Genomic DNA, 144179 nt, shown 5'->3' with positions numbered 1-144179 from the left:
TAGGGGAGCAGATTGCCAGGTCTTTCTCCAGAGGAGCTGCTCGGTGGGTTCGAACCACCAACCTTTTGGATAGCAGCTGAGCGCTTAACTGTTGCGCCACCAGAGCTCCTTCATACATGTATTAACACTATATAGTCGCCTTTGTACTCTAAAATTTTTCTTTATGAAATAAACCAAACCAAACCAAAAAAAAAACTCTTTGCCATAGAGTCGATTCTGACTCAAAGAGACCCTATGGGACAGAGTAAAACTGCTCCATAGGGTTTCCAAGGAGCAGCTGGTGGATAAGAACTGCTGACCTTTTGGTTAGCAGCTGTAGCACACCATAACTCTTAACTACCAGGGCCTCTCTTTATGGAATACTTGAGTGTAATTCTTTCTTCAAGGGTATTTTCTGGTCATCTGAGCCTTTTCACTGCCTGAAATGGAAAGTCAGTACTTTTCTTTCAAAACTTTACTTTTATGACCACATTTTATTGCTTGTCTTCCTATCTCTTTGCTCCTCTCCACTGCTAGTCTTCCCTTTTCTTGCCCTTTAAATATCTGAATTACCATAGGGTCTGTCCTGGCATCTTTTTCACTCTGTCATGTACTCTGTGTGTGAACTTTGCATGAATATAACTGACAGAGACATGCTGATGACTCACAAATCAGGAACTCAGAATTCTCTAACCACACCTCTCTTGGCCTTCAGACCCACGCATCCAGTCACCTCCGTGTATTTTTCCAACTGAATGGGCCACTGATATTTTAAAAATTCAGCATTTTCAAAACTGAACTCATTCTTTTCCCTAATCTTTTCCTTCTCTTGTATCCCTAAGAAAATGTAAAAGTCATCCACCCACGTCGTAAAATCTGAAATCACCCTTGACTCCTCTCTTTCTCTTAATCTTCACTCCGTGCACCTCACAAGAGTAATCAACTAGCAAGTCCAATCAGTTCTAACTCCCTGCTTTTCCACTCAATTCTCCACTCTCGCCCTTTTTAGGCCTTTGCCATTTCTCATTAGAGCAACTGTGATATTCTCCCCACCTCTGTTCTTGTGGATGGCCAAATTCAGCAAATAAAAATACAAGACACCCAGTTATATTTGAATTTCAGATTAACAATGAATGTTTTTTTAGTATAGGTAATTCCTAAATATTGCAAGGGCAATCTGTAATTTATCTGGCAGCTGTACCAACACATCTTCAATATCAAAGCGAGCAAAAAATATGATCATATTACTCCCTTGCTTAATATCCTCAAAGTTCCTCTTGTCCACAAGATAAAGTCCAAGCTCTTTGGCGTGGCATAGAAAACCCTCTATCATCTGTCCACTCCCTACCTTTCTCACTTGTTCTCACACAACTCTCCCCTTACTCACTGTGGTCCAGCCACACAGGCCTCCTCGTTCCTGGAATGTATGAAGCTCTTTTCTGCCTTAGAACTTGCAGGTCTATCTACCTGGACCATTGTGTCTCAGGTCTTTGCATGGCTGTCTGACTCTTATTTTAGAGGCCTCAGCTATATATCACTTTTTTTGAAAAAACCTTCCCTGGCATTGTAGCTATGATGGCTCCCAGGTACTCTTCACCTCATTCTTGTTTCTTTTCTCCATAACATTTTTAAAAATCTGAAAGTATCTTGTTTGTTTACTTACTATCTATCTTTTCATTAGAATGTAAGTTATATGAGAGCAAGGAACTTTGCTTGTACACTGCTGTACTCCCAATATTCATACAGTTCCTGGCACATATTTGATATTTAATAAATATTTATAGAACAGGTGAATAAATGAATGAATTAATAAGTGAATGAACAAATAGAGTTAAACCCTGTAGCCATGAGTTCCTTTTAAGTCTTTGCTTTTGCTTTGTGCTTCATGCCCTGGCTGGGATGCCCTCTCTTCCCTGTGTGTGCTCAAGAATCATAATCTCTATAAAGAGCTCCCAGATATAATAAATCACATGTTCCTTGAGCCTCACCAGCATCCTATGCACCTATAGCACTTTATTGTTACTAGTTCCTTACATGACTCTCTCCTTCTCTGAGACCATAAGCTCCCTGAGGGCTGCACCATTGCCTCATTGTGTCAAGTCTGTGACAAGGCCTGACACATAGGAAGAATTCAATAAATATTCATTGATTGAATGAATATTGGATGAATAAATATTGACATCTAAGAAGGCAGCATGAAAATGGCTTGTGGTAGTCAAAATTCATATCATAAAGCTCACAGAATTTACTGATAAGGAGATAACATTCTTGGACTCACACACAATTCTATTTATAGTTAGTTTTCAAGGTATTAATGGGTTTGGTTTTGTGGTTTCCAAGTTAATATCCTGTTATACAAAGTGACTGCAGGACTGGTATAAGCAGTCACGCAACAGCAGAGAAACCCAAAACCCAAAACCGAGGGAGAGAATATAGAAACACAATAAAATGCGCAAAATATCAAAAAACAAGGGAGGCTGACCAGAGGGCAGAGTACACTGGTGTTCATGATAATGAGCTGGGTCACTAGGAAATGTGTGGTTATGTTCAGGTTTGGTTGTGTTTGCCTGTGTAAAAGAACAGGAAACTCTGTAATGCATTTACAATGCTATTCTTTGAATTGGTTATATGGTTTTAAATACTGCTTCTGAAAAGGACACCTCCAACACCAGGCAGGTGAAAAATTCAGCTACTCAAAAAGACTTCACCTCCAATACTTCTAATGATTCCAAGATAGCTTAAGTCTCAAAGTGTATTACTACAGATCATAGAGCAGAAAATGAAAGGAAAAAAAAAAAAATCAGCCAGTTTTAAAAAAAAATGCAATAACTTGTATTCAGGTAAGAAATAAGACACAGGTGCATTCAGGTATATAAAATAAGGCATTCGGGAACATAACATGTATTCAATTGTGTTATATAAGACATACAGTGCTGTTTAATTTTTGTCCTTTGTCTTAGTTTCTCTTCTCGGCCACCCACCTTCCAGGACATCTGCTTAAATATCCTGAAAGAGTGAATCACCACGTGGAAGGAAGCCTAGTATTGGTTTCTTGGAAGTCTGGAAGGTGACTCATATTTCATTTATTTTTGCCTTTAACAATTTCATTTGGAAAAAGGTTTTCACATTTCCCAAACATGCGGTATCTATTAAGAAATTTAAACATGATGAAGTGTACATTGTTGAAGATGGAAAGTGTTATTTTGTGTACTTTTTGTAGCAAAAGGTATCATCATGTTGTTTTTCACGTTCATATTTTAACCATAACTACAATCAGTAATTGTGGTAAGGTAACAACAACTGCTTTAATGAATATACTGAAAAATGTATACAGGTTTAAACATAATTGCTTATTTCTTCTTCACATAAAAAAAGTGAGAGTGCTGTTCAGTGAATGGATTGGTGAGCTGGCTTTCCTCCAAATGGTCATTCAAGGACAAGGTTCTGCCATCTTCAACATAACTTACAAATTTATTGAGCTCATCTCCACCCCAGTCAGTCAGTACCAGGAAAAAAAAAAAAAAAATGAAGATACACCCATGAGAGGCGTTTATGGATCAGGCCTGGGAGGGGCATGAGTCTCCTCTGCTCATATTTGATTGGCTAGACTTCAGTCGCATGGACATATCTAACTGCAGTGGAAATTGGGAAATGTAGTCTAGCTGAGCGCTCAGGAAGGAGTGAATATCGTGTTGTGAAACACCTAGCAATTAGTACATACTGCTAGGTATTCTGCTATTTTTACCAATTGCATCTAAAATTGTTTTCACATTTCTATGTTTTATATCCTTGTCATTTGAATGACTATATAGCATTTTTTTTATAGCATTGCACTGTATTATTATTATATTTACTACCATTGACTGTGTTGGGACATTTAGATGTTTTTCCCTTGCTTTGCCATTATAAATAATCACAATGAAAATCTTCATGCAAATGATCCCAGCTTCTGTCAAAATATTCTGTTTAGAGTAGAATTATTAAGCAAACGGACATGCACAAATTTATGACTCTTAGTCTATTGATTTCTAAAAAGGATATGTCAATTTACCACCAGCGTTGAAGAAGTATACTAAATTGTACAAATTTGCCATTGTTGAGTGTAAACAAATTGTTGGTTTTAAATGGTATTTAAATTTTTCTTTATTTAAAATTTCTTTGGTAATTCTTTAAAGGGGCTTTTTTTAGTGCATTGTAGCAAAAGATTTCATCATGTTGTTTTTAATATTCGTATTTTAACCATAACTACAATCAATAATTATATTAGTTAGGGTAATGATAACTGCTTTAATGAATATACTGCAAAATGTATAAAGGTTCGAACATAATAGGTTTTTAAATGCAAATAAACTTGAGTAATAGGGATCCTGATTTAGAAATTCCAAAAATGATATATTTGATTGTAAAAAGCACAGCCCTAGACACTAAGGAGAAAATTATAGGCAATGATCTTTGGGTTATGTTAGGAATATTTTAGGCCCTGGATTATATCTATACACCATATCTTTCATGACTAGAAACTTAATGGGTTAGGTGAGGAATATGGTATGGTGCCTGGATCTGGGATGGTCAATTACTGACCAATTTTAAACCAGAAGATTGTCATGAATACCAATACCTCGCTCTTCATGAAGAGAGCTGGAACTCAAGACTTGATGCTTGGACCCACGAACTAAAAGGATGTGGTATGTTCGTGAGGAATCGTGGTTGTTCCTTACCGCTCTCATTCATTTAAGTCTTAAAGAGATTAATAAAAGGGCATCACACAGAGAATCTCTGTAAGGACTGGAGAACTAGATTCAGAGTCTATGCAACACAAATATGTGCCCTAAATCTTGCCCAGAATTATTCTAATAAAGACACCCCATCACCAGGCACTAGATACTACCACTTGTACCGCCCATAACACTGACTGTAGGCCCGAGACACTGGACACTAGCCAGGAATTGCTTCTGCCTCTGGAAATTCATTGTAGCTGCTCATTGCTAAAGTGGATTCTGTGCAGTCCCTGCTTCTCCAGTTCCCTAACTTCTAGTCATCTGGCATGGACACGTCTTATGGCTGAGCATATGTTAGGTGCCCTGTGCTCCAACTACAAGGGAGGTTGGGAAACCAAGTATCTGGTATTTCCAGTTTTTAGAATGCAATATGTGTTTAGAATTTTAAGAATGAAAGAGACTCCCAATATAGGAAAGGAGCTTCGATGTTTGATTGGCAAAACAAATGAAAAAATGCTTCATACTAAATGTGAGCGGGACTAAGATGTGGTCTACAAGCAAATATCAAGCTAGAAAAGGAGCAAACTCAGAAATCCAAGATGGCAAATGAAATGATTACAGAAAGTCTTATTCTTAAGGGAACTTGCAGCCCCATTCAGTATTTTATTTGGAACAGCTTAGCTCTTCCCTTGGCAATCCTCACATTTCCATATTTAAGGATACATTCTATTATATTCCAATCAGCAAAGAGAGATTTCTTTTTATATTGGCTATTCCTGAATTGTTTCCTCAGTAGACTGGGAATTTTGGCTGAGTCTGAAATTTTAATATCTCTGAAACCTCTGCATGGAATCCTTCAACTTAGGCCAGGGTCTAGAGGTGATTTCCATGTCAATGTCCTATTACAATGTAAGTGAGAATGGAGCTGTGTTCAGGCTCTGTAGGCCACAGGTAAATAAGACTGCTATTTGGGGAACTTTTTTATTTTTCCTGGCATAATTTCTGCCCCATTTGAATAGACAAGTATTGCCACATCTGCAAAATAGCATTTACTTCATAGTGAAAAAAAAAAATGAAGGAATGTGTGTAGTGCATTTAGTACAGTACTTGGTGTAAACCAAAAAAACCAAACCTGTTGCTGTCGAGTCGATATTGACTCATAGCGACCCAATAGGACAGAGCAGAACTGCCACACAGAGTTTCCAAGGAGTGCTGGTGGATTTGTACTGCTGATCTTTTGGTTAGCAGCCATAGCTCTTAACCACTTGGGTATAGGAGCCATAATAATCAATACACACAATATGATTTCATACAGGCCACACTAGAAGGATATGCTCTAGAAGGAGAATACCACTCTATTTGGTGGTATTATGAACATTTATTTCCTTGGCCTATCAGTATTTTTCTGATTGTTCACAGTAAATATTTATATAGCTTTGGAATAAGTAAAATTAATAAATGATTTTTAATTTTTAAGATAACATTTTAAATTCAGTGCAAATGTTTAATTCATCTATCTTTATACCTGAAATTTTCCTGCTAGTTGAGTAGCCCAAAATACTGATTTGCAAAATGACCTATTTGTCCACATAATATATAGAAAAATGCAAAAGAATTGAGAGCCCAGAAATAAACTCCTACACCCATGGTCAACTGATTTTCAAGAAGGGTGCTAAGTCTATATAATAGGGAAAGAATTGTTGTTGCTGTTGTTATTCGGTGCCATTGGGTCAGTTCCAACTCTTAGCAACACTATGTACAACAAAACAAAACACTGCCATGTCCTGCACCATCCCCACAATCGTTGTGATTACTTAAGCCCATTGTTGCAGCCACTGTGTCAATCCATGTCGTTGAGGGTCTTCCTCTTTTTTGCTGACCCTTAACTTTACCAAGTATGATGGCCTTCTCCTGAGACTGATCCCTCCTAACAATATGTCCAAAGTATGTGAGACGTAGTCTTGCCATCCTTGCTTCTAAGGAGCATTCTGGTTGCCCTTCTTCCAAGATAGATTTGTCCATGCTTCTGGCAGTCCATAGTATATTCAATGTTCTTCTCCAACACCACAATTCAAAGGCGTCAATTCTTTGGTCTTCCTTACTCATCATCCAGCTTTCACATGAATAGGAGGCAATTGAAAATACCATGCCTTGGGTCGGGTGCACCTTAATCTTTGCTTTCCAACACTTTAAAGAGTTCTTTTGCAGCCAGTTTGCCCAATGCAATGCGTCTTTTGATTTCTTGACTGCTACTTCCAAGGCTGTTGATTGTGGATCCAAGGAAAATGAAATCCTTGACAACTTCAATCTTTTCTCCATTTATCATGATGCTGCTTATGGCCCAGTTGTGAGGATTTTTGTTTTCTTTATATTGAGGTGTAATCCATACTGAAGGCTGTGGTTTTTCATCTTCATCAGTAAGTGCTTCACGTCCTCTTCACTTTCAGTAAGCAAGGTTGTGTCATCTGCATATTGCAGGTTGTTAATGAGTCTTCCTCCAATCCTGATGCTCCATTCTTCTTCATATAGTCCACCTTCTCAAATTATTTACTCAGAATATTAAACAATAGTCTCTTTAATAAATGGTGCTGGAACAACTGGATTTCCATGTACAAAAGAATGAAGCTTGACCCACATGACACACCATATATGAAAATTAATTCAAAATAGATCAAGGACCTAAATGTGAAAACTAACACCAGAAAATTCTTGGATGAAAACATAGGGGTAATATTTCAAGATCTACTTTTTAACAATGTATTCTTAGATATGACAGCAAAAGCATGAGCAGCAAAAGACAATAAAATAGACTTCATCAAAATTAAAAACTTGTGCAATGAAGGATTTTATCAACAAATTGAAGAGACAGTCTACAGATTGGGAGTAAGTTTGGGGGAACTGCATGTCTGATAAAAGTCTAATATTCCAACTATATGAAGAACTCTTACAACTTAAAAAAAAAAAGACAACCCAATCAAAAAATGGTCAAAGGAATGAATAAACATCTTACCAAAGTGGATATACAAATGGCCAGCAAGCACATGAAAAGATACTCAACATCATGAGTCATCAGGAAGATGCAAATCAAAACCAAAAGGAGATACCAGTCACCTCTGTTGGAATGGCTATGATCAATAAAATGGAAAATAAAAGATGTTGGTGAGAAGGTAGAGTAATTGCAACCTTCATCCACTGCTGCTGAGAATGCAAAATGGTGCAGCTGCTGTGGAAAACAGTCTGAGTATTTCTCAAAAAGTTAAACACAGAACTACCATATGACCCCCAGCAATTTCTCTTCTAGGCATATATCCAAAGGATTCAAAGCAAGAAGGCGAACAGAAGCTTACAAACCAATGTTCATTGCAACACTGTTCACAATAGACAAAGAAAGTAAAAGCAACCTAAATGCCCATCAAATGATGGATGGATAAACAAAATGTGGTATATATACACAGAACGGAATATTACTAAGCCGTAAAGAGAAATGATGTCAGAACATGTAGTACATACTACAGACAACATAGATGAATCTTGAAAACATTATGCTAAGTGAAATAAGTCAGTCACAAAAGGACAAATATTGTATGATCCCACTTATATAAAATAGGCAAAGGTATAGAGACCAAAATTTATTAGTGATTACCAAGACAGGGAGGGAAGGGGAAAGGGGGGATCTTAGCTTAGAGTCCACAGAGTTTTTGTTTTCTTTTATTTATGTGGTGGATTATGTTGATTGATTTTCTAATGTTGAACCCTGCTTGCATACCTGGTATGAATCCCACTTGCTTGTGGTGTATTTTTTTTTTTTTTGATACGATGCTGAATTTTATTGGCTAGAATTTTGTTGAGAATTTTTGCATCTACATTCACGAGAGATATTGGTCTGTAATTTTCTTTTTGGGCGTGTTTTTGACTGGTTTTGGTGTCAGGGTTATGCTGGCTTCATAGAATGAATTTGGAAGTAGCCTTTCCTCTTCTATGTTCTGAAATAGTTTGAGTAGTACTGGTGTAAACTCTTCTCCGAATGTTTGGTGAAATTCTCCAGTGAAGCCATCTGGGCCAGGGTTTTTTTTTTGTTGTTGTTCTTGGGAGTTGTTTTTATTACCTTTTCAGTCTCTTCTCTTGCTATGGGTCTGTTCAGATTTTCAACATCATTTTGTGTTAGTTTGGGTAGGTAGTATATTCCTAGAAATTTGTCCATTTCCTCTAGGTTTTCAAATTTGTTGGAGTATAGATTTCATAATACTCTGTTATGCTCCTTTTGATTTCAGTTGGGTCTGTTGTAATGTCCCCCATTTCATTTCTTATTTGGGTTATTTGCATCCGCTCTTGTTTTTCTTTTGTCAATTTGGCCAGTGGTTTGTCGATTTTGTTGGTCCTTCCAAAGAACCAACATTTGGTTTTGTTGGTTCTATCTATTGTTTTACTATTCTCTATTTCATCTTTTTTCTGCTCTGATCTTTATTATTTCCTTTTTTCTGGTGGCTACGGGCTTTTTTTTTTGATGCTATCTATTTGAGTTGTATAAGTAATGTTTTGATTTTGTCCTTTTCTTCTTTTTGATGTGTACATCTATTGCTATAAATTGACCTCTGAGCACTGTCTTTGCTGCGTTTTCATTCTTGTTTGATTCTAGGAATTTTTTTATTCCATATTTGATTTCTTCTATTACACAGTGGTTTTTAAGCACTGTGTTATTCAGTTTCCATGTATTTGATTTTTTTTTTTTCCCCTTTCTTTTCCTGTTTTTAATTTCTACTTGGACGGCATTGTGATCAGAAAAGATACTTTGTACTATCTCAATGGTTTTATTTTGTTGAGGGTTTCTCTGTGGCCTAAGATGTGGTTCATTCTGGAGAACATTCCGTGTGTGTTAGAAAAGAATGTGCAGTTTGTAGCTGTTGGCTGGAGTGTTCTATATATGTCTACGAGGTCAAGTTGGCTGATTGTGGCCTTTAGATCTTCTGTATCTTTGTAGAGTTTGTTTCTAGGTGTTCTGTCCTTTACCGAGAGTGGTGTATTAAAGTCTCCTACTATTACTGAAAAAAAGGAGCTGTCAATTTTTCTTTTTAGTGGGGCTAGAGTTTGTTTTGTGTATTTTGGAGCCCTGTCATTGGGTGCATAGATATTTATTATGTCTTCATGATGGATTGTCCTTTTAATCATTATATAATGCCCTTCTTTGTCTTTCATGGTGGATTTTGTTTTAAAGTCTATTTTATCTGAGATTACTCTTGCCACTCCTGCTCTTTTTTTGGTAGCCATTTGCTTGATATATTTTTTCCATCCTTTGATTTTTAATAAAATTATATCTTTGTTTCTAAGATGTGTCTCTTGTAGACAGCATATTGACAGATCCTGTTTTATTTTTTTAATTCGTTCTGTACTTTCTGTCTTTTTACATTCAGTGTAATTCTTGATAGGTGTGAGTTTATTGTTGTCATTTTGTAGTGCTTTTTTTGTGGTGCTGACATTTTCTTTGTTCCTCTTACTCTCCTGTGCTGAATTCCTTTTGTTTGTGAATTTTTTCATTTCTTTTGTTTTCATAGATTTTGTTTTACTGAGACTTTATGTTTTTCTTCTTTATTTTGATGAGTAGGTTTGTTAACTTTCATTGTGGCTACCTCAAAATTTACCCCTATCTTGCTAAGTTTGAACCAGTCTTTTATTACTAGGTGTCACCTTGCCTTCCTCTTCATCTGAAAGTTCTCTAACTACACCATTTATTCCCTTTTATTGTTCTAACATGGTTGTCATTTACGGATTAACCTCTCTGGTTCAATGTTGTAAATCTTTTAGTTTTAATTACTTCTTAAGAGTTCATTACCTAGGTTGGTTTCAGACTGATGCAGTCTTGCATCCTAGATTCAGGCTGTTGTCTGATGTTGTTTGTTCTCTAACCGAAGGAATCCATTTAATAATTCTTGTAAGTTTAGTTTGGTTTTTACGTATTCCCTTAATACCTCTTTATCTGGAAATGTCCTAATTTCACCATCATATCTGAATGAAAGTTTTGCAGGATGTATTTTTCTTGGTCTGCAATCTTTTTCTTTCAAGGTTTTATATATGTCATCCCATTGCCTGCGTGGTTTCTGCCGAGTAATCAGAGATTAATTGTATTATTTTCCCCCTGTATGTGACTTTTTGTTTTTCTTGAGCTGCTCTCAGGATTCTTTCTTTGTCCTTGATTTTAGTGAGTGTGATTATGATATGCCTTGGTGATTTTCCTTTGGGATCTATCCTATATGGGGTTCTTTGAGCTTCTTGGATGGTCAGCTTTCCATCTTTCATGATATTAGGGAAGTTCTCTGTCACCAATTCTTCAGTGATCCTCTCTGTGTTTTCTATTTTCTCCCCCTGTTCTGGAACTCCAATCACTCACAAATTTTTAATTTTAATTGTGTCCCACATCATTCTCAGGGTTTCTTCATTTTTCTTTGTTCTCTTTGATTTTTCCTCAAAGTGGTATCAATATTTTTCTTCAATTTTGCTGATCCTGTCCTCCATTGTTTCTAACCTGCTCCACGAACCTTCTATTACACTGTCCATTTCTGAAATTTTGTTGTTTATCTTTTGGATTTCTAATTGCTGTTTTTGTATGATTTCTAGTTGTGAATTTATGTTGACATTTTGTTCCTGTATTATTTTCCTGAATTTTTCCATTGTTTTGTATATATTTTCCATGATTTTTTGTCTTTTCCATGATTTTCTCATTTTTGCCTACTTTTTGCTTCACCTTTTGGGTAGCTCTGAATATTATAGATTTGAATTCCCTCTCAGGTATTTCCAGTGACTTTTCTTCTACTAGAAGGTCATCTGGTGTCTTATTTTGGACACCTACTAGAACCATCCTGTCCTGTTTTTATATGTTTTGATATTGTCTGCTGTCTTCAGGACATTCAGTAGTTATTTCCTTCATTTATTGATTGTAGATTTGTTTATTTCACCCTGGTTTTTGTTTGGTTTGGTTTGGTTAGGTCTGAGCAGGCAGGCTAGGTGTTCTTTGTTGTTTTCTCATCTGTGGGCACAGTACTTCTCACCACCTTGTCCAATGGGCAGGACCAGTTGCCCAGCTATGGTGGAGTGGGACAGGTCTAGTGGAAGGGGTGGAGCTGAGATGGGTTGTTTGTGGCTCGTAATGGGGCCCACAGGGTGGGGCCAGGGGTCAGTGCAGGGCAGTTTCCAGTAGATTGTGCCTGTGCTGCTTGGGGGTGCAATGCTCAGTGCATGGTGCAGGTAGGCAGGAGGAAGGGGGGAGGTTGTGATGTGCGGAGCTAAGTGCATGTGGGCAAGAAAAGAAAGAGGAGAGAGAAATAGGAGCTAAAAAAAGTGCTGAGGGAGGCTGCCATTGGAGTGGCGCAGACTTGGGGAAGCTGTGTGCCAGTGACTTTCTAGCCAGGTGGTGAAGCACAGCCTGTCAAGAAGGGACAGATACAGCACATGCAGCTTGGTGGGCAGGAAAAAGGGAAGGGAGGAAGGGAGAGATAGATAAGAAATGAGATTTTTAAAAAAGGAGAGAGAAAGGCACACGTGGCTATGTGCTTGAGAGAAAGAAATGGAAGGAATGTAGAGAGAGACAAGAACTTGAGAAAAAAAAAGATGCCATGTGGTTGGGAGGAATGAAAGGAAAGAAGGTAGAGAGCGACAAGAAACTAAGAAAAAAACTGCCCCAAGGGAGCCCACTGGAAGTGAGTCCCCAGCCGAGCAGCACTGCACAGCATGCCAAAAAGGAGCAGAGATGGCACATGGCACCAGGTGTTCAGGAGAAGGGTAAGGAAGGAAGGTAGAGAGAGTCAGGCAACTGAGAAAAGAAAAGAAGAGAGAAAGGAAAAAAAATTCCCCAGGTAGCCCAGTGGTGTGGTGGTATGGACCAGAGAAGTGGCTCAACAGCCTCACAGCACTGCACAGCCTATCTAGAAGGAGGAAAGATGTCACATGGTGCCAGGTTTTCAGGAGAAAAGAAAGGAAGTGTGGTAGAGACAGACAAGAAACCAAGTTAAAAAAAAAAAAAAAATTCCAAGGGAGCCCACTGTCTTGATGGCATGAACCGGGGAAGTGACTCCCAAGCCAAACTGCACCATACAGCCTATCTAGGAGGGGAGGAAGTGGCACGTAGTGCCAGGTATTCAGGAGACAGGAAAATAAGGAATGTAGAAAGATATGAGAAACTGAGAAATGAAGAAAAACAAAAAGGAAAAAAGAAAGAAAATTCCCCCAAGGATCCCACTGTTGTGGTGAGGCAGGCCGGGGAAGTGGTTCCCCAGGCAAGTGATGCTTCACAGCCTGTCAAGAAAGAGCAGAGAGGGCACCTGGAGCCAGTCGTTCAAGAGAAGGGAAGGGGAGGAGGCAAGAGATAGAGAAGAAACTAAAAGAAGCCAAAAAAAAGCAACAACAGCACCAAAAAAATGGCACTGAAGGAGCTGGCCAGCGTGGGTAGGACTAATCCAAGCAGTAAGAAGCTGGTACCTCCCCAGTGGAGCAATCTCTGGGTTTCGATGGAGGCCAAGCAGAGGGAAGAAGAGTGGGAGGTGGGAAAGCATGTATCACTGATTACCACTGCACTCTCTCCTGCAGGGAGTACCTTGAAGCTGTCTTCCCAAACTCCCTGTCTGCCATTCTTGGTGGCTGAGTCCAAGATGATGAATCTGTACCACATTAGCTGATAGGGGACCTCCACTCCTTATCTCTCCTTGCTATCTGTTCTGTCAGTTTCTTATTCCATTCGGTGCTTGGTTGAGTTCTTTTGTCTCTTCGTTTGATGCTTAGGGTTCCAGGATTGGTGTTTTTCTCTGTTTTACTTAGATTTTCAAGTCTTTGCTGTGGAGGGACAGCATGGTGCTTCTGCCTATAGTGCCATGTTGGTTCCCTGCACTGAGTTTCTGTTAATGGAAATAGAATAATTTTGAAATAATAGCGGTAATAGTTGCACATGGTCCAATATCCAATATCACTAAATAGTACATGTAAAAAGTGTTGAATTGGCAAGTGTTTTTCTATACATATTTTTACCACAATACAGCAATAATAACTTAAAAAAAAGGTGGGGAGGGGAATGGCAGGTGAGAAGAAGATTGGAAAGTAGGAACGGAGAGATGAATATTTGTTTTATAACATTCTCCTGTCTTACAAAACTTTAAATGGCTTATGTGAGCTCAGACCAGCCTAAACATTATATGGCCTGTCAATCATAGCTAGTTTGTTGATCTAAGGTGGACAGATTGCAAGATAATTATTAGAGGAAAAAGTCCTACTCTCATCTCTTGGGATGAGTCTCAGGGTTTTGTTTTCCAACCTGGCTAAATAATTCTAAGGAAATAAATATACTCCTTAATCTTAAAAAAAAAAAAAAACTGTCTATAATAAGAGAGTAAGAAGGCATACTTTGATAGCTGTCATGAATCCAAGTTTTTTTCCCACTATTTACACCATCACTCAGCAACCATTTAGTAATTGCTGACTTAGTGTTTCCAAGTATGTGGGCCCTGGCTTATAAAGTCAGAGTGGGAAACGAGAAAAACCCAGCCTACAAAGTTTCCATCAAATAAGTCTAAACTCCAGACATGTCTCGAGTCACTCTGACTGCACTTGGATATTGGATTTACTTGGAAAATTTTCCTCTACTCATGGTCACTGCTAAAACCTCCAGACAACTGTTTTCCAGTCTTATGGTGTGGTATGATGAGTCCCCCTAATTGCTTTTTGAAACATAACACAATTTTATTCCTCCATTTTTATCCTTACTGTTTTGAGGGTTTCAAAATTTATGCTTGCATATTAGGTAGGTGATTCTTATTTAAAAATAAAGATAATTACAATTTGACATTTTAATTTTTGACCTCTTCATTAGCCACTGCTTCTCAAAACCTTAAGTCACCCGCTCTATCTAGGGTGATCACATCACATGGGTGTCCCAGACATACCTAAAAAATGGAGCTACCCTAAGGCAAATCTGTGAAGGAGGAGAGCGTTTGCCTGGATAGCTCCCAGGCTCCCCATTTGTGATCCTTATCCCATTATTGGTACCTTAGCCTCAAGTCTCTACCAACTGCTTTCAGGCAACTGTCATCCTTCCAGATCCCAGAGGGGGGGAAATTAATAAATTGAATGAGTTAATCTTTTAGGCATATCTGCAATTCAAAGGGAGACAGGAAGAATTAGAATGAATTTGGCAAATCTTTAATGGGAATTGTTAAGGCCCCAGAAGGGAAAGTATCAGGGCAGGGGCCTTTCTCAAACACAGTTTCACATTGTCAGTCTAGGACTAGAGTCAGTACTCCAAATTCTCTGAACCTCACTTGCTGCATCTGTATCTACTCTCCAAGTTGTGTAGACTAAATGAGACTTTGTAAGTATAAAATGTAACATTTTATGAGTGCATGTAAAAATAGGTGAAATCAAGATAAGGCCTATCTTCTGGTTAATAGTATTTACCAATGCCAATTTCCTAGTTTTGATATTGTACTATAGTGATATGAAATGTTACCATTGTGGGAAGCTGGTTGAAGGGTACACTGAACTCTCTGTACTCTTTTTTTCAACTTCCTGTGAGTCTATGATTATTTCACAAATGAAAGTTTGGAAAAATAAAATAAACAGGGTTTTTTAAAGTCTTCCCAGAAGGATACATTATATTTAAGAAATAATATTTACATTTCCGTTGCTTCATTTCCAACATCTTTTATGTCCCTACATACTATGCACATCACTTTAAAGCAACTAATAACTTCTCTCCCAGTACAATTTATTAAACAAAAAGCATTTCCATCTCTCAAAAAGAAAAAATAACATTTTGAATATCATTAAAGATATTCTTCTCTTTTGCCTATTTTGAGCACAAGCCATTCTTCCTTGTCTTGCCCAAACATGGATGGGGTAATGGGGAAGGGGAAATTAGTACATTTTGCATTTTTTTAATCAACTACCAAAAGAAAGACTGGTATTCTGATTTTCAAAAATTGGATTTTGAATCAAAACATTAGCTTTTTACCATCGATTATTGTTTTGGGAAATGATTATCTAAGTTCCAGAGAATGGCCTGACTGCCATGCTCTGGAGTTTTACTTGGAGGAGGTGTAGAAAGAAAGAAAAGTGGGGAAAGGCTACCTCCTTTTGGGCCTCAATGGATTGTGGGGAGAAGAGAAAAAGAGAAAGGGTAATGGAAGTAATCAGATACATCCAACATTTTTCACATCTCTGGGCTACAGCCCGAGATGTGTTAGATACGTGAGGATATCACTTATGTGGGTGCAGAAGTGGTGGTTTGTATTTCAGATGAGAGGAAGAAGCTGCTTTCAAACAATGTTAGGCACAGTCATAGAGAAATAGAGCAGAGTGGTAGGCAGTTGGAGCCCCTGAAGATAGCCCCTATGGCATGGATCCTGAGTTAAGGGCCAGCCATGACATGCTGTGGGTGAATAGATCTCACAGTAGGAGCTGGTACTGAATTTCTGGGCCTGCTGGGTAGAGGGAAGATGTGGTGAGAGACCCAGGGGCTGAGGTGCACCAGGACTAGTGCCTAAGCCAAATGAATGGACTTTGGGTTCACCACTGGCAACTTTCAAACCTGGAGACCAATGGAGCAATTCAGTGGAAATGCAGAAAAGGAATCTAACACTGAGACCAGAAGATGCCAGCCAGTTCACACTCGTGGAGGAGAGAGCAGGGAGTGTCTTCCTCCCAGAACTACAAGGTCATAAAAAAAATGCTTTCTCCTCTTTCAAATCTGCACACCATCCAAAGGAGAAAAAAGAGGAAATAAATTGTATGAATGATGGAATATTCTAAACCAAGAGCATCTGAACACTACTCAAAACAGAGACTGCTTGCATTATAAGATCACACTAAGCTTTAAACAGAACTAGACACTTGGTTTATTTTCCTCCCTGCCAAACACCATATGAAAACTCATCGGCATGTCTGAATTATGGTATCAGTTATATTTTTAAATTCTGCTGCCTTTGTGTCTTGTAAACTACAGGCACTCCACAGGACATCGGGGCAGCTAAAGAAAATAAGAAAGACTAAAATTGACCCTAATTTGTTTTCACACAGGTTTAAATATATATACCAATGTACTGGTGCTGTTGAGTTGGTTCCAACTCATGGCGATCCCATGTTTGTCAGAGTAGAACTGTGCTCCACAGAGTTTCAGTGGCTGATTTTTTGGAAGAATGTCACGAGGTCTTTCCTCCAAGGTGCTTCTGGGTATACTTGAACTACCAACTTTTCAGTTAACAGCCAAGTGCATTAACTGTTTGCACCATCCAAGGACTCCAGATTTAAGTACGAGACAGGTTAAATCATGTTCTGGATGAGAGGGGAGGGAAGGAGGAGAAGGGACAGAAGCGAGAGGAGGAAAAGGAGGAGGAGAAGACAGATATGAATTGTATCCATAGTCTCTCTAGCATAGTTTAGCATAACCAAAGCTTTTAGTGCTTTTCCAAAGCAAGCTTAAATGGGCTAAGTCCAGTTCACTGAACTTTTACCAAGTCCCTTCTCAGAGAGATACACTGGTAGTTACTTGTACAAATATGAATAAGACAAGGTTTCTACTCTCAAATTGTTCACAGGCACCTACATAAATAATCACAATACAGTACATACCCCGAAATTAGTTTTAAGAACAATGGTGTCAACGGCAGTTCTGAAGTTAAGGAATAAAACAAAAATTCTTCAGCCAGTCTATAACAACTTTCATAAAGACCCTGACCAACAACATAACTGAGTTGATAAAATATCTAATAATACCACCCATAGGGGTTTAAAGAATTATGTTTAAAAAATTGTAGATTGTTTTATATTTTCAATAGCCCCCTCCCTTTTTTTTCAATCTACTTTTAAAAACTAGTCTAAGTTCCTTCAGAATTGGATTCTCTAACCAGTTAACAAGTGGCTGTCCAGTCAGTTCTGACTAATGATGACCTTGTGTTTGTCAGAGTAGAACTGTGCTCCATGGGGTCATGGTAATTTGAAGAGCAAATAACGAATTATAACAGTACTTTCATGTGTTACCTCAATTAATCCTTACAATAGGTATTGATATTATTTCCATTTTATCAATGGTGAATTGAGCCATGCAGAGGTCATGTAATCTCATACAAGAGCCCAGCCTCTTGACCACTGTGCTGCTGCCTCTTCCCTGTTCTTTCCCTAAAGTGCTTGGCAGGTCCTGCCGTGTGTAATTTTAATTTATATAAATTGGATCCATTGCGCCACATTTTCCAGGGTAGATTCTTTGGAACACTGGAATTAGACGCACAAGTTGTTGGTTTTTTTTTTTTAAGTTATACTCAAAAGGTTTTTTTTTAATTGAAAAGAATTCTTAGAACCTTTGATATATTAACGTGCACAGTGTGTATTTCCAAAAGACATAATATTACTTAATGTTTCCCAAACATGTGGACCCTTTTGTAATGCAGCATCCCAGGAGATTAGAATTCAACAGAATCCACCTCAGAAAACATTCCCCAAATCCATTATAAACTCCTTGAAGGTAAGACCTGGGTTTTGAAATTCTTGTATCCGTAAATATCACAATCAGTTCATAGCAACAGACTGCAATTGTGGTAAGATGGAATGAGCACTGGTCATGGAGTTGAAAAACACAAAGTCTAATGTTGGCCCGGTTCTCTAGAAACTTTGTGCTCTTGAGCAAATAATTCCAACTCTGTTCTTATGAGGTTTGTTTTATGTGAGCTGGGGATAATAATACCTGTGTCTCAGAGTTGTGGAATTCAGTGGGGAGACATATGAAAGTATTTTATTAAAAAAAAAAAATTATAACTCCATGACAAGACTGTCAAAATATGACACTGACAAAGCACCTCTCTGATCAACAAAAGACTTCATGTTATTTTAATGCTACCAAAATGGAGCCTGGGCTAAACTATATGAAATTGACAATACTCAGAAGTTTTTGCCCTGTAAGAATGGCCAGTTTCATATTGCTTAACCTAATACTATCATATGAATAGAGGATAAAATGTGGAGTTATATGTGGGGTTACTGTCAAGTGGCATAAACGGTTAAGCACTTGGTTGCTAACAAAAAGGTTAGTGGTTTAAATCCACCTGAGGGTGCCTCAGAAGAAAGGCCTGCTGTACTCTGACACACACAGTGTCACCGTGATTCAGAATCAACTCGACAGCAACTTTTTTTTTTTTTTATACGCTCGAAGTTACAGCTAACAGAGGGCTAGAAATTTGTATACCCCAGTCATTACTGTCTGTTTCTACAGGGAGATTTTATTCTGTGACAGGGTGACTTAGAGTGTCCATTAAGTACAACAAAAAATATAAAATTCATTTCTTTTTCGAGTGGATTACAACTTTAAAAAAAAATGATCTTTTCGAGTTTCTTATTCTTGAGTTATTATTGTTGTTAGGTGCTGTCGAGTCTATTTCAACTCATAACAGCCCCATGTGACAGAGTAGAACTGCCCCATAGGGTTTTCTAGGCTGTAATCTTTATGAAAGCAGATGGCCAGGTCTTTCTCCCATGGAGCCACTGGGTGGTTTCAAACCTCTAACCTTTTGGTTAATAGCTGAGTACTTAAGCATTGCACAAATGGTAAGAGAGGTCTGAAAGGACAAGAGTTTTTCCATGCTGGCTTCCTACGGCTCCTTGAACACAACAGGCACATGCTTGTATTAACAGGTTTCCTCCTTATATATTAATGCTTCACCTCCTTTAAGACTTTGTTCAGATCTCACTTTCTCAAGTAGGCCTACCCAGATCACCCTATATAAAATACTGTTTGTAACCTGCCCCCCCCCACATTCCCACACCCCATTTCCCTAATGTTCTTTACTCTCCTTTACTTTTTTTCTATAACACTTATCATTTTTAACATATATAATTTAATTCTCTTATTTGTTTTATCTATTTTTTATGTACGTCTTTCCCACTAGGATATAAACTTGTCAAGGATAGGGATCTTTGTCGATTTTGTTCATTGATCATGCAAAGCCCGTAGAATAGTGACTGGAACATAGTAGAATCTCAATAAATATTGGTTAAATAAATAGATTTAATAAGAAAATTAGGCAAGACATAGAGCTGAGTAACTAAGGAAAATCATGAGTCCAGCAATGGAGGAAGACATTTAGTCTTTTGATGGACTCCCTGACAATAAAGGAGTCAATTGGAGATCTGATCCTAAATTTCTGTTTTTAATTTGTGCAAAATTCTGTTTAAATGCTATAAGGGGCTGAAATCAGAACCTAAGGTGATCGTTGATGAGAAGATCTCTGTGGAATAAGCCCATTTTCTGAGATGAGACCCAGACAAATCTGGAGGATATATCTGAACCTAACTGCCACGGGCCGGTCAATCTGAGACACTGTGGCTAAACCATTTCAGTTTTTTCAATATCCCAAAGAAAGAGGATTAGCCTGGCTATGGTTCCTTTTTTTTTTGAGTTGCTAATGTAGCCAAAACTTATTAAAAAAACATTCTTGGACCTAACCAATGAATAGGGACTCTAAGAAAGGGCAAATTTAAAGATCAGGTTAACCACAAACCCATGATGGAGGGTGCTATTAATGTGACTAACTCATCCTGGCAGGAAATATAGGAGTCAAACCTCCAAATCATAGGACAAAGATCAACCCTACACAGTCCACAAATTTGAGTCACTAAGACTGTGCTTAAGCCCAAATGAAGGAGAAGCAAATGCTTGGATTTATGACTGAGCTAGGATATTGCTGCTGTGTTCCAGCCCATGTTGAAAGCATATCTATCTATTAACTCATTGAATACCCACAATTATAAGAGACAGTACTAATAATGAGGAGTCCTGGTGGCATAATGGTTAAAGCGTTTTTCTGCTAACCAGAAGGTCGGCAGTTCAAATCCACCAGCTGCTCCTTAGAAACCCTAGGGGACAGTTCTACTCTGTCCTATAGGATTGCTATGAGTCAGAATCAACTTGACAGCAACGGGTTTGGTCTTTTTTTTTTTTTTTTAGTTATGAGAGTAGTCTCTGGCTCACTCAAACGGCTAATGTGTGGCTGCTAACCGAAAGGTTGGAGTTTACCCAGAGGCACCTCTGAAGAAAGGTTGCAGCCATTGGAAGCCCTAAGCATCCTACCCTGAAACGCATGGGGTTGCCATGAGTTGGAATTGACTTGATGGCAACTGGTTCATTTTGTTTGTTTGTTTTTTACATATGAGAAAACTAAGTTGTAGAGTTTAAGGAACCTTCCAGGTCACCCACTTAGGAAGCTGGTATTTAAACTCTGGCTGTCTGTAACTTAGGCACCTATGCACTTATCAATTCACTATTGCCTCTTCACACTCAAATGAGATTAGATGATTCCTTAAGAGACTATTAGAAAGAAATTTTATAGATAGCACATTGAACAGACAAGAGGAGGTCACTGTGCTACTCATCAGGAAAATTTTCTAAATTTTAAGAAAAATTAAAAGGAGAAGTAAAATATTTTGTAAGGTCTTTGTTGAAGGAGTCCTGGTGGTGCAGTGGTTAAAACACTTAGCTGATAACTGAAAGGTCAGCAGTTCAAAACCACCAGCCGCTCCACAGGAGGAAGATGTGACAGCCTGCTTCTGTAAAGATTTATGGCCTTAGAAACCCAGTGGGGTCACTGTGAGTCAGAATGGACTACATGGCAGTAGGTTTGTATTTTATGGAAGGTCTTCGTTTACCTCTTACAGTTACAGAACAATAATTCTTGGTGGAGTGAGCCTTGAAAGATGGACTAGCTGGCCTCTCCAGATTTCTTCTAGACCTACACGTCTTTAATTTACAGATGAAGGAACATAATATGTGAACTAGACAGCCCAACTCTAAATGTAATGTCATACTTTATTAGTTGTTATCCAACTACCTTTACACTGTGGGTTTCGGATGAGTCTGAATTGCGCGAGCTCTGTGCTTAAGAAGACTGAGGTTTGTTCTTGTCTGGAAGTTTGTTCAAGTGAAAGTCCACTGATTCAGGGAGTGATTGTGGTTGGCCAAGGGTGCTGTGTGAAAAGGAAGTCGTTTCTACCAACAGCCTTGTTTTTGTTTTTTAAAACTGTTTCAGTTTGTGTCCTGTTTCCATTCCCATGCCCAGCCCTCCCAAAGTAAACAGACAGCAAATGGTGGTGGGGTGGTGGTGATGTGGGGGTGGAGACGGAGGTGGAGGAAGGAAAGAGATTTCCCGAGGTCTTTAAGGATTTCCAAAGAACCCAAATGTAATTTGGAAATAAACTCCGGTGCCAAAACCGGATGAAATTTAGAGCATCAAAGTCAGCCCCATTTTTAAGTATATAATAAACAGAGACCCCCTAGAAACTCCACTTACTGATTTTAAAATGATCAAACACTGATAGACCTTCTTACACTAAATTCCAGCCAAATTAGAAGCCAAAGATGAATGCTTGGCACATCAATATATGCACCTGCTCATCCCCTTCATCCACCCATTTACCCAACCCCACCCACCAGCAGAGAAAGTGAGTTTCTATGTGCACAGAAAACTCATTCATTTCTGACACTTTCCAGAAGAACAAATGCTAAGCCCGCTTCATAGCAACTATGGCACTCAAAACCCTGAAAGATTTTTTAAAAAATTAAACATTTATTGAAAAAAAAATTTCAGAATTTTCACTATATCTGAAAAATAAGCCAATATTTAGAATTCCCCTTCTTTCCAAGTCTGCTCCCACAATCTCAGCTCACCTCACTTGGATAAGCAAGATCCCTTTATGCAAACAAGAATTAATTATAATCCTTGATTCAATAACATTGAAAGTCAAAATGTCCCTCCTACATGCCTGACGAAATACATATAACGGAAAATAGCAGTAGTATGTGATCCACTCTGTTTAAAAATGAGCAATTCTGCTGTACTAAATGCTTATCTATATCAATAACACTTGTCAAAATTTTGGCTTATTACATATTTCAATGCTACCAGTTGCCCAATGCTGTCGAGCTGTTTCCAATTCATAGTGACCTTGGAGGACAGAGTAGAATTGCCCCATAGAGTTTCCAAGGAGCAACTGGTGGATCTGAACTGCCAACTTTTTGGGTAGCAGCTGTATCATTTAACCACCATGCCACCAGGACTACATTTCAATGCTAGCCGAATCAAAAGGAAAGGTAAGTACTTTGCCTGAGATGATACAGTTCTATCATTCAAAAGTCAAAAATCAACTTGGGAAAGACTGGGTGATAATTGGTCATGGATGTGACGTTATGGATCTTCCTACAACCACGTGGTTCCCCATATAGCTCTCAGCTACAAATGTCTTAGGGTATCAATTAGCCAAAAAATCAGGGCATTTTGTGAATGTTGAACAGTCATTTCCTCATTTCTTCCAATAAGTTACATTTTCTCATAGACAGGCTTTTTTAAATCTCCAAAACATAAGTATTTTCCTGAAAAATTTGGAATTATCCTGGGCAGGGGAGGGGGGAAGCATTTTGAATGAAAACCAAAGCTACATGGATTGATATTTTCCCAAATCCCATGCTCAAACACTACAATTTACAAGAGAGATATATCCACGGGCTAATAAGTTTAAGCACTGATTGATGAGGCTATTGGTGATTTTAATATTAATCAGTATAAATTTTGGATCATCTTACACTGAGTATGTGTTGTTTTTATAATTAAGGAAAAATAAATTATTTCCATTTTTTAGTTGGGGAGCACTACACCTCAGTGTATTCGCATTCTGAATATGCCAATTTAGGACTGAAAGCGGTGACAACATACAGTGAAACCTCTGAGAGCTCTAACTGGACGGAGCTGCCTTGTTTTTCCAGGTCTTGAAAGTTTTCCTCCTTTGACAGGGTGCAGTCTTACCACTTTTCTATCACTCACTGTTAGGTTGTGGAAGATACTGGAGTTTTCCTTCTCTGACAGGTTTCTGCCTAGCACAGGTTCTGGCTTTCTCAGGTTTTACTGTAGTACTTCCATTTTTTTAAATGTAATGACTGTATATATATATTTACCCACGTCTAGAAATTTGCCCAGAAGATACACCTCCAACAATACAAAAAATGCAAATGCATAAAGTTGTTCATTGCTGTACATTTGTAATTACAAAATATTAGAAATGACCTAAAAGCCTTTACATAAGAGATTGATTCAATAAACTACGGTACATCCACAACCAGTCCCCGGGTGCTACAAATGGTAAAGCACTAAACTACTAGTGGAAACGTTGGCTTGAATCCACCCAAAGGTGCCTGGCAGCCTGCTTCCAAAAGGTCACAGCCTTGAAAATCCTATGGAATAGTTCTACTCATGAGCTATGTGTGCATGAGTCAGAATCGACTCAACGGCAACTAACAACAACAACAACATCGACACCATAGAGTAGTATGCAGCAATGAAATAGGGTGAAGAAGATCTACATAAACTGATACGGAGTGGTTTCCAGGAAACATTTTTAGGTCAAATAAATGTGCAAAAGGAATGTATAGTATGTCTTCTTTTATGAAAGAAATAAGAATAAGAAATATATACCTGCTTATTTAAAAAATAATTAAATACAGAAAGGATAAACCAGAAACTAATGTGATCAGTTGTCTACAGAGGGTAGATGGAAAAGGAGAGTAAGAGATAGGGGAGGGAGGATATTTTTCTGAGTATTCCTTTTCATCTAGTTTTGACTTTTGGAACCGTATTAATCTTTTACATACTCAAAAAATTAAATCACCAAGGAAAGAAGAAATTCCTTAATGTAATACAAACAGAAACAAACGAACCCTACTATATTTCAAATGAGTAATGCAACTACACTGAAGGGAGAAAGAAAACAAATCTAAGTAATACTATAAATTCTTAGTCTAGAGATACAAAGAACTGCAAACATTTCTTGAATTCTATTTAGTAAATTTATTTCTCTCAGTGATATTGGTTAGCAATTCCAACACTACTTTCTTTGTAGTATAGGAACGAGCAAATGAGTAACTATTTGATGATTTTGGGAACCAAGTTTCTTGCTGTTAGAGAAGGAAGATACAATTATGAAACGAGGAAAGGTTAGGAAGAACTATGTAGTATTGAATGGTAAGTGAGCTTATGGCTTTTTATACATGTAAATATAAAAAGAGATAGATATAGAGAAACACAGACATAGAGACATAAATATAGATCCTACTTTTGTTGACTAAAAGGACTTAGATGCAATGATATTCTTGAAGCAATTCAGTCACCCAACATGCACTAAATGGAACCAGGACTTCTTGGAGAAATGGCTGGTTCCAAAGTTGGAGCAGTGAAAGCACAAGATGAGTCTGAAACATCTTTTTGTATCTAAAAAAAATAAATAAATGTTCACAAATGATGTTGCTATATCAAAAACCCCTAGGAGCCAACTTAAGCAAACTTCAGTAGGCCAAATCTAAGACAATCCAAGTATTAAAATAAATAATGATTATAATGGATTTTAATCCATTGGGGAAAAAAGAACCCATTGAGTTTATACTACTAATAAACATATATAAAAAAAATTATACTACAAAGAAAACACATTTTCCTTACAATAGAATGCTAATAACAACCCTAGTAGGACTGCCCCCATAGGGTTTCCAAGAAGTGGCTGGTGGATTCGAACTGCCGACCATTAATTTGTTAACAGCTGAACTCTTAACCACTGCATCTCCAGGGCTCCAATAAATATATAAATAAAGAAATTTATTTATACTATAAAGAAAAGGTAACACTTTTCCTTACAACAGAATGCTAATAAATGATGGAAGAATGATGCATTTTTTTATTGCGCTTTAAGTGGAAATTTACAAATCAAGTCAGGCTCTCATACAAAAATTTATAAATACCTTGCTATGTACTTCTAGTTGCTCTCCCCCTTATAAGACAGCACACTCCTCCTCTCCACCCTATATTCCCCGTGTCCATTCAGTCAGCTTTTGTCCCCTTCTGCCTTCTCATCTCACCTCCAGACAGGAGCTGCCCACATAGTCTCATGTGCCTACTTGAGCCAAGAAGCTCACTCCTCACCACTATCATTTTCTGTCTTATAGTCCAGTCCAATGCCTGTTTGAAGAGTTAGCTTTGGGAATGGTTCCAGTCTTGGGCTAAAAGAAGGTCTGGGGACTATGACCTCTGAGACACTTCTAGTCTCAGTCGGACCATTAAGTCCGGTATTTTTAAGAATTTGAGGTCTGCATTCCACTGTTCTCCTGCTCCATCAACGATTCTCTGTTGTGTTCCCTGTCAGGGCAGTCATCAGTTGTAGCCAGGCACCATCTAGTTCTTCTGGTCTCAAGCTGATGTGTTGTTGTTGTTGGGCACCATCTAGTTCTTCTGGTCTCAGGCTGATTTGTTGTTGTTAGGTGCCGTCGACTCAGTTCAGAATGAAACACTGCCCGGTTCTGTGCTATCCTTACAATGCTTGAACCCATTATTGCAGCCATTGTGTCAATCCATCTCGTTGAGGGTCTTCCTCTTTTCTGCTGACCCTGTACTTTACCAAGCACGATGTCCCTCTGATGGAGTTTTTTAAAAATTGCCTCTTGTACCCATCATAGCAAAAATTCAATCGGGGAAGAATTATTAATACTACTAATGGATACTAAAGCCAGTGGGTGAAAATGTAATGAAAAAGAGGATCAAATAACTTATAAATTAAGAAGGGGAAAAAAAGTACTATCTTTACCAAGGAGAAGCGTGATAAACACCAACTTAACCAAGGGATCAAAGTTAACATCACAAACAATAGGACAAACTGACATCATGAGCTTTCAGGTGTGATACACTGAGGACTTGCAATCGCTAATGTACTCATTCCTGCCAAATGCAGAACCTGAATCTAATCATGAGCAAATGTCACATTAGAAAAACCCAACTCGAGGAGAGGTCAACAAAATAAAATTAAAAATGTCAGCATTATTTAGTAGTCTGAGGAACTTGTACATTTTAAGGAACCAAAGAGGGGAAAAAAAACACACTTAATAAAATGAATATTTTGGGCTCAGGACCAGAAAAGAAAATATTCTAAAGGAAACTGTTGAGCATTTTAGAAAAAATTTAATTGGGTCTGAAAATAGGATAATAAAGTTGGTGGCCTGAACCCACTAGCCATTCCATGAGAGAAAGATGTGGCAGTCTATTTCTGTTAAAGACTACAGACTTGGAAACCCTATGGGGCAGTTTTACTCTGTCCTACAGGGTCGCTATGAGTCAGAATCAACTGGACCGCAGTGGGTTTTGTATCAACACTAAGTTCCCTGACTGTGGCTGTGTTAGGTGATGTTCTTAAACTTAGGAAACACACACAGAAATATAGAGGGGAAAAAGGATACGATGACTGCAATGTACTCTGAAAAGGCTCAGAAGAAAAAAAAAATATATAAATATGCATAGTGAGAATGTTAACTAGTAGCGGAGCTACGTGAAGGTTACACAAGAGTTCTTTACACTGTCTTTGCAGCTTTCTGTAAATTGGAAATTTTTTCAAAATAAATATTTAGAAGAAATGCAACTAACTTTTTTGTTTACACTCTCCAGTTTTTAAAACAATACAAGCTAAGTGTAAAATGTAGACTAAATATTCAAAGTTATAAAGCAGCAGTTGAAAACCCCCCATAATTCCCTGACCAGCTAAATCATTGATGTACCTCCCTTCAGAGTATTTTTAAACATTGTTGTCAGGTGCTATCCAGTGGATTCCAACTCATAGTGACCCTGTGTACAACAGAACAAAACACTGCCTGTTCCTGAGCCATCCTCACAATCATTGTTATGCTTGAGCCCATTGTAGCCAGTGTGTCAAACCCTCTCGTTGGGAGTCTTCCTGTCTTTCACTGACACTCTATTTTACCCAGCATGATGTCCTTCTCCAGGGACTGGTCCCTCCTGGTTAACCCATCCAAGGTATGAGAGATGCAGTCTTGCCATCTTTGCTTCCAAGGAGTATTGTGGCTGCACTTCTTCCAAGGCAGATTTGTTCATTCTTTTGGCGGTCCATGGCATATTCGATATTCTTTGCCAACAGCATATTTTAAAGGCGTCAATTCTTCTTTGGTCTTTCTTATTCATTGCCCAACTTTTGCATGCATATGAGGTGACTGAAAACACTATGGCTTGGGTCAGGTGCACCTTAGTCCTTAAAGTGACACCTTTGCTTTTTAGCACTTTAAAGAGGTGAGTTTGCTAGTATGCCTGGGAAAGTGCTGTCCTGATGGACGAACTGTACCCTGAGCATTCCTGAACCTAAATTGTAACCTGTTACTTCCCTAATAAACCTTATAATCATGAGTATTGTCTGTGAGTTCTGTATGGCCATTGTAATGAATTATCAAACCCAGCAGCAAAGTAAAGATTGGAGAAGGAGGGACGGCTGGTGTCAGATCTGTTAAAGATGGTGGAGAGAGGAGGCAGGTCTGACCTCTGCCTCATAGGAATCAGCCTTGGGCTGTTGGTCTTGATTCTTCTCTCCTTGTGAAGTTAGAGGTCAGGTCAGGCTCTGCTCCCATGCTGTTTTTGCAATACAACAGGGTAAAAACTGTGCAAAAAAAAAATGTGAATTTAAAATAATACACATCCATACAAATGAAAAAGAGGGGAGGGACTAATGAAAACTATGCAACACGGAAAGGAGTTAAGGAAAAATAGAAAACTCTATTTCATGATTCTTTGACAAAGAAAATCACCCACATTTTGCCAAATTTGTGTTATATAATCAGTTAAATAAGGGTTTCAAGTATGGGTAAATAAGTCTTTAGTTGCAGAATCTCGGAGACAGGCTGTGCTTTTTCCTGATAAAAGTCAAGTCCAGTAAGAAGTTCTACATCTCTGACCCGGGCAATATGTGCATGCCATCTTTCTTCGATCCAAACAGCCTCTGGCTTATCTTCCTAAAAAAAGAGAAACACAGGGCTATTTTCCACAGGGCATGATTTTCCTCAAGAGAAAGATATTATTACTTAAAAGCTGTCCTTTTCTCTGCCATTTCTATTGCCTTGAATTGTAATTTGATACAGCTAAGTTCGGGTTTTAATAAAAAAATAAATGTATGAAGTGTAATATAACAGACACCATTACAAAGTCATAAAGTTTAGCCATTTTTATATATTCTCCAGATACATATTTTTAAAGAAATAAATTACAGATAAAGTTTAAATGCCCAGTATTCCTCTGTTCAGAGCTAATTGTTATCATGAATTGGTGTATACCTAGTATTTTTTTTTTTTTTTTTTTTTGGCTTTTACTCCTGTCAGTATGCAATAAACCAAACCAAACCAAACCAACAAACAAAAAAACACTGCCATAGAGTCAGTTCTGACTGATGGCAACCCCATGTGTTACAGGATAAAACTGGTTCATAGGATTTTCTTGACTGTAATCTTTACAATAGCACATTACCAGGCTTTTCTTCCTTGGCACAGCTATGTGGGTTTGAACTGTGAACCTTTAGGTTAGTAGTCAAGTGTCAACAGTTTGTAACACCCAGGGACCTTCTATTTAATGAGTTTTCAAATTTATACAATTTAGAATACTAATATTTATAATACTAATTTATATAATTAGTTCTATACCTAGATCTAATTATTTTTCTTCATTGTCATATTGATAGGGGTTTTACTATTATAAATAATACTGCAATGAATAACTTGGCTCTCAACAAGATGGACTGACACAGTGGCTGCAACAATGGGCTCAAGCATAACAATGATTGTGAATATAGCACAGGACCAGGCAGTGTTCCCCTGTATTGTACATAGGGTCGCTAGGAGTTGGAACCAACTCGATGGCACAAACAACATGCCTCCTTTGTTCAAGTCCATGAGCTTCTAGGATACAGAAATGGAATTGTTGGGTCATAGAAAACATTGCAACTTTAACTTTACCAGATATTAACTTTTTTTTTTTTTTTTGTTAACCAGTTGCCATGAAGTTGATTCCAACTCATGGTGACCCCATGTGTGTCAGAGAAGAACTCTGCTCCATAGGTTTTCAGTGGTTGATGTTTTAAAAGTAGATCACTAGGCGTTTTTCTGAGGCACCTCTGGGCGGACTCCAACTTCCCAATCTTTCAGTTAGCAGTCTAGCTCATTAACCTTTTGGACCACCCAGGGACTCCAGGTATTAACATAGTCCTTCATACCAATTTATACTTCTGTAGGCTGCAAAGGATAATTACCATTTTCCCACATCGTTGCCAAACCCATGGGTCCGAAACAGTGTTCTATCCAGATTTAAATTTTATTACCCCAATTTATTACAATTTAGTATGTCTCTTCTATTTCTTGGTCATTTAAGTTTTAATAGGATTTTTACTCCATAACAGTTAGTTCAATCATTTAGAAACATGGGTTTCTCTGGCATTCTTTATACTTGTTTTCTCCTATTCATATGATATTGCTAAGTTTCAGTTAATGTTAACAAAGTGAAAAAGCTTATTAAACGAGTCTTTTTTAATAACTCACATTTGACTTTAGCACAGTGGTACTTGTTTTTTAAATATGCTGGCTTAAAATAGGTAGTCACTCTGGGCCAGAGGAAGTGGAAGAGGAACTTACTTTTTGTTCCTAACCACCAAGGCATTTCTCTGCGTGAGATTCACGAAGGGAGTGAACTGTTTTTTAACAAATATGCAGTATGCAAATTTGAGCTTATATTACAAACGGGAATCTAGTTCAAAGTCTTTTTTTCCCTTGCCTTTACTATTTCACAGTTCAACAGCATTTAATATTTTGGTCCCTTTTTTTGTTTCATAAAGTTTTCTCCCACTTGGCTTCCGTGGAGCCCCGGCAGCGCAGCGGTTAAGTGCTCGGCTGCTAATCAAAAGGTTGGCACTTCCAACCCACCAGCCGCTCTGTGGGAGAAAGATGGGGCAGTGTGCTTCTGTAAAGATTTACAGTCTTAGAAACCGGTGGGGAAGTTCTACTCTGTCCTGCAGAGTCATTATGAGTTGGAATTGACTCCATGGCAATGGATTTGGTTTTGTTTTTTGGCTTTCATGACTACTTTCTTCTAGCTTATTTGGAATCCTTTCAATTAAATGTTTAGTTAACACCTGACATTCTTCCCTCTTTTAAAATTGCTGTTAAATGACCAAAAAGTACAATACATGACTCTACTTACACAGGGGTGATACTCAAGCTATTTAACAATCAGACAAGCCACAGGCACCAACCAATATGAACAAAAGCCAACTATAGACAGCCTCTCTGCATCCCAGAAGGATATCAGCCCTAAATATACAGTTTTTATAAGCTATATTTAAATGTATGGTTTTTATAAAATATGATATGTATAGATCTGTTGTTTGTGAATAGACTTATTATATACCCCCAAAACACAACTCACTTTGTTATTTTTTGAGATAACGTATCAGTTTCAATACTTTTCTCCCCTTATCACTTCCTTACTCTCTCTCCTTAACCATTTCCAGTGTGGTTATTGCTGCTATCACACTACTGAAACTATTTTGTCTAGGACGACCTTACTAGGATGACAGTGATTTCCTCAGACCTTTGACTTAGTTAGCCACCCCATGCTTCCAAAACTTCCTCTTTTGTCTTCTATAGCTGAATTAACTGCATACTTGTTTGATGACACCTTCCCTTTCTTTAACCCATTCGAGTTCTTTCTGCCCTGGGAGTATAGACATCTTCCTCAATTTGACTTTTGAGTCTCTTCTCTCCACTTTACCACCTTTGTCAATTTTATTTTACTCCCATGATTTAATACCAAATCTATATCTACAGTTCTCATTGCTCTTCTGAGCTCCATATCTGCTAGTAATTTACGATAATGATAGTCACTTGGACTCATGCTACGTTCTCATTTATCTGACATGAATTTAACTACACAAAGTTGGGAGGAAAAAAAAGGAAAAGGAAGGAAGGAAGAAAAGATGGAAGTGGAAGAAAATATATAAAGAAATATAAATCTAGTGCCCTAGATTGAGTATGAGGTGGAATTTGTGAATCTGCCATTCCTACAACTGGTTTTAGTTCCCTCAAACCTCTTATAGCATGAGTGTCTCCCCACACTGAGTGATTGGAGTATTTAAAACCAGTTGTCATGGAGTCGACTCCAATTGATGGCAGCCCCATGTGTGTCAGAGTAAAATTGTGCTCCATAGAATTTCCAATGGCTGATTTTTTTTTTTTTTTTTCCCAAGAAGTAGATTGCCAGCCTCCATGAACAACTGCCTCTTTTGCCATGAGGCCAGAAGAACTGAATGGTGCCTGGCTACCATTACTGAATATTTTGATCAAAGATTCCATAGAAGAATCCTGATCAAAACAGGAAATGTCCTGAATGGACTTCCTGGAGCCGTGAAGGTTGGATGAAACCTAGAAACTATTGCCATGAGATAAGCTTTTAAACCTTAAGCTAAAAATATGTCCTGAAGTATCCTCGAAACCAAACAATAGTTTAGCTTAACTAGTAGAAAACGTCTGCCTCGAGTATTATGCTGTTTTAAGAACTATATGGGATCAAACTGACAACAGCAACTCGAAAGACTCAGTGGTAAAGAGTATCACGCAATATCGGTTATCATGTCTGTATTTAGAAAAGGGAGTGAAGGATGATGGCTTCTCTAAAAGTGCTGATAGGAAAAATAGGGATTCAATCGACAACATCTCCTGATGGATTCTTGTTTGGAAATTCTTCTTCCTCACTCTAGGAATATGAGTGACCCACTGCTTAGCTGCTAACTTTTGACTTCTATCTTTAATCACTGAGAGACCATTCATACACTCAAGTTCAGATCTTATCTTCAAGATCCAGCTGAAAGAAATTCTACAGCAATTATCTGCCCCTCTTTTGTACCACATAACTTTCTTTTGATGTGAGCCCCTTTCGATAAAATTCATGTCTGATTTATCTGTGTACCTTCCTTTATACATAGTATGGTGAAGGTATCAAACTGTTAAACACCTGGAAGAATATAGATGAAATTGCAACCTGGCCTAGAACCTAAGCTTTAATTTCCAGTCCCTAATAGCCTATGGGACTTTCCATGTGAACTTCCCATTTCCAAGAGCTTGACATGCCTAAACTTAACTATTTTATTTACCTTCCAAAATAGTTTTCATTCCTAACTTTATTCTTTCCTTCTTTTCCCTAACTACCTACATTTAAAATGTCTGATTCATCTTTAAGCTTCTCTTTTCCTTTGGCTCTTGCATCCAATCATTTAGCAAGTCCTCCCCATTCTTCATGCATTTTAAGGACGTTGCTTCTTAGTCCTCTCAATCTATTCAAATTCTGCTCATTTTTCAGGGCCCAGTCCTACTCCCACCTTATTTTATGACACTTTTATTGACAGTGCCTCTCTAGCCTTGAATTCAAAATGGTAATTAATCCCAATTTTGAGACATCTTTTTAAAAAAATTTTTTTAAATAATCTTGTATATTTTGACTGACCTATTTATGTGCCTTTATCTCACATATATAACAAAATTACATATGAACTCCTTGAGGATGGGGACCATGCATCCCTCCTTGATGCATTCCAAAGAGTTTCTGCTATGATGCTGTACACTTAATAGGTAGGTATACTCAATGTATTTGTTGAATGACTTCAGCAAAACTCAACAGGATATATATTTGTTTCTATAATTACATACATGAAAGGTAGAGTAACTACATATGAATTGCCTTGATCCAAGAAAGATTTGAGGCGGTCTTTTTAACACATGTTTAAAAAAAAAAAAAAAAGTTGCTTGAACTAACCTATTTTGCAGCTATAAATCTGTAAATCAAACCCATTGCCACTGAACAAATTCCAACTCATGGTACCCCATGTGTTACAGAATAGAACTTCTCCATAGGATTTTCTTTGGTATAACCTTTACAGGAAAGACCCCTGGTGGTGCAATGCTTAAAGTGCTCAGCTGCTAACCAAAAGGTCAGTGGTTCAAACTTACTAGTGCGTCCCCAAGAGAAAAGACCTAGCTATCTGCTCTCCTAAATATTAAATATTACAGCCTAGGAAACCTTATGGGGAAGTTCTACTCTGTCATACATGGTTGCTATGAGTCAGAATCGACTCAATGGCACACAATAACAACAACAATCTTTATAGAAGCAGATCACCAGGACTTTCTTCCACAGCACTGCTAGGTGTGTTCGAACCACCAACCTTTAGGTTAGCAGTCGTTCTAGAACCTTGTGCTTCAAATTAAATGCAGTTTTTATATTTACATATTCATTCAGTAAACACTAATTTAGTGCCAACTTAGGAACAGAATCTTAAGGTTTGTACCCAGAATAAAAAGATCAGTAAGATACCATTTTTTTCTTATTAATGAGTGTGAATATGGTATATATAAATAAAATACATAAGGTATGCCTATATAAACACATGTTCATGTATACATATATATATATGTTTAAACTGGCAGTAATTACATAGAGATCAATCATCCAAGGAAAAACTCAAACCTAAAGTCATTATCAGCACACCTCTAGCCCTGAAACACCTACAAGAATGTATTTTAGTCAGAGCCACTTCTGTGAAAGCCCAGATGAGTTCTGACTAATCATTTTCTCAGGTCACAGGCAATCTCCCGAAGCATACTCACAGGACAGCTCTCCATGTTGGTAGGTTGGTGAGGGATGATGAAGGGTAGGACGTCCAACCACCCAGGGCAGTCGTTAGGAGTGTGGCTTTTGTTTTTACAACTAGTCAGCACCACAAAGTAGTGTGTTGGGATGGGAACACTGGTGTTGCCTACATGTCTACAAACATAATTTAAAAGTTTTGATGTTATTATATTTTTGCTTCTAAAGATTGTAAACGTCCTTATATATTTTTAAAGAAATGCCAAAGTAAAAAATAGTAAAGAGAATAGAAAATACAGTCTTCTCACATATTTTTAAACTTCAACTAGCTATAGTAAACATTTCTAGTAGAAATCCAAGCTTAGTCATTTTAACATTACGGGGAAATACCAGAATACAAAGAAAAGCAGAATGTGGTATTCCGCATCCTGTGTTTCCTAGTTTTGTTGACTTTATACTTTTTATTGTCTTTGAAAGAATACATAGCAAAACATATACCAACTCAACAATTTCTACATATGTAATTTAGTGACATTGATTACATTCTTCAAGTTGTGCAATCATTCTTAACCTCCTTTTCTGAATTGTTCCTCCCACGTTAACATAATCTCACTGCCCCCTAGGCTTCCTACCTGACCTTTTGAGCTACTGTTGCTAGTTTGATCCCATATAGACAGTTCTTCAAAATGGCATGATGTTCAAGGCAAACATTCTTTACTAAATAAGCTAACCTATTGTTTGTTTTAAAAGAAGACTTCAACGGATATTTTTGTTTCAATGTTTAAATATTATCTGAGGGTAACAGTTTTGGGGGTTCCTCCAGCCTCAATGGCTCTAGAAAGTCTGAATTTCATGAAAATTTGTAATCGTGTTCCTCATTTTTCCCCCTGTTGATCAGGATTCTTCTACAGAATCTTTGATCAAAATAATCAGTAATGGCAGCTGGGCACCATCCACCTCTTCTAGTCTTGTGGCAAAGGAGGCATTTGTTCATGGAAACAATTAAGCATGTATTCCATTTCCTCCTCCTATTCATTACTCTCCTCTTCTGCTGCTGCTCCAGGTAAATAGAGACCAATTGTTGTACACTGATGGCTGCCTGCAAGCTTTTAAGAGCCCAGGTATTACGTAATGAACTAGGAGGTAGAACAAAAGCACTAAAAATGATGTTAGGCCAATTATCTGGGATGTCCCATGAAAACATGACCCTAAACCTCCAAACCAAAGAAACCAAATCCCATGAGGTGTTTGGTTGTATATAAGCAGCCTCTGCAGCTTCATACCTTTTAGTGGCTTTTTCTAGTGGAAAGAGCAGGGGCTGGGAATGAAGGCGCCCAGGTTCCAGCTCTAGCGGTGCACTCATACAAACTGCCTCGATTCATTCCTAGTCTGCTCTACCGCTTATTTGTTGTGGAACTCAGAAAAGCTACTTAACCTTTCTGTGCCTCAGTTTATTCATCTCTAAACGGGGGCTAAGATAACCTCACATAGGGTAGTTTTGTGGATTCAATGAAATATATGTAAGTGCTCAGAAAAGTACCTATCACATAGTAAAGTTTTAAGTGTTTGCTGGAATTATTAAATGTTGAAAGGTAGGATCAACAGACACTGAAACAAGGCCCAGGAGAATGCTTCAATGTTGATGACAGACAGAAAAGATAAAGTCTACACACTCTCGGAAACAGTTTCAGAAATGTTACTTTCTCGGAAAGTGTAGGTGGAAAGCATTGCCTTACATAATCTAGGCTTAAAAACCCTTTGCCTTCCAGTGGATTCCAACTCAACGACCCTGTAGTCTGTGCTTAGATAGTACAATTATTTAGTTTGATCCTTCATATGTTCTAATGAAACTTCTGTACATTTTTGCCATATAAAAATTTTGCTAAATACTGCGAGCAGCTATCTAGGATACTCCACTGGTCTCACCCCTTCAGGAGCAAGGAATAATGAAGAAAACTAAAGATACAAGAGAAAGATTAGTCCAAAGGACTAATGGGCCACGTTTACTACGGCCTCCACCAGAGTCCACTACAACTAGAAGTTGCCCAGCTACCACCACTGACTGCTCTGATAGGGATCACAATAGAGGGTCCCGGACAGAGATGGAGAAAAATGTAGAACAAAATTCTAACTTAAAAAGAAAGACCAGACTTGTTGGCCAGGGACTGGAGAAACCCTGAGAGTGTGGCCCCTGGACACCCTTTCAGCTCAGTAATGAAGTCACTCCTGAGGCTCACCCTTCAGCCAAAGATTAGACAGGCCCATAAAACAAAATGAGACTAAAAGAGCACACCAGCCCAGGGTCAAGAACTAGAAGTCAGGAGGGGACAGGAAAGCTGGTCATGGGGAACCTAAGGTTGTGAAAGGAGAGTTGACATGTCATGGGGTTGTTAGCCAATGTCATAAAACAACATGTGCATTAACGATTTAATGAGAAACTAGTTTGTTCTGTAAACCTTCATCTAAAAGTACAATAAAAAAAGAGAGATTATAACAAAGAAAAGAAAATTGCTAAATATATAGATAGATTAGATTGAAGATCATCAATAGTAATAGTATATAAATGCATTATATGACATTTAGAACACTGAGCTTTTATTTAAAATACTGGGATTTTCCCCTGTGGCACTCTATTTCTAAATCAAAAAAAGTCCATTTGGTTTCATATCACTTACTTTGTAATTTCATCTGAAGCATCAAAATGGCCATCATAATTATAATCAAATACTGGTCCACTAACCACATTTACTCCGTTTCTTTCCACAGCAAATCTTATAAGAAGAACATTATGGAAGTAATGCCATATTTCTAAAAATAAAAGGATGAGGCGTTAAACCATATGAGGAAATACTTTATATTACAGACAGGTACGTTTAAATAGTTATCACCAAATTCTGCTTCAATAATTGGCAGTGGTACTCCCAAGACTCTAGCCCCCAGACATGCTGCTAACTCAGAACTTAAGCCACTCTCGAAACCCATTTTTTCAGACAAACATTAAAACAAATAATAACACAGTGAGGAATGTACTCTTAGTTCAATCAAATATACAAGACCAAATGGGCAACTCCTGCCCAAAAGTAAGATGAGAAGGCAGGAAAGGCCAGGAAAACTGGATGAATGGACACAGGGAACCTGGGATGGAAAGGGGAAGTGTGTTATCACTTTGTGGGAATTGCAACCAATATCGCAAAACAATATGTGTATAAACTTTTGAATGAGAAATTAACTTGAGCTGTAAACTTTCACCTAAAACACAATAAAGTAAAAAAATAAAACACACATATAAATTTTTGAATGAGAAACTAACTTGAGCTGTAAACTTTTACCAAAAGCACAATAAAATAATAATTAAAAAATTGGCAGTGAGGTCTGAGTAATTCTACAAAACACATCAATGACACCTTTTTGTTGCTGTTGTTGTTGCAGTCTTGGAATTATAGTTGAATATATTTCCAGAATCCCCTCTAAGGCTGAGATGCTTTTGGTACAGTGAGTGTTGGCTAAAAATGGTCAGGATACAAATAAATGAAAAAATAAAACCATACCCTTTTAGCCTAGTAATGAATTCACTCCTGAGAGTCACCCCTCAGCCAAAGATTGGACAGGCCCATAAAACAAAACAAGATTAAAGGGGCACACCAGCTCAGGGGCAAGCACTCAAAGGCTGTAGGGGACAGGAAAGCTGGTAACAGGGAACCCAAGGTCAAGAAGGGAAAGTGCTGACATGTCATGGAGTTGTTAACCAATGTCATAAAATAATCTGTGTACTATTTAATGAGAAACTAGTTTGTTCTGTAAACCTTTATATAAAGTACAAGAAATAATATATATACATATGTATATATATATACACACACACACACACACACACATAGAATAAATAAAAAATAAAACCATCACCATGGATTTGATTCCAACTCATAGCAACCCTATAGGAGAGAGTAGAACTGCCTCGTAGAGTTTCCAAGGCTGTAATCTTTACAGGAGCAGACTGCTACTTCCTTCTCCTTCAGGAGGCTGGTGGGTTCCAACTGACCTTTCAGTTAGTAGCAGAGCATTTTAACCACTTCACCACCAGGGTCATATTTAGAATACACATACTACCTTGCTAATGATGACTCTTGGGACAAACATTAAACTTATATTTACTTATGACATCAGTAAAATTTAGCTTTGTGAATAGCTCTTTACTGTTAAGTTGTTATGTTGTTGTTAGGTGCCATCAAGCTGGTTCTGACTCATAGTGACTCTATGTACAACAGAATGAAACACTGCCAGATTCTTCACCATCCTCACAATGGTTTCTATGTTTGAGCCCATTGGTGCAGCCACTGTATCAGTCCATCTTGTGAAGGATCTTCCTCTTTTTCACTGACCCTCTACTAAGCATGACGCCCTTCTCCAGGGACTGATCCCTCCTGATATATGTCCAAAGAATCTGAGAAGAAAGCTTGCCATCCTGGCTTCTAAGGGGCATTCTGGTTGTACTTCTTCAAAGACAGATTTGTTTGTTCTTTGGCAGTCTATGATACATTCAATATTCTTTGCCAAAACCATAATGCAAAAGCATCAATTCTTCTTCGGTCTTCCTTATTCATTGTCCAGCTTTCACGTGCATATGATGCCATTGAAAATACCATGGCAAGGGTCAGGCACACCTTAGTCCTCAAAATGACATCTTTGCTTTTTAACACTTTAAAGAGGTCTTTTGCAGCAGATTTGCACAATGCAATACATCATTTGATTTCTTGAGTGCTGCTTCCATGGGTGTTGATTATGGATCCAAGTAAAATGAAATCCTTGACAACTTCAGTCTTTTATCCATTTATCATGATGTTGCTTATTGGTCTGGTTGTGAGGATTTTTGCTTTCTTTATGTTGAGGTGTAATTCATGCTGAAGGCTGTGGTCTTTGATCTTCATCAGCGCTTCAAGTCCTCTTCCCTTTCAGCAAGCAAGATTGTGTCATCTGCATATTGCAGGTTGTTAATGAGTCCTCCTCCAATCCTAATGCCCAGTTCTTCTTCATATGCCTAGCTTCTCAGATTATTTTCTCAGTGTACAGACTGAATAAGTGTGGCGAAAGGATATAACCCTGACACACACCTTTCCTGACTTTAAATCACAAAGTATCCCCTTGTTCTTTTCAAAGGACTGCCCCTTGGTCTATGTACAGCTTCCCCATGAGCTTAATTAAGTGTTCTGGAATACCCGTTCTTTGCACTGTTATCCATAATTTGTTATGATCCACACAGTCAAATGCCTTTGCATAGTTAGTAAAACAGAGTTAAACATCTTTCTGGTATTCTCTGCTTTCAGCCAAGATCCATCTGACATCAGCAAAGATATCCCTGGTTCCATGTCCTGTTCTGGATCCAGCTTGAATTTCTGGCAGTTCCGTGTGGATGTACTGCTACAACTGCTTTTGAATGATCTTCAGCATGATGTTATTTATGTGTGATATTAATGCCATTGTTCAATAATTTCCACATCCCATTGGATCACCTTCATTTGGAATACACACAAATATGGATCTCTTCCAGTTGGTCGGCCAGGTAACTGTCTTCCAAATTTCTTGGTATAGATGTGTGAGTGCTTCCAGCATGGCATGAAATATCTCAGTTGGCATTCTGTCGATTCCTGGAGCCTCATTTTTCACCAATGCCTTCAATGCAGCTTGGACCTCTTCCTTCAGTACCATCGCTTCTTGAACATATGCTACCTCCTTGAAAGGTTGAACTTTGTCCAATTATTTTTGGTACAATGGCTCTGTGTATTCCTTCCATCTTCTTTTGATGTTTCCTGTATCGTTCAACTTTTTGCTCATGGAATTCTCAATATTGCAATTCGAAGCTTGAATTTTTTCTTCAGTTCTTTCAGCCTGAGAAATGGCGAGCACGGTCTTCCCTTTTGGTTTTCTAACTCCAAGTCTTTGTACCTTTCATTATAATATTTTACTTTGTTATCTCCAGCCACTCTTTGAAATCTTCTGTTCAGCTCCTTTACTTAATCTATGTTCAGGAGGAAATTTCAGAGTCTCTTCTGACATCCATTTAGGTCTTTTCTTTCTCTCCTGTCTTTTTAATGACCTCTCGCTTTCTTCACACATGATGTCCTTGATGTCATTCCACAGCTCGTCTGGTCTTCGGTCATTAGTGTTCAACATGTCAAATCTATCCTTGAGATGGTCTCTAAATTCAGGTGGGATATACTCAAGGTCGTACTTTGGCTCTCATGGACTTGCTATAATTGTCTTCAGCTTCAACTTGAACTTACATTTAAGTGATTAATGGTCTGCTCCACAGTCAGCCCCTGGCCTTGTTCCAACTGATGATATTGAGCTTCTCTATCATCTCTTTCCACTGATGTAGTTGATTTGATTTCTCTGTATTCCATTTGGTGAGGTCCACATGTGCAGTTGCTGTTTACGTTGCTGGAAAAATGTATTTCCAATGAATAAGTTGTTGGTCTTGCAATATTCTATCATGCAATCTCCAGCATTGCTTCTATCACCAAAGCCGTATTTTCCAACTACAGATCCTTCTTTTTCATTTCCAACTTTCACATTCCAATCACCAGTAATTATCAATGCTTGATCAATTTCAGAATGCACAAGTTGGTAAAAATCTTCAATTTCTTCATCATTGGTATTAGTGGTTAGTGATGAAATTTAAGTAATAGTTGTATTAACTGGTCTTTCTTGTAGATGTATGGTTATTACCCTGTCACAATGGTGTTGATTTTTGGGATACAATTTGAAAGTTGTTACTGACAATGAATGCAACTAGATCATATGATTGTCAGATTCAAAATGACCAATACCAGTCCATTTCAGCTCACTAATGTTTAGGATATCAGCCTTCAAGTGTTCCATTTAATTTTTGACAACTTCTAATTTTCCTTGATTCGTACTTAGTGCATTCCACATTCCAATTACCAGTGTATTATTGCAGCTGTTTCTTCTCATTTTGAGTCTTTCCACATCAGCAAAAGAAGGTCCCAAAAGCTCTACTCCATTCACATCATTAAGGCCCATTCTACTTTGAGGAGGCAGCTCTTCCCCAGTCATACTTTGAGTGCCTTCCAACCCAAGGAGCTCACCTTCCAGCACTAAATCAGATAATGTTGCACTGCTACCCATAATGTTTTCAATGGTCAATTTTTTAGAAGTAGATCACCGTGCCCTTCTTCCCAGTCTTAGTCTGGAAGCTCCACTGAAACCTGTCCACTATGGGTGAGTCTGCTGGTTTGAAATACCAGCATACCTTCCAGCACCACAGCAACACGTAAGCCACCACAGTATGACAAACCGTCAGACATGGGGCACACAGTTAAATTAGGGATTAAAAACAAATTATCAGAATTCTAGCAACAAGACAGCCAAAATTGAATTAAGTTCCACAAAAACTATGCCAGGGATCTTTCCTGTACCTATAGTTAAAACATTAGATCGAAATAGTTCTTACACTCAGGAACAAATTGCAATAAAGGACATATTTAATTTGGATGTTCAGGGAATCACTTCGCCACTTTAAAGATAATAATCTGTATATATACTTACTTTTGAATTCTTCATACATAGGGACCAAATTACTTGTAATTAAAGCATCATATTGACCATCAGAAGTTCTGTTGTTTGCTGCAAAACAAATGAATTTTATAAATCTAATTACAAGAGAATGTATGATATACTATATAAAAGGCCTATTTCTTCTATGTACTAATATAAGTTTACTAACAGTCAAAATGCAGAGACTCTAAGTACTCTTCTGTAGAGGTCATCATTGATACCTGTGGTAGGTGCCTACCTCAAAAAAGATATGTCTGTGTCCTAACTCCTGCTTCCTGTCAATGTTACCTTATTTGGAAACAGAGTCTTTACAGATGTAATTAAATTAGGGTCTTGAGATGAGATCATCCTGAATTTAGGGTAGGCCCTGAATCCAATGACTAATGTTATAGAAGAAAGGATAGGGAGATTTGAGAAGAGGAGAAACACAGAGGAGAAGATCACGTGAAAAGGGAGGCAGAGATTGGAATGATATAGCCACAACCCAAACAACACCTGGAGCCACCAGAAACTGGAAGACACAAGAAAGGATTCTCCCCAGAACCTTCTGAGAAAGCATGACCTTGCTGACACCTTGATTTCAGACTTCCAGCCTCTAGATCTCTGAAAAAGTAAATTTTTCTTGCTGTAAGCCACCAAGTCTGGAAATCTGTTACAACAGCCGTAGAAAATGAATACAAGACATGGATGTATTGTTATTTAATGTCCATAGGTTAATAATGTTTTTATAAATAATGCTATTCCAAAATAAAATTCCCTGAAGAAAATGAGTTTTTACTCAGTAAAGACTGCTGGCCAGAGCACCACAAAATTATCAGCTCTGAGAACTGACAAACGTGTGTCTGGCACCATGAGCACTAAGTGTGTGTGCTGTGAATCCAGGCTGCACAGGCTGGAACCCCAGATCTTCAGCAACTCAGTTGCACCACATGGGCAAAGGGCCTGGTCCTCCCATGTTTCATTTGTCTCCTGGTATCTGTCACATGGAATTCTTGTGAGTGTTAAGAGATACAAACCTATAAATGCTTATTATAATACCGTTTGTATTTAAACTATGCTTGAGTAGGTACCTTAACTAATACTTAAATCAGAGACCAATGGGTGGGCACCAAAAAAACAAGGAGAAATAAGCCTTCTTTTTCTGCTTTTAAGATTTCACATGGAGTTTAAGGCCCTCAAGACTCCAATAAACCTTTTCTACATTTTACACTAAGCCCTGAAATTTGGGAAGGCATTCAACGTAATATTACCTCTATTTCAGATAAATATGAGAATTTGCTTGTGATAGTTTCTGATTCTAACCAATTAGCTAGAATTTATAGTGGAGAGTCAGAAGGGAGCTTCATTTTACCCTTAAAACTTTTCGAAAGGCAAGTTGCTTAGTTATTTCATTTCCTTGTCAAGGTAAACATTCATATATCAACCAATATCTGATGGTTTAACAAATACAATTTTAAATTTTTATCAGCAAGATGTTGCAACTATTAAAGATTTATCCAAGAGTTTACATAAATTTGGTAGCTCTAATTACATCTAACCAAAACCCACTGCTGTCGAGTCGATTCTGACTCATAGCGACCATACAATCCAGTGAGGACAGAGTAGAACTGCCCCATAGAGTTTAATTACATCCAGATACTTAAATATCAGTTCCTTTACCCTAATTTTGTTTTAGAAATTTTCAATGGCTGTGCTACTTGCTTTCCTTAAGTCTTTTTCCCAATATAAATCTCTGAACCCCTAAATTATAAATTTCTAATTTGACCATATTTGGCCATAGCTTGAAGGAAAATGAAGCAAATATCAGAAGTAAAACCAATTCCAAGAAGCTGAAATTGTTGTACATCTCTTGGGCAAGTAAATGAAAAATGACATTTCCTGCTAAACAGGGAAGACATTTGAGTTTTAGAAAGATCACACTGGCTGTGGATGTCCCCGGGAGAGATGCTTTCCAAAAAAACTTAAGGTTTATTCAGCGTCTTAATTCACGGTTTAAAACTGTTGGACACATCGCATGAGTGAGAGGCCAGATTCTGACCTGATCCCTTCTCACAGGCGCAGCTGCATTCTCAGGACAGGCCTCAGCTGGGCAGTAGCCAGAAAAAATGTTTATTTTAGATGCTTGTGTCCCTCTCCAAGGAATCTTCAGTTTTAAAATTAAACTTAAACCTGCCGAACTCTCTGAACATCTGGGCCAAATTACAGCAGCAAAATTTATTAGACTTTATTATAGCTGTTACACTGCTTCTAGCCAGCCCACAACCACTGGAAGCCTCCTAGGCAGCTAGTTTAGCCCAAGCAGGTAGTTTTGGTGGGGAATATATGTTTAAAGCACATGCCCACATCCAGCTGATGAGGGCTTTCTAAGCTGCTGCTCTAAAAAAGAGTTATACTAACCAGGAGAATAGAGGAAGCCGTGGGTGATATTCTCGTCTGCTAAATAGAAGGAACATTTTTGGCTCTCAGAAGGAGCGACCCTGACATCAGCCCGCAGACAGTCTGGGACAGAGGGAGGAAGAGGCGAAGTGTCTCCCTGTTGAAAGAAAGAAAAGAAAAAAAAAAAAATTATGCCCACAGCTGTGGCTCACCCATTGCCTTATATGGTTTGTGACTTCCCTACAATGTTTTTCATTTAATCTTTTCCTATTTTCTTAGTGAATCAGGTCTACGTAAGCAATGGAAATGGGTGTCTTCAGCAGTGTTTTGTTCTGTGGTTCCCTTCTTGGCAGGGACACTGAGCGGACAAATCAAATGCACCTTAGAAAGAAATATTTGCAGAGTAAAATCCAAATTGAACCAGAGGAAAAACAGGAGCTATTGCTAAAAACCAAAATCAATTTCAGGATCTAACTTCTATGTGGTGATATATGTTGAACTTGTAAATAACAATTTAATGTAAAATGTAAACAGTTTATTTGAAAAACACAGATATGAACTGTCCCCAGCTGAGTAAAGACTTCTAACCAATTTAAGATTAGTTTTAAAAAAAAATTGTAGTGGTCTGATCTTACTTATTTGGGGATTGAAACAAATTTGTAGTTATGATTCATTTCTGTACTTTTTCTATACATGCTGCATTTTCTATAATTTTCTTTGTAATCCTAGTTAAAGACTAGTACAATCATTCTATAAATGTGCTTCCTGGCCCAAGTATTTAAAGCAATAGAGTACTACATGATCATTTTATTTTGACTAGCATGATATCATGAGAGAGTGAGCATTTTGATTTTCATTATTATTCTTCAATGATATTTTTTATTTATATGGCCTTTACACACATAGAATATCCTTCTTAACAAAACTCAAAATAATTTATAAACAAAAATTAGAATGTTCTTGCTCTATTCACTACTTTGTACTAAAACAAAAATTAGCTATAGCGTCTAAAATGTATGAGATGAATTCACAAAAGAAAAAGTAACTATACACTGTATACTGTATTCGCAGACAGGAAAGTACCATGCTGAGGTAAGAACTGAAGGTGAAGAAAGTCTGAGGAAGGCCATGTAGAGACTGCACGCCTAACACACTGCAGCACTCCATTTGGAAAACACAATACAAAAGTTGAGTAAAACATAGTAGATTGAACACAAACATTTATTTCTGCTCCCTTCTGAAATCTCACTAAAATGATTGTAGTGATAAAGACACATGAGAGTTGACAAGAAATTTTCAGAAACTGGAAAGCAGATCAACAAATCATAAGCTGACAACCAAGAACCTATGGTTGGGAAAGCACAAGGAAGCAGATTCCTACTGTAGGACTCCAAATGGGTTTAGAACTTGGAGTCTCCTGATAGACGATGTGTATAGGGCTAGAAACAAGAGGGTAGATTGAATGTCTATAAATGAAGCCAGAGAGAATGTTTACTCTCTGGAGAGGTTCAACCAGGGGGACCACCAGCCTCGAGAACACATGGTGCAATTAGCTGAGAGGAAGTGTACCATTCTGAAAACAATGAAATTAAATAGAAATGTACATACTGAATGGAAAGACTCCTCCCAGGCTCTTTGCCCAATGTAGGTTGCCAGTTTTATATACAGTAGGTCAAACATTGAAAGTCTTCTTTGAGGCAGGGCCAAGATGGCTGACTAGGTAGAAGCTACCTCAGATCCCTCTTGCAAAAAAGACTCGGAAAAACAAGTGAATCAATCACATACATGACAATCTACGAACCCTGACCATCAAACACAGATCTAAAGAGTTGACCTGAGTGACAGAGACTGAGAACGAACAACCACGGGGAAGCAGCGACTGTTTTTGGAGCCTGGAGCCAGCGTTTCAGTCAGAAAACCTTGGCGCTGGGCTTTGGACTGGGTGTAGGGGAGCTGAGCACGGCATCCTGAGACGGTGCAAACACGGGACGCAGCCCTAGCCCCCAGAAGTGACCTCGGGGGAAGCCCAGCCAGGGCACACAGGCAGCGCAGTGACGCGGCTGACAGGAGGAGAAGTCACCAGGAGGCAGTGACTGGTTTTGGAGCCTGGAGTGCGGCGTCCCAGCCAGGGAACCTTGGTGCTGGGCTTTGGACTGGGAGTGGAGAAGCTGACCACAGCTTCTGAGACAGCACAAACACAGGACACTGGCCTGACCCTTGGGGGCAATCTTGACCCAACCAGCACACACAGGCTACACGCTCCTCAGGAATCTCAGATAAAACAGTCATCACCAAGCAAGATAAGTAACTGTCTATATTCCTGGGTGCTACTCTCTCCTATCTATCTGATCCCTCCCCTCCCTTCCCAGGCAGCTTCATTAACATTGGAATTTCCTGGGCCAGGGAGTAAAGCATTTTTGTTTTTGTTTTGTCTTTTCCTAACCCATTCTCCTGGCCTGAGAGAAGCAGCTACAAGAAACCCAGGGACCAAAACTCCTTCCCTGTTTCCCGAAATTGGAATAAAAATACAGAACCAGCTCCAGCCAAGCATATGAGACCCACAGTCTTGGGCTTTCATCTCTACAGGGAACAAGGTGGCTATTATAATGCAAAGGCAATTCTGATAATGGTCTGACTATAATTGTTTTAGCAGATTACTGGAAAGACAAGTTTCCCAGGTTTGATATCTCTACCTATTAAACAGAGCCCTCACTGACCCACAACGGGGAACTGAGGGCTGAAGCTCCACCCAAACCACCTAGCCTCCTGCCAAAGGGGTCTGAGGATAGTGACACCTACCAGTCTGTAGAGGTACATGCATTGGGTGCCTAAGGGACAGCTACAGAGCCCACCCACCAAAGTGCTTTAGGAATAGAGACACACCTACCTCACTGGAACTTGGGGGAAGCTTGTCAGCATCCTGCCCCCCCTGGAGTGTGAAACCCTGCTGCTACTAGAATCTGGTGCACACAACTATCACCACTACTCCTCTAAGTGAATAGGTGACAGTCTACAGCACACACTTGGTGACCCAAAATCAGATTCTCCACAAGAATAGTGAATGGACTCTTAGGCTTATATATCTGGTAACAGCCCAGACCAGCTGATAATAGGACATAAGTAATTCAAAGGCTACAACAATTAAGACAGCGTAATCTAGTAGCCCATCTATGTATACTGAAAGAAAACAAAACAAGATAAGACTCAGTGAGCAAATATAAAATAAAATAAATCATTACAATATCTTATAGATGGCTCGGAGACAGCAGTCGATATCAAACCACATAAAGAAGCAGACCATGATTGCTTCTACAACTCCCCAAACTAAAGAATCAAAATCTTTCCCAAATGAAGATACAATCCTGGAATTGCCAGATGCAGAATATAAAAAACTAATTTACAGAATGCTTCAAGACATCAGGGATGACCTCAGAAATGAAATAAGGCAATCTTACAGAAAAAGCCAAGGAACACACTGATAAAGCAGTTGAAGAAATCAAAAAGATTATTCAAAAACATAGTGGAAAAATTAATAAGCTGCAAGAATCCATAGAGAGACAGCATTCAGAAATCCAAAAGATTAACAATAAAATTACAGAATTAGACAACTCAATAGGAAGTCAGAGGAGCAGACTGGAGCAATTGGAATGCAGAGTGGGGGAGGTGGAGGATAAGGCAATTGACACCAATATAGTTGAAGAAAAATCAGATAAAAGAATTTAAAAAAATGAAGAAACCCTAAGAATCATGTGGGACTCTACAAAGAATAACTTGCGTGTGATTGGAGTTCCAGAACAGGGAGGGATAACAGAAAATACAGAGAGAATAGTTGAAGATCTGTTGGCAAAAAACTTCCCTGACATCATGAAAGACGAAAGGATATCTATCCAAGATGCTCATTGAACCCCATTTAAGATTGATCCAAAAAGAAAATCACCAAGACATATTATCATCAAACTTGCCAAAGATAAAGAGAAAATTTTAAAAGCAGCCAGGGATAAAAGAAAGGTCTCCTACAAAGGAGAATCAATAAGAATAAGTTCAGACTACTTAGCAGAAACCATGCAGTCAAGAAGGCAATGGGATGGCATATATAGAACACTGAAGGAGAAAAACTGCCAACCAAGGATCATATATCCAGCAAAACTCTCTCTCAAATATGAAGATGAAACTAAAACATTTACAGATAAACACAAGCTTAGAGAATTTGCAAAAACCAAACCAAAGCTACAAGAAATACTAAAGGAAATCGTTTGGTCAGAAAATCAGCTACCAACACAACACAACGTCACAGAACAGAACATCCTGATATCAACTCAAATAGGGAAATACAAAAACAAATTAAGATTAATTTTAAAAAGAAAAAAACGCTCAAAACAGGGAATCATTGAAGTCATTAGGTAAAAGATCACAATAATCAAAAAGAGGGACTAAATACAGGAGGTATAGAACTGCCATATAGAAAGGAAAACAAGGCAATATAGGACAATACAAGTCAGGTTTTTACCTATAAAAATAGGGGTAAATATTAAGGTAACCACAAAGAGGTCTAATAATTCCATAACTCAAAATAAAAAGCAAGAAAAACATAACAACTCAACAAACATAAATTCAACTACTATGAAAATGAGGAATACACAATTTACAAAGAAAAACATCTCAGCACAAAAAGGTAAGTGGAAAAATGAAATTGTCAACAACACACACAAAAAGGCATCAAAATGACAGCACTAAACACATACTTATCTATAATTACGCTGAATGTAGATGGACTAAATGCACCAATAAAGAGACAGAGAGTCTCAGACCGGATAAAGAAACACGATCCGTCTATATGCTGCCTACAAGAGACACACCTTAAACTTAGAGACACAAACAAACTAAAACTCAAAGGATGGAAAAAATATATATCAAGCAAACAACACTCAAAAAAGAGCAGGGGTAGCAATATTAATTTCTGACAAAATAGACTTTAAAGATAAATCTACCACAAAGGATAAAGAAAGACACTACATAATGATTAAAGGGACAACAGACCAGGAAGATATAACCATATTAAATATTTATGCACCCAATGACAAGGGCTGCAAGATACATAAAACAAACTTTAACAGAACTGAAAAGTGAGATAGACACCTCCACAATTATAGTAGGAGACTTCAACACACCACTTTCGGAGAAGGACAGGACTTCCAGTAAGAAGCTCAATAGAGACACGGAAGATCTAATTGCTACAATCAACCAACTTGACCTCATAAACTTACACAGAACACTCCACCCAACAGCTGCAGAGTATACTTTTTTTTCTAGTGCACATGGAACATTCTCTAGAATAGATCACATATTAGATCATAAAACAAAACTTTGCAGAATCCAAAACATCAAAATATTACAAAGCATCTTCTCAGACCACAAGGCCATACAAGTAGAAATCAATAACAGAAAAATTAGGGAAAAGAAATCAAATACTTGGAAACTGAACAATACCCTGCTCAGAAAAGACTGGGTTATAGAAGACATTAAGGAGGAAATAAAGAAATTCATAGAATGCAACGAGAATGAAAACACTTCCTATCAAAACCTCTGGGACACAGCAAAAGCAATGCTCAGAGGTCAGTTTATATCCATAAATGCACACATACATAAAGAAGAAAGAGCCAAAATCAGAGAACTGTCCCTACAAATAGAACGTGAGCAACAAAAGAATCCATCAGGCACCAGAAGAAAACAAATAATAAAAATTAGAGCTGAATTAAATGAATTAGAGAACAGAAAAACAATTGAAAGAATTAACAAAGCCAAAAGCTGGTTCTTTGAAAAAATTAACAAAATTGATAAACCATTGGCCAGACTGACTAAAGAAATACAGGAAAGGAAACAAATGACCCAAATAAGAAAAGAGATGGGCCATATCACAACAGACCCAACTGAAATTAAAAGAATCATATCAAATTATTATGAAAAATTGTATTTGAACAAATTTGCAAACCTAGAAGAAACGGATGTATTCCTAGAAAAACACTACCTACCTAAGCTAACACAATCAGAAGTAGAACAACTAACTAGACCCATAACAAAAAAAGAGATTGAAAAGATAATCAAAAAACTCCCCCCCCAAAAAAGCCCTGGCCTGGACACCTTCACTGCAGAGCCCTACCAAACTTTCAGAGAAGAGTGAACAGCACTACTACTAAAGGTATTTCAGAGCATAGAAATGATTCAATACTACCTAACTCATTCTATGAAGCCACCAAATCCCTGATACCAAAACCAGGTAAAGACACCACAAAAAAAGAATATTGCAGACCTATATCCTTCATGAACATAGATGCAAAAATCCTCAACAAAATTCTAGCCAATAGAATTCAACAACATATCAAAAAAATAATCCACCATGACCAAGTGGGATTTATACCAGGTATGCAAGGTTGGTTTAATATTAGAAAAACCATTAATGTAAACCACCATATAAATAAAACAAAAGACAAAAACCACATGATCTTATCAATTGATGCAGAAAAGCCATTTGACAAAACCCAACACCCATTCATGATAAAAACTCTCAGCAAAATAGGAATTGAAGGAACATTTCTCAACATAATAAAGGGCATCTATAAAAAGCTAACAGCCAACATCATTCTAAATGGAGAGAGCCTGAAAGCATTTCTCTTGAGAACGGGAACCAGACAAGGATGCCCTTTATCACCGCTCTTATTCAACATTGTGCTAGAGGTCCTAGTCAGAGCAATTAGGCTAGACAAAGAAATAAAGGGCATCTGGATTGGCAAGGAGGAAGTAAAATAATCTCTTTTTGCAGATGACATGATCTTATACACAGAAAACCCTAAAGAATCCTCCAGAAAACTACTGAAACTAATAGAAGAGTTCAGCAGAGTATCGGGATACAAGATAAGCATACAAAAATCAGTTGGATTCCTCTACGCCAAAAGAACATTGAAGAGGAAATCACCAAATCAATACCATTCACAGTAGCCCCCAAGAAGGTAAAATACTTAGGAATAAATCTTACCAAAGATGTAAAAGACCTATGCAAAGAAAACTACAAAGCACTACTGCAAGAAACTAAAAAGGACCTACTTAAGTGGAAAAACATACCTTGCTCATGGATAGGAAGACTTAACATAGTAAAAATGTCTATACTACCAAAAGCCATCTATACATACAATGCCCTTCCAATCCAAATTCCAATGACATTTTTTATTGTGATGGAGAAACAAATCACCAACTTCATAAGGAAGGGAAAAAAGCCTCGGATAAGCAAAGCATTACTGAAAAAGAAGAAGAAAGTGGGAGGCCTCACTCTACCTGATTTTAGAACCTATTATACAGCCACAGCAGTCAAAACACCCTGGTACTGGTACAACAACAGGCACATAGACCAATGGAACAGAATTGAGAACCCAGATATAAATCCATCCACATATGAGCAGCTGATATTTGACAAAGGCCCAGTGTCAGTTAATTGGGGAAAAGATAGTCTTTTTAACAAACGGTGCTGGCATAACTGGATATCCATTTGCAAAAAAATGAAACAGGACCCATACCTCACACCATGCACAAAAACTGACTCCAAGTGGATCAAAGACCTAAACATAAAGACTAAAACAATAAAGATCATGGAAGAAAAAATAGGGACAACATTCGGAGCCCTAATACAAGGCATAAACAGAATACAAAACATTACCAAAAATGATGAAGAGAAACCAGATAACTGGGAGCTTCTAAAAATCAAACGCCTATGCTCATCTAAAGACTTCACCAAAAGAGTAAAGAGACCACCTACAGACTGGGAAAGAATTTTCAGCTATGATATCTCCGACCAACGCCTGATCTTTAAAATCTACATGATTCTGTCAAAACTCAACCACAAAAAGACAAACAACCCAATCAAAAAGTGGGCAAAGGATATGAACATGCACTTCACTAAAGAAGATATTCAGGCAGCTAACAGATACATGAGAAAATGCTCTCAATCATTAGCCATTAGAGAAATGTAAATTAAAACTACGATGAGATTCCATCTCACTCCAACAAGGCTGGCATTAATCCAAAAAACACAAAATAATAAATGTTGGAGAGGCTGCGGAGAGATTGGAACTCTTATACACTGCTGGTGGGAATGTAAAATGGTACAACCACTTTGGAAATATATCTGGCGTTATCTTAAACAGTGAGAAATAGAACTACCATACAACCCAGAAATCCCACTCCTCGGAATATACCCTAGAGAAATAAGAGCCTTTACAAGAACAGATATATGCACACCCATGTTCATTGCAGCTCTGTTTACAATAGCAAAAAGCTGGAAGCAACCAAGGTGTCCATCAACGGATGAATGCTTAAATAAATTGTGGTATGTTCACACAATGGAATACTACGCATCGATAAAGAACAGTGACGAATCTGTGAGACATTTCATAACATGGAGGAACCTGGAAGGCATTATGCTGAGTGAAATTAGTCACAGGCAAAAGGACAAATATTGTATAAGACCACTATTATAAGATCTTGAGAAATAGTATAAACTGAGAACACATTCTTTTGTGGTTACGAGAGGGGGGAGGGAAAGGGTTATTTACTGACTAGTTAGTAGATAAGAACTACTTTAGGTGAAGGGAAGGACAATACTCAATACAGGGAAGGTCAGCTCAACTGGACTGGACCAAAAGCAAAGAAGTTTCCGGGATAAACTGAATGCTTCAAAGGTCAGCGGAGCAAGGGCAGGCGTTTGGGGGCTATGGCTTCAGGGGACTTCTAAGTCAATTGGCAAAGTAAATTCTATCAAGAAAACATTCTGCATCCCACTTTGAAATGTGGTGTCTGGGGTCTTAAATGCTAACAAGAGGCCATCTAAGATGCATCAATTGTTCTCAACCCACCTCGATCAAAGGAGAATGAAGAACACCAAGGTCACACGATAACTGTGAGCCCAAGAGACAGAGAGGGCCACATGAACTAGAGACTTACATCATTCTGAGACCAGAAGAACTAGATGGTGCCCGGCCACAACCGATGACTGCCCTGACAGGGAACACAACAGAGAACCCCTGGGGGAACAGGAGAACAGTGGGATGCAGACCCCAAATTCTCATAAAAAGACCAGACTTAATGGTCTGACTGAGACTAGAAGAATCCTGGCGGTCATGGTCCCCAAACCTTCTGTTGGCCCAGGACAGGAACCATTCCCGAAGACAACTCATCAGACATGGAAGAGACTGGACAATGTGTTGGAGAGAGATGCTGATGAAGAGTGAGCCACTTGTTATCAGGTGGACACTTGAGACTGTGTTGGTATCTCCTGTCTGGAGGGTAGATGGGATGGTAGAGAGGGTTAGAAACTGGCAAAACCGTCACAAAAGTAGAGACTGGAAGGAGGGAGTGGGCTGAATCATTAGGGGGAGAGTAAATGGGAGTATGTAGTAAGGTGTATATAAGTTTATATGTGACAGACTGACTTGATTTGTAAACTTTCACTTAAAGCACAATAAAAATTATTTTTAAAAAAGTCTTCTTTTTGGAAAATAAGCCAGTACAAGAGGAAATTACAGATACTGACAGTTGGGGTCCTCGACAAATTGGCTGGGTTCTTTCTTGATCATGTCATAATAAAACTCGTCAGCTGGCAAGCCCCAACCATTTAGTTTAGTGTCTCACCCTTAAAATATGAACTGACAGGCAAGGACCACCAGACATTTGATAGGAGGGAGAAGAAGAACAAAGAGGAAAAAGACAATGCAGAGGGCAGAAGAAAACTCCTTTCTCAGAGAAATCAGCTTTATCGCATCTATAAACAAGGAACAGAAAGCAATAAAAATGGAAATAGGGAACCCCGTCAGAGCAAGGGAGAATGAAGAAAACCAAAGACCCAAGGGAAAGATTAGTCCGAAGGATTAATGGACCACAACTACCACAGCTCCACCAGACTGAGTCCGGCGCAACTTGACGTTACCCAGCTACCACACCACCAACTGCTCTAACAAGGGTCACAATAGAGGATCTCTGACACAGTGGAAGAAAAATGTAGAATAAAAATTCAAACTCACAAAAGAAAAAAAGACCAGGCTTAAAACCAGTCTGACAGAGACTGGATAAACCCTGAGACTATGGCCCCAAGACACCCTTTTAACTCAGTACTTAAGTCACTCCTTTGGCTAACCCTTCAGCCAGAGATTAGACAGGCCCATAAAATAAACATTAATACATGTAGCTCAACCACGTATGTGAGACTAAATGGGCACACCAGCCTAGGGACAAGGACAAAAAGGCAAGAAGGGACAGGAAAGCTGGGCACATGGAAATGGGGAACCCAAGTCAAGAAGGGTAGAGTGCTGACACATTACAGGGCTGGCAACCAATGTCACAAAACAATATGTGTATTAATTGTTCAGTGAGAAACTAATCCCCCAAGCCCAAGACCAGTCGAGTTGATTCTGACTCAGTGAACCTATAGGACAGAGTAGAACCGCTCCACAGAGTTTCCAAGGAGCACCTGGTGGATTCGAACTGTCGACACTTTGGTTAGCAGCTGTAGCATTTAACCACTACACCACCAGGGGTTCCTGAGAAACTAACATGCTCTGAAAACTTTCATCTAAAGCACAATTTAAAAAAAGGGGGAGGGGGGAGGCAGAAGAACAGAAAGAACTCTGGATATTTAAAAAATATATGATAGAAATAAAACATTCAATAAGATTTAGAAGTTTCAGATAGTTCTTAAAAAGTAGAACAAGACAGAGGTAGAAAAGAAATTGAAAAAAAAAAATTTAGAGTATCAGCCCAGGTCTAATGTCCTATTAATTTTTAAAGGAAAAATTACTTCTAAATTTCTAAAAAGCCAGTTAAATCATCAATTAAATCACACAAAGTTTCAAAAGCGTATTTTCCCTGATTCCTTTTTCAGTAAGCTCCTGGGCCATCTATACGCTCCATAAAAACAAGAAGCATGGTAAACCAAGAAATACAAATATAATTGGTGTTATATTGAAGGGATTGGATCTTGCCATTCATTTCACTCTCTCCTTCCGAAGGGGCAGTCGTTAAGAGCTTGGCTGCTAACCAAAAGAAAGGTCAGCAGTTCAAATCCACCAGCCACTCCTTGGAAACCCTGTGGGGCAGTTCTACTCTGTCCTACACGGTGGCTATGAGTCAGAATCGCCTCCATGGCAACGGGTTTTTCCTTCTGAAGCCAGAGGCTAGAATGCTAAAAACACTTGTTTATAGTTTTTCAAAAACATAGTAAACAGTTTTCTCCACTTAGTTTAAAAGGGCACACAAAGATGTTGTAAAATAGGAGTACATAGAATATCGATTGCTGACTGAGTCGGCCCCATAAACATCCAGAATATTGTGAGTTGATGCTTCCTACCACACATCTTTATCATTTTATGCTAACATTTCATGTTTAGTTAATGTTTCTTAAAGAAATACAGAACATATAGAAGTAGCCATAGCTGCATTTTCCATAATGTAAAGAGAATTAAATGCTTATATTCCAACAGTTAAAATTACAAGAATATAAAGGTTTACGTAAGTGTAAGTGCATAATTAAATGGTCATAGTGCCAAGGGAGATAGTAATATAATTGTTGTTAAACTCTTTATTCTAAATCTGAATTCAGCATTAAACCATGTAGTCTCACTGAAATAATTAACTGTGGAAACTGTGGTCAAACAATTTAGTTGAGCAAAATGTTTACTCCTTTTTCTACATGGCACAGACTTGGGATTGGGACAAATGGACCATGATATCTTCATGCTGTCTGAAAATCCTTATTTCTTACATACCAAACTTGAACCACCTAATCCAAGTGCATTAAAACTAGCGCAGACAGGATGTGGTCACCTTACAAAAGTGACATTATGTAACAGACAGCCTTCTAGAAAGATGGAGAGGAGGTATAGTTAAGTCATTTCTGAGTCTTGGTCTCGGAAAGAATAGTGAACCACCCCCACCACCAAACACACTTCAATTCTGCCACCTTTTCAAGGTTCCTTGGACTTTTTTGAAACCAAGGAATAAAAAGTCAGAAAAATGATAGAACTTAGGTGCTCAGATAAGATCTAAACTCCCTAGCCCTATAAATTTTTCAGGAGTAGGTAGATGATAAACAGAGCCAGAAAAAGTAAACCTGAACAGAGGAAAAAATCATTTTTACTCAAGTTACAGACTCTCCTTACCTGTAGGCGGAATGTAAAAGCTAAACATATTTGAAGATTGAGCAATTATGGTCTTGCCTTATGATAAGACAGTAACTATATACACTTTGAAATTTTTTTTTCTGGTCCTGTAATATTTTTTTCTGGCAGGGAAAAGATTTTTTTATAGTTCAAAAATATTTCTGCAACACAATAAAGTCCCTAGTTATTAAAGACTCACAAAAACATGAGTGTGTCAATTATTTATAATATCAAAGGTAATAAAAAAAAGCTTTAGAAACACAAAAGACTTTAAAAATTCAGTGATATGGAATACTTTACATATATGTGTGTGTGTGTACGCATTTTCAAGGTGCATTAGATTTTCTTCCCTGAAAATTCCTTTCATTCCATATTAACTTTCTTAAGTATTTATTTTAACAGTAACTGTAATTCTTGCTCTTATTTTCAGTTTTTCACCTAGCAACAACAACAACAAAAAACACATTTCACATCTTCCTACTGAGCAGGGCCAGAAGCAAAACCCATACATATGGCCTGATCAGCCTTAATGGCTTTGAACCAGTAATTGTAAAACCATGATTTCAAATTACAGCTATTTCCCCAGAACTCTTCTGAGATAATAACAACAACAACAAAAATTAGAAAACCCACCAAAGCCACAGAAAAACAAAAGCTCCATAAAACTTAGAGGCGCAGGCCAACTGGGCCCAGGTTCCAAAAAGCGCTTATTTAAAGTCTGATTTTTCAAACACAGACCTGATTTACAACATTTTTATGTGAATCTCAAAACATCCTTGTATGTAATTTTCGTGAACCACAACATACTAACAGAGTAATTTCTGAATTAGAAAGCAGAAAATTGCTAGAATTCCACCCTGTCACAAGGAGGGAGAAATACACAAGGCATTCTGTGGGATCAATGAAAGGACAAGAACTTTTGGTAACAAAGAAGCTAGTTTTTTAAAATCAATAACAAAAAAAATTGTACCAAGCTTTTAGTCTGTTAGCCCACTTAAAATCTCTCTGCCTTTGGTTTCTGCCAAAGCTCATATAAATTCAGGAATGCAAGACTCCAGAGGAAAGTATTAAAAACATCAACATCCCCCGTAACTCCATACAACCCCATGTGCCTTTTTCAAATAAAGAAATGAATAAGGCATAATAAGACTGACCTTCCTGAAGATGAGCCCCCATGAGGGAAAAAAAACAAAAACAGAAACAACATAGAAATTATTTTAAGAAATGTGGCATGCTGAAGAAAATCACAAACAACTGAACATTCTGCATGTTAAGAAAGTAATGTTGCCACCAGCCATACAAATTAGCCAGGTAACTGTAAAATCTTTGCCCTTACTAGAACATAAACAACATTAGCACTGTGCTGCCAGTGATCACAACTGAACTTTTGTCCGCAGCAGAGTTTGACCTTCAGAACACACAAAGCTTTAATTACCAGTGGGACAATATGCCTATTTTTCATGAATCTTGAGTTGGATAAACCGGATACAACCAATTTCCTTTTCATAAAAAGAAGCAGAATATCTGTATCCTTAGCAAGGACAGTAAGAGCTAGAGGTTTGTCATCAGAGTCCCTGAATGTAAAAATACTAAGGTTATCTCTGTAAAAACAGCTTTCTGACTTATTTACATTTCTGGCTGAAAGAAAACTTTCCGGTTTAAAAGCTTGTTTGTTTGTTTTAAATAATGGTTGTGATTAGTTCATCCAATGCATTCATTTATAAGCGTTTACTAAGCAGCTCTACCTGCTGGAGGTACATTCAATAATACCATCCCTGCCCTGAAAGAATGTTCAGACTGAATTTTGGCAGATTTTGATTTTTGCTTTCATTTATATTTCCCTGATAGCTAATGAGGTTCAATTGCTTGGCTTATATCCTTTGCTCACTTATCAGCTAAGATGCTTATCATTGTCTTGTTTATTCATACATATTTATTAGATATTCTGGATCCAAATTACGATTCCAAATATTTCTTATATGCAATGCAAATATATTTCCCCATCCTTAACTTTGTCTTTTTCTCATACATTAATATTAATATAGTCAAATTATTCAATTCCCTCTGTTTTCTTGTGTTTTTAGAAATCTTTCTCTATTCCAATGTCATAAAGACATGCACAAAGAAAAATATGGATCTGCTGTTCCATTTAGGTCTATAAATCCAGTAGCAATTTAATTTTGTGTATGACATGAATCAGTTGCCATCAAGCTGATTCAGACTCATGGTGACTCCACTTGTGTGACAATAACTGTGCTCTATAGGGTTTTTTTTATGGTTATCAATGGCAGGCAATTCAGAAGTATATCACCAGGCTTTTCTTCCAAGATGCCTCTGGGTAGACTTGAGCCACTAATCTTTCTATTAGCACCCGAGCACGTTAACTGTTTACATCACCCAGAGACTCCAAATATTGTTGGTTATTTTACTATTGCTATTATTACTATTTTAAGTGCTGTAAATATTTCCTAATCTTCTCTCTTATCTCACAAGATGAAGTGGCTAATCAGTTGCATCGTGTGTTCTCAAATAAATCAAGTTAACCTTTCTGAGATTCATCATTAAAACTGATAACTGAGGCTTCAGATAAAAATTTTAGCCAAGGCCAATTAAACAATACAGGTGCCTCTGGATGAACTCTGAACCTCCAACTTTTTGGTTAGCAGCCAAGCAGGTTAACTGTTCATACTACCCAGGAACTCTGTATGATATGAAGTAGGGATCTAATTTCAAATTTTTCCTTATTTTAGTCAACTGTCCCAGCACCATTTATTAAAAAGGGAAAAGAGTTTGAACAAGTGGATTCCTGACCTCAGTTTGGAGGGAACTGTGACATAACATACCTGTACATATATGTCTAGCCTGACCTATTAGAGTGTTGGATCCTTCAGGGAAGAATTACATCTTGTTTACAGTGTGTTCCCTGTGCCTACCACAGCACACAGCAGATGGTGTTTGTTAAATGAATTAATAATCAAACACAAAGGCCTGATCATCTAGTTACCATCACCTTCTAGGTGCACCCACCATGTGCTTGGGAAATACCAAATGAATTGTGTGCCTTTGTACTGCCAATTCCTTCTGTTTGAAATGCTCTTTCCTACCAGCCTTTTTTTTTTTTTTTACCAGCTTTACCAATTGGCCAGTAAACGCTTTCTGATTTCAAAACGCAATGTTTTACTCTTCTGCACTCCCCTAACACCTTTCTGTTATACCTGGTACATTGTCTTATAAGTCACTGGCCAGTGATCTTTCTTTGGGGCCTTCACTGCAAATCAAGGTTCAACTAGCAGAATATTAAACCAGTTACCATCGAGTCAGTTTTGACTCACGGGGACCCCATGTCTGTAAGAGTAGAACTGTGCGCCATAGGGTTTTCAAATGGCTGGTTTTTCAGAAGCAAGTTTGCCAGCCCTTTCTTCCAAGGCACCTCTGGATGGACTCAAATCTCCAACCTTTCGGTTAGCAGCTGAGCATGTTTAACTGTTTGCACCACCTAAGAACTCTTAGAATATCAGAGCATTACTGATTTTTTCCAGCCTGCGTGGAACAATGGACTCAGAGACTTACTGGCTTAGGGGTTGTATATGAGCTCCACATGGGCATCCTGAAAGCTTTTCCAAATCCACTCACATATTCTCTGTGGTAAAGGAGACAGTGTTCCTTGTTCTTCTGCATAACCCTGGGCCTGCCAAATGGCATATTTTCTTTCTCTGTTGCTGTTACTTAAGTGAAAATACAAAACAAATATGTATGTGAAATCAGCAAATGCTTCTATGCATTAAAAAAACTACCAATATAAAAAAAATGGCTTATTATATGTCAAGTACTCTGATAAATATTATACATAATCTCCTTTGATTCTTATAACAAACCTATGAAGTAGGTGTTGTTATTCTGTTCTATAGAATTCAAAACTAAGGTTTAGAAAGTAAGTTGGCCAAACCAGAGGCTAAGCTTGCCCTCTCTGGCTCCTTATTTTTACAGCTCGCAGGACATATTACAAATCAAAACCGTTGCAATCGAATTGATTCCGACTTAACAGCATCAGGGTAGAACCGCCCCACAGGGTTTCCAAGGAGCAGCTGGTGGATTCAAACTGCTGACCTTTGGTTAGCAGTGAAGCTCTTTAACCACTTCGCCACCAGGGTAAATCTCAAGATCAAAAAGATTTACCTACCTAATAATTGTCACAGGAAATATGTTGTAATTCTATAAAAAATGAGCCTGGAGTTCATGTTTTTAACCACAAGACTTTTAATTTTTTAATCGTTTAATTTCCGCGAACTGATTTGAAGTAATCCTCATAACATATGGTATGATGGATGCCAGGGCGTGGGCGTGAAGAAGATGAACTGTAGAACAATGATGTTAGTGTCATTCAATTTATTTATTCTCTGAAGCTAAATTATATATTCCTCCATGTCCATGTAATATGTAAATGCACATAAAAAAACCTGTAAAAATACTGGCTACCATTAGAGGCAGGAAGAACAGGCGTTTTGCTCATTTGATATCTTAATTTTTTAAATAATAATAAAGATGTATTATGAATTAGTTGTGTAACAGGGAATAATTTGAAAGGCAAAGAAACTAAAAACAAAAAAACGGGGAGACAGTGAAAGCTTCATGTGACGTTATTTTCCAGATATCCTTATAATATAGAGGTCTATAAATTTTTTCTATAAAAGGCAAGTTAGTAAATATCTTAAGCTTTATGGGCCACATAGCCTCCGTGTCACCTTCACAGCTCTGCCACTGTAGTGCAAAGAAGCCATAGACAATAGGTAAACAAATGAGCATAGTAGTGCTCCGGTAATACCATATTTATGGACACTGAAATTTGAAAGTCATATAATTTACACATCATGAAATATTCTTATTTTGCCTTTTTTTTTTTAAGCCATCGTAAAAAGTTAAAAACGCTTTCTAGCTCACGGGCTATAGGAAAGCAGGCAGCAGGCCGGATTTGCCATGAGGGCCATAGTTTGCAAACCCTGTGCTAGTACTGTGCTACTTTAAGGAAGGCCCAGGTTCCAGCAGCATTGGCAGCATTTGGGAGTTTGTGGAAATGCACAATCTCAGACCTCACCCCAGACCTACAAAAACAGAATATGCTTTTTCAAGATCCCCAGGCGAAGTATATGCATGTTAAAATTTGGGAAAAAGCCCAGTGGCACAGTGTTTAAGCGCTCTGCCGGTAACCAAACGGTCAGCAGTTCCAACCAACCAGCGGCTCCACGGGAGAAAGATGTGGCTGTCTGCTTCCGTAAAGATTTACAGACTTAGAAACTCTATGGGCCAGTTCTACTCTGTTTGACTATGGGCCAGTTCTACTCTGACTTTTAGGAGCTCCCAGTTACCTAGTTTTTCTTCTACACTCTTTATAATGTTTTGTATACTGTTTATGCCATGTATTAGGGCTCCTAATGTTGTCCCTGTTTTTTCTTCCATGATCTTTATCATTTTAGATTTTATATTTAGGTCTTTGATCCATTTTGAGTTAGTTTGTGCGCATGGAGTGAAGTATGGATCTTGTTTCATTTTTTTGCAGATGGATATCCAGTTATGCCAGCACCATTTGTTAAAAAGACTGTCTTTTCACCATTTAACTGACTTTGACCCTTTGTCGAATATCAACTGCTCCTATGTGTATGGATTTATGTCTGGATTCTCAATTCTGTTCCATTGGTCCATGTGTCTGTTGTTGTATCAGTACCAGGCTGTTTTGACTACTGTGGCGGTATGATAGGTTCTAAAATCAGGTAAAGTAAGGCCTCCCACTTTGTTCTTCTTTTTCAGTAATGCCTCATTTATCAAGGGGCCTCTTTCCCTTCCATATGAAATTGATGATTTGTTTCTCCATCTCATTAAAGAATGTCATTGGGATTTGGATCAGAATTGCATTAAATGTATAGATCGATTTTGGTAGAATAGACATTTTTATAATGTTAAGTTTTCCTATTCATGAGCAAGGTATGTTCTCCACTTATGTACGTCTCTTTTGGTTTCTTGCAGAAGTGTACTGTAGTTTTCTTTGTGTAAGTCTTTTACATCTCTGATAAGATTTATTCCTAAGTATTTTATCTTCTTGAGGGCTACTGTAAATGCCATTGATTTGGTGATTTCCTCTTCAATGTTCTTTTTGTTGCTGTAGAGGAATCCAACTGATTTTTGTATGTTTATCTTGTATCCCGATACTCTGTTGAACTCTTCTATTAGTTTCAGTAGTTTTCTGGAGGGTTCCTTAGGGTTTTCTGCGTATAAGATCATGTCATCTGCAAATAGAGATACTTTGACTTCTTCCTTGCCAATCTGTATGCCCTTTATTTCTTTATCTAGCCTAATTGCTCTAGCTAGGACTTCCAGCACAATGTTGAATCAGAGTGGTGATAAAGGGCATCCTTGTCTGGTTCCCAATCTCAAGGGGAATGTTTTCAGGCTCTCTCCATTTAGGGTGATGTTGGCTGTTGGCTTTGTATAAGTGTCCTTTATTACATCGAGAAATTTTCCTTCTATTCCTATTTGGCTGAGAGTTTTTATCATGAATGAGTGTTGAACTTTGTCAAATGCCTTTTCTGCATCAATTGATAAAATCATGTGATTCTTGTCTTTGTTTTATTTATGTGGTAACCCAGTAGAAAAACAATTTATGTGGTGGATTATATGAATTGTTTTTCTAATGTTGAACCATCCCTGCATACCTGGTATGAATCCCACTTGGTCATGGTGAATTTTTTTTTTTTTGATATGTTGTTGAATTCTATTGGCTAGAATTTTGTTGAGGATTTTTGCATCTATGTTCATGAGGGATATAGGTCTATAATTTTCTTTTCTTGTGGTGTCTTTACCTGGTTTTGGTATCAGTCATACGGTGGCTTCATAGAATGAGTTTGGTAGTATTCCGTCCTTTTCTATGCTCTGAAATACCTTTAGCAGTAGTGCTGTTCACTCTTCTCTGAAAGTTTGGTAGAACTCTGCGGTGAAGCCATACGGACCAGGGCTTTTTTTCTTTAGGAGTTTTTTGATTACCTTTTCAATCTCTTCTTTTGTTATGGGTCTATTTAGTTGTTCTACCTCTGTTTGTGTTAGTTTAGGTAGGTAGTGTGTTTCTAGGAATTCATCCACTTCTTCTAGGTTTTCATATTTGTTTGAGTATAGTTTTTCATAGTAATCTGATATGATTCTTTTAATTTCAGTTGGGTCTGTTGTAATATCGCCCCTCTCATTTCTTATTCGGGTTATTTGCTTCCTCTCCTGTTTTTATTTTGTCAGTTTGGCCAATGGTTTATCAATTTTGTTGATTTATTCAAAAAACCAGCTTTTGGTCTTGTTAATTCTTTCAATTGCTCTTCTGTTTTCTATTTCATTATTTGTTTTCTTCTGCTGCCTGTGGGTTTCTTTTGTTGCTCTTTCTATTTGCTCAAGTTGTAGGGATAATTCTTTGATTTTGGCCCTTTCTTCTTTTTGGATGTGTGCATTTATTGATATAAATTGGCCTCTGAGCACTGCTTTTGCTGTGTCCCAAAGGTTCTGATAGGAAGTGTTTTCATTCTCATTGGATTCTCTGAATTTCTTTATTCCATCCTTAACGTCTTCCATAATCCAGTCTTTTTAGAGCAGGGTATTGTTCAGTTTCCAAGTGTATGATTTCTTTTCCCAGCTTTTCCTGTTATTGATTTCCACTTTTATGGCCTTATGGTCAGAGAAGATGCTTTGTAACATTTCAATGTTTTGGATTCTGCTAAGGCTTGCTTTTTGACCTAATATGTGGTCTATTCTAGAGAATGTTCCATGTGCACTAGAAAAGAAAGTATAGTTGGTTGCTGTTGGGTGGAGTGTTCTGTATATGTCTACGAGGTCAGTTTGGTTGATTGTGGCATTTAGATCTTCCGTGTCTTTATTGAGCTTCTTTCTGAATGTCCTATCCTTTACCAAAAGTGGTGTGTTGAAGTCTCCTACTATTATTGTGGAGCCGTCTATCTCACTTTTCAATGCTGATAGAGTTTGTTTTATGTATCTTGCAGCCCTACATTGGGTCCATAAATATTTAATATGGTTATATCTTCTTGGTGTACTGTCCCTTTAATCATTATATAGTGTCCTTTCTTATCCTTTCTGATGGATTTAACTTTAAAGTCTACTTTGTCAGAAATTAATGTTGCCACTCCTGCTCTTTTTGATTATTGTTTCCTTGATACATTTTTTTCCGTCCCTTGAATTTTAGTTTGTTTGTGTCTCTAAGTCTAAGGTGTGTCTCTTGTAGGCAACATATAGATGGATCTTTTTTTTAATCCATTCTGCCACTCTCTGTCTCTTTATTGGTGCATTGAGTCCATTTACATTCAGGGTAATTATGGATAGGTATGAATTTAGTGCTATCATGTTGATGTCTTTTTTTGTGTGTTGACAGTTTCTTTTTCCCACTTGATTTTATGTGCTGAGTAGATTTTCTTTATATATTGTCCTTTCCTCTTGTTTGTTGTTGTTGATTTTGTTTCTGCTGAGTCTGTATTTTTCCCTTTTATTTTGATGAGTAGGATAGTTTGTCTCCTTTGTGGTTACCTTATTATTTACCCCTATTTTTCTAAATTTAAAACTAACTTTTATTTCTTTGTGTCGCCGTATTTTCCTCTCCATATGGAAGGTGTATGATTACTTTTCTTTTTGTTGTTAGGTGCCGTCGAGTCGGTTCCGACTCAGTGACCCTATGCACGACAGAACGAAACATTGCCCGGTCCTGCGCCATCTTTATAATCATTGTTATGCTTGAGCTCATTGTTCCAGCCACTGTGTCAATCCACCTTGTTGAGGGTCTTCCTCTTTTCCGCTGACCCTGTAGTCCGCCAAGCATGATGTCCTTCTCCAGGGACTGATCCCTCCTGACAACATGTCCAAAGTATGTAAGACACAGTCTCGCCATCCTTGCTTCTAAGGAGCATTCTGGCAGCACTTCTTCCAAGACAGATATGTTCGTTCTTTTGGCAGTCCATGGTATATTCAATATTCTTCGCCAACACCACAATTCAAAGGCGTCAACTTTTCTCTGGTCTTCCTTACTCATTGTCCAGCTTTCACATGCATATGATGAGATTGAAAATACAAAAAAATAATAATTTTTTTTTTTTTTGGGTCAGGCACACCTTAGTCTTGAGGGTGACAACTTTCCTCTTCAACATTTTGAAGAGGTCCTTTGCAGCAGATTTGCCCAATGCAATGCGTCTTTTGATTTCTTGACTGCTGCTTCCATGGCTGTTGATTGTGGATCCAAGTAAAATGAAATCCTTGACAACTGCAATCTTTTCTCTGTTTATCATGATATTGCTCATTGGTCCAGTTGTGAGGATTTTTGTTTTCTTTACATTGAGGTGTAATCCATACTGAAGGCTGTGGTCTTCGATCTTCATTAGTAAGTGCTTCAAGTCCTCTTCACTTTCTGCAAGCAAGGTTGTGTCATCTGCATAACGCAGGTTGTTAATGAGTCTTCCTCCAATCCTGATGCCTTGTTCCTCCTCATACAGTCCAGCTCTTCAGATTATTTGTTCAGCATACAGATTAAATAGGTATGGTGAAAGAATACAATGCTGACGCACACCTTTCCTGACTTTAAACGAATCAGTATCCCCTTGTTCTGTCCAAACAACTGCCTCTTGATGTATGTAAAGGTTCCTCATGAGCACAACTAAGTGTTCTGGAATTCCCATTCTTCGCAGTTTTATCCATAGTTTGTTATAATCCACACAGTCGAATGCCTTTGCATAATCCATAAAACACAGGTAAACATCCTTCTGGTATTCTCTGCTTTCAGCCAGGATCCATCTGACATCAGCAATGATATCCCTGGTTCCACGTCCTCTTCTGAAACCAGCCTGAATTTCTGGCAGTTCCCTGTCGATATACTGCTGCAGCCGCTTTTGAATGATCTTCAGCAGAATTTTGCTTGCATGTGATGTTAAAGATATTGTTCTATAATTTCCACAATCGGTTGGGTCACCTTTTTTGGGAATAGGCATAAATATGGATCTCTTCCAATCAGTTGGCCAGGAAGCTGTCTTCCATATTTCTCGGCATAGACGATTGAGCACCTTCAGGGCTGCATCTGTTTGTTGAACCATCTCAATTGATATTCCATCAGTTCCTGGAGCCTTGTTTTTTGCCAATGCCTTCAGAGCAGCTTGGAATTCTTCCTTCAGTACCATCGGTTCCTGATCATATGCCACCTCTTGAAATGGTTGAATATCGACTAATTCTTTTTGCTATAATGACTCTGTGTATTCCTTCCATCTTGTTTTGATGCTTCCTGGGTCATTTAATATTTTCCCCATAGAATCCTTCACTATTGCAACTCGAGGCTTGAATTTTTTCTTCAGTTCTTTCAGCTTGAGAAACACCGAGGGTGTTCTTCCCTTTTGGTTTTCCATCTCCAGTTCTTTGCACATGTCATTATAATACTTTACTTTGTCTTCTCAAGAGGCCCTTTGAAATCTTCTGTTCAGTTCTTTTACTTCATCAGTTCTTCATTTTGCTTTAGCTGCTCGACACTCAAGAGCAATTTTCAGAGTCTCCTCTGACATCCATCTTGGTCTTTTCTTTCTTTCCGGTCTTTTCAGTGACCTCTTGCTTTCTTCATGGATGATGTCCTTGATGTCATTCCACAACTCATCTGGTCTGTGGTCACTTGTGTTCAATATATCAAATCTATTCTTGAGATGGTCTCTAAATTCAGGTGGGATATACTCAAGGTCATATTTTGGCTCTTGTGGACTTGCTCTGATTTTCTTCAGTTTCTCCTTGAACTTGCATATGAGCAATTGATGGTCTGTTCCACAGTCGGCCCCTGGCCTTGTTCTGACTGACGATATTGAGCTTTTCCATCGTCTCTTTCCACAGATGTAGTCAATTTGATTTCTGTGTGTTCCATCTGGAGATGTCCATGTGTATAGTCGCCGTTTATGTTGGTGAAAGAAGGTGTCTGCAATGAAGAAGTCATTGGTCTTGCAAAATTCCATCATTCGATCTCTGGCATTGTTTCTATCACCAAGGCCATATTTTACAACTACTGATCCTTCTTTGTTTCCAACTTTTGCATTCCAATCGCTAGTAATTATCAATGCATCTTGATTGCATTTTCGATCAATTTCAGACTGCAGCAGCTGATAAAAATCTTCTATTTCTTCATCTTTGGCCCTAGTGGTTGGTGCATAAATTTGAACAGTAGTCGTATTAACTGGTCTTTCTTGTAGGCTTATGGATATTATCCTATCACTGACAGCGCTGTACTTCAGGATAGATCTTGAAACATTCTTTTTGACAATGAATGCAACACCATTCCTCTTCGAGTTGTCATTCCCAGCATAGTAGGCTATGATTGTCTGATTCAAAATGGCCAATACCAGTCCATTTCAGCTCACTAATGCCTAAGATACCCATGTTTATGCATTCCATTTCATTTTTGACGATTTCCAATTTTCCTAGATTCATACCTCGTACATTTCATGTTCCGATTATTAATGAATGTTTGTAGCTTTTTCTTCTCATTTTGAGTCATGCCACATCCACAAATGAAGGTCCCGAAAGCTTTACTCCACCCACGTCATTAAGGTCGACCCTAATTTTAGGAGGCAGCTCTTTCCCAGTCATCTTTTGAGTGCCTTCCAACCTGGGGGGCTCATCTTCCAGCACTATATCTGACAATGTTCCGCTGCTATTCATAAGGTTTTCACTGGCTAATGCTTTTCAGAAGTAGACTGCAGGGTCCTTCTGCCTAGTCTGTCTTAGTCTGGAAGCTCAGCTGAAACCTGTCCTCCATGGATGACCCTGCTGGTATCTGAACACCAGTGGCATAGCTTCCAGCATCACAGCAACACACAAGCTCCCACAGTACAACAAACCAACAGACATGTGGGGGGACATTTCTTAGTCCCTCTTTATTATTTTAATGTTGTCTTCTTTTATATAATAACATTGCTGTTACCCTGTGTTGGGCTTTTTTTTTTTTTTTTTAAACCTTGCTTTGTTTTTTTGGATTTCCCTGTCTGGGTTGACTTCTGGTTGCTCTGCCCAGTGTTCTAGTCTTGGGTTGATACCTGATATTGTTGATTTTCTATCCAAAGAACTCCTTTTAGTATTTCTTGTAGTTTTGGTTTGGTTTTTACGAGTTCCCTCAACTTGTGTTTATCTGGAAATGTCTTAATTTCACCGTCATATTTAAGAGACAGTTTTGGTGGATACATGATTCTTGGCAGGGAATTTTTTTCCTTTAATTTTTAAAATATGTCATCCCATTGCCTTCTTGCCTGCGTGGTTTCTGCCGAGTAGTCTGAGCGTATTGGCTCTCCTTTCTAGGTGACTTTTCTTTTATCCCTCGCTGCTCTTATAATTGTCTCTTTATCTTTGGTTTTGGCAAGCTTGATTATAATATGTCCTGGTGACTTTCTTTTAACATCTACCTTATGTGGAGTTCGATGAGCATCTTGGATAGATATCTTCTCATCTTTCACAATATCAGGGAAGTTTTTGAGGCATAGGAATTTTATTTATTTACTTATAGTGGTTTTTAAATTTACTCAACTGGTGATTCCAATGTGCAACCAGAAATCTGGGTTAGAAGGACTTTTATTGAACTCCATGATCCTTCCCCCCAACCAAAGACTTTGATATAACCTTTTGGGAAGTATGGCAGCCCCTTCTAATCTGATTGGTCATTGTGTGCTAATAGCAGAGTGGCTTATCCCTCTAGCATGAGTATAAAAAAAAAAAAAAACAGCTGCCGTAGAGTCATAGTGGCCCAAAGTAGATTGCCAGATCTTTCTTCCAAGGTGCCCCTGGGTGCTCACCAGCCTCCAACCTCCAACCTTTTGGTTAGCAGTAAGTGCATTTATCATTTTTACGAGCCAGAGAGTCGTGGTATGGGTGTATCAAGGAAGAAATTGAGAGCCAGTCGGAAGGGAGAGATGGATATGGGAGGTTCCCAAAAAAGGTTAGAATAGAAGTCAGTCAAGAGAATCACTAATTTTCACCACAAGTAATAAGGATACTTAAAAGACAACAAGTAACAATACTATTGCTATAGGCCAGGAACAGTTCTAAATTCATTCCATGGACTAACTGTAATCTTTACATCTACCTGGTATTGGTAGTATTGTTATTATTAATGAGGAGACAGAAGGACAGAGAGGTTAAATAATTTGTTCCAGGTTACATAGCCAAGAAGTAGTAGAGACAGGACTCAAACCCAGGCAGTGGGCATGCTCACATCTGAGAAGGGGAATAGGAGTCTGCAGATGTGGCACAACCATTTCAAGAAATTTTTATGTTCCTGAAACCTTTGCAACTGCCCCATGCTTGCCACTGTTGTTATTAGATCTGTTTTTTTTTTTTTTTTCCTCCTGTATACCGGAAATAAAATCAGGCTCTGTGAGCTTATTTGAGGGAATCACAAAAAGGTAATGTTGTGTTTTGTTTTGAAGGAGTTCTGGCAGGCAAGGAGAGGATGGCCACTCTAAAGGGAAGAGCCAGGAGGAATTGTGAGGCAAGTGAGAACAAAAATGGAGTCTTAAACATCAAAGACTTAACATACTTTCTATTGACTTACTTTCATTTGAGGTGAGATTTAGCCTTTGATTCACGTGTTCTAGAACAGTATTCTGCAAGATAACAGGGAGAGAGGGGATTCAGTTGAAGTAATAACACAAGTTTTAAAAGGTGATTAAGAACATTCCTGCTGTAATCACACGAAATATCTTACTACTGAACAAAGTAGCCAGACTAACTTGAGTTTAAATTCCAATTCTGCCACTAACTCTGAAATACTACTACTTACTGTACACTTTTTTGTGTGTGGGTTTGCAAAGATATAATTGATAATAGGGCAAAGTATTTTGACCACAGCTGGAATCAACTCCCAAACTGGGATGACAACATTCAGTGCCTCTCAAGCTCTCATGTGCCTACAAGTCACTTGAGGATCTTATTAAAATACAGATTCTCATTAAGTCAGCCTGAGATAGGGCCTGTGATTCTGTTATCTGTAATGAGCTTGCAAGTGACAATTTGAGTAGCAAGGGGCATTCTTTACAGAGAAGAATTTGAAGTTTGGAGTGTAGATCAAGCTTCTTTGATGTTGGACAATTTGCCTAACATCTCTGAGCCCTTTTTATCTATAATGTTTTGAGGATTAGAGAATGTAAAGGTTTTGCCCAACCCTGGCTATAAGGAAAAATTCTTACCTAAGGTAAAGGTAAAGGTAGCAAGTGTTTATTTAGTTTTACAATCATATTTTGAAGTTAGCATCAAATCTGCCTCGGCATTTGTCTTAGCTTGATGGACTCCTGATACCTGGGCTCCAATTTCTTTCTGAAATTCCATCCTCACTCACGTGCTTTAATTCTCACAGGTGGGCTTAGTCCTTGTGTTTTGATTCCCTGTCCTTAGGACCCTCCCACTGGAATCTTGCCTTGTTGAGGGTTTCCTGTTCCTGAGTCTGATGCCTGATCCACTACAAGGACTTTTCCAATGCCGACTGACTGGTGGCCTGCTTCCAAGTGTTCTCTGAAAGAAATTCTTTACTGCTTTCATCTGTGATTCTCCCTGTCAACTGTTTATCTGGGTTTATCTGGAATAAGACCAGACCTCTTGTGAATTCCAGGCTTTCCTGTGAGCCTTTCCTGTTAGTCAACTCCAATGGGTGTGTATAATGCCAGATCCCTATTTTATGAGATACACCCTCACTACACCCTCCCAGCTCATTCTGTTCTAAATAAGCAACCATGACCATCTGATTCTTAAGCTGTAAGAGGAATGGTTTAAATGGGGAACCCAGGGTAGAAAGGCGGAGAGTGTTGATACATTGTGGGGATTGCAACCAATGTCATGAAACAATTTGTGTACACATTTTTTAATGAGAAACTAATTTGCTCTGTAAACTTTCATCTAAAACACAATTAAAAAAAAAGAGGAATGGTCTATGAGGGAAAGCTAGATCAAAGTTTCTACTGTTTTTAAATAATTGAATTGTTAATTAATTCTACTGTTAATTAAAATAAATTTCTACATATGCTTTTCAGTTTACAAAGCACATTCTCACACTTAATCTTATAATGTATGCATTATAGTCTCTCATTTACAGATAAGGTTCAGAGAAATCACACACATAGTAAAGATCTGATCCAGGACATAAACCTGTCTGTCCACTACCCTGGTTATCAACCACCCTTGTTGTAGACTAGCTTGCCCCTTTACATTCTTATGGATGCATGTAGTTATTACTTACGTTTTGTAGCTCAGAGCATGAGCAGTCTAGAGAATCTGTGGGCAGCAGATTAGTAAATCTGCAAACAGAAGACTTTGACACTTCCTCTGGGTGGGATGGCTTATAAAAAGGTGCCTTCAGAAGATGGTTTAAACTACCGTGGGTACCATTGTTTGGTGCTGGTTGAATGTGTAGAAGATCTGTTTTAAAAATAAGTTTAAAGTACTTTTAAATCTGAAAAAAACATTTTTTTTTAACAGTCACCATAGCAACTTTTTTATTTTTAGTGTGTTTATATGGTTTTTTTTGCTGTTGAGTTGATTCTGACTCATAGTAACCCCATGTGACAGAACAGAACTGCCTCAGAGTTTTCTAGGATATAACCTTTATGGGAGCAAATTACCAGGTCTTTCTCCCAGGGAGCAGCCAGGCAGATTTGAACCTCCAACCTTCAAGTTAGCGGCTGAGTGCTTAACTGTTGTGCCACCAGGGCTCCTTCATAGCAAATCTTTTAATGAAATGACCCTCGAGCTTTTAAAACAAAAATTTATTGTTGTCAGTTGCCACCTTCAAGTATCAGTATTTTGTTTCAGTTGTTTGCAGATATTAAGGTCTGGTTCTTTTCTGGGATGGACAGTACATATTTGGAAAAATAAAGTGTACCTTCTGTTAATTATTATCTCACTTTTAAAAAGTCATTTTTTTCTTTTGTTTCCTGTGGAAAGTGGCAACTTGTTCTCAAAATACTTCTGTTACTGGTTCCCCATCACCCGTGGTTACAGCAAATACCTACTCTTTTACTTCCTTTATTAAATTCTGCTTTAATGCAATGGTGTGCTGCATATAACATTTGGTTTACTGACTTTTTTTCCTCTAGAGTTTCCAACACCTAGTCTCACTAGAGAACAGGAACAGTCCCTGAAGACGTTCTCAGGAACTGTTTCTGTTCCACCAAAGGGAAGAATCACTGCTTCAATAGTTGCTTTGTTTCTTTTTCTTGTATAAAAAAACTATGCCCTTAGTAAAAACAAGTTTAAAGAACTTAAATGATTTCCAATCTTACTTGTAGTATGTTTAATTAGTTATATGAAAATTCTTTAAGGACAGAAATACTTTAAAAATATTAAACTAGTAAATTTTGCTTATCATCTAGAGAATTTTTTCTAATTTTCTTCTATAAAAACAAGACAGAAAAACATTTTACAAACATAATTTTTTAAGTGGCTCCTACTTAGTACCACCAAATAGGTTTCTCTAGGCTTAATCCTATCTAATTCCTTCTAACCCTCCTCTCCAAGAGCCAGCAGCCCTGACCACCCTGGGAACTAAGAATTTAAGTTATTACTGCAACAGGGTATTTTTATATTCCTATTTTTTGGTCTCTAAGTCACAGTCAATCACTACAAGCCAGTGGTGAGATTAAAAGAGATAATTTGAACATATTTATATCGAAATTCCTAAAGCTAAAAAGGTGGAATTGCCACTTACTGGTTACTTTGCCTAGGTAAACGAATTGTTAACACAATAGTCTGAGGCAAGCACATAAGTTAGATTGTTCTAAAACTCTAATCTTTCTAACACTGGATATAACAAAAAGTATGTCCAAATAGACTTTCTCACCACCCTTTTATGCCGGAAGTCTTCTTTATAATTACAGGAGAAAACTTGTGTGTTTAGCTTGTGTTTCTCCTGCTTTGAAAAGTTTGAAGTCGCATTTTACTGACCCAGTTTTATTATAATTAAATTATCATATAGTACCTAATTAATGGGAAAGCTGGGTCTCCTGAGAGCTAATGTTTATCAATTACTGAAAGTTATAAATAATTCTTCTTCATTTTTTCTACTTTGTCTTCTTAATGCAGAGCACACTGCCTCTGGGATCAATTTATCGCCGTTTCCAAAATAAATACATATTATTAAAACCATAGCCATCATTTGCTAGTGAATTTACAGAAATATACTCACCACACATTAGGTTATAGACTTCAATATTTTCAAATGGTTCAACTTCAGTCTTCTCTTTAAAACTGGGTCCATGTGCCAGAAAGATAGCCTAGTTGTTAATATACATACTGTTAGTAGACACCAATCAAACACAAAAACAGACATTGGAAGAGACACAGTTTCCTTCCATAACAATTCTATTTGTAGTTTAGGCCTCTGTGAGGATTTCTTTTTAGAAGATGAAAATTATTTTTAAATCATCTCCTGTGATGTATTACTAACCCTAACCAAATATAGCCAATATTGTGTGGTGTTTACTTCTCCTGTCTCGCCCGCTTCCATATCACTTCATATGTCAACAGAATAGAATAGAAGCAACTGTGGACAGCCAACAGCAGTACAATTTCACAATGTTTGTACAACATATATATTAGAAATTCAACAGATGACATCATATATTCTTTCATGTGATTGCTCAAATATGTTCATACATGGCAAAAATGTTAAAGTTTCTAAGCATCAAATTTTTCACTACTTCCTAAGCCATTTATTTCTAAAATGCATCTCCCCTTTACTTTTAGGATAAAGAGACCTAAATATTTTGCTGTATATTTCATTAACGTTAACTTAGTTACATTATTTATAACAAATCTAACTGTTCTGGATTGTAAATGACTAGAAGAAAAGTGTCAAACCTAGAAAAGCAATTCTTTTCTGGTAACAGTGGTGTGTGTGTGTGTGTATGTGTATATATATACACATATGTGTATATATATATATGTATATATATGTATCCCCCCCCTCAAGATAACCAGGAAAGAATTCGAGGCATAACTCTTGCAGTAATTAACTCAATTATCATATAGTGCCCTAAAAAAAAAGTGCCCTACTTAATAGAAAATCTCTGTCTCTAGGGATTTAGATAAGACAATCGGGTTGCAAAAATCATAAAGCTTAAACTATGAAGGACCTACCAGCTGCATGTTACGGTGGACTTATCCATACACTTTCTTCCCAGGATACTACATGTCTGTGGTTTTCTTCCTCCCTTACTGGTGGCTACTTCTAGGTATTTTTTGCTAATAAATCATTTTCGCCCCCAAATTCTTAAAATAGAACTGTCCGAGGGCTCAGTACTTTGTCATCTTCTCTATCTATGCTCAGTCCCTTGAGATCTTATGTAGTTGCATATCTTTTTAAATCATTTATATGCCTAAAACTTAGTTTTTTTTTTTTTTTTAAATCTTCAGGGCAGACTCTCTCTGTAATTGCCAATTCAACATCTCTACTTTCAGGTCTAGCAGATATTTGAAACTTAATATGCCCAACTGAACCTGCACTCTTTCCCCCCAAATCAGCCACATCCCCAGTCTAATGTCCTTCCAATTAGGCACATTCCCTTCCAATTAGGCACATTCCCATTTCAGGCCTTTTGCCCTGGCTGCTTCTTCTGCCTGAGATGTTTGCTCCTGGGATATTCCAAAGGTTAATTCCGTCACCTCCTTCAAGTCTCTGCTCAAATGTATCTTCTCAATGAGGTCTACCTTCCACCCTTTTAAAACTGCATCCTGTTTCCATGCTTCCCTGAAACACTCCCAGTTCCCCCTTACCCTGCTATACTTTTTTCTTTATTTTCCCCATTGCACTTATCACCTAATATGCTATAGCATATATTTGTTTATTATGCTTATGACCTATATTCCTCTGTTAGAATGAAAAGTTTTTTTTTAGAATGAGAAGTTCATGGGCCAGGCATCTTTGTTTTCTTCACAAATGTGAAGAGATTCAAGAGTCTTAAACAGCATCTATCACAAAATAGATGCACAACAAATATTTGTTCAAAAAATGCAGTGACTCACCTCCATGCTCTTAAACTCGTTGTCGTAACCGTGATTGCCTCCTCCACAGGATGTAAATGCTTTACTCCTAAAAAGAAATAATGTGATGACACACTGATCAGTCTACTGATGTAGACCTTTGTGTAAACTCAGCTTTAATGGATGTTTATGTAGCTTCTGCTTTTGTATAAGTAATTTTTTTTTTCTGTCAAAAGCAGCATGAATATATCTATTCCCATGTTAAAATGGATAACCACAGAGGAACAAACAGAATGGTGGAGGAGAGTATTTTAAGGTCTAGAAATAGAATTCAAAAGCCTTTTGACTTTTAGATATTGACAAAAGAACAATTAAAAAGCCATGGCCAAAAAACATCAAGCTCACTGTACCTTTATACATCAAAGGCTGAATGATTAAGAACAGCTTGACTAATGTTACATTAAGCATTTCAGTACTTTATAAATACATCTTTGGCACTGAAAATAATTAATTTTTATTTTACAGTGGAGGAATTTACAGAAATAATATAAAAGTACAATTAAAGAATACTCAAGACAAGTTGAACACTCAGTAAGGAGAAGTCAGTATACTCTGTAAATTTTAACTTTTGAGATTTTCTCCCATAGGCTCTCTCCCTTGTATATTACTTGTCTACTACTATTTAATGAATTTGTCTTTTGCATATTTTATTGGATTTTAATCATTGAATTGAGCAATGTTAGCAGTTTTACACACAGCTAATTTTTATACTTGGAAAAAATAATAATAAACCTAGATTTTTAAAAGCAACTGAACGTTATAATTTGGTCTCTGAAGGGAACAAAAGACATCTATTTCTAAAGACTGTCTTAAATAGGTTTTTCTCATTTGTTTTCTCTCTCTGGGCAAATACACACACACATAAACACACACCCAATATTTTTATATATATATATATATTTTTTTTTTTTTTCCATATTGTAGGCTCAACTGAAAGCAGGGCTTTCATTCAGTGTCTAAAAAATTACTGTTAAAAAAATATGTAACTGACTCTTACTCAGCTTAAATAAAAAATACAAAGAAATCACAATTCTGAGCAGGCCATACTCAGTCTACCCAAAAGAGGGAAGAAAAGAGATGCTAACAAAATTACCTGGAATGGTGAAGATAAGAAGAGTCCTACTTTATTAAGGGCTATAAATTTGATTACCCTAAAGAGGCTAGTTCATGTCCTTATCTTAGTTTATTCCAATAAAGTTGTTGGCACTAGCCAAAACTTATTTTAAAAAGCTTTTATTTTTCTTGTGTAGATTACTGGGGAGTCCCTGAGTGGTGTAAGCAGTTACCGTGCTCAGCTGCTAACCAAAAAGCTGGCGGTTCGAGCCCACCTGGGAAGAAAGGCTTGGTGTTCTACTTTCAAAAAGTCGGCCATTGAAAATGCTTGACACACATGGGGTCACCAAGCATTGGAATCTTCTCTATGGCAACTGGTACTGGTAAGTTTACTGAAACTATTTGATTGGGGATAATTTTTAATTTCTACGTGGGAACTAGAGCATTTGTAGATGAAAGGTCTTTTGGACCAAATCCTTGGTAACATTTTCTAAAAGTGATCCTTTATTTATTCTATTTTCAGAAAATTCTATTTTTTTGTATTTCCAATTCCTAACCCAGCTTAATTAAAAAAACTATGATAAATATCTCATTTCCAACAACAATGAAAAGGACAAAAAACTATAATAAATAACAAGACTTCATTCAGAAGTAAATAAAAATATTGTTTAAAAAGTTTGTATTTTTCTTTGCTTTCCAAATGGATACTTTAGAAATTCACTCCTCTAATTGCACATGTCTATGCTTTCCAACCATTAATTGGGCTCTGGAAATTACCTATGGAAAAATGGAAACTGGTATTCAGGAAGGAGGAGTTGATCTTATCTGTCAAAGTATAGCTCAGCTTCCAACTACTATATGAAATTATTTGGAACAAATTCTCTATTATCTTTTCGACATTTAATTAATGAACCTGAAATCAAGGCTGGGGTTCCCTCCTACATTTGGTTAATGACTTGGACAGGAGAAGAACAAGACTTCTCCTGATACCCAACCATTTGCCAAGTTCTATCAATTCCTTCTCTGTACTAGCTTTCCCATTTGTCCCTTCATTTCCTCTTCTACTTGGAAACACTGGTGGTGTTGTGCTTAAGAGCTATGGCTGCTGACCAAAAGGTCGGCAGCTCGAGTCCACCAGCCACTCCTTGGAAACCTTATGGGGCAGCTCTGCTCTGTCCTTTAGGGTTGCTATGGGTCAGAACTGACTTGATGGCAATAGGTTTGGTCTGGTTTTTGGCTTTCCTCTTCTACTATCACCGTTCTAAACCAGATCCTCATTACTTCTCACCTAAACAAGTTTTCTAATTGGTCATTCTGTCTACAGAATCTTCCCTCACAACACACACACACATACACACACACACCCATCTAATCCTATAGAGCACAACTCATCAGTGATGAAATGGAAACACATATCCTAATGAGTAAATGGGATGGAACATTATAAACCAGGACTATAGGGTCGCTATGAGTTGGAATCGACTCAACAGCACTGGGTATTCTGGAAAAGCTGAGTCATAGACTACCATACATACTTTGCTAATGATACACCACATACGTAGTCTAGTGTTAACGTCTCACCACTCTCACAGCACCACAGCTTCCGCTGGAGCTGTCATATTGCTGAGGACTGGATCGCTACACATTTTTCTAATTGGCCTCCCTTCTTATTCTTATTCTGGCTATCCCCCTCCACATAGCAGCTAGAGGGAGCTCTCTGAAATACAAATCTTGCTTTGTTCACTTCCAAACCAAAAAAAAAAAAAAACCTGTTTTCCATCAGGTTGATTCCAATTCATAGTGATTCACCTCCAGCCACTTCATAGTTACCATTTAGCAATGGTCTCTGACTTGCTTCAGGGTAAAAGCACTTTCCTTAGTGATAATAGATATGGTTGTTCAAGCAATTGCTGGAATCTAGTTCTGGAAACCCGCTTCTTCCTTCTACCCTTCCCATGTGTATCCATGGCTGCTGTGGCTTTAAAAAGGCACTCTCCCCCTGCCCCTTCCGGGCAGAACAATTAGAGAAAGAAGAATCTCTGGAAGGACATAGCCTGGCAGTGCCCAAGGCTTGGCAAGCATATGATTGCCTTCCAGCAGAGAAAGGAATCCCATTGCTCCAGCAAACATGGGCCCTGTCAGGGCTTGGTGAGCTGAACAAGGGCTAGATTTCAGCTCCCACTCACCTTCTTGGCTGGGTACCTCTGTACAGTGCACGAACTGCACAACTGCATGGGGTGGACCTGCTGTCGAGCAGCAGTTAGCCTAACCCATCTTGAGTTGTCAAACCCCAAATCAGGAATCATCCCTACCAGGGAGCATTCTCTGACATTCCCTGACATTTACACCTGGCAAGTGTAATCATCCTTCTTGCTTCCTTGAACCTTGTACTTGGCTCTAGTGACACAATTATCACACCTATTGTCTTCTTTCCTACCAGGGTGAAGGGCGGAGATAGTTGTCTAATTCTTAGTGAGGTGCCTGGGTGTCTGCATCGCACATGCAGACGGGCTGTGCCTCAGGCTTCTAAGCAGGAACAAGACTACTAGGAATGAGGACTTCACCCACCCCATGGTGCTACACTCATTCAGTATGTTCAAGCCGTACACCTGAAACACACAGTGTTGGCAAAGTGAAAGGCGTTTTTATTATTTACAAAATTTTAGGTAAACAATAGGAAAAAATTACTTCAGCAAACGATTCCTGCCCACCCACCCCCCCACACAGAAAGCTCACATTATGGAAGAGAAACCTGCTTATGTCTCAAAAAGAGAACCCCAGCTAACCCTTCCCCCAAATTACCCATGTTCATACATATGTCACTCAGCAGGCTCACAGCGGTTCAAGTCAGATGCTGTGTTCACAGCACTGGTGCCTCTGTCTCTGGCACCCCCCACACTGTCCGGGATACTTGGGGCTCCGACTGTGTTGCCAGAGGCGCGTGCACTGCTCCCTCTGCAGTGATGCCCTGAGGGCCTCCTCAGCTCCTATCCCACCCTGCTGCCCAGGGGGCCTGCCCAGCTCCTGCTGCCCCTGAGATGCACAGCTTCTGTCTGTGGCCCACCAGCCCACTGTCTCTCTTGGTTTCCAGCATTACAGCCCGTGACCTGTATTACAGCTCTTTTATTTGTGTGTAGAATGTTCTCAGTGCAGACACCCCAGGTCCAAGTGGATCCCAGGCCCAAAGGTCTCCCTCCATTCTAGGCTCTTGATGATCATGAGGTCACCCAAAAAATTCTTAAGATTAGCCACTAATATAGGAAAACTCCCTGTCAATCACAATACATGGTCCTCCCAGCAGGACTGTAAACCAATCAATCCCCTAGGAGGACGGAAATCCACTCAATCCTATTGACTGTATTACAAGTCACTTTTGTGGCTAGTAAACTGACCAATTCCTGTAAGCTTCTTATGTAGCCAATAAATAGACCTATCACTTGCAAGACTGCAACAAAACCAATCATTTTGGGAGAATTACAAACCCAGGGCCAGAAAGGCCATCTAAGAGAAAAGCATTGCACTACACTGGGACTCATTTGTCCGTTGCTATTCTAAAATAAAAACCTTTTTATGTTCTCTAAAAGAGCACTTTAACAATATTTTGACAATAATTTCAAATAATTGTTGTTAGGTGCCATCAGTTTCTGACTCACAGCAACCACATGTGACAGAGTAGAGGTGCCCCATAGGGTTTTCTAGGCTGTAGTTTTTACAGGAGCAGATTGCCAAGTCTTTCTCCTGCAGAACCATTATTGTTGTTGTTAGGTGCCCTCAAGTCAGTTCCAGCTCACAGCGACCCTATGTTCAACAGAACGAAACACTGCCGGGTCCTGTGCCATTCTCGCAGTCATTGTTATGCTTGAGCCCATTGTTTCAGCCACTGTGTCAGTTCATTTTGTTGAGGGTCTCCTCTTTTTGCTGGCCCTTCTCTTTACCAAGCATGATGTACTTCTCCAGGGACTGAGCTGTCCTGATAACACGTCCAAAAGTATGTGAGACGTAGTCTCACCATCCTTGCTTCTAAGGAGCATTCTAGTTGTACTTTTTCCAAGACGGATTTGTTCATTCTTTTGACAGTCCATGGTATATTCAATATTCTTTGCCAACACCACAATTCAAAGGTATCAATTCTTCAGTCTTCCTTATTCTTCATCCAGCTTTTGCGTGCATATGACGCAATTGAAAACACCATGGTTTGGGTCAGGCGCCCCTTATTATTCAAGTCGACATCTTTGTTTTTCAACACTTTAAAGAGGTCCTTTGCAGCAGATTTGCCCAATGCAATGCATCTTTTGGTTTCTTGACTGCTGCTTCCATGGCTGTTGATTGTGGATCCAAGTAAAATGAAAACCATGACAACTTCAATCTTTTCTCCGTTTATCATGATGCTGCTTATTGTTTCAGTTGTGAGGATTTTTGTTTTCTTTATGTTGAGGTATAATCTATATTGAAGGCTGTGGTCCTTGATCTTCATCACTAAGTGCTTCAAGCCCTCTTGACTTTCAGCAAGCAAGGTTGTGTCATCTGCAAATGGCAGGTTATTAATGAGTCTTCCTCCAGTCCTGATGTCCCATTCTTCTTAATATAATCTAGCTTCTTGGGTTATTTGTTCAGCATACAGATTGAATAAGTATGATGAAAGGATACAACCCTGACACACACTTATCCTGACTTTAAACCACACAGTGTCCACTTGTTCTGTTCAAACGACTGCCTCTTGATCTATGTACAGGTTCCTCAGTAGCAGAATTAAGTGTTCGTGAATTAGCATTCTTTGCAATGCTACCCATAATTTGTTATGATCCACACAGTTAGATGCCTTTGTATAGTCAATAAAACACAAGTAAACACCTTTCTAGTATTTTCTGATTTTAGCCAGGAACCATCTAAAATCAGCAACGATATCCCTTGTTCCACGTCCTCTCTGAATCCGGGTTGAATTTCTGGCAGTTCTCTGTCGATATACTGCTGCAGGCGCCTTTGAAATGATCTTCAGCAAAATTTTACATGCACGTGATATTTATGATATTGTTTGATAATTTCCATATTTGGTTAGATTACCTTTCTTGGGAATAGGCATAAATATGGATCTCTTCCAGTCAGTTGGCCAGATAGCTGTCTTCCAAATTTCCTAGCACAGACGAGTAGGCACTTTCAGTGCTGCATCCGTTTGTTGAAATATCTCAGCTGGTATTCTGACAGTTCCTGGAGCCTTGTTTTTTGGCAGTGCCTTCAGAGCAGCTTGGACTTCTTCCTTAGCACCATTGATTCCTGATCAAATGCCACCCCCTGAAATGGTTCAATGTCATTTTTTTTTTGGTATAGTGAGTCTGTATATTCCTTCCAACTTCTTTTAATGCTACCTGCATTTACTTCCTGCGTTTATTGCATTGTTCACTATTGTAATTTGAGGCTTGAATTTTTTCTCCAGTTCTTTCAGCTCGGGAAATGCTGAGCGTGTCCTTCCCTTTTGATTTTCTACCTCCAGGTCTTTGCACATGTCCTTATAATACTTTGTTTTCTCAAGCTGCCCTTTGAAATCTTCCGTTCAGCTCTTTTACTTCATCATTTCTTCCTTTAGCTTTAGCTGCTCAGCGTTCAAGAGCACATTTCAGACTTTCTTCTGATGTCCATTTTGATCTTTTCTTTCTTTCCTGTCTTTTTAATGACCTCGTGCTTTCTTCAAGGTTGATGTCCTTGATGTCATTCCACAACTAGTCTGGTCTTCAGTCAGTGTTCAACACATCTCTTCTTGAAATGGTCTCTAAATTTAGGTGGGGTATGCTTAAAGTTGTATCTTGGCTCTTGCGGATTTGTTCTAATTTTCTTCAGTTTCAGCTTGAACCTACATATGAGCAATTGATGTTCTGTTCCACAGTTGGCCTCTGGCCTTGTTCTGACTGATGATATTGAGCTTTTCATCATCTCTTTCCACAGATGTAGTTGATTTATTCCACAGATGTAGTTGATTTATTCCACTGGGTAGGTTCAAAAGGCCAATCTTTCTTCAGCAGCTCAGCGTTTAAACTTTGTGTCATAAGTGTTCCTTTTCCCTTAAATTAGTAAAATCTAGCACATCTTAGGCAAATAAGGGTGATGATGATATGGAAATATATTACACTAAATTATGAAATTAGCTATCATTTTGAAAAGGTGATCTAGTCTAGTCATCTAGTTATACACCGTAACTTAGAAAATAGATAGAATTTTAAAATTAGAGATAGAGTGAACCCAGGATTAGGTCAGATTCCTGAGCTGCCCCGGTTACACAGTTACACATGTATTCAAAGTTTCCTTTGATATAAATGAGTTTACTGCATGTGCTACTGGCAAGAGAATAATAAAACTAGGCTAATCTTTTGTTATAGAACTTCGCATAACTAGTTAGTGGGGGGGCCAAGCCTCGAACCCTATTTCACCTCACTGCTAGTTGTTAAAAACATAAAAAGTTCCTAATTTAAGGCACTCTGACAACTAAGCTCTCATTCCATGACCCACAGGTCATGTTGTTGGATGGACAAGCACATTCCATCTGACAACATGACCTGTGGGTCACAGTGGCCTTCTAACTTCTTTGATCTCATACTCCTAACAGTAAATATTTGAAAAACATCCCCATTTGGACATATACTTACGTATGCATAACATACATAAATTAGTAACAATATTGTGTACCTAATAGTAGTAAAGTTTTATTTTATTCACATATTTTAGAGAAATAGTCTTTTTTTTAGAGAATGTTGTCTTAAGCCACAGTACAACCTATTGATCTACAAAGAACTTTGAAGCCCCAAATCCAAGCAGAGAGCACAGTGCCATCTAGTGATCCAGTGGGAAACTGCACATTCTCTGTCTAAGAGCCCACTGTTTGGGTTTATATGGCTTTAAACCAGTTCAGTCCATTTCCACCCCCTGGAAATTAAGAATCACCTGGGGATCTTGTTAAAATATAGATCGATGCAGTGTATCTGGGGTGGAATTGCAAATTCTCAGCAGGTGGTCAAACTGGAATGAACTGGTTCAAAGCCCTGGTTTACAGGTTATCTCATAAAACAGGCTCTGCCAACTCCCCCGTTCCTCATCCACTTGTATTGGAGCTCAGCGCTCTTACCTTCTTTTCCTCTTTTTTTGTCAAACATATCTTTCAGTCACTTCTCTATTCCAATTATTACCCAGGAGTCATGGAATTGGCCATCCTCCTGGTATAATTACACAGCATACAAATAAGGGAAGCCAGAAAACTATACTCAATATGATCATGTAAAACAAAACTCATTGCCATCCTGTTGATTTCAACACATAGCGACCCTAAAGGACAGAGTAAAACTGCCTCATAGAATTTCCAAGCCTGAAAATCTTTATGGAAGCAGACTGCCATATCATATCTTTCTACTGTGGAGCGGCTGGTAGGTTCAAACCACCCGCCTTTGGGTTAGCAGCTGAACGCTTAACCACTGTGCCACCAGGGCTCCTTATACTCAATATGATCATGTACACGTCAGAAAATACTGGAATGAAATCCAAAAATAGAAAACATTAATTTAACTACCAAGATGAAATAAATAAAATCCATTGCCATTGAGTCAATCCCTACTCACAGTGCCCCTATAGGACAGAGTAGAACTGCCCCATAGGGTTTCCAAAGACTGCCACATCTTCTCCCATGGAGCAGCTGGTGGGTTGAAACTGCCGACGTTTCAGTCAGCAGCTGAGCATTTAAACACCGGGCTACCAGGGCTCGATTTAACTATCCGGAAGTGCATATTTATTTGCTTTTACTGTTGTATTGTCAGCGTCCTCCACTAGAGGGCATGGAGTGTCCTCCATGAGAGCAGGAACCATGTCAGTACCTCAAATGCCTACAACAGGGCCCAGCACAAATGCAGCAAGTATTCAATAAAATTTTGTTGAATCAATTGGCTGTTTCAGGATGGAGCGATTCTGATTTTTTTTTTCTCTAAACACACTTAAATTTTGCAACTGCTCAATGATCAACGTGAATTACAATTATATTTAGGAAAAAATAAATGATACAACTAATTGGTTAGCTTGGCGTTAGAGCCCTAAGAGTGCTCCTTTTCAAAATCACAAAAATGCCAAAGATTTTAAAGAGCCATCTACTGACTCATTAGTAGCCTGGAAAATAACTGAAGTCATCTTTATCCTGTCTACTGCCGAAAAAGAGACCACAGCAGGGTTGGGAATGTGCTGATAATAGCAGGAAGGGTCTCTGACTTCTCCCTTGCTCTCATTTATACGCTGAGGATTAGGATACTACAGTCAACAACCTAATAGCAATTATTTCAAATATGGAAGTGCTAGGTAGCATGTAAAAGTTCAAGCAAATGTCAATGATCAGGAAAAATTCTGTGAACCTAATCACAGGATGAGGTTAAGTAAATTTATAATGAAAGATAGTCGTTAAAAACATAGTGAGATAAATAGACACACAAACCTCACACCCAGCCACTGCTGATCCATCATAAGATGAACTTTGTCAATTCTGACATTTTTGGCATAGTGCAGTCGTTTTGGTAAATCAGGAGTCAAATATGGTTTGAAATGCTGGTCAGATTTTCGGCACTGAAAAACAAGTCATTATTTCTTTGTGAAACATAAAATTGCAAATCAATCCAATAATTTCATCTTCTAAAACGGTTACTGTTGTGTGCAGCTGAGTCGTTTCTAACTCTTAGCAAGCCTATAGGGCAGAGTAGAACTGTCCCATAGGGTTTCCAGGGCTGTAATCTGTAGGAAGGCAGACTGCCACATCTTACTCCCTCGGAGCGGCTGGTGGGTTCAAACTGCTGACCTTTTGGTTAGCAGCCGAGCACTTAACCACTGTGCCACCCAGGACTCCTTTGACTATTTACTAGACACTTCTTAAAAGTAAGGGGATTTAAGCCAGTTAGTAAAATAGGAATGTTCAACCTGTTACCAATATGGTCACGTTCCCTAATTACAGTATATTGTTACAATTTTTATGTTACAAATAAAAATCTGATTTAAATTATGATTTGATGTTTGATAATTTTAAGTTTTATTCTTGTATATATATTTTAAACCACAAATCTTCCCTCCTTTGACAGAGACTATGTATAAGCAATAAGCCTAGATTTGGAGTGGCATTACCATTTTTAAGTCTAAGTTATATATGAAAACTATATACCAGAATAGTAGATATAGGTAAATATTTTTAAAAATCAGTTTAATTAATCCAAGAATTCCTTCCCAATTGACTCAATTTGTCTTTTAGATAGCCTACATTTGCTTAATTTTCAAATCTAGTCAAGAGATTTGAAAAGTTGTCTCCTGGATTCCACACAAATTGGGGTGAAATATTTCTTTAAAAGTTATTACTGTAATTAGATGGTGTATTTTTAAAACAATGTAAAAATGCAAATCACATTGGTATCTATTCACATAAAAAATGAGTAAATGAGAAATAGGACTACAAAGAAACTTTTTTCTCCCTTCTGACCTTTTTGAAGAAAAAGAAAAAATAAATAAACATAAAGGTAAGAATATGGGGAAATAACTTATTTCCTCATTTTTCTCATTTATCTTAAACCTCATTATCCCATAAATACTAACAAGTCTGTGTCACTAATATTTCATGCTCAATTTATATAAGAAAAAATAAGAGAAACTATGAAATTGAATAAAACACAATTTAAAAAGAAAATGGGAGAGCAAAGAGAGTTATAGAAAGAAAGAATAAAGAAGAGAGTATTTATTGCATATATAATTTTGTCAGTGTTTTTCCTCCCCATTTTAGTCTTCCTGTCTTTTTCAGGCTTCTTATTTTTCTAATTTTTAATTCATCATTGCTTATTTCTTAAGCCAACATTTTTACTAACTTCCAGGCAGGCACGTGATGGTAGCTGCTGAGTATGCGCTTTCTCCTAAGGTGAGAGGGACTAGAACGTGCCCCTAAGAACCACAGATAATTTGACTACTTACACCTTCTGAGTCAGAATGTAGCCAGAGTAAACCTAGAGAAAATTGGCGGGACATTGCCAACCTTTAAAGAAGTATGGGGTTAACACTTGCATTTCACAGTTTGGGATGAGGACACCAGAGTTAAGATTTTGGCCATTTTCTCTAAAAACAAAATTTATGCTGATGTCTCTCACGCAGCCAGAATGTTGTGAAACATCAGGGTTACCAGTTCATGTTTGTCCAATATAAGCTCAATATAGGCCCACAGAATGGCAGTACTGCACCACCACACAAAATATTTTCCCAGGGATAACGGACTACCCTGTGAAATGGTAGTCCAATTCTTGAACCTCTGTAATGCCAGATTCAGCCCATATCTGTGATACCACATAAACTCCCCCCCCCCAAAAAAAACCAAACCCAGTGCCGTCGAGTTGATTCCGACTCATAGTGACCCTATAGGATAGAGTAGAACTGCCCCATAGAGTTTCCAAGGAGCGCCTGGCAGATTTGAACTGCCAACCCCTTGGTTAGCAGCCGTAGCACTTAACCACTAGCCACCAGGGTTTCCGATACCACGTAATGGATTTCCAAATCCCGAGGTACCCAATTCTTTTGCACCACTAGGATTGTTAGGGATTTGCCCGTCCTCATCAACAGGCTTCAGATATTTGAAATTCCAGGAACATGAGCACACTGCATGTATATGCATCACCATTAGGGGCTAAGATTGTTTATCATGTTTACTCTCAAGATCATGGTATTAGAAGGTGTAGGAAAAAAAGGAGTTATTAACATTGTAAAGGATTTCTGTTCTAATGGTCACTGGTGCTTCAAGCTTGCAGCAGGTTCCACATTATATTAACCATTCTTTACCCAGTGTTTCCTTATCTTTCATTCTTCACATTCCATCCTCACAGTTTTTACTCATTATATACCACTTTCACTTAAATTTAGCTCATTCCAAGCAATAATAAACCCATAAACTCCATGTAATTGACACATATTTGTGAATATACTTCTAATATATAGTTTTTAAAATGACCACATAAGAACACTTCAGGTCTCTCTAGCAGTAATGAACCTGCTTTGAAAAATATTGCTTTAACCTATCTGAACTTTGTCCTGGTCATTTACTTACAAACCAGAATGTGGGAACCAATCAAAAGCAGTTACAACTGTACTTAGGGAGTAAGAAGATGATTTTTTTTGATCTGTACAAAAAGATCTGTGTGCCTGTGATTCACCATTTTGTGATATTAAGTCACACAAAAAATGAAAAGCTAAGTTGACTGCCTGAAGCTCATGAGAACAGCCTTGTTGAACGGGACACCTGCTAGCTCAGCAAAAGCTAGGAATCAGTGCCATCGTTACCCCAAACTAACTTCCTGTCTTGGTGTCAGTCCCAAAACGAAAACAACACAGGTGAAAGCAACTGATGATTCACATTTAAAATAATGTTGATGGAGGATTTTAAAAAATTAATTACCAGTGGCTTGAATTCAGAAAAATGGAATAAAAATTTCTCTAATTTGTAACTTGAAACCCAAATTGTTAAGACCTTTGCATTAAATTAAATAAATATATTGAGGAGACTGTATACTTACACTGAGGTTCTTAACAATTCCTTCAGAGTTAACTGTTTGAAAGGAAAATAAATAAATCACATTATAAGTGATACAAATATATATGTGAACAACTCAATGAATTTGACAACAAAACCAAAACCAAACCAAACTCAGTGCCGTCGAATCGATTCTGACTCAGAGCAACCCTATAGGACAGAGTAGAATTGCCCCACAGAGTTTCCAAGGAGCGCCTGGTGGATTTGAACTGCCGACCCTTTGGTTAGCAGCCATAGCACTTAACCACTACGCCACCAGCGTTTCCGTATTTGACACATACATTTATTAATGATTATGATCTGGTAAAATTAAACAAAAGATCATCTTAAGCAAAAATGATTTGGGCTTTAAGAACACAGTAGAATACACTTTAACCTAACAATATTGGATATTACCATAGACTTCACAGATTATTCCTAAACATGGAACTTCTGGTTTGTTTTTGTCCCAAGAGGTCAGAAGGAAGGCCTGAAACCCATTGCATCCTCACAAAATCAGGGTGCTATTGCTATTCACTTTCAGTTTCACCACGCATTTCATATGGGAATCTTCATACTTACAGCTATAGAAGTCTTGAGGTATATTACCAGACCTGATACGAGGTGCAGACCCTTCATACATGTAGAAGTTTATTTGGGAAAAATAATCTGTCATATATTCCAACTTGTCACAAGAAGTCTGATCCATCCCTGAATCAAAAAACAAACATTATCTACTCAATTTACCGGATTTTTATGCAAATAATGTGTGCCTTCTACGTTTGTTTGCCAACTGCTCCCTCCATCCAGGAAGCATTTTTGTAAGCACCACTATGACAGTTTTTTTTTCTTTTTTACAAGTTGCTGTAGAAAAATTAGGATAGTGTACTTACGAAAATACCTCGTTGGAGGTAAGGAGAGGTTGGCAAACAAATGTAAAAGGCACACATTATTTTTGTGAATAATGGTACATAGGTAGGAACAATCTGTAGTCTGATCATATCAAGTAGAAGATATTTTGTTACTAGATCTCAAATCAAGTTTCACTGATAACCTATACAATTTATCCTATTGCTTTACTGTAAACGGCAGAACGTGAAAATAGTGGCAGTGGAAGAAAGGGTCATATTTATGAAAATAAACAGTTATTATAAACAGATCCTTTGTTCAATGAAGATTAAATAATTTTGAGAAAGAAAATCCTCTGTAGGAGGTTGATTAAGACTTAAAAATATCTGATCTGTACATAACAAAACATGATATATTTTTACATTAAAAAAGCAACATGTAGATCAAAAGGGAGAAAATGCAGAACAGAATTTCAAAGTCCCATGGAATCCAGACTATCTGGAGCCATTGAGGCTGGATGAACCCCCAAAACTATTGCCCTGAGATAATCTTTAAACACTAAACCAAAAATATCCCCTGAAGTCTTCTTGAAACCAAACAATAGTTTAGCTTAACTAGTAAAGAATGTCTGCCTTGACTGTCGTGCTCTTTCAAGATCTATCTGTATGGGATCAAATTGACAATTCGATTGTCAGGACTCAAAGATTTCTTATCAAAACTCAAAAGATTAGGTAGGAAACTTAGGAGCAGGTGAGTTTATATTAATTGAGGAGGAATGCTTTGGAAAAAGAGGATGAGAGTGGTTGCACAACTTGAAGAATGTAGTCAATGTCACAGAAATGTACATGAAGAAATTGTTGAGTTGGTGTATGTTCTGTTGTGCATATTCTCAACAACGATAAGATAAAATTATTTATAAAAAGCCATGTGTTTTTGTAAAATAATGCATTAGGAGAAAAAGAATTAGAGAATGTTTACTTTTCATAAGTGTATTGTTTAAATTTTTATAAGGACCGTGTGATCTAAAAAAGGTTTGTCGGTTAAAACATTTTTATTTGAAGATTTTTCAGACTTTGTCTTAATTTTCATTTGTATTGATTTCTTTTTTTGTCTGGAAATATCTTTATTTAATATCTACCCTCACACTTTTTTTTTAAAAAACAGTTTCTACAAGTACATGCACGTTTCTGAGTTGTTCCTCTCCCAGTAACATAAATTCACTGTCCTCTAAGGTGCCTATCTAATCTTTCAAGTTGCTGTTAATCAATTTGATCCTGTATAGATAGCTCTTAAAAAAACATAATGCAGCAGGGCCAAGATGGCTGACTAGGTAGAAGCTACCACGGATCCCTCTTGCAACAAAGACTCGGAAAAACAAGTGAATCAATCACATACATGACAATCTATGAACCCTGACCATCAAACACAGATCTAAAGAGTTGACCTGAGTGACAGAGACTGAGAACGGACAACCACGGGGAAGCAGCGACTGTTTTCAGAGCCTGGAGCCAGCATTCCAGTCAGAAAACCTTGGCGCTGGGCTTTGGACTGGGTGTAGTGGAGCTGAGCACGGAATCCTGAGACAGCACAAACACGGGACGCAGCCCTAGCCCCCAGAAGTGACCTCAGGGGAAGCCCAGCCAGGGCACGCAGGCAGCGCAGCAATGCAGCTGACAGGAAGAGAAGTCACCGGGAGGCAGTGACTGGTTTTGCAGCCTGGAGTGTGGCGTCCGAGCCAGGGAACCTTGGTGCTGGGCTTTGGACTGGGAGCGGAGGAACTGACCACGGCTTCTGAGACAGTGCAAGCACGGGACGCGGGCCCGACCCTTGGGGGCAATCTCTACCCAGCCAGTGCATACAGTCGACGCGCCCCTCGGGAACCTCAGATAAAACAGTCATCCCAAGCAAGATAAGTAACTTTGTCTATATTGCGGGGTGCTACTCTCTCCTATTTATCTGAACCCTCCCCTCCCCTTCCCAGGTGGTTTCATTAATGTTGGAATTTCCAGAGCCAGAGAGTGAAGTCCGCTGGGGTTTTTCTTTTTAATTTTTTTTTGTCTTTTCCTAACCCATTCTCCTGGCCTGAGAGAAGCAGCTACAAAAAATCCAGGGACCAAAAATCCTTCCCTAATTGGATTAAAAACACAGAACCAGCTCCAGCCAAACATATGTGATCCACAGTCTTGGGCTTTCATCCCTACAGGGAACAAGGTGGCTATTATAATGCAAAGGAAATTCTGATAGGGATATGACTGTAACTGTTTTAGCAGATTACTGGAAAGACAAGTTTCCCAGGTCTGATATCTCTGCGTATTCAACAGAGCCCTCACTAACCCACAACAGGGAACTGAGGGCTGAAGCTCCCCCCAGACCACCTAGCCTCCTGCCTTAGGGGTATAAGGAGGGTGACACCTACCAATCTGTAGAGGTACTTGCATTGGGGGCCTGAGGTACACCTGCAGAGCCCACCCACCAAAGTGCTTTAGGAATAGAGACACACCTACCTCACTGGAACTTGGGGAAAGCCTGTCAGCATCCTGCCCCCCCTGGAGTGTGAACCCCTGCTGCTACTAGAATCTGGTGCACACAACTATCATCGCTACCTCTCTAGGTGGAGAGGTCACAGTCTACACCACACACTTGGTGACCCAAAATCAGATTCTACTCAAGAATAGTGAAAGGACTCTAAGGCTTATATACCTGGTAACAGCCCAAACCAGCTGGTAATAGGACATAAGTGATTCAAGGGCTACAACAATCAAGACAGCACAATCTAGCAGCCCATCTACGTATATTGAAAGAAAACAAAACAAGATAAGACTCAGTGAGCAAATATAGAATAAATCACTACAATATCTTAGAGATGGCTCAGAGACAAGAGTCGATATCAAACCACATAAAGAAGCAGACCATGATTGCTTCTACAACTCCCCAAACTAAAGAATCAAAATCTTTCCCAAATGAAGATACAATCCTGGAATTGCCAGATACAGAATATAAAAAACTAATTTACAGAATGCTTCAAGACATCAAGGATGACCTCGGAAATGAAATAAGGCAGTCTACAGAAAAAGCCAAGGAACACACTGATAAAGCAGTTGAAGAACTCACAAAGATTATTCAAGAACATACTGGAAAAATTAATAAGCTGCAAGAATCCATAGAGAGACAGCATTCAGAAATCCAAAAGATTAACAGTGAAATTACAGAATTAGACAACTCAATAGGAAGTCAGAGGAGCAGACTTAAGCAATTGGAATGCAGGGTGGGGGATCCGGAGGACCAGAGAATTGACACCAATATAGTTGAAGAAAAATCAGATAAAAGAATTTAAAAAAATGAAGAAACCATAAGAATCATGTGGGACTCTATCAAGAAGAATAACTTGCGTGTGATTGGAGTCCCAGAATAGGGAGGCATAACAGAAAATACAGAGAGAATAGTTGAAGATCTGTTGGCAAAAAACTTCCCTGACATCATGAAAGACAAAAGGATAGCTATCCAAGATGCTCATCGAACCCCATTTAAGATTGATCCAAAAAGAAAATCACCAAGACATATTATCATCAAACTTGCCAAAACCAAAGATAAAGAGAAAATTTTAAAAGCAGCCAGGGATAAAAGAAAGGTCTCCTACAAAGGAGAATCAATAAGAATAAGTTCAGACTACTCAGCAGAAACCATGCACTCAAGAAGACAATGGGATGACATATATAGAACACTGAAGGAGAAAAACTGCCAGCCAAGGATCATATATCCAGCAAAACTCTCTAAAATAAATTAAAACATTTACAGATAAACACAAGCTTAGAGAATTTGCAAAAACCAAACCAAAGCTACGAGAAATACTAAAGGAAATTGTTTGGTTAGAAAACCAATAATATCAGATACCAGCACAACACAAGGTCACGGAACAGAACATCCTGATATCAACTCAAATAGGGAAATCACAAAAACAAATTAGATTAATTTTAAAAAGAAAAAAATGCTCAAAACAGGGAATCATTGAAGTCAATATGTAAAAGATCACAATAATCAAAAAGAGGGACTAAATACAGGAGGTATAGAACTGCCATATATAGAGGGAAACAAGGTGATATAGGACAATACAAGTTAGGTTTTTACTTAGAAAAGTAGGGGTAAATATTAAGGTAACCACAAAGAGGTATAACAACTCCATAACTCAAAATAAAAACCAAGAAAAACATAATGACTCAGCAAACATAAAGTCAAATACTATGAAAATGAGGAACACACAATTTACAAAGAAAAACGTCTCAGCACAAAAAAGTAAGTGGAAAAATGAAATTGTCAACAACACACACAAAAAGGCATCAAAATGACAGCACTAAACACATACTTATCTATAATTACGCTGAATGTAGATGGACTAAATGCACCAATAAAGAGACAGAGAGTCTCAGACTGGATAAAGAAACATAATCCGTCTATATGCTGCCTATAAGAGACGCACCTTAGACTTAGAGACACAAACGACCTAAAACTCAAAGGATGGAAAAAAATATATCAAGCAAACAACAAGCAAAAAAGAGCAGGAGTAGCAATATTAATTTCTGACAAAATAGACTTTAAAGTTAAATCCACCACAAAGGATAAAGAAGGACACTACATAATGATTAAAGAGACAATAGACCAGGAAGATATAACCATATTAAATATTTATGCACCCAATGACAGGGCTGCAAGATACATAAAACAAACTTTAACAGAACTGAAAAGTGAGATAGACACCTCCACAATTATAGTAGGAGACTTCAACACACCACTTTCGGAGAAGGACAGGACTTCCAATAAGAAGCTCAATAGAGACACGGAAGACCTAATTGCTACAATCAACCAACTTGACCTCATAGACTTACACAGAACACTCCACCCAACAGCTGCAGAGTATACTTTTTTTTCTAGTGCACATGGAACATTCTCTAGAATAGATCACATATTAGATCATAAAACAAACCTTTGCAGAATCTAAAACATCAAAATATTGCAAAGCACCTTCTCAGAGCAAAAGGCCATAAAAGTGGAAATCAATAACAGAAAAATTAGGGAAAAGAAATCAAATACTTGGAAACTGAACAATACCCTGCTCAAAAAAGACTGTGTTATAGAAGACATTAAGGAGGGAATAAAGAAATTCATAGAATGCAACGAGAATGAAAACACTTCCTATCAAAACCTCTGGGACACAGCAAAAGCAGTGCTCAGAGGTCAATTTATATCCATAAATGCACACAAACAAAAAGAAGAAAGAGCCCAAATCAGAGAACTGTCCCTACAACTTGACCAAATAGAACGTGAGCAACAAAAGAATCCATCAGGCACCAGAAGAAAACAAATAATAAAAATTAGAGCTGAACCAAATGAATTAGAGAACAGAAAAACAATTGAAAGAATTAACAAAGCCAAAAGCTGGTTCTTTGAAAAAATTAACAGAATTGATAAACCATTGGCCAGACTGACTAAAGAAATACAGGAAAGGAAACAAATAACCAGAATAAGAAACGAGATGGGCCATATCACAACAGACCCAACTGAAATTAAAAGAATCATATCAGATTATTACAAAAAATTGTACTGTAACAAATTTGCAAACCTAGAAGAAATGGATGAATTCCTGGAAAAACACTACCTAGCTAAACTAACACAATCAGAAGTAGAACAACTAAATAGACCCATAACAAAAAAAGAGATTGAAAAGGTAATCAAAAAACTTCCAACAAAAAAAAGCCCTGGCCCGGACGGCTTCACTGCAGAGTTCTACCAAACTTTCAGAGAAGAGGTAACACCACTACTACTAAAGGTATTTCAAAGCATAGAAAATGACGGAACACTGCCTAACTCGTTCTATGAAGCCACCATTTCCCTGATACCAAAACCAGGTAAAGACACCACAAAAAAGGAATATTACAGACCTATATCCCTCATGAACATAGATGCAAAAATCCTCAACAAAATTCTAGCCAATAGAATTCAACAACATATCAAAAAAATAATCCACCACGACCAAGTGGGATTTATACCAGGTATGCAAGGCTGGTTTAATATTAGAAAAACCATTAATGTAATCCACCATATAAATAAAACAAAAGACAAAAACCACATGATCTTATCAATTGATGCAAAAAAGCCATTTGACAAAGTCCAACACCCATTTATGATAAAAAAAACTTTCAGCAAAATAGGAATTGAAGGAAAATTCCTCAACATAACAAAGGGCATCTATACAAAGCCAACAGCCAACATCACTCTAAGTGGAGAGAGCCTGAAAGCACTTCCCTTGAGAACGGGAACCAGACAAGGATGCCCTTTATCACCGCTCTTATTCAACGTTGTGCTAGAGGGCCTAGCCGGAGCAATTAGGCTAAATAAAGAAATAAAGGGCATCCGGATTGGCAAGGAGGAAGTAAAATTATCTCTTTTTGCAGATAACATGATCTTATACACAGAAAACCCTAAGGAATCCTCCAGAAAACTACTGAAACTAATAGAAGAGTTTGGCAGAGTCTCAGGTTATAAGATAAACATACAAAAATCACTTGGATTCCTCTACATCAATGAAAAGAACACTGAAGAGGAAATCACCAAATCAATACCATTCACAGTAACCCCCAAGAAAATAAAATAGTTAGGAATAAATTTTACCAAAGATGTAAAAGACCTATGCAAAGAAAACTACAAAGCACTACTGCAAGAAACTAAAAAGGACCTACTTAAGTGGAAAAACATACCTTGCTCATGGATAGGAAGACTTAACATAGTAAAAATGTCTATACTACCAAAAGCCATCTATACATACAATGCCCTTCCAATCCAAATTCCAATGACATTTTTTATTGTGATGGAGAAACAAATCACCAACTTCATATGGAAGGGAAAAAAGCCTCGGATAACTAAAGCATTACTGAAAAAGAAGAAGAAATTGGGAGGCCTCACTCTACCTGATTTTAGAACATATTATACAGCCACAGCAGTCAAAATAGCCTGGTACTGGTACAACAACAGGCACATAGACCAATGGAACAGAACTGAGAACCCAGATATAAATCCATCCACATATGAGCAGCTGATATTTGACAAAGGACCAGTGTCAGTTAATTGCGGAAAAGATAGTCTTTTTAACAAACGGTGCTGGCATAACTGGATATTCATTTGCAAAAAAATGAAACAGGAACCATACCTCACACCATGCACAAAAACTGACTCCAAGTGGATCAAAGACCTAAACATAAAGACTAAAACAATAAAGATCATGGGAGAAAAAATAGGGACAATGTTAGGAGCCCTAATACAAGGCATAAACAGAATACAAAACATTACCGAAAATGATGAAGAGAAACCAGATAACTGGGAGCTCCTAAAAATCAAACGCCTATGCTCATCTAAAGACTTCACCAAAAGAGTAAAAAGACCACCTATAGATTGGGAAAGAATTTTCAGCTATGACATCTCCGACCAGCGCCTGATCTTTAAAATCTATATGATTCTGTTAAAACTCAACCACAAAAAGACAAACAACCCAATCAAAAAGTGGGCAAAGGATATGAACATGCACTTCACTAAAGAAGATATTCAGGCAGCTAACAGATACATGAGAAAATGCTCTCAATCATTAGCCATTAGAGAAATGCAAATTAAAACTACGATGAGATTCCATCTCACTCCAACAAGGCTGGCATTAATCCAAAAAACACAAAATAATAAATGTTGGAGAGGCTGCGGAGAGATTGGAACTCTTATACACTGCTGGTGGGAATGTAAAATGGTACAACCACTTTGGAAATATATCTGGCGTTATCTTAAACAGTTAGAAATAGAACTACCATACAACCCAGAAATCTCACTCCTCGGAATATACCCTAGAGAAATAAGAGCCTTTACATGAACAGATATATGCACACTCATGTTCATTGCAGCTCTTTTTACAACAGCAAAAAGCTGGAAGCAACCAGGGTGTCATCAACGGATGAATGGTTAAATAAATTGTGGTATATTCACACAATGGAATACTACGCATCGATAAAGAACAGTGATGAATCTGTGAAACATTTCATAACATGGAGGAACCTAGAAGGCATTATGCTGAGTGAAACTAGTCAGAGGCAAAAGGACAAATATTGTATAAGACCACTATTATAAGATCTTGAGAAATAGTATAAACTGAGAACACATACTTTTGTGGTTAAGAGAGGGGGAGGGAGGGAGGGTGGGAGAGAGTTATTTACTGACTAGTTAGTAGATAAGAACTACTTTAGGTGAAGGGAAGGACAATACTCAATACAGGGAAGGTCAGCTCAACTGGACTGGACCAAAAGCAAAGAAGTTTCCAGGATAAACTGAATGATTCGAAGGTCATCGGAGCAAGGACAGGGATTTGGAGACTATGGCTTAAGGGGACTTCTAAGTCAATTGGCAAAATAAATTGTATTATGAAAACATTCTGTGTCCCACTTTGAAGTGTGATGTCTGGGGTCTTAAATGCTAACAAGCGGCCATCTAAGATGCATGAATTGGTCTCAACCCACCTGGATCAAAGGAGAACGAAGAACACCAAGGTCACATGATAACTATGAGCCCAAGAGACAGAAAGGGTCACATGAACTAGAGACTTATATCATCCTGAGACCAGAAGAACTAGATGGTGCCCAGCCACAATTGATGACTGCCCTGACAGGGAGCACAACAGAGAACCCCTGAAGGAGCAGGAGAACAGTGGGATGCAGACCCCAAATTCTCATAAAAAGACCAGACTTAACGGTCTGTCTGAGACTAGAGGAATCCCAGCGGTCATGGTCCCCAAACCTTCTGTTGGCCCAGGACAGGAACCATTCCTGAAGACAACTCATCAGACATGGAAGGGACTGGACAATGGATTGGAGAGAGATGCTGATGAAGAGTGAGCTACTTGTATCAGGTGGACACTTGAGACTGTGTTGGCATCTCCTGTCTGGAGGGGAGATGGGAGGGAAAAGAGGGTTAGAAACTGGCAAAATCGTCACGAAAGGAGAGACTGGAAGGAGGGAGTGGGCTGACTCATTAGGGGGAGAGTAAGTGGGAGTATGGTATAAGGTGTATATAAGCTTATATATGACAGACTGACGTGATTTGTAAACTTTCACTTAAAGCACAATAAAAATTATTTAAAAAAAGCATAATGCTCAAGTCTGACTATTTGTATCAATTTCTTATAACAAAACACAGATAAATATATTTCCCTTTCATTCAAAACACCAGGGCAAAGTGTTAGGGAATCATTTAGAATTGAAAATGAATAAATAAATTACTATATCTCTCACTATCTTGATGCAGATATGCTGTTCCTGTTCTTGGCCTCTTTTCACCCCTCACGCCCCATGCCTGTTTCTTTCACAGCTGTTAGAGTTTGGAATGAACATCCTCCTTGAGAAGATGGTTCTGAACACTCTGTCTTGTAAGGTCCATGTTTGCCTTATGTGCCTCTGAACATTCCATACCTTGTAGGGTGCTCAACACTCAGTAAGCACTTAAAAATGCTTGTTTATGTGAGTAGGTGGGAAAAAAAGCAAAGAAAGTTCCCTGAATACAACCGAATGCTTCGAAGGCTAGAGTAGCAGGGTAGGGGTCTGGGGACCATGGTTTCAGGGGACATCTAGGTCAATTGGCATTAAAAAAAAAATGTATTAAAAAAAACATTCTGCATCCCACTTTGGTGAGTGGCATCTGGGGTCTTAAAAGCTAGCAAGCGGCCATCTAGGATGTATCAATTGATCTTAACCCACCTGGAACAAGGGAGAATGAAGAACACCAAAGACACAAGGTTAATATGAGCCCAAGAGACAGAAAAGGCCACATAAACCAGAGACTACGTAAGTCTGAGACCAGAAGAGCTAGATGGTGCCCGGCTACAACCGATGACTGCCCTGACAGGGAACACAACAGAGAACCCCTAAGGGAGCAGGAGAGCAGTCGGATGCAGGCCTCAAATTCTCATAAAAAGACCCAGACTTAATGGTCTGACTGAGACTAAAGGGAGCCCAGAGGTCACGGTCCCCAGACCTTCTGTTACCCCAAGACTGGAACCATTCCCAAAGCCAACTCTTTAAACAGGGATTAGACTAGAATATAAGACAGAAAATGATACTGGTGAGGAGGGAGCTTCTTGGCTCAAGTAGACACATGAGACTATGTGGGCAGCTCCTGTATGGAGGCAAGATGAGAAGGCAGAGAGAGACAGGAGCTGGATGAATGGACACGGAGAATACAGGGTGGAGGAAGAATGTGCTGTCTTATTAGGGGGAGAGCAGCTAGGAGTACATAGCAAGGTGTATATAAATTTTTGCACGAGAGATTGACTCTATTTGTAAACTATCACTTAAAGCACAATTAGAAAAAAAAAATGCTTGAATGAATCCATGCTTTCAAACTGTGTGAAGGCATTCCGGGTGAGGCAGGAGAGGATGTGGCAGCCCTTCTCCTACCTTTTACATCCAGGTTAATTGAAATCAAGAGTTAATCTCAAGCAGAGAAGTATGGGGTGACAAAGGCTTTATGGAGGAAAGCTGTGATTACACACTACTAAAAAAAAAAAAACAAAAAAACACATGACGCGGCAAAACTAACATAGTAAATTGCAGCCAACGGATATGAATAAATCACCAGGTGAAAAGCACTTGCTATGGCTGAATAACAACCCTACCATGTCTCTGGTAAGTGCTATTGACTTCATTTTTACAGAAATTATATGGGTGGATTTTCATAAAGAAGGGTAGAATAATTAAACTAGAATTTTTATTTTAGCCCTGTAGTCATCATAGCATACAACAAAACTCACTCTTTGCTTATTCAAGAGCTTCTAGGTCTGCAAGCACATACTTTAGCATATTACTACTATTTTTATGCTCCCTGAAGTAATAAAATATAATCAATAATAGAGTATGATTTAAAAAAAAAGGCATACCATGGTCAGCCAAAAGGATAATATTGACACAATTGTGTAAGTTCCGCTGTTTTAGACCTTCCATCAACATTCCAAAAGCTTGATCTACCAATTGCAAGGCTTGAACTACCTAGGAAAAAAAATGTGGAGTCAACATTACTTTCATTAATTGTTTAAATTAATCAAATCATTATCTAACTGAGTAAAAATTAAACACATTTCCTTCGCTCAAATCACTGGTTTTCAAAATAGGACACAAGAATCCAGCATCCATGCCACCACATTTACCAATACCAATTCTCTAAACTTCTGTAGAGAATTAAGTTGTGTTCCCTACAGACGAAGATCTACTACTGGCCAATAAATACATGAAAAAGATGTTCAGCTTCAACAAACACTATTCAACTGCAAACTTTTCCATTATGCTGTATTTGGGAAAGGGGAGTTCATGGGAACTTCTATGGACATCTAAACTGTTACACACTATCTGGAGGATCATGGGACAATACGCAACCAGAGAGTTAAAAATGTGCATACCTTGTAACCTAAGAATTCTACTTCTGGGCATTGGTCCTAAGTAAATAGAGTACAAATAAATGGAGACTAACAAACAAGAATAGATATTCATCACATTACATAAGAAAATATAATGTGGTATATTCTTAAAAGGCATATTCTATAGTCATTAACAAACATGTTAAAGAACAATGGCATGGGAAAATGTTCACAAGACAACGTTAAACCTAATAATAAAAGAACACTGAACTGTGTACACACCCATACATGATCTTGACTTTGTTTTTAAATACATCTAGCATATTCTTAGTAAACACGTGTGCCCAGAAAACTATAACGAAATTTATCAAAGTACTAACAACAGTGGTTGTCTTTGAATAGCAAAATTGAAGTTCGTTTTTATTTTGTAGCCTTCTTTGTTTTTAAATTTTCCTATACTTTATTATCAATTGGACTGACTTTTTTGGTGAATAAGAAAGTATAATAGCAGTGGACTGGGGAAACATGCTTAATCTCTCATAGTACTATTATAACAATTTTTTTTTTTTTTGCTTTTACATGCCAATTACAAATAAGAGCTTAAGTGTATGTCTCAGGAAACCTTCACAGCAAATATGAATAATAATTAAAATAGAAAATAGTTAATACGTTTTAGATAGTTTCAAAGCCATCCTGTGCTACAGTCAAGGGTAGTATTGGAATACAAAAGAGAAAGAAGGATAAAGGCCAAAGGTATGCTGCCCAAATAAACACATTTGCTTAAAGCATTACAGTTGAGGACAATTGTGAAATGGCTTTCCATAGGGTGAAAAAAAAAAAAAATCCCATTACCATCCAGTTGATTCCAACTCATAGTGACCCTATAGGACAGAGTAGAACTGCCCCAAAGGGCTTCCAAGGCTGAAAATCTTTACGGAAGTAGAACTGCCACATCATTATCCCAAAGAGTGGCTGGTAGCTTTGACTTGCCCACCTTTCCGATAGCAGCCAAGTGCTTTAACCATTGTGACACAAAAGCTCCAAAATCATAACAGACTACGTAAATGAAGAAACTAATTAGATAATGAAGAAACTAATATAAAGAGTCCAGTTCAATGATAGCGGGGGCCTAGAAGGAGAGTAAATTCGGTTTACGCAATAACACATTAAGTCCAGTGATGAGGAACTCATGAATGGAGCTATGCTTAGTGGCTGGATTTACCATAATGGACTTGGGTTGAAATGGGTCACACTACCATGTTGAATTGGCATGTGTGGTAAGCCTGGATGTTTACACTATATGAAATAACAGTGATACATGTAAGTATTTAATAATTATTTACCAAATGAATAAAGATGTGGTTAACAAGATGGATATCCTTTTTTGACTTGTAGCTATTTTGATCTCCTCATATATATGGAAACCCTGGTGGTATACTGGTTAAGTGCTACGGCTGCTAATCAAAGGGTCAGCAGTTCAAATCCGCCAGGCGCTCCTTGGAAACTCTATGCGGCAGTTCTATTCTGTCCTATAGGGTCACTATGAGTCAGAATCGACTTGACAGCACTGGGGTGGGTCATATATCTATATCTCAAATACACTTGTGCTCAATGAAAATTAAATAAACTTTTTGTGAGATACGGTTAGATGATTTTACATTTGTTAAAAAAAAGAAAAAAAACTTACACTGGCACTGACTGGTCCACCTATATGTCCTGCTGAATCAGGCTCTTCCACATATAAGGCATAAAAATTGGGTCTAGTGGTAAAATTGAAAGGGAAAAAGACATTATGAATTTAGACTAAATCTATGGGTTGGATTTGGGAATTTTGTAGATCTAGAACTTGCTGTCAGATTCTGTAGATCTAGAACCTTCTCTTTCTCACTGTTCTCCCTCTCTCATCCAGGCCAGGTGGTTCCAATTTGACCTAGGATAGGTTTCCTACCAGGAAGCAAATAATACCTTTCCGGTATTCCTTGTTATGAACATCTGTCTTGCTCTTGTGACGGCCTTGGTGTGCCCAGTCCTTTACGTTTCCTGGTTTCTAACTTTTGGCTGACTCTTTGTTCTGTCCTCTGGTGTTCATACACACCCAGCTGCCGTTTCAAAAGTCTGGTTTCTGTTGCATTGTTTTCCTGGTGCTCCCTTTTCAGAATGCTCTGACTCCATCCAACCTGTTGCTATGGCCTTGCTCTGAGCTCTGGCTCCTGGAGTCAGAACTCACAAGCTTGTTTCAGATTCACTCTCAGTTCTGCCCTTGATCTATATCTCATTCTGTAATATTTGCCTCTGCTCTCTAATACCAGCTCTATCTCTGTTGTTCAATAGTGGCAACCACATCTGTACAGCAAAAGTGCCCATTAAACGGAAATTCTAGGGTTTATTTCTACAAAAGGTCTTTTATAGTAAGGAAACAATTTCATTTTATACTCATGTATACCCCACTGTGCCACCACTTCTCCAGCACTAGACATTACCTTTCGGCTTTGGGCAGATCCAGCCATTTTAACAACGTAAAGAGCCTCTCTTCAAATGAAACACTACTGGAAAAAGAGTAAAAATAATTTTTAAACCATCAGTCACATCAAGAATTATTCCATAGAGGAACCTCAGAAGACATGGCCCCTGGACTCTCTCTTAACCCAGAAACTAAAACCATACCTGAAACCAACTCTTCAGACAAAGATTAGACTGGTCTATAAAACATAAAATTATACTTGTGAAGAGTGTGCTTCTTAGTTCAAGGAGATACATGACACTAAATGGACAATCCTGTCTGGAGGTAGGACGAGAAGGCAGAATGGGATAGGAGCTGGTTTATTGGGATAGAAGCTGTTTTATTGATAAACTTAGACCTAATAAATAAATAAATTATACAGTGTGTTAAAAGTTGAAAATTCTATGTGAAAAAAGAAAATTAGAGTAGAGTAAGGAGCACTGAGATATTGGAATGAAGTGGTATGGAATCTTAAATCTTAGTGTGGTCAGCATAAAAGACATTATTGAAAAAAGGATTTTTGAGCAAAAGCCTGAAGGACACAAGGAAGTTGGCTGTGTGGATACATAGGCTGATATCTTTTCAGGCAGACGGAACAGCCAGTGCAAAAGCCCTAGGAGGAAGCAGAGAGGAGGTCTGTAAGGCTAAAGCAGAAAGAACACTCAGGGGAACAATGGGAGAGAAAGTCTGAGAGGTAGGAGAATGGGAAGGTGTAGGCCATGTTGCATAGGTTCTCATAGGTATTTACTCTGAGTGAAATAGGGTATCATCAAGATTTTTGGTACAAAAAAAGAGTCATGATTGGACTGGCTTTTTAAAGGAATCATTCTGGCTGGTGGATTAAGAATAGATTATAAGCACAAGAGAGGGTCCCAGACAGAGCTGGAGAAAAATGTAGAACAAAATTCTAACTCTAAAAGAAAGACCAGAATTGCTGGCCTGACAGAAACCCTGAGAATACCGCCCCTTGACACCCTTTCAGCCCAGTAATGAGGCCACTCCTGAGGTTCACCCTTCAGCCGAAGATTGAACAGGCCAGTAGAACAAAACAAGACTAAAGGGATGCACTAGCCCTGGGGCAGTGACTGGAAGGCAGGAGGGAACAGGAAAGTTGGTAATAGGGAACCCAGGGTTGAGAAGGGAGAGTGTTTGACTTGTTGTGGGGTTGTTAACCCATGCCATAGAAAAATGTGAGTGCTAACTGATGAGAAACTAGTTTGTAAACCTTTATTTAAAGTGCAATATAAAGAAAGAATAGATTATAGGGAGCAAGAATAGAGGCAGGGAGACCTGTAAAGAAGTAATTGCAGCAATACATGCAAGACATGATGATAGCTCAACACAGAGTAGTAATGCTGGAGGTAATAAAAAGTCCTCAGATCCTGCATATATTTTGAATTAGAGCCAAAAAAGCATTGACTGACAGACTGGATGAGGGATATGAGAGAGAAGAATCAGTGATGACTTCAAGAGTTTGGGACCAAACCACTGAAAGGATAGAATTACCATCAAGATTAAGACAAAAAAAAAAACTCCTAATCATCCTGTCTAGATGGGATCATGTCTAAAAGTGTGTCACTTACTTTCTATATAACATATATTTGGAAGGAAAGGTGCCATTTATAGCCACATCTGATCCTGGCCAAAAGTAGGTACCCGCTTTTAAACCTTGGTACATTGCTGTCAGCCAGAGCTGTAAAGGAAGATTTTTTAAGATGAGGAAGAATCAATAGAATAATGAGTTTGGGTAGAAATGGTGCAACTTATTAGATACTGAACAAATATTTACAGTTGCAAAATATAATTAACTTATTTAAATTTATTAAAATTATTTAAAATGTGTCTTTGTAACAGTTAAAATAATTATCCAGGGATCAGTCTTAAAAACCAGAAAGGTAGTAAGGCAGTAAAAAAGATCATTTTTTCAAATTGGTAAGGTTAACAGCTCCACTTTTTCTTTTAATGAATTACAAAACAGAGCGAGGAAAATTTAGTAGACATTCTAAGTAACTTCAGGTGGATATATTTACAACACCCACGTTTCATCATAAGGCAATTTCAGTGAAAAAGGATAAATTTTCTAAAAATTCAAGTTTTAAATAGTGGTGAAACAAGTTCCCACACCCAGCCCTTAAAACTAGATGGATAATGTAAAACTCAGAGTAGAGCAAGATGGTATATCTTTTGCTCCATAAAGAAGTTCGCTGTCCCATTGGAAACGGAAGCTATTTGGGTTCCCCATGTAGAATGCTACTTACTGGCTGTCCACCCCACCAGACTGGATCCTGTTTCTCTGCTGATGAAAGTGAAAAATTCTTGTTGAGGTTTACATCATACATATTATTGTCAATGATGCCATGTGATTCCGGATATAAGCCCTAAAATGATATATATAAAAAAAGACATAAGATAAAATAATGTATAGTAAAATATGTATTTAAATTAAAATTTCATAAGATCTATAACTTTTATCCAGGAAAGTTGTCATATACCTTTCAATGTAAAACCCTTGGATTAGAATCGAAGTACCAGTATACGTATATCATCTCTCTCTCTCTTTGTGTGTATATATATACATGTAACTATAGACGGCAATGCATTTGGTTATATATATATATATATAATATATTTTTGTTGTTGTTAGGTGCCACATATATGCATAAGTATATACACGTAAATGTATAGTATGCATTTACATATAACCAAAAAACAAACCCATTGCTGTCAAGCCAATTCCAACTCATGGCGACCCTATAGGACACAGCAGAACTGCCCTATAGGGTTTCCAGGACTGCAATTGTTATGAAAGCAGACTGACACATCTTTCTCCTACAGAGTGGCTGGTGCATTCGAACCACCAACCTTTTGGTTAGCAGCTGAGTGTATAACCACTGAGTCACCAGAGCTCCTCTTACGTGTATGGTGGCACAGTGGTTAAGAGCTTGGCTGCTAATCAAAAGGTCAGTGGTTCAAATCCACCAGCCATTTCTTGGAAACCCTATGGGGCAGTTCTATTCCATCCTATAGGGTCTCTATGAGTCAGAATCGACATGACAACAACAGGTTTTTTGTTTTTTTTTTGGTAATTCCTTATTTGTTTACATATGTGTGTGTGTGAGTGTATATAATATATATTATAGATGTATATGTATACATAAGGAGCCCTGGTGGTACAGTGGTTAAGTCCTTGGCTGCAAACCAAAAGGTTGGTGGTTTGTACTCATCAGCTGCTCTGTGGGAGAAAGATGTGACAGTCTACTTCCATAAAGATTACAGCCTTGGAAATCCATGGAGCAGTTCTATTCTGTCCTATAGGTTGCTATAAGCTGGAATCAACTCAACAACAATGGGTATATGTATGCATACATATATGTGTGTGTGTGTGCACACACACAATTATGTAAATGTTAAAATTTAAGTAAGTCGTAGTTACTGTTTCACAGTAATAAAAGAGTAAGATGCAAAGTAGTAAAGACAGCTATCTTTTGGACAATAAAGTCTGAGGCAGAAGACTCCTTAAGATGTGGTCTAAATCTGTGAATTCTAATTGACTTATTTTCCTTTGAGTTCATTTTAATATTTCCAATTTAAAAAAGTAGAGTGGTAAAGAATGAATGGTATTTGAAAATACCTACATCTTCTCATCCACTGAGGAAAATTCACTATCTCCTTTTCTTTATCTAAACGTGTAGCCAGTATGAATTCACTTATGAAAAAAAAGCATTTAGTAAGTTAAATTTAATGAAAAGACTAGGAAAAAAATAAATTTCGCACATTAAAGTGCCTGTCCTCATATATATATATATATATATATAGCCTACAATTTCCCAACAGGCCTTCAAATAAATGAAGGCTAATCAAAGGACAGTGGGAGAATGCCCACATCAAAGAGGTTGTTTTGGAAGATCATCATGGTGAACTAGCCTACCGCTAGGGCACTCATCCATAGTCAATGGCTCACAGCCCTTGAGTAGTCTTCTGTTGAGATACTCCTTCCCAGCCTGGATCTAGTCATGAGCCATCACCACATAAGCTTGTGAAATGTGTGTCATGAGGCTCGGCCAGTCCCTGCCTAAGCATGTCTGGTATGTCAGTTGCCTGTCAGTGGCCTGCTCAGTCAGTCTTTCCACTTGGCCAAGCACTTACTGTGACAATGGTGTAATGATTTGGGAAGGTTTTGGTTGGATAGACAGCTCTCATGTATTTTGAATGAACTCCACATGTTTCTGCAACAAAGAACAGTAAAAAATTAGCAAATTGTTTCTTCCTCAGAAGTTTTTTTGAATAACCAAAAACCTGAACATGGAACTTTCCCAGGGAAATAAAAAACTAACAGAAAAGTGGATTGTAAATGGAAAAAGGTTGAAATGCTGACTCTTAAAGGTTATCATTGCAAGGAACGTTAGCTTTTAGGAGAGGAATGAGCTAAATCAGGGTCCACAAACATTTTTGGTAAAGGACCAGATAGTAAACACGTACAGCTTTGTGGGCTGTATGGTCTCTGGCACACCTATTCAAGTCTGCCGTTGTAACTAAAAGCAGCTAGACAATCCGTAAATAAATGAGTGCCCCTGTATTCTAACAAAACTGAATTTATGGATACTGAAATTTGAATTTTTACATGTCACAAGGTATTATTCTTCATTTACTTTATTTTGTTTTTTCCTAACTATTTAAAAATATAAAACAATTCTCAGCTAGTGGCAGGCAGTGTAAAAACAGGTAATGGGCCAGATTTGGCCCACTGGCCACATTGCTGACCCCTGAGCTAAATATATCCTAAATTATACACTGTAGGCTTTGCTTTTGCTGTTCTCTCCCTCCAATTGCTAGTCATTACAATAAAAATTTCTATGTAACATTTGCATCTTAGCAGATAGTTCTTATATGTAAACTATCCAGTGTAACAAAAGTAAACACAACTGTCCAAATAACTAAAAAGGAATTTGATTTGTATAACTACATGGGCAAGTAGTAACGTTTACAAACATAAGCTAACTTTACAGTTTATTACTCTGAGTACAGTTTCCGTTTCATTAGTAACGTTTCCTGTAATCTGCTTTCCACGAAGCATGGCATTAATTTTGCTTTCATTGTTCAATTGTTTTCCATCTGTGAAATAACCCTGCTTAAGGAGGTCAGGACCACTGGAACACATTGTTATTTCCTCTGCAGCAGTGAAGTACAAGAAATTTTCTATTCAGAAATACTGCTGCCTCTAATTCTACAAGAAAGCTTCACCACTGTGAGTTCTATTTAGGTTAAAAGAAAAAGTAAAATTGATTGCTGTCCAGAAAGTCACGAGCTTTGCAGCTGCAAACAATGAATGTATTCTCTGATAGATATGGGGTGGGTCTTTTTCCCAGGCTCTAGTTTCTGGGTTTCCAAAGTGATCCAGAACTTCCTCCTTCAGAAACTTCTAGAGACCCATTAAAAGTCTAGTAATTAGCACTTTGATCGGGGAAGTCAGAGGTAGGGGAAGGATAACCTCAAAATTTTATACTTTTAACAAGCACATCAGGTGATTCCAAAGTAATTAAGTTTAACAACTAACTGTTTTAGGACTTGATTCATAGCATACAATCTAGGAGTAAAATAACCTTTCTTTTCTTTCTTTGTTAATGCCACCAACAAATCTTGTCCCCAATAGAAGGAGAAACATTTAGTATTAAGAAATCATACGATAAGAAAGTAAATGAAATCTATCCTCTTACATAATTAAAAGAATTTAAACGGGGTGGGGGAAGAAGATCAAACAATGAACAATGAACAGAAGCCAGTTTCTGATTTTTTTCCTTAAAACATGGGTGACGAACTCAAATTCTTAAATGCCTAAACCACTGGATATAATTGTTGTTGTTGTTAGGTGCCGGCGAGTAGGTTCCGACTCATAGCGACCCTATGCACAACAGGACGAAACATTGCCAGGTCCTGCACCATCCTTACAATCTTTGTTATGCTTGAGCTCATTGTTGCAGCCGCTGTGTCAATCCACCTTGTTGAGGGTCTTCCTCTTTTCCGCTGACCCTGTACTCTGCCAAGCATGATGTCCTTCTCCATGGACTGATCCCTCCTGACAACATGTCCAAAGTATGTAAGACGTGGTCTCGCCATCCTTGCCTCTAAGGAGCATTCTGGCCGCGCTTCTTCCAAGACAGATTTGTTCGTTCTTTTGGCCGTCCACAGTATGTTCAATATTCTTCGCCAATACCACAATTCAAAGGTGTCAACTCTTCTTTGATCTCCCTTATTCACTGTCCACTTTTCACATGCATATGATGTGATTGAAAATACCATGGCTTGGGTCAGGCGCACCTTAGTCTTCAGGGTGACATCTTTGCTCTTCAACAAGTTAAAGAGGTCCTTTGCAGCAGATTTGCCCAATGCAATGCGTCTTTTGATTTCTTGACTGCTGCTTCCATGGCTGTTGATTGTGGATCCAAGTCAAATGAAATCCTTGACAACTTCAATCTTTTCTCCGTTTATCATGATATTGCTCATTGGTCCAGTTGTAAGGATTTTTGTTTTCTTTACGTTGAGGTGTAATCCCTACTGAAGGCTGTGGTCTTTGATCTTCATCAGTAAGTGCTTCAAGTCCTCTTCACTTTCTGCAAGCAAGGTCGTGTCATCTGCATAACGCAGGTTGTTAATGAGTCTTCCTCCAATCCTGATGCCCCATTATTCTTCATACAGTCCAGCTTCTCGGATTATTTGTTCAGCATACAGATTAAATAGGTATGGTGAAAGAATACAACCCTGATGCACACCTTTCCTGACTTTAAAACAATCAGTATCTACCTGTCCGAACAACTGCCTCTTGGTCTATGTAAAGGTTCCTCGTGAGCGCAACTAAGTGTTCTGGAATTCCCGTTCTTCGCAGTGTTATCCATAGTTTCTTATGATCCACACAGTCAAATGCCTTTGCATAGTCAATAAAACATAGGTAAGCATCCTTCCGGTATTCTCAGCTTTCAGCCAGGATCCATCTGACATCAGCAATAATATCGTTGGTTCCACGATCTCTTCTGAAACTGGCCTGAATTTCTGGCAGTTTCCTGTCGATACACTGCTGCACCGTTTTTGAATGATCTTCAGCAAAATTTTGCTTGTGTGTGATATTAAAGATATTGTTCTATAATTTCCACATTTGGTTGGATCACCTTTCTTGGGAATAGGCATAAATTTGGATCTCTTCCAGTCAGTTGGCCAGGAAGCTGTCTTCCATATTTCTTGGCATAGACGATTAAGCACCTCCAGGGCTGCATCTGTTTGTTGAAACATTTCAATTGATATTCCATCAGTTCCTGGAGCCTTGTTTTTCGCCAATGCCTTCAGAGCAGCTTGGAATTCTTCCTTCAGTACCATCGGTTCCTGATCATATGCTACCTCTTGAAATGGTTGAATATCGACTAATCCTTTTTGCTATAATGACTCTCTGTATTCCTTCCACCTTCTTTTGATGCTTCCTGCGTCATTTAATATTTTCCCCACGGAATCCTTCACTATTGCAACTCCAGGCTTGAATTTTTTCTTCAGTTCTTTCAGCTTGAGAAACACCAAGGGTGTTCTTCCCTTTTGGTTTTCCATCTCCAGCTCTTTGCACATGTCATTATAATACTTTACTTTGTCTTCTCAAGAGGCCCTTTGAAATCTTCTGTTCAGTTCTTTTACTTCATCGGTTCTTCATTTTGCTTTAGCTGCTCGACACTCAAGAGCAATTTCCAGAGTCTCCTCTGACATCCATCTTGGTCTTTTCTTTCTTTCCGGTCTTTTCTTTCTTTCCTGTCTTTTCAGTGACCTCTTGCTTTCTTCATGGATAATGTCCTTGATGTCATTCCACAACTTGTCTGGTCTTCGGTCACTAGTGTGTTCAATACATCAAATCTATTCTTGAGATGGTCTCTAAATTCAGGTGGGATATACTCAAGGTCATATTTTGGCTCTTGTGGACTTGCTCTGATTTTCTTCAGTTTCTCCTTGAACTTGCATATGAGCAATTGATGGTCTGTTCCACAGTCAGCCCCTGGCCTTGTTCTGACTGATGATATTGAGCTTTTCCATCATCTCTTTACACAGATGTAGTCAATTTGATTTCTGTGTATTCCATCTGGCGAGGTCCATGTGTATAGTCGCCGTTTATGTTGGTGAAAGAAGGTATTTGCAATGAAGAAGTCATTGGTCTTGCAAAATTCCATCATTCGATCTCTGGCATTGTTTCTATCACCAAGGCCATATTTTCCAACTACTGATCCTTCTTCTTTGTTTCCTACTTTTGCATTCCAATCGCTAGTAATTATCAATGCATCTTGATTGCATTTTCGATCAATTTCAGACTGCAGCAGCTGATAAAAATCTTCTATTTCTACATCTTTGGCCCTAGTGGTTGGTGTGTAAATTTGAATAATAGTCATATTAACTGGTCTTCCTTGTAGGCTTATGGATATTATCCTATCACTGACAGCGTTGTACTTCAGGATAGATCTTGAAACATTCTTTTTGACGATGAATGCAACACCATTCCTCTTCGAGTTGTCATTCCCAGCATAGTAGACTATATGATTGTCCAATTCAAAATGGCCAATACCAGTCCATTTCAGTTCACTAATGCCTAGGATATCCATGTTTATGTGTTCCATTTCATTTTTGATGATTCCCAATTTTCCTAGATTCATACTTCATACATTCCACGTTCTGATTATTAATGGATGTTTACAGCTGTTTCTTCTCATTTTGAGTTGTGCCACATCAACAAATGAAGGTCCCGAAAGCTTTACTCCATCCACGTCATTAAGGTCGACTCTACTTTCAGGAGGCAGCTCTTCCCCAGTCATCTTTTGAGTGTCTTCCAACCTGGTGGGCTCATCTTCCAGCACTATATCAGACAATGTTCCTCTGTTATTCACAGGTTTTCACTGGTTACTGCTTTTCAGAAGTAGACTGCAGGGTCCTTCTTCCTAGTCTGTCTTAGTCTGGAAGCTCAGCTGAAACCTGTCCTCCATGGGTGACCCTGCTGGTGTCTGAATACCGGTGGCATAGCTTCCAACATCACAGGAACGCACAAGCCCCCACAGTACGACAACCTAACAGACACGTGGGGGACTGGTTATAATAGAAAATACAAACTAGGCTGCCAATAGAAGCCCTGGTGGCACAGCGGGTAAAACTATTGTCTTATTCAAAACCACTACTGACTCCGAGGGAAGAAGTTGTGGCAGTCTGTTTCCGTAAAAATTTACAGCCTTGGAAACCCTATGGGGCAGTTCTACTCTATTCTATAGGGTCACTGTGAGTTGGAATCGACTTGATGACAGTAGGTTTGGTTTTCGGGATTTTAAGCTGGCAGTGTTGTGAAAACATGATCCTTCCCCCTTTAGAATGTCTTAAACAAAATAACACTTCCTGACTTCTACAGACTCAGGCTACCATTTTGGATCACCTGCCTTTAAATCTGAGCTACTGGAGTAGCTTTAGAAAGCAAAGTCTTCTTCTAGGTCTTATAATCTAAATTATGACTGAATAGAACATTATTGGAAAGATACACAATAAACTGATAAGAGTAGTTGCTTTTGCACAGAAAAACTGGAAAGATGAGGAAAGAGGTTTTGTTTTTTACTATATACCCATTAGGGCTGTTAGAAGCTTTTTATTGTGTGCAGATTTTACTTTTAAAAAGCACATTTTTTTAAAAAGGAAAGTATCAGCTAAATAAAAACCTGAAAATACAAATAGAATAAACATACATCCATGGTAACTATAAACTATAGGAAGGGGTGGAGGACTAAATGGATGAGTAGTTGAGCAGCTGAAGAACATACAGATCAAGACTGTTAAAGTCCTTAGGGAATTCTTATGAATGACATATTGAAATATTATTGACTTAGGTATTCCTACAAATTGAAAACATGGCAAGCTACTCGGCAATATTCACAGGCTCAAAATAGGCACCTTTCTTTTTGTGTATAATTTAGTAGAATAGCCTCCTGGAAAGCCTAGCCATACAGTTGGCCTGTATCGTGTCCTGCACTCAAGGAAATCAAGAACAGTCAGCTCTGCAAGGGCTCCAATTTTCCCAGTAATTGCAAGCATACCCCTAAACCCTTGACACATAGAGAAGAAAAAGAGGGAAGAGGGCATACAGCAAATGGCATCTGCTGTAGGGAATTCCAGGGCTCTGGTCTTCAATATTGCCATCTGGCTAACTCTAGTCTTCAAAACTCCACATACCTTGCCTGCCTAGAAGCTAGCTTTCTATCTGCAACTTCTCATTTTCTTTTATCCCTTTCCAGGAAGCTGAACACCCTATTCTATTTAACCTGACAGATTTCTGATCTTGTTCTGGCCCTTCCTTGTCTGTTGCCACCCACATTCAGACAAGGCAACATCCTAGCCTTCTCACTAGAGAGCTTACCTAGTTAAATTCCCTTCTGGGCACAAGATTTAATATTTCAATTATCAAGAGAAATGCAGGTAAAAAGACAAGTGCTGTATGAGACCACTATTATAAGAACTCAAGAAATAGTTTAAACCGAGAATAAAATACGCTTTGATGGTTACAAAAGTGGGGAGGGGGGAGGGAGTGGAATAGTACTAACTAGATAGCAGACAAGAACTATCTTAGGTGAAGGGAAAGACAAATCACAGTACAGGAGAGGTCATCACAACTTAACTAAACCAAAAGCAAAGAAGTTTCCTGAATTCAACCGAATGCTTTGAAGTCCAGAGTAGCAGGGGCATGGGCTTGGGGACCATGGTTTCAGGGGACATCTAGGTCAACTGCATCATAAAATCTATTAAGAAAACATTCTGCATCCCACCTTGATGAGTGGTGTCTAGGGTCTTAAACGCTAGCAAGTGGCCATCTAAGATGCATCAACTGGTCTCAACCCACCTGGACCGAAGAAGAGAGAATACCAAAGACACAAGGTAATTAAAAGCTTAAGGGACAGAAAGGGCCACATAAACCAGAGACTACATCAGCCTGAGACCAGAAGAACTAGATGGTGCCCGGCTACAACCGATGACTGCCCTGACAGGGAACACAACAGAGAATTTCCGACAGAACAGGAGAGTCGTGGGATGCAGACCTGCAATTCTCATAAAAAGACCAGACTTAATAGTCTGACCGAAACTAGAAGAACCCCAGAGGTCATGGTCCCCAGACCTTCTGTTAGCCCAAGACTGGAGCCATTTCCAAAGCCAACTCTTCAGTCAGGGATTGGACTGGACTATAAGATAGAAAATGATACTGGTGAGGATGAGCTTCTTGGCTCAAGTAGACACATGAGACTATGTGGGCAGCTCCTGTCTGGAGTGGAGATGAGAAGGCAGAAGGGGGACAGAAGCAGGCTGAATGGACATGGGGAATGCAGGGTGGAGAGAAGGAGTATGCTGTCTCACTAGGGGAAGAGCAACTAAGTAGTATATATAAATTCCCTTTATGAAAGACTGACTTGATTTGTAAACTTTCACTTAAAGCACGATAAAAATAAATAAAGAGAAATGCAGGTAAAGGAGGTAGAAACCGAGAGGTGTTGATTAACTTTCCAGGTCAAAGTACGTCAGGACTAAGTGACGAGTTCTGGATTTGAAGCCAATTCTGACAAAGCCCAAGCTCTTAATCTCTTTGCTAAAGATCTGCCTCAGGGTGTGAGAGAGAAGCTGAAGTGATAGGGTGCCTTGTGTTCTAGATGGAATTATTTCTCTAGCTTTCTAGAATCATGGAACTTCAGAGGTGAAATTAGTAGTAGAAATTATGAGACCTAGCCATCTTATTTTATAAATGAGGAAACTGAGACGAAGAGTCAACTGACTTGCTCAGGGTCAGCTACTTTTTTATAATTTGAAGAAAAAGAAAACCAGGAAGACGGTAAAACTGTCATAAATTTTGAGAACCTTGTATGTATTAGGAAGGACTTGGGAGAAAGAAAACAAGCTGCAGTGCGGTGAATTATGTGGGCCCTGGAGCCAGCCTTTTCATTCTAATTACACTCTGCTGTCTTTTATCTCTGTGCCCTTGGGTGGTCCTCTTCTCCTTATTAATGTTATCAAATTGTATGGAGATCAAGTACCCTAATGTAGAACTACAACATCATGATGAACATGATAATGAAAACAATAATCATAGTAATAACTTAAAATCATCCACTGTGTACTACATGTACATTCTCACAGTAATCCCATCAGGTAGGGATTATTATCATGACCATTTTACTGATGAAGAAACTGGTGCACCAAAAAGTGAGGCAAACTTTGCCAAGGCCCCCTAGCTAGTAAGAGGTGGAGCAAGGTCTCAGGCAGTTTGATTCCAGGAGCAGACGTAGATCCTGTACCTCTCACCTACTGGAGCTTTTGTATTTTTTCAATCTGTCCAGTCTATCCAGATTACCTCAGAATTCTGCCCTTGCTAGTCATATTTATTTGCTGAGACCCAGAACCCAGTTCTGACAGATGCCACATTTCAGCCAGTATATCTGAACAGATTTCCATAGGACGGAAGTTATAGTCAAAGACAAACAAGTAAAAATAAACTAAGAGATGAACATACTACCAAAAAAGGAAGGAGCCAACAAGTATGACAATATGCTACCTACTCAAAAGAGATATGATAAAGACATCAGGGCCTTGAGAGGACCTGGGTTAAGACAATTCACTAAAGCTAGAGGTCAGAAAGAAAGGGCCAGCATCTAGAGATTGACTAACTGGTCACTGGTTTGTCATTTGCATGCTACTAATTGTAGAAGACTTACTCAATTTATTAATATTAGGCATTAACGTATGCCATGTTTGTAAATACTCAGCCCTGAAGCCATCCATGGAAAACAAGATAACTGGTGGCAAGTCAAACCTGAAAATGGAACACAAATGTTGGTCCATTAGTTTGATTGTAAAAAACCATGAATACACTTTTTTTGTACTACTTACGATTAGAAAAATGCTTAGAAAATATAGTAAGAAAATAGTACTAGCAATAGTCTTTAAAACATTATTCACAATAATCAAATGGTGGAAACAACCCTAATGACCATCAATAACTGAATGGGTAAACAATGTGGTATATACATTCAATGGAATATTACTGAGCCATAAAGAAAAATGAAGTTCTGATACATGCTTCAACATGGATGAACTTTGAAAACATTATGCTAAGTAAAATAAGTCCATCGTAAAAGGACAAATATTGTAAGATCCCACTTATATGAAATGCCCAGAATAGGCAAATGCATAGAGACAATAGTTTATTAACTAACTAGGGGAAAGGGGGAATGAGGAGTTATCGTTTAAGGGGTACAAAGTTTCTGTTTTTGCAGCCCTGGTGATGTAGTGGTTAAGAGCTAGGCTTCTAACCAAAAGGTTGGCAGTTCAAATCTACCAGCTGCTCCTTGGGAACCCTATGGGACAGTTCTACTCTGTCTTATAGGGTTGCTACGAGTAGGCATCGACTCAATGGCGCCTAAGAATAAGTTTCTGTTTGGGGTGATGAAAGTTTTAGAAAGAGTGGTGATGGTAGCACAACATAGTGAATGTAAGTAATGTCACTGCATTATATACTTAAAAATAGTTGAAACGGCAAATTTTGTTAAATAAATTCTACAATTAAAATTTTAAAACTGAATGAGTTAGCTAGGGAGAGACAGTGGTATAATTCAAAACGTTTGCGTAATTTCTTTTTTCCAACCATAGTATACTGTTTTAAGTGTAGAGAGACCCAGGTTTCTACATATCAGTTGTGCCTTATTAATGCAGCAGGTAGTAAAACTCCGTCCTAGAAAAAGGAAGGAAGGAAGGACAGAAGGAAAGCAGGCAGGCAGGTAGGAAGGAAGAAAGGAAGGAAAGAAGAAGATGGTACTGGGTTAAGTTTTCCTTTCCTTTTTTAAGAATTGTTTCCCCTTAATTAGTACTTTTGGTGGATAGATAATCTCTAATTAAAATGTGCAACATTAAAAAATAAGTGTTAATAAATTACCTGAGGCTTTCAACTTTGAGATCAACCACCCTTTGAATTCTAGAGTCTAAATGATTTTGATTGACTGAATTTATTTATTCCCACTTACTCCTTGGCATCTGCTATCTATGACATCCAGGTATGCCATGTGTGAAATTGTTATAACCTTGAGTGTTTGCTTACAAGGACAAGGTTGTGTGATGTTGAAGAAAAGGAAAGGCTTTGGTCTCAGATGATTTGAGTCCAATTATCAGCTTCCTTCTTTATCAGTTATCTAACTTTAGTCAGCTACTCAACCTCTCAAAACTTCATTCTTAATATATTCACCAAGTATTTTGAAATTATTACAACATATCACAGTAGTATCATTACTTCACCTCAAATTCCACCAAAACCCACTGCCTTCGAGTCGATTCCGACTCATAGTGACCGGACAGAACAGAGTAGAACTGCCCCATAGAGTTTGCAAGGAGCGCCTGGTGGATTCGAACTGCTGACCTCTTGGTTAGCAGCCATAGCACTTAACCACTAGGCCACCAGGGTTTCCTAGCATTTTACAATAGTAGGTAAATACCAAACCAAACTCATTGCCATTGAGTCAATTCCAACTCACAGTAACCCATGTGTCACAGAGTAGAACTGCTTCATAGGGTTTTCTTGTTCATAATCTTAATGGAAGCAGATCACCAGGCCTTTCTTCTGCAGTACCACCTTTAGGTTAGCAGTCGAACACAGTTTGTGCCACCTAGGACCTCACAGGAGCTAACTGTTAATTCACAGTAGAGATCAGCGGCACGGGAGCAGAGCATTAACAAAGTACCAACAGAGATGAGATTCTATATTGAAGGCCTTTCACAGCCCTGGCTTTGGCAAAGGAACTGTACGAGATGAAGTCAAGTACAGTGCTTACCAAAAGTCAAGGCTCAAACTGAAAAATTATAAAAGCTTCAATTACTCCATTCTACCATCTTTTGGATATAATTATGCTATGGAATTTAGGAAACTCTGTAGTTTATGAGATACTTTAGTATTCTGAAATTTTACATATCAAATGAATTTTTTTAACTTTTTATTCTAATTCTCAGGATATTAATAACAACCTCAGATGCATTACAATCTCTTTTTAGATCAGTATTGAAGTTAAAATAATGAAAAATAGCATTTGGGCTATTGCCTTAGTAAGTTGTTTTTTTTTTTTTATTGTTGTTTTGTTGTTTGTTTTTTATTATCTTTGTTTTTTTTTCATTTCTTAAATTTTCATTCATTTTATAATAGATATACAGAAAACAGCACATTTCACAGATATATAGTTTGATGAGTTTTCACTAACTGATCTCCACTGAGTAACCACCGCCCAGATCAAGAAACAGAATACTGCTGGCACCCAGCACTCTCCCCTGGTGCTTCCAGTCACTAAATTCTGCAAACCACACCCTCATCCCCACCAAGGATAAACACTATCTTATTTCTACCAGCACAGATTAGTTTTGCCTATTTTTGTGCTTGTATGTATACAAGTGGAACCATACAGTATGTGTTCTCTTGCATCTGGCTTCTTTCGTTCAACATTATGTTTGGGAGATTTCATCTAAATTTTTACATCTAGTTGTGCTTATTTTTCTTACTGTCTACTGTTCCAGTGAATGAGTAAACTACAATTTATTCGTTCTCCTGTTGATGGGCATTTGCGTACTTTATAGGTTAGGGGCATTATGGATAGTAGCTCCAAACACAGTAAATGTATTTTAAATTCCAAATAGCGTGCATGCGAGTATATAAAGAAACCATTTTCAACTCTGTGCTCAATTTCACATCTGGATTTTGTGCATAAAAACATACCAATCTAAGAAATTTGGTTAGAACAAATCATCAAAAATTCTGTTGAACTATCCAATATGATTATAAAGAAAGTTCTAGATGCTGATGCCAGGTAAAAATCAGAAAATAAATTTAGTCATTTTTCAGTGTGTTTGAGTAATTTTATAAAAAATGACAGTGTGCCATCTAATTACACACTATGAAAGTGTGAGGAGAGTCTAGAGAACAAGTCTATTGGGCTTCCCAGAAGCATTTATTGTAATATTCCCAGAAGAAGCATTTATTCATTCATTTAACGAATATTTGAGTCAGGCATTGTGCTAGATCCTGAGAACAAAGGTATGGAGGAGTCAGAGCCCCTATGAGGAAGGAAACAGAACTAAGCAGGAGTTGTTCAGGACTCAACTTGAGTACACAGAGTGCTATTCAAGTACACAGGAGAACGCAACAGGCATTGTGACATGTCCAGGCATTGTGACACGTGAATGGAGCCTTAAAGAACAAATCCAAATAACATTAAAGGAGAATTGGATTAATGTCTCAACCAAGGAAAATACCTTGTGCAAAAGCCTATGTGTTATATACAGGAATATTCATGAACCTCAAAACATTGGGTGAAGAAGTTAGACACAAGAGAACATATGGTACGATCCCATTTATACAAGATTTCTAGAACAGGAATCCATGGTGATAGAAATCAAAACTGTGAGTGCCTATGGGTGTTGGTTAAGGACATGAAGTATCTTTCTAAGGTGTTGTAAATATACTCTGTCATGATAGTGGTGTAGGTTTTACAGGTGTGTGAGTTTCTAAAGCTCATCAAACTATACACTTAAGATACAGACATTTCAATGTGTGTAAACTCTACGTCAATTTTTTTTTAAAGTGGAAGATTAGAAATGCTTTAACTATAACTTGTGGAAAATTGATCAAAAAATTAAACTGGCCTAGTACAGTTTATCTATTGCCACCAAGTCAATTCAGATTCGTAGTGAGAGTGGTGCAGTGGTTAAAGCCATAGACTGCTAACAGAAATGCCTTCAGTTCAAAACCATCAGCAGTTCCGCCAAAGAAGACGTGGCAGTCTGCTTCCATAGAGAGTTACAGCCTTGGAAACCCTCTGGGGTCAATGTGAGTCGGAATTGACTGATCGAGAGTGGGTTCGGGTTTTCTTTTTTTTTGGTAGTACAGTTTGCATTGGAAAATCTTTTTTTCCCCCAAAACTAATTAACATTGACATCTTTCTGATGAAAATGTTTATTTCATAAATACGTCATCAAAATAACCTTGCAGCTTAAAGACAGGATCGAAACATCTATGAGATCAAGAGTGGGATCCAAAGAACCTTGAAAACATTGTACTGCGTGAAATGAGTCAGTCACAAAAGGGCAAATATTATATGGTCCCACTTATAGGCAATATCTAGAATATGCAAAAGTATGGAGACCAAAGTTTGTGGTTACCAGGGGGTGAGACTGGGGTGGGACCTAGGGAGAGTCGTTTCTGAGAGGGAACTGAGCTTCTGTTAAGGGTGATGGAAAAATCTGGAAACGGAAAATGGTGATGGATGCACAACGTGAGTAAGTTAATTAATGTCATTAAACTGAACATGTAAAAAACGGCCAATACTTTGTTATATATATTTTTACCACATAAAACTTTTTTAATCAAAATAGAAACAGTGAAATCCAAATTTTCGGTACACCTCTTTCTTAATGGCCTCCCTGCCGCTCCTAGCTAGCTACCCACCCCACTGCATTTCAAAAGCAAGATTATAAAACAATGCTACCATGAACACCCTTGTAGCTAAAACAACTGTCACTATTTCCTTAAGATACATTCCTGAAGGTGAAATTTCCTGGTCAGAGGATAAGCACTTTCAAAAGAGATTAAAATATTTTGCCACAGTTATTTTGTGATAATCCAAATAAATTTATACTTCCCTAGGCACAACAGGTGGTTGCTACTTTATACGAATCATAGTGTTTGATTATAATGGCATAAAAAATGTATCTTCTTTTCGTTTTTATTTCTCTGACGGCTAATACGGTTGAACATTGCATTAATATTTTTATTACATGTGATGAAGCTTATGTAAAGGCTCATTATATGCCAAGAATTATTTCATTTTATCATTAACAAAAAAATCTAAGAACACCCTGCAAGCCAGATACCGATATTATCTGCAGCTTGTAAAGGAGACAGGTAGGCAGGATCAGATAACTTACCTAAGATGTCCCACTGTCAGAAGGGGTAGGGCTAGGCTCTCAGCCCACAGTTATCTGATTTAAGAGCCCACACTCATTATACTACAGTGACCAGCAAAATAGTAAAACAAAGAAACAAGCAAACAGAAATACTAGCTTGAATGTACAGCAAGAAGGTTTCATTTAATGGAATGTCTCCAGCCACTTAAATTATGTTACTGGTGACTATTATTAATAGTGAGCAGAATTATCATTGTCTATTATACTGCATCTGTAAACATAGAGCCATACACAACTCTAAGCAGGGAGCGGGGTGGGGAGTTGAGCAGAGGAATGACTCCAGTGGAAAAAATGGAATAGAAAACGTAATAGGATTCAGTGTGCTATTTACCACCTCCTTCCCCTCCCCCATTTCTTCACCCATTTCATTTCTGGTCTTATTTTGGGCCATCAAGGACACCAAATTTACAAAACTAAATCCTTCTAAAGCCAGGTGTTCCCTTCTCCTTCTTCCACCTCACCATAATTCTCCTACTGCTTGGGCCAGAACAGTAAAGCAGCTCAAGGCCAGAGGGGCAACTGGAAGAAAGAGAAGAGCCAGTGGTCTCTGAGGTGATGTGAGGCACTTTTCCAGGGCTGGGCAAAGTCCAGAGAGCAGCCATTATAGACACGTGGAGGAGAGGCATGTGGCAGGGCGCGTTACCACCTGTGCTCATCACCTGGGCCCATCTGACAAAGTCCTACTCATTCATCCTTCAAAGTCCACCTTTCATTGTGAGGTCTCCCAGGGACAAACTTCTTTCCTTCCCCTCAAAAATAGTAAATTTGAGGTGCTAGAAAACAGTTGCGGCAGGAGTAATTTCAATATAAATTCTAGTCCTAACCATAGGACCTTAGAAGTGTTAGCATTTAATGCTTCAATCAATTTTTAAGTCATGACTGTAAGGCATGAATATACTAAATTAATATAAAAGTACTTTGTAAACCATTAACAAATAAAGTCTGACTTTGAAGCTACAAAGAGTCTAACCCTTTGATAACTTTTCTGTGTTTTGAAACATAAATAGATTTGGGGAAATTCCACCCTACCATTCGACCACATCCCATGTGCCAAAAACTGTTAAAGGAGGGTAAAAATCCCTATATCAGTCTCACCCTTCTGGACACTGAGACTGCTCGGCCGTGCTACACTCTTCTTTCACCCATCCTGTTTCTCCTGAAAAGCATAAGATCAAAATCTTTAGACTGTTGCCCCACAGATAAGAGAAGAGAAGCAAGTGTTCAATGGATGTGATCTCCTCAGACCACTTAGTTCACGTGACTCAAATAACCCATTAAATCCTATTGCACAAGAACATTACATTACGGATAAGATGGTATTAACTCTAGGAGCTAATTCGCAGTAATACAAAATTGGAGGGGAAAGGAGGTTAGGGGAATGGAGGGTATATGTTGTTTAAAAAAAACGTCAAAAGCTTGGAACGAGACAAACAGATGACAAAACACTAAACTTCATTTTAATGTTGTTCTGAGCATTGTCTAAAAGGACCATCTATAAATTATCTAATTAGGTGATTTGACAATGTAACTATAAAATGTTGAATCTTTCGAGTGAGAAGACTTTACATTTATTTAAAAAATCAATGGAAATGATTAAATTAACTCCATCAAAATAACCAATCAGTGTTAATGGTAAACCCCAACATTACTTTTTAACAATTACTTTTCTTTTTTGCTAAATTCAAGCAAAATTGTGCAACGAATTTAATGCGAAAACATCACATGAAGCGAGGATCAGTCTTGAGATCAAAAGTTTCAGAGTGATAAAATTTCGGCAGTGGGGTGAAAAAGGCAGTGTGATCAATGAATTCTGTGAAAGAAGCAAACTGGAAACTACACTTGCCTTTGTGGATTCAGAGAAAATTTTTAATGATATAATATTCACTATTAAATATTGCACAGTTATTACTAAGAAAAGCCAGAAGTTGCCATTCCAGGCCTTTACATATTTCCCTTTCTGGCATCTCTTTTCAGCTAATTTTCGGTTATATTTTGTATAAAAACTGACTCATCTATTATTGCAAAACTTTTTCTACTAATAGATGATAACTCATAATATTTCTACTATAACATTTTCCTCTTATTTCAAAACTCAGAATTCAACTTAATCTCTCTTTTGTCTAAAAATTTCCCTCATGTCTACAAATATTAAAAAGTGTAAGTTAGCCTAGTTGGGTGTGGTGTTATGAAAAAGGGGGTGATAGCTTCAAGCACTTTTGTAGCTTTGCTTCTAAGTGCATTCTCCATAAATTTCATCAGATATCCTGAGGGACTGGTGACTTAAAAATTTCCACACCACTTATAAAGTGGTCCATGCAGATGGAATCAGGATTTTAATGAGGGTTTTAATCATGGCTCTATATTACCACTCTGAAGGTCCTTCATTGATCATTTAAAGATTCAGGACACAGTTGTTTCAACAGTAAAAACATTGATATAATAGACTGATATTTGGACCAGATAATCTCTTTCATAATGTTTTAACTTTAGGATTTGCCATGCAGTGTCTCAAACCACAAGTATGTATCTGCCATAGTCACTGGATTGAAAAAGACCTTGCCTTACCTACAAATATGGAGTTCTAAGCTCTAACTTCTTCTCTATGGTATTTATGCTGTAAGCTCCCTTTCCCTATAGTGCACAAACCACATTTCTTTCCACAAAAAACAAATTTCATCTTTTGTCCTATATGAAGTAGCTTAAGATTCTTTGTTTTAATTTCTGCAACCCAGGCCAGCTCTAGGGTCACTGAACACACCACGACAAATGGGTTGTCAATATCGTTCTGCTTACCTTGACAAACACTCATATAATCAGTACAGCAGTCTTTCTTCTGCAAACAGTCATCCGAGCAAGAGCAAAGGCTAGATCCTAGTCTGGTCTCCCCACAACGGAATTTATTGCAGGTCCATATTCGAGCTGTAAAATTGCACAATTCTGTTCTGAGCTTTTAATTAATTTTAAGTATTCAATACAGAAGATAGAAATTTCATGCATTTTCCCCTATATTATTGTCACACTGTCAAATGCTTGGTTTATCTGCATTAAAGAAGGAAAATACATAATACAAAATGAGAAGCAATCCACCACTTTCCTTCATTTAGCAAGGATGGCAGAGAGAAATGCAACTTTGTTAACTGCAGCTCTGATCTCCTAGCAGGTATACCTCTGAGTCTGGAAAAACTATGAATACCAGTCTTATTCCTACCCAAAGGCAGGCGCTCCCAACGGTGAAGAATCGCTAGCCCTGACTGATTATTGGCACCCACAAGCAGCTTTACCCATCCTGATCTAAGGACATGGAGCAGGGAAGAGGCAGTGACAACAGAAGTAACAGGTGCACAGTCAGGTCTGCAAGAATGTAGGCAGGTCAGGATGCCTCCCAGATGACAGTGATGGAAGTGGTAGATCAGCTCTTTACCACAACTCCAGTCTTCTCTCAGGCTTGGTAGGAGATTAGTTTAAATAAATCTCACTGCCAAAAAAATTTTTTTTAAAGCAAGAGGCTGCTTCCTACTGCCACTTGCTAGGAAACTGTGACTAAAATCAAACACAAGCCCTGTGCTTAGACAATACATTAAACAGGTGACTGCTGTGTGCTGCAGTTGCATACACAGGTCTGTATCTCACATCACTTATTATCTACTAAGGAAGAAAAGATTTTTGGAGACTAAGTAAAGGGAATACAAATCTTTATGTATACTAGGTGTCTTAGTTATCTAGTGCTGGTATAACAGAAATACCACAAGTGGATAGCTTCAACAAACAGAAGTTTATTCTGTCACTGTCTAGTAGGCTAGAAGTTCAAATTCAGGGTGTCAGCTTCAGGGGAAGTCTTTCTCCCTATGTAGGCTCTGGAGGAAGGCCCTGTCATCAGTCTTCCCCTGGGCTAGGAGTTGTCAGCACAGGTACCTCAGGTCCAAAGGACACATGATCCTGGCTATACTTTCTTGGTGGTGTGAGGTCCCCATGTCTCTCTGCTGGCCTCTCTCTTTATATCTCAAAAGAGATTGGCTGAAGACACAATCTAATCTCCTAGATTCAGTCCTGCCTCAACAACATAACTGCTGATAATCCCATCTCATTAACGTCAGAGAGACAGGATTTACAACACATAGGAAAATCACATCAGATGACGAAATGGTGGACAGTCACACAATACTGGGAATCATGGACTAGCTAAGTTGACAGATATTTTGGGGGGGACACAATTCAATCCATGACACTAGATTATCACTTACCTCTGCCCTTTTCAGGGAGTGTAATGTCAGTAGATCTACTGTTCTAATCTTCACTCTCATTCAACCACAAGACCCCTCTTCCCTGACTTCCTAGAGAATTAAATATTGCAAGCTGTCTTTTCCACCTAGTATTGCCCAAATTGTGACTGGTAGAACACTGGCATCAGAATCACTGAGAATAACCGGCTGTACAAGTGAGTCTTATGCACCCTGAAGTTTGAGAACCACTGGAAATGAAACTAAACAGGATGTTTAACTTTAAGCCATTGTAAAACTCCATTGAAATGTATGTGATCATATAGCATTCTAAGTACTGTAACAGTTATCCCTCAACCTCAACTAAATAAAGTGAGACCTCTGGGTTTAGCACTGTAAAGAGGGCAATGATAATAGATTGTGTCTGTATGGTGTCTGGGTGAACATTTGGGTATGCATTATAATAGCGCAACCAACATGCTAATGAACTTATTCTCCAAATTCATACTTGATTCCACACAGGTGTCTTCAAAATCCCAGCAGCAGTCGCCTCGATCTTTACATCCTGAGTCGCACCGGCAGCCCTCCAGCCCTCTAAATGATGAGTCAAAGCATTTCCTCCTGCAGCTGCCTGTAAAGTGAAGGAAATAAGGACACCAAAGCTTAGAACTTGTCCAATATCTTATCCTTAGATGGTAGAAGCACACAGAAATACTCAGCACAGACTAGGACAAATAGATGGTTTTTATGGTGCTGTGTGAGCTGTCAGTGCAATACAATAAATAACAAGATACTGATATATATACAAGGGTTCATGGGAGCACATGGGGGTGGGGTGGGCCCTAAACCCACAACAGGGTGTGAAGGACAACCTTGAATCGTGAGAGAGGCATCAAGATTTTTTAAATCAGTGAAACTAAGGAAGGCAAATTTGGAGAAGAGCAGATAAGTCATGGTGGCTAAGGGGTAGATTAGTAGCAGAAAGTTGCCTATGCCATAGTAAGAAGTGTGAAGTCTCATCTTTGTTAATGGGAAGCCATTGAAGAGTAAGCAGATAATAAGTAATTAGATTTGTGTTTTTGAAGTCCTCTCTGGAAAATAGGTGGAGGGGCGCAAGGGAGATGACAACTCTTGTACTGAGCGGGAGATTTTAGCCAAAACCACAAATGATAAAGGCCTTAAGAGCTGGCATTAATCCAAAAAACACAAAATAATAAATGTTGGAGAGGCTGCGGAGAGATTGGAACTCTCATACACTGCTGGTGGGAATGTAAAATGGTACAACCACTTTGGAAATCTATCTGGCGTTATCTTAAACAGTTAGAAATAGAACTACCATACAACCCAGAAATCCCACTCCTAGGAATATACCCTAGAGATACAAGAGCCTTCATACAAACAGATATATGCACACCCATGTTTATTGCAGCTCTGTTTACAATAGCAAAAAGTTGGAAGCAACCAAGGTGTCCATCAACGGATGAATGGGTAAATAAATTGTGGTATATTCACACAATGGAATACTACGCATCGATAAAGAACAGTGACGAATCTCTGAAACATTTCATAACATGGAGGAACCTGGAAGGCATTATGCTGAGCAAAATTAGTCAGAGGCAAAAGGACAAATATTGTATAAGACCACTATTATAAGATCTTGAGAAATAGTAAACCTGAGAAGAACACATACTTTTGTGGTTACGAGGGGGGGAGGGAGGGAGGGTGGGAGAGGGTTTTTTATTGATTAATCAGTAGATAAGAACTGCTTTAGGTGAAGGGAAAGACAACACTCAATACATGGAAGGTCAGCTCAATTGGACTGGACCAAAAGCAAAGAAGTTTCCGGGATAAAATGAATGCTTCAAAGGTCAGCGGAGCAAGCGCGGGGGTCTGGGGAACATGGTTTGCGGGGACTTCTAAGTCAATTGGCAAAATAATTCTATTATGAAATCATTCTGCATCCCACTTCGAAATGTGGCGTCTGGGGTCTTAAATGCTAACAAGCAGCCATCTAAGATGCAGCAATTGGTCTCAACCCACCTGGAGCAAAGGAAAATGAAGAACACCAAGCCCACATGACAACTAAGAGCCCAAGAGACAGAAAGGGCCACATGAACCAGAGACCTACATCATCCTGAGACCAGAAGAACTAGTTGGTGCCCGGCCACAATCGATGACTGCCCTGACAGGGAGCACAGCAGAGGACCCCTGAGGGAGCAGGAGATCAGTGGGATGCAGACCCCAAATTCTCATAACAAGACCAAACTTAATGGTCTGACTGAGACTGGAGGAATCCCGGCGGCCATGCTCCCCAGACCTTCAGCTGACACAGGACAGGAACCATCCCCGAAGACAACTCATCAGAAATGAAAGGGACTGGTCAGCGGGTGGGAGAGAGATGCTGATGAAGAGTGAGCTAATTATATCAGGTGGACACTTGAGATTGTGTTGGCAACTCTTGCCTGGAGGGGGGATGGGAGGATAGAGAGAGAGGGAAGCCGGCAAAATTGTCAAGAAAGGAGAGACTGAAAGGGCTGACTCAAGACGGGGAGAGTAAGTGGGAGTAGGGAGTGAGATGTATGTAAACTTATATGTGACAGACTGATTGGATTTGTAAACGTTCACTTGAAGCTTAATAAAAGTTATTATAAAAAAAAAAAAAAAAAAGGCCTTAAGAAAGGTAACAGCAGTAGACAAAAGGAAGATACAGAGCTAAGAGAAATTAAAGTGCAATTAATACAATGAGGATTTTACGTGAACAGTGAAATAAAGGAATGAGTCCAGAATAACTTTCAAGACAGGGCACAGGCCTGAAAGAAAGTTCAGTTTTAATGGATATCCAAAGATATATGTATTGCATATAAGGGCATCTGAATATTGGGTTTGAAGCTCAGGACAGAGAGAAATAAACTAAAGATACTTATTTTAGAGTCATCAACACACTAGTGGTAACTAGCAACGGGAATACTATAGATCTGATTGTTCAAGAAGCGTGCACCCAGCTATAGCTGGTTTCTCCTTACTATGTATTTCCATTGAATCTTATTTGTAATTCCCTTATGATACTTTCTTTCTGTTTCATTCTGCAAACGAGTTCTTGAAGGTAGGGAGGACATAATCGGAAAATTCAACTCTGCATACCCTGTCTCCAGCCCCTTGAAAATCATCACATAGTTGTAAACTAATTTATTCCTCAAGTATCTGTTTTAGCATCATTATGTGTAAGGCATTGTGCTAGGCAATGGGGATAAAATAATAATGAAGAGATAGTTATGGAGCATTTTATATTAATATATTCTCTTAAAAATACAATAAATGTAATAGTAACTATAAAGCAGTAGTGAATATTGGGACAATTGACTAGCTATATGGGCAGTAGAGGAGTCTCTTTATATTCTTGCTTCACAACATATATCAAAAGTTAAATTTAGAGGCTTAAGTTTTAGGGGCTTAGCAGAATATAAATGCCCCAGGAGTCAAGTAGATAAGGAGAGCATTTTAGGGGTTGCCATGAGTTGGAATCATGAGGGCAATCAATCTCGAGGGCAACTAACAAAAACAATATTCAAAAGGCACATAAAAGGTTAAAAAAGATGAAGTGTAGTATAAAAGGCACAGAGAGCAGTATTTCTCAAAATGATAGGCCTCCCTAACTCATCCTACACTTAATTTGATCCCAAGGGACATAAAACAGAAGACTGAAATGATTTTCAAAAGAACTACTACAAAAGGTTAACATACATACGAAAAACATGGATAGCGTTTACTAGCAATCAAGTAAATGAAATACACTGTTGTTAGTAAGGTAAATTTGTAAAATCTTTCAGTCAAGTTATTTTGCAATATGAAATAGAAGTCTAGAATATTAAAATGTGAATTTAAAGAGAGGAGAGAGAGAGAGAAGGAAAGGAAGGAAGGGAGAGAGAGAGAAAGAAGGAAAGAGAAAAAGAGAGACAAAGGAAGGAAGAAAGAAAAGAAAAAAGAGGAAAAATGAAATGGAAATACAAATGTAATATTGCTATTACGTGCCTAAAAGGTGGCACAGTGGTTAAATGATCAGCTGCTAACTGGAAAGTCACCAGTTCAAAACCACCAACAGCTCCAAGGAAGAAAGTTGTGGAAGCCTGCTTCTGTAGAGATTTACAGCCTTGGAAACCCGATGGGGTCCCTAAGGGTTGCTATGAGTTGGAATCTACTTGATGGCAGTAGGCTTTTTGATTTGGATTATATGCCTAAAATCCCTGGAAAAATGTAAAATAATATGATAACCTTGGTTGCCTCTGAGCAGGGAAATGTGGTGGTGGCTATGCTACAGTAGTGAAAGGAAGGAAACCTTGAGAATGAATTATAGGATTGTATCACCTATTTTAAAGTAATAATAATTTGGGAAGTCTATTTACAAAGTGGTGGGCATTTTCTTTTAAATGTTTCTATTCAATGTCATGGATGTACTTTAAAAACAAGTACCTATCTTTTAGAAATACAAACTAAAATATTTACAGAAATGAGAAGATTTCATTTACTTCAAAATAATAGGGAGATGGGGAGGAAGGTAGTAAGGGTATAAACCAAATAAGATTGACTATGAATTAGTAACTGACGGAGTTGAGTGATAGATGCATGAGGGTTTATTATATTAGTCTTCCAACTTTTGCATGTATTTAAATTTTTTCATTATTTTTCTAAATGCTCCTATCCTTTGATCCCAGTAATTTCAGGTCTGGAATCTATCCTAAAGAAAGATACCAAAATCTATGCACAGAAGTGTTCTGCATAGTATTATCTATAATTATAAAAATATTTTTAAAAATATAATTACTCTCAATGTACATTGAGAGATGGGGTTTATCAAATTATATCTACATATAACATTATAAGCATTTCCATATGAGAGTAGAAGTTGTTAGAAAACATTATTGTTCATGATTTTAATGACTTTTGGAAATGCTTATGCCATTATCTGAAAAAAAAGCAAGCTACAAAATAGTACACAGTTCTCTCTTCTCATTAAATGTGGCTGATTGATTATTCTCATTTATTTCCTCAATCTCCCCAAATCCTACAAAATAGTCATAAAAAGAATAGAAGAAAAAATAGATTAAAAAAACAAACATAAACACTCAAAATCAAAGAATAGAAGATAGAAGCAGGAAAAAAAAAAAGCTTGAAAGAGAGAAATAACAGGATGAAGAAAGCAACAACTATGTGCCTAATGGGGACACAAGTGCCTTCTCCCCTGGGCCCCAGAGAGGAACAAGACATGGAAACACCAGGTCCTAGTAGGTGAAGGTAGGGAGGACAGGCACAAGACTAAATATAGGGGGACTGGTTGAAAGTCTGGATATGGAGCCATAGCTACCCATCAACCCCCTACCCGAGAATAGGAAGTTGACAATCCGGAAGAATTTAGAATGAGTGGCTTTCATCCCTGAGACAGCAGACATAGAGTGGGAGAGCTATGAGGAGGAAAGATAAACTAGCCTCACTCTTAAATATGAACACATGGTCACCAGCCATTTCAGGATAACAGAATAGCATGCAACATGGCAGAAGACAAAGAACAAAACAAACAACAAAGAAGAAGAAACTTGGTTGAAAAGGAAACAATGTGGGGAGCAGAAAGAGTTACACACACACACACAACTGAAATTGAGATCCTCAAAAAATAAAGATGTATCTATGAAATAAGAAAGAAATGTCTAATTTAAAAAATAACATTAGAGGTACTCCTGGAAATGAAAATATGAAAGCAGTAATAAAAAATTCAATAGAGGGATGTGATATGTAGAATTAGTCTTAAGAAGATTCCACACCCTAGTCCCTGGGGTTGTAATAGATTGTTTTTCATGGCAAAGGGATTTTCCAGATGTAATTAAGACTACTAGTTAGCGTGAGATTGAAATAAAGTCTGCCAACAAAGAGTGAACTTGGAAGAGAAACCCCAAGTCCCAGGTAAGGGGTATACCTTGTGTCTCTGGTTTCCTGAGTCCAAGTCCTAGGCCTAATCCAAGTGACACAATCACCAACAAAGCAAGAAGAACCTGTTACAAAAAAGCAAAACTGACCTTCACAATTTTTAAAAAATATAGAGAGATGCAAATAACCATAGTACGTCAGTAAATACTAAGTACCCAAAGCATCCAACAATGATTAAAAAAAAAGTAAGTCAAGTTGATTCCAACTCACAGGAACCCTATAGGACAGAGTAGAACTGCCCCCACAGAGTTTCCAAGGAGCACCTCGTGGATTCATACTGCAATCTTTTGGTTACCAGCCATAGCACTTAACCACTACACCACCAGGGTTTTGTAGTACATTATTCACTTAATGCCTGAAAATGAGAAAGAAGGTTTTTAAAAGACATTTTAAATATCATTTATTACAGATCTTCAAATTAAAATATATTAGTCCCAGTGAGCTTGACTTCAAATTTAGTTAAAATAAGAATAAAACCACTGGAGCCGTTTACCTTTGCCCATTTTTCTTTCTTAACTAGGCACCTGTTTGGAGATCATTTATCTAAAAGCATTCCAGAACTGTGAAATCATTAGCTACTTCATTCCTGGGGAGCAGTTTGCTTTCCTTTTGTCCATCAAAGGAAAATGAGAGTATATAACATATGTAAGAAGCAAGAAGAGCTCAGCGGCTAACCAGAAGGCTGTCAGTTTGAATCTATCAGCAGCTCCTTGGAAACCCTATGGGGCAGTTCTACTCTGTCCTATAGGTTCACTATGAATTGGAATCGACTTGAGGGCAACGGATTTAACAGGTTAAGAATATAGTGTACAAATAATTACCTGACAAATAATCTACTTTGGTCTATAGCACAAATACGTGATTCAGGGTAATTTAGAAACTGTTCAACCAAAGATTATTTATTTCATTCGTTATCACTATTGCTGACAAAGCTCATCAGTGCGGTGGACTTTATGCTATGATTAGAATTCAGCTATGATGTAACTAAACAGAATTCTTCTTACTGCCCCATCCTCTAAGTCCGATGATAAGCATGCTGGATAATAGGGTTTGAATAATGCATGTTGCCATCAAGAACGTGAATGAAATAGACACATGCAATCAAATAACTTATGGAAGTATTTTACAATGACCATTTTTATAGTTAAAAAAAAGTATAACTTCCTTGAGAGAAAAATTGCATAAATAATAAACTACATAAACTATTGATTTAGTTTTTGTTCTGAAATCAACTGGAAAATTAACACATTTAATTTTGCGATAGAAATTAATCCAGTGCTCATAAAAATATGTTAAAATACCATGAAACCAATTCTTATTTAAAGCCTCAAAGCTAACCCAAGGGTTAGCTATCTTCCAAGTTGTATTTATTCGGTGGCCAGCAGGGGCAGATTATCCTATAGGGAAGGCAAACACAGTGCTTACCTTGCTTATCAGATCAGCTGTAATGAAAAATTTCACATTTTTTCACATCAAAGATTCTACTTGTAGGTATGGCTGGCATCTGCCTCTTTCCCAACCCCACAGCACCTTCCTACAGAATCAAAGTCTCTTCGAATTCACGGTCCCTGACAGGGGTGGATGATCCAGTTAGCAAGGTAAGAATGGGCTTACTTGTGCTTACTAATCTGTAGTGGAACCATTTCACATGTGAAATTTCCTGAAATTTCAGATGTGAAATCGTTGACTAAAGATTACTAAGTAAACACGTTTACCTTGCTTACTAATTTGCCCCTGGTGGAGAGGATGGAGAGCGGAAGGTGAATAGAAACAGTTATTAAATAAAAGTGGATAGCAGTTAGCCCCTTGTGGTGCTCAAAAGCTGCAGATAAGGGACCAGGATTACAACAAGCAACAAAATGACATTGGGAAACTTTTCTTTTGGCAAACTTCATGCATTACAGATTTACAAATTGTTGTATTTCTATTTGTATCTTATCTTTGATCCTTTCACCATTCAGACTTGCTGGAAAAATTAACATCTAGTTGTCCTTTCTGTTAGTTGTCCTTAGGATGCTTTAGAATTTTGTAATGTTAGTCTCAGTGTCTCTGTCTTCATGTCTTTAATTCTTCCATATATTTATAGCTTGTTCTCTGCATTATTCTGAAATCTCACTGAAGGTAAGAAATGTTCCATGTTTAATCCCTTTAATTACTTAAGGTAAATATGCAAATTCTCCATAGGCTTCTTGATATTGGGGTCCACATGTGTCTTACGCCATCTTATGCTATCTACAAAGTGGGAGAATAGTCTGAACCCTTCAAATCACCGAAAACCCAACATTTGACTTTAGCTTGGCCAAAGAGTGCCAGAAGCACAGTAAATAGCTTTGCAATTTGTAAATGAAACTTTGTCTTTTGAAATTATTATTTTGAAATACTAAGCACCTAGTATATGTACTAATATATCACTAAAAGAATACAAAGATAGTAAATAGATGGTACGTAAGTTTTGGTTCCAAGGAGTTTATAATTTCCTGAATTGATAAGATAGGATAAATATAATAAATGGCATAAGAGCTATAAAGAACACTCCAAAGTTCCCAGAATAAAAATAATAGAATATATAGAAGGTTTACTTTGTTATAGTCACAGCACTCACAGTGTTTTCCACACATTGCTTCATTTACTACTTGAAACAATGCTTTTTGTGAGGCATCCTTCAATTTAACAGTTGAACTTAGGCTCAGAGGTTGTTACTTTGCCCATTGTCAAATGGCTGTTGACATTGAAGTCTAACCTAGTCATACTACATTGGGGAAAAAAAAAAAAAGAAACTATACTTTTTTCCACTCAAATTGTCTTGTAATAGAACACTTGGTCTAATAGCTTCATTTTAGAAAAAAGGATCCTGAACTTCAGGTAGGTTTTCAAAAAATTGCTTGTCAGAAGTCATCAAATCAAAAAAATACCCATTACCATGTAGTCAATTCCAACTCATAGCGACCCCATAGGACAGAATAGAACTGCTCCATAGGGTTTCCAAGGAGCAGCTGGTGAATTTGAACTGCCAACCTTTTGGCTAGCAGCTGTAACTCTTAACCACTGTTCCACCAGGGCTCCCTACTTCAACTCTAATGTCTTTGTAGCCCACTGGGACCCTATAGAGTGGCTATGAGCCAGCATTCACCTGACAGCAAAGGGTTTGGGTTTTTCCTTTTTATTGGGGGGGGGGCGGTCCTTGGAAACCCTGATGGTATGATGGTTAAGAGCTATGGCTGCTAACCAAAAAGTTGGCAGTTTGAATCCACCAGGCACTCCTTGGAAATTCTATGGGGCAGTTCTGCGCTGTCCTATAGGGTCACTGTGAGTCAAAATCTACTCAAAGGCAATGGGTTTGGTTTTTTGTTTGGTTTGGTTTTTGTGGCTACCAGAAGGATACTTATGACTGGGGCCATATCATACAAGGTTTCAAATGCGTGGCCTTCATTCTAGGCAGCAGGGAATTCTGACACTTACTAACTCAGGAACTTAAGAAAATTAGTTAACTTCTCTAAATCTATTTTCTATCTAAGGGAGATGATATATACCTTATGGCATTTCTGTGGGACCCTCACAGGGCACTGGTTAAGCATTTGGCTGCTAACCAAAAGGTCAGCAGTTCAAATCCACCAGTCACTCCTTGGAAACCCTATGGGGCAGTTCTACTCTGTCCTATACGGTTGCTATGAGTCAGAATCAACTCGACAGCAATGGGCTTAGGGTTAAATAACATACAAAGAGGAAGTAAATAGTAGCTATTATGAGCCCCAATGATTGAGACCTAAGCCACTCTCAGAAAGAATAAATCAGGCATTTGAAGAGGAGATAAAAATTTTAGACCTCTCAAGGTTTCCTTACTACATACAACACTGAGGTGGAGATATTCTGGAGCTCAGGAAAGAGAAATCTGTTGGACACACTCAGAGAACTACAGCCTACAGCCACAAGAAAGGTTAAGATCAGAGAGAGAGGGAAGCCGGCAAAATTGTCAAGAAAGGAGAGACTGAAAGGGCTGACTCAAGACGGGGAGAGTAAGTGGGAGTAGGGAGTGAGATGTATGTAAACTTATATGTGACAGACTGATTGGATTTGTAAACGTTCACTTGAAGCTTAATAAAAGTTATTATAAAAAAAAAAAAAAAAAGAAAGGTTAAGATCACCATAGAGATTGAGATAAGTAGATACAGAAATAAGAAGACAAGGATTAGGGTTTCTTTTTCTTGGTTTTTGTTTTTTAAGGAAAACCCACATTATAATTGACAGAAGGAAAAATGGAAAATCACTTGTGGAGCCAAGGGAGCAACCATCAAAATAACAGGGAAAACAGAAAAGTCCAAATCATGAACACCAAAGGAAACTTCCTGAAAGAGGGAGTAGGACTCCAGAGAAAAGGTGTGTTACAGAAAGAGGAAGGAGCAGGAGAATTGAGAAGAGGGAAGAGGCCTTTAGACCTGCCAATTTAGAAGTTGCTGACCTTCCCAGAGAACAGAATTTATGGCGGAGGGAAGAGAAGATAAGAATAAATTAAGGAATTAAGTAAAATAAATAGAGGCAAAGTATAGAGTATTCTTTTGGAGAGGCCTGGCAGAAAAAAAAGAAGCCAAGAACCAGATAGCTATTTAGGGAAATTATTTTGTCCCTGTTTGCTAGTTTGTTTATTTGTTTTTAAATAGGGAGATTTGAATATGTTTGTCAACAGAGGTATATATGAAACTGCTCTTTCCTCTGCCTGAAATGATCTTTTCCTTTCTCCTTTGCACTTCTTGTGATTAAATATACTATTTTTTATCATATTTATTAATACTATACATTTTAATTATCTTGATTTTTGCCTGCTTTAATAAGGACAGGGATTTTTATTTCTTTTTTTTCATTCCCAGAGACTAACCAAAAAAGCAAACTCATTGCCATCAAGTCAATTCTGACTCATAGCGACCCTATAGGGCAGAGTAGAACTGCCACATGGGGTTTCCAAGGAGCGGCTGGTGGATTCAAACTGCCAACCTTTTGGTTAGCAGTGGAACACTTAACCACTGTGCCACCAGAGCTCCTTTTTTAGATATAAGGGAAGGAAAAACAGGGTAAGTGAAAATACAAAAGATTTTAAGAGACAGAGAAAACCAATGAGGCAGCTATGAAAAAAGAAAGGAGGGGATAGATATATCACCTAGGCAAAAGCCAGAGTTTAACAACCAATTCCATGTGAGATAAAATTCAAAAGAAGCCCACATGATTTTTAGTGTGAGTAACTGAGAGAATGGTGGTGTCATTAACTAGTGAGGTAATTCAGAAGAAAATTGCAGCAGCATATAAACCCACTGCCATCTAGTCGATTCCGACCCATAGCAACCCTATACAACAGGGTCGAACTGCCCCCATAGGGTTTCCAAGGAGCAGCTGGTGGATTTGAACTGCCACCTTTTTGGTTAGCAGTAGTAGCTCACCATAGCTCTTAACACTGTGCCACCAGGGCTCCACAGCAGGGTATATAAGAGAAAATAATGTAGTTGGTTTTTGCTTGAGGTATTGGGCAAGGCACCATCCAACAGGCATTTGAAATTGTGTGACAGAAACTCAGCAAGAGGTCAGAGTTTGTAACCTACTTGGAACTTTTGGTCATTGATATGATTCTTAAAGCCATAAAAGATAAGATTGCCAAGGGAAAAGATCTTCAGATAGGCCTTTGGGGAACACTTCTGCATAATGTGCAATGAGAAGGAAGATACATCAGCAAACAATACAGATAAGGAGAAAAGCCACAAAAATGGAAACTTCAATGCCATCATGAAAATAAGGGGAGAGAAAAATTTGAAATGAGAAAGTAATCAACAGTATCTATGAACTGTTGTTATGGAGGCTCAAGCAGGAGAAGGGCTTGGGAGACTGACTTTTGAGGAGGTGACCTCTGTACACCAAAAACAAAGCCAGAGCACAAGGAAGGATTAAAAACCCATTGCTATGGAGTCGATTCCAACCCATAGCGACCCTAGAGAACACAATAGAACTGCTCCAGAGGATTTCCAAGGAGCTGCTGGTGGATTTGAACTGCAGACATTTTGGTTAGCAACCATATCACTTAACCACTGCACCACTAGGCCTCCAAGGAAGGCTTGGGGGATAAAAAAAACTGAGGCAGCAGATAGAGACAACATTTTCCAAAAGTTCGATGGTGAAAGGAAAAAACAATCATAAAATCAAGGACAGCTATTTTTTAGCATAGGGAAAATCTTCACACATGAAAGAACCAGTAGGCAAAAGACATTATATCTAGGAGAAGAAGGTAAAATAGAGTACAGCAAAGGGTATAAAATACAATGATTTTAACTACTCACTCACTGGTCTTAAAAGACTCATGCAGTAAAGAGGTGACATGGCAGATTATTAAATTACTCTAAGACCAATGCCGTAAAGGGTTCTGACTTTTTCTATTGATCAAATATTGGTTTGTTGTTACTCAAATTTCTTATTTGTAAAATAAGTAAAAATATTAACTTGCCACAGAATTGTCATAAGGGATAAAACTGAATACAATCATTTAAATTTTACTTTTAAATAGCAACAAAAACAAACATAAATGGGGAGTCATACAGTTGACATTGGTCACAAAGCTAGAAAGACCAAAATTAAATACTGTACTTACAATACAAATTATTTTATATTTCTGAACTGTATTCTTCTTAACAGGTTCTTCCATTGATAAAGCTTTCTCAGAAGCCATCATTCTGCTAGCTGCATAAACCTGTTTTACCAGGAGACAGTAGTTCAACAAAGAGGAAACTTTGCTGTGGCTGACTTTTAAATGTTTGTGAAGAGTACAGCTCTTTAATGATTGGGCAATCAGGGGGAGGTTAAAAAAAGTCATTACAATACTGTCAAAAGATTGAAGTCCATTTCAAGTATACTGTAGACAATAGCTCCTTTTCTTATTGTAGTTTCTCCTAAATACTAATCAAAACATATGTAATGAGAATAATGCAACGATTAAATTTTAGTGCAATCTGATCATTTCTTTTAAAACAACCCAAAACAAAAAGCCTTCTTACAGCAATTCCAGGAAGTTTCTATATTTACATAAGCTTCATGTAACAACTAAAAACCTACATATTAAAAATGTGCTTTGACCATATAAGAAATTCTAATGTAGTGAATTGAACCGATGTAAAGTACTTAATTCTGTGTTCACAATTTAAGATAAGGCTTCATACAAAAAACAAACAAACCCATGCCGATCTAGTCATTTCCAACTCATAACGACCTTATAGGGTAGAGTAGAGCTGTCCCATAGGATTCCAAGTCTATAAAAGACTGCCACATCTTTCTGCTGTGGAGTGACTAGTGGGTTCAAACCACCGACATTTCATTTAGCATACAAGTGCTTAACCGTGCCACCAGGGCTCCTTTATGTCTTCGTATACATTATTTTATGCCAGAATTAAATAATAACCCTGAAAAATATTTTATTCCTATTTTGAAGATGAGTAAATTAAGGTTTTGAGAAGTTATGTGACTTACTCGCTCAAAATCATGTGTTTACCCAAAGGATTAATGGACCACAACTACCAAGGCCTCCACCAGATTGAGTCCAGCACTAGATGGTGCCCAACTACCACCACCAACTGCTCTGACAGGGATTATAATAGAGGGTCCTGGACAGAACTGGAGAAAAACGGAGAACCAAATTAAAACTCACAAAAAAAAAGACCAGACTTACTGGTCTGACGGACTGGATAGTATGGCCCCCAGATACCCTTTTAACAGTACTGAAGTCACTTGGGAGGTTCACCCTTCAGCCAAAGATGAGACAGGCTCGTAAAACAAGACTAAATGCAGATACCAGCCCAGGGGCAAGAATGAGAAGTCAAGAATGGACAGAAAAGCTGGTAATGGGGAATCCAAGGCCGAGAAGGGGAGAATGTCGACATGTTGTGGGATTGGCAGCCAATGTCACAAAACAATATGCATATTAATTGTTTAATGAGAGACTAATTTGGTCTGTAAATCTTCATCTAAAGTACCGAAAAAAAAAAGATGTATTTTACTAGATGCCAGAACTAGGGCTGAAACTCAAGTCTTCTTTCTGAAAATCAAGGTAATTTTCACTAAATCAATTAAAGTCACTCTTTTCTTATTTACATAGACCAGAGCTTCCCATAGGTATACTCCGTGCTGAGAAAAGATTATAGGTTTATGATGTTATCTAATTGTACCAGAGTTTTACCCAGTATATACACTAAACAAACACAGGTTACGTCAGTCAGATTCTCTCACTCTGGAATTTGGAAATAAGATTTTTGGATAGCTAATCATTCTATGGATCATTCTATGGAAACCCTGGCAGTGTAGTGATTAAGTGCTATGGCTGCTAACCAAAAGGCTGGCAGTTCAAATCCACCAGGCGCTTTTTGGAAACTCTATGGGGCAGTTCTACTCTGTCCTATAGGGTCGCTATGAGTCAGAATTGACTCGATGGAAATAGTTTTCTTTTTTTTTTAATCATTCTATGGAACCCTGGTGGCCTAGTGGCTAAGTCCTACAGCTGCGAAACAAAGGGTCAGCAGTGTTGAATCTTCCTGGCACTGCTTGGAAACTCTATGGGGCAGTTCTACTTTGTCCTACAGGGTCACTATGAGTCAGAATTGACTTGACAGCAATGAGTTTGGTTTTTTGGGGGGAATCATTCTACGTTATCTGGCAAAAACCCTGGAATCTGAATTTGGGTATGTTGGCACCTAGGAAAAGAGATCCAAGTTTCAGAGTAAAATAATGAAATAATTAAAACTATTTAATTTGTTATCTTAAGCTGTAATTAATCAGTGCAGTCTCACCCATCCTGCAGTCCAAAGCTGCAGTCCAAACGACCCTGCAATCGTAGTTACTTTTAATAATATTCCATACTCAAGATTATATCCATTTCAAGTCAGCTCTAATAGTACTTCCCAGTCTCAGCAGATTGGGACCAAAATTGTAGTAGATAGCTGGAACATGATAGTTTTTTGGTAGTAGGGAAAGCTTTCAAAACAACACAATTCCCCTTATCACTTCTGCATAGACGAGGCATATCAAACTACCACTTATATTTCACGGAATAAACTAGGTCCTATTACTAACCCTACTGGCAACCCTACTGGCAATGGAATGAGAAGAACGATTCTTTTTCAGAACCAGGACGTGTAGGGAGGAGTGAAAACGTATTGCAAATTTACCTCAAGATATTTCCTAAGACCTAATACATACTTAAGGAGCCCTGGTGGTACACCGGTTAAGTGCTCAGCTGCTAACTGAAAGGTCAGTGGTTCAAGCCCACCCAGAGGCTCTATGGGAGAAAAGACCTGGCAATCTGCTCCCGTAAATAGTACAGAATAGGAAGTCCTACGGGACTGTTCTACTCTGTCATATAGGGTCACTATGAGTTGGAATCGACTCGACAGCACACAACAGAAACAAATATATATTTATCGTTGGGTCTTTGAAGACTTCCCTAAAACAGATAACAGCAAATATGTTAATTTTTAAAAATTGTTAATTTTTTTTCCTTGTATTGAGAGTATAATTTTCTTGTTCCAATGGATTTGCCTAGTCTAGATATTTTATATAAGTGAAATCATACAATGTTTGTTCTTTTGCATCTGACTTGTTTCACTGTTGTTAATTGTCATCAAGTCAATCTATATGCTTATCAGCCATTAGTATATCTTCCTTGGAGAATTGTCTATTCCACTCCTTTGACCATTTTCTTTTTTTTAATATATATAATTCATTTGATTGTTGTTGTTGTTGAGAATATACACAGCAGAACATACACCAATTCAACAGTTTCTACATGTACAGTTCAGTGACATTGATTACATTCTTCGAGTTGTGCGACCACTCTTATCCTCCTTTTCAGAGTTATTCCTACTCCATTAACATAAACTCACAACCCCCTAAGTTTCCTTACTAATCTTTTGAGTTGCTGTTGTCAATTTTATTTTATATAAATAGATCTTAAAAGAGCACAATGCTCAAGGCAGACTTTTTTCACTAATTAAGTATTGTTTGGTTTTAAGAATACTTCAGGGGATATTTGTGGTTTAATGTTTAAAGATTATTTAGGGCAGTAGTTTCAGGGGTTTACCCAGCCTTTACAGATTTAGAAAGTCTGGAATCCATGAGAATTTGAAATTCTGTTTTACATTTTCCCCCTTTTGATCAGAATTCTTTTCTAGAATCTTTGATCAAAATGTTCAGTAATAGAAGCTGAGCACTAACCAGTTATTCCGGTCTCATGGCAAAAGAGACAGTTGTGGCAATTAGCCACACATGGAGGCAATTAACCACACATTCCATTTCCTCCTCTTATGCCTGACTTTCCTCACAAAAAAAAAGAGAGAGAGAAGACACAAGTAACTAAAATCAGAAATGAAAATGATATCAGTATTGACCATACAGAAATGAAAATAATTATAAGAGAATATTGTAAACAATTGTATGCCAACAAACTGGATAGCCTAATGAAATGGAAAAATTTCTAGAAACATACAAACTACCTAAATTAACTCAAGAAGAAATAGATAATCTCAACAGACCTGTAACAAGGTAAGGGATTGAAGTAGTAATCAGTCTAGGTAAAGGTTTGTTAATTTCATTGGTCTTTTCAAAGAACCAACTTCTGGTTTTGTTGATTCTCTCTATTGCTTTTCTATTCCCTATTTCTTTTAATTCTGCTCTGACCTTTGTTACTTTTTTCCTTCTGGTAGCTTAGGTTTAGTTTGCTCTTTCTTTTGTAGTTACTCAAGTTGTAGAGTTAGGCTAGTGATTTGAGATCTTTCTTCTTTTTTAATGTAGATGTTTGTTGCTATGAATTTGCATCTAAGCACTGCTTTCACTGCATCTCATAAAAAAAAAAATCTCATAGGTTTTGGTAAATTGTGCTTTCATTTCATTCATCCCTAAGTATTTTCTAGTTTCTATTGTGATTTCTTATTTGGCCCACTGGTTTTTTAGTAGTGTGCTAATTTAATTTCCCCGTTATTGTGAAATTTCCAGTTTATTAATTTCTAGTTTCTTACCGCTATGGTCAGAGAAGAAACTTTAATGATTTCAATCTTTTTAAATTTATTGAGGTTTGTTTTGTGACTTAACATATGGTCTATCCTGGAGAATAATCCATGTGTGACTGAGCAGATCCCTAAGACCAATGGTTTTCCTGCATTCATCTGGCTTATGACTTAAACTTTTATGAATTTCTGGGTTCTAATTGCCTCTTTGCATTTTGACAGGGTACCTACTTTGTCTTTCCTCTGGTTCACAGTGCTCCCACTTTTATGTCCCACTCTGAACATCTTTTCACCTTTTTCCTTGTTTTTAAAACTTTTCCTCAGTGCTGATCTCACACCTACTTGAAATGAGTCTAAAATATTTACCATATGGCCTGTATTAGATTCTAGAGCTTCCATAACAAACTACCACAAACTTGGTGGCTTAAAATAATAGAATTTATTCTGTCAGAATTCTAGAGGCCAAAAGTCCAAAATCAAGGGGTTGGCAAGGTCCACTCTAACTCTGAATGCTCTAGCGGAGAATCCTTCCTGGCTTCCTCCAGCTTCTGGAGGCTCCAAGTGATCCTTGGGTTCTGGCTATATAACTCCAGTCTCTTCCTCCCTGTTCACTTTGCCTTCTCTTATTTCTCCCAAATCCTCTTCTACTTTTCTCATATAAGGACTCTTGTCATTGCATTTAGGGTCCTCTTGGATAATCCAGGATAATCTCACCTCAAGATCTTTAATTACATCTGTAAAGACTCTTTTTCCAAGTAAGGCCACAATCACAGATTCCAAGGCATGGACATATGTTTCTGAGGGACACCACTTAACCCACTACATTGCCCTTTACAGGAAAAGTGTATTGATCCCTGCCCTATCCCAGTCTTCAGAAAGTAGCTGTTAACTCTTCCAAGTTTTGACTTAATCCGAGAAACCTGGTTTGGCTTGTCTCTTAAACCATCAACTATAACCTCAGAAAGTCAGAAACCTGATCTGATGCTTCCTGGCCCATTGCAACTAGTTTTTACTGAACAGTCAACATTTCTAAAGCAGTCTTTCAGTCCTTGAGACCTGCTTCTCTTATTTTGTTTCAAGTGTAGAAATCTGCCATAGTAGAATTAGAATTCTAGTATCCCTTTCTTGTTCATTTCAAAACTCAAAAGTAATTTGACTTCCTAAACATCTCCAGATTTAGAAGGTTCTTCTTGTTTTCAGAGTCTTCATGTGGTCTCATTTATGACTCAAATCCTAGAGACATCTCCAGAAGGTACATCCTAAAACCAGAGTACCATCATGTTACCTGAGTTCTCCGAGGCTTGGGAGAGCAGCCTTACAACACTGCCAGTCTGTGAAGGTATAGACCATGGGTCTGTCCTACTTCTCTGAATTCTGGCATGAACTGGGTTATTTCCCCAAGCCCTGGAACTCCTCTAGAAGGTCAGCATCATGGGGGCAGGAACTAGGTCACTTTTAGCTCTCCATACAGTTTTGGATCTTGCACAATGGCCAGCACATAGAAGACCCTCAAGGACACTTGCTGGATAAATTACTGAATGGTTCCAGAGAAAGCCTTGGTAATTTAAGTTCACACTCCCAAATGTCTAGTGACCTAATTGTTATAAATTATGATAACCTACCAGGTATAACTTTATATGTGAGCCATATCTTTCTGTATATCCAGCATTCCAAAAAAAGCTATTGCCTCAAAGTAGGTCTTGCCCATAAAATAAAGGCACTTTGAATGCTCTTATTCAATCCAGAGTAACAAATAATAACTAAGTACCACCAAACCCAGACTTTATTCTACATGTCAGGGGAAGCAGGAATATTCAGTTTCTAAATCTACCTAATGAGGTTCAGTCTAGAGGAAGAAACAGACATATTTAAGCATAATATAATTTGATGTGTGCTGTACTTGTGGTGGAAACACTGTTGGCATAGTGGTTAAGTGCTACAGCTGTTAACCAAAAGGCAGGCAGTTCAAATCCACCAGGTGCTTCTTGGAAACTCCATAGGGCAGTTCTACTCTGTCCTCTAGGGTCACTGTAAGTTGGAATTGACTCAACGGCAATGGGTTTGTTTTTTTGGTTTTTTTTTTTTTGGCAGTGGTAAAAAAAAAAAATACGAGGGCAATAAAGGAGCAAATAATAAACTTTTCTAAGGG

General features: G+C 38.2%; 1 protein-coding gene across 2 annotated transcripts; it reads right to left on the bottom strand.

Moving 5' to 3' along the window:
* Positions 1 to 25426: 25426 nt before the first annotated feature.
* ENPP3 (ectonucleotide pyrophosphatase/phosphodiesterase 3) lies at positions 25427 to 137747 on the bottom strand. 2 transcript variants are annotated; one of them, XM_049900798.1, is made up of 25 exons: positions 137635 to 137747; positions 131002 to 131077; positions 125545 to 125667; positions 123613 to 123738; positions 121915 to 121975; positions 115539 to 115636; positions 106939 to 107018; positions 105051 to 105170; positions 104376 to 104485; positions 102773 to 102838; positions 101980 to 102052; positions 99819 to 99927; positions 88598 to 88726; positions 88020 to 88051; positions 84926 to 85053; positions 75400 to 75466; positions 73562 to 73649; positions 71618 to 71796; positions 69941 to 69992; positions 59917 to 60071; positions 44171 to 44306; positions 41765 to 41842; positions 36877 to 37009; positions 34222 to 34378; positions 25427 to 28533 (listed from the first exon to the last, which is right to left on the bottom strand). In XM_049900798.1, exons 1-25 carry the CDS (start codon positions 137713 to 137715, stop codon positions 28363 to 28365), a joined length of 2628 nt encoding a protein of 875 aa, XP_049756755.1. In that variant the 5' UTR covers positions 137716 to 137747; the 3' UTR covers positions 25427 to 28362. The 2 variants fall into 2 exon arrangements, with proteins under 2 accessions (XP_049756755.1, XP_049756765.1); XM_049900808.1 differs by having other exon boundaries at positions 102773 to 102835.
* Between the last annotated feature and the right edge of the window lie 6432 nt (positions 137748 to 144179).

The sequence above is a fragment of the Elephas maximus genome, chromosome 1 (genome assembly GCF_024166365.1).
Source record: "Elephas maximus indicus isolate mEleMax1 chromosome 1, mEleMax1 primary haplotype, whole genome shotgun sequence".
NCBI lineage: Eukaryota > Metazoa > Chordata > Mammalia > Proboscidea > Elephantidae > Elephas > Elephas maximus.
The sequence above is the reverse complement of the archived record's forward strand: the minus strand, read 5'-3'. Positions and strand labels throughout refer to the sequence as shown.

Excerpts from the sequence above, each read along its gene's own strand:
- ENPP3 (XM_049900798.1), bottom strand. The coding sequence starts at position 137,715 with ATGATGGCTTCTGAGAAAGCTTTATCAATGGAAGAACCTGTTAAGAAG. Across the intron at positions 131,078-137,634 it reads AATATAAAATAATTTGTATT|GTTCTTCTTGCTTTGTTGGT; the intron begins GTAAGTACAGTA and ends TTTTTGTAACAG. Across the intron at positions 88,727-99,818 it reads TATCCTTTTGGCTGACCATG|GGATGGATCAGACTTCTTGT; the intron begins GTATGCCTTTTT and ends TTTTTGATTCAG.